The following is a 141,052-nucleotide window of genomic DNA, read 5'->3' as shown; positions in this document are numbered from 1 at the left end:
AAATCGGTACAGTGCTTGCCTAAGATGCAGATAAGCCCTGAATTACCATCCCCAGCACTGCATAAACTGGGTGCACACCTACAATTCCAACTCTTGGGAGAAGGCAGAAGGGCCAAAAGTTCAAGGCCATCCTCCCCAGCAGTTCAAGGCCAACCTACAACAGATGTGACCTCAAAAAACAAAGAGGCTGGGTTGTACACAGTGGGCTCAGCAGTTAAGAGCACTGGCTGCTCTTGCAGAGACCTGGGTTCCGTTCCCAGCACCCACATGGCAGCTCACAACCCATAACATAACTACAACTCCAGGGGATCTGACCTCCTCTTCTGGTCTCCACAGACACCAGGCAGATGTGTGGCACACATATACAAATAGCAAAACATTCATACACTGTTTTGTTGTTTTGTTCTGTTTCACGACAGGGTTTCTCTGTGTAGCCTTGGCTGTCCTGGAACTAACTTACTCTGTAGAGACAGGCTGGCCTCAAACTCAAGAGATCCTCCTGCCTCTGCCTCCTTCAGCAAATCCTACTGGTACTCATCACCACAATCAGAAAATTTTTTTTCAAAAATCATTATACACTTAACAGCTAATAACATAAGTAAAAGAAGGGGATTAACAATAAAAAGGAGGGGCTGGAGAGATGGCTCAGTGGTTAAGAACACTGATTGCTCTTCTGGAGGACTCGGGTTCAATTCCCAGCACCCACATGGCAGCTAACAACTGTCTAAAACTCCAAAACCCTCACACTGACCTATATGCAGGCAAAATGCCAATGCACATAAAATAAAAATAAATTAAAAAAAAAAAAACAATAAAAAGGAAAGGGAAAAAAAAGCCCAAAAAACTTGAAAACAGTTCCTTCAGAATCATGAATCTGCATCTGTGGTGTACACAACAGACTCCTAAACATTTTTACATACAGTCCAGTCAAAGCTCAACCAAAACTCACACACAGGGCTGAGGCGATGCAGAGCACTTGCTGCTGGTGTAAGCCTGCTCCTATGTAGAGCAGCCAGGCCCCAAACACAGAAACCCGCCTGTCCGTCTCACTAGTGCTCAGACTGAAGGCACCGACCCTGGCATTTGCTGCTGTTGCAGAGGACTAAGCTCTGTTCCCAGCACCTACTGGTGGCTCACAACTATCCCTGCCTCCAGAGCTCCAGTGGATCCAAAACCCTCTTCTGGCCTCTGGGCATCAGACAAGCATGCAGGGCACTTACAAATATGCACACAGAACACACCTACACATAAAAACAATCTCTTAAAAACTCAAAAAGAAATAACCAGGAGGAGCTGGATTGATGGTTCAGGGATTAAGAGCACCATTTACTCCTGTGGAGGACCCAGGTTGGTTTCCAGCACTCACAAGGTGGCTCACAGCTAATGTAACTCCAGTTCCAAGGATTACAGGGTCCTCTTCTGGTCTCTGTGGACACTGGGCATGCATGTAGTATACTTATAAAATTTTTAAAAGGCTCTTTAAAATAGAGAAACAACCAGGAAACACACACAGGAAAGCACCTGCTTGTGTATGACCCTGATGTGGAGGCAAAGTTCCCGACCCCAAGAGTGTCTGACAATTACAAAGACACTGTTGCCCTGTAGAGCTGCCCACCTCGACTCCAGAACCCACTAAGCCTTCAGAGAAACAACACAGCACAGCTTATGAGAGCCAGAAAACCTTGGAGTCCTTGACCTAGTGAAACCACTTCTGGGCACTTACTCTAGGGAAAAATTAAACTGAAGCAAAAAGATTCTAGTATGAAGATGTTCACTGTACCACCTCTACAAAAACAAAATTATCAAGACCAAAATCCCAACAGTTAGGCAGAAACTTAATGTAGTCGGTAAGTCACTGTTTAAAATTAAAAAAAAAATCGTCAGGTTAAGGGGGAACAAGCTGATCACACATGAGCACAACCTCACAGCGAAAAGGTCAAAGTCTAGAATACTCAGAGGGTTCAGGTGCAATTGTGTGGTAGGACTTTAAGAAAGTGATCACACAGTTCTTTTCTAAGACACCTCTAAGCACTGAGAGGAAAAAGTTGTTCTCAAAGTTAGAAAATTCTTTTCACACAAAACCCAAGTCCAATCCAGGCTGGCGGAGTAGCAAAGTCCTCCCTCGTCTAGCAAAAGCAAAGCCCTGGGGTAGAGTTCCAGGCTGGAGGAGGGTCCAGAAATAAAATGGTGCTTCAACAGCTGTGAACCTCTAGGCCGTGAAGAACATTTTGCTATCACAAACAACAACGTCAATGCCACTTTTTCTTTCTTTTTTTTTTTTTTTTTAGTTTAGTTATTGTGGGGGAGGGGAACATGCCCCTGGCAGGCGTGTGGAGGTCAGAGGACAACTCAGCTACTTACTGCTCTGGTGATGGTGGTGGGGTGGGGTGGGAATCCTGGCTGACAGGCCTGGCAGCAAGCGCCTTCACCCCCTGAACCATCTCACGGCCCCCGGTGCTGCATCTCCTCTCCTCAACCACGTTCCAGTCTTACTTAAGCCATACACACAAACCCAAGCAAAACTCTTGAAGTTGTAATGGATTTACTAAGAACCCAGAGAAGACTAAGGACTTAGCGCAATTCTATCAGTGTCAGCATTAACCAAGGTTCTGTACAAAACCATATTACATATTCTGAGTCCAGTACTGGACGAAAACTGTCCAAAGAGTAAGTGCTAAGATGTATGCTTCAAGTAAAAGAACTTAAAGCAAGGAAAACTAAATGCTTTTAACTTTTGGGGAGCCTCAAGAGCAGAAAGATTCCGAGTACTTATACCTTGCTCATCTGGGATGCTCAGATGCCCATGGGACAATTCTGCTACCATCTAATCTTTACGCCTAAAGAGACAGTTGAAGCTTAAAACTTTAGTTTTAATTTGTATTTGACCAAGTTGCCACTTTCTGATAACCGAAGAGAAAACATGGAAAAGCAAAGAAAACAGGACGTATCCTTAAACTTAAATTTAAGTATTTTTCGTTTCTCACTAAAAGTCAAGGACAAAAAAAAAAAAAAAAAAGAAAAGAAACTTCACCAAGCTGGGGGAAAAAATGGTTTAATTTGAACTAGGTGGGCTAAGCAGGGTTTGAAACGTCTCACGATAGGAAAAATTGGGAGTGTGGGGGAATAAAAGTAAAAAACAGACTGTTCCCAGCAGAATCCCTTAAAAATCTGCTCTGACTCACCCCACGGGTTAACTTCTGCTGTAAAGAAACACTCTCTGGAAATGGACAGCTGGAAAATGCGGCTAAAAAGAAAACTCGGTACATGAAAAAAAAAAAAAAAATCCCCTAGCCCACCTCCTAAGTCCTTGGACGTCTATTTAAGGAGGAGGCTGGTAAAGGCCCTGCCAACCAGGCCTAGGCCAGAGGGAGGCACAGCAGTGCCTGTAACACGATGGACTGGGGCACAGGGAAAATGGACTTGCATGCCCTTGGTAAGCTCGGGCGGCGCTTCCCAAGTTAAGGACACCGGCCACAATGGAATGGAGTCTATTGGCATTTGCCTCTCCGTTTTAACACTAAGCATTTTCTTAGTTCGTGAAATACGAACTGACAACCTCCCCCACCCCTCCCCACCCCCGCACGCACACACCCTCCAGAGTCAAGCCCAGTCACACAGGACAGCACCCGGTCTCCAGCTCCTACCAACAAAACCCGGCCCAGGGGAGAGGAGAGGGGGGCGAGGGCGCAAGCCAACACCCGCCTTGTTGCCACCCAGACCCGCACCAACTCCTCGGTGGAGGTTCCTCATCCCTAGAAATCTCGGGAACCGGGACGGGGGCTGCGGGGGGGAAATGCGCTGCGTGCCCGATGCCCGCCGCCAACCCACCTCGCGAGTCCGGCCCTCGCCCACCTCTATTCAAAGGCGCCTTCTGCTCGGCTCGGCGGACGAGGAACGGCAATGCGGATCGGCCACCACCCGCGCGCAGGGGACCTTGCGGGGAAGGAGGGAGGCCGGCCCGAAGGGAGCCGGGCACTCCCACCCCTTCCCCAGCTGGGGGGGGGAGGGCAGCCCGCTGCGGGAACCCCGCCGCCCCAGATCTATAGGGGGATGGGTGCCGGAGGCCGCCAGCCACCCACCTCGCCTCGGATGACCACCTTCCCAGGGTCTGCGGGGCGGGACACAGGCAGGACAACCGGCTGACCCCACCTGGGGCGGCTGGGCCTCAACTTCCCCTCCTCCCTCCCGATTCCCCCACCCGGCGCAGAGGCTCATTTCGGGAGAGGGACCCCTGCGACCTCCACCCAGGCCCAGCCGCCCTTCCATCACTGGTGTGGGGGGGGGACGCTGCAAGGGGGTGGGGCGGGGGTACCAATCGCCCCTTGCACGCGCGCACACACACACACACACACACACACACACACACACACACACGCACACGAGGGGCAGGGGGCCGCCCCGGCCGTCCATCTTGACCGTCTGGGGGAGGGGACGCGATGGTGCGGGAGGCTGGCCACGGCCTGGGAAGCCTGAAGAATCCTCCGGCGCCTCCCGCCCCTCCGCGGGGCCCCCCAGCCCACCGCGATGCGGGCCGGTCACGGGGCGAGGCGGGGGAGGGGGGACGAGAGGCGCGGGATCGGCCCGGCGAAAGCGGAGGGGGGCTGGGGAGCCGACACCCACCTGCCCAGGCCGGGGCGCCCGCCGCCCGCGGCCGGCGAGGAAGACGCCACCGGCGCGGCCGGGGCCGGCACCGCGGAAGACGAGGACGACGCGGCCGAGGCCGGCGCGGCGCCGGGCGACGAGAGCAGGCCGCCGCCGGGCTTGCGGCCACTGGCGGGCGCGGGCGGCTGCGGCTGCGGCTTCAGCGACATGGTGAGCGGCCCATACACCGGCTCGCACGCCGGGCGGGGACAGCCGGGAGCCGGGCGCGCTGAGCAAACGCCGGAGCGCGGCGGGGACGCGCGGACGCCCAGCGGGCAGGCGCGGGCTGGCGCGGTCGCGGGAGCCAGGGGCAGCAGGACGACGACGAAGGGGCGGGGAGGCCCGCAGACACCGAACAGCCGCCGGGAGCCGGGCCGGGACGCGCCGTTGCCGTTGCTACCAAAACAGTCTGAGGCGCAGGGCGGCGAGCGCGGCCCGCGGGGAGGGGCGCCGGGGCCGCGCGGGGAGGGCCGGCGGAGGGATACGTCGCCGCGCCGCCCCGCCCGCCGCGCCGCGCCGTCCGCGGGAGCGAGCGCCGCGCGGCCCAGCCCGACCGGCGGGGCGGCTCCGGCCCCGCCGAGGGCCGCCGAGTGGCGGCGGCCGACGGGCGCATGGGAACCCGACTCCGCGGGACGCGCACGGGGCGACGCGGCCCGGAGGGCGCGGAGAGATGCGGGACGGACCTGGGGGCGGGGGTGGGGGTGAGGGTGGAGGAGCGGGGTGGGGGGGGGACTCTTTACCGGAAGTCGGAAGGGTCAGGCGGAAGTCGAACGTGAGCCGGCGGATCGGGGGCCCGATCGGGACACGTGAGGAGCGGGCGCCGCGCTGGGCCGCGTTCGCTCTTGGGGGGTCGGGCGAGGGCCGCGGCGGGGGATCCGCCCTCTCCGAGGCCGGTCTGCCCTTCGGGAAGGGAGCGCTGGGCTTCGCCCGCGGGGACTGTCGTGGATGGGTGCCCCGGGCGGGTCCGGTGTCCTCAGCCTTCCCGGAGGACCTTGGTTCCCCCACCACCACCATCACCAGATAACAACATAGACGATGGCCCGCGGGCGCCTTCGGGGCGGAGACCCGCACTTTCCTCCGCAACCCCCCCCCCCGGCCGGGCCTGGCACACAGTAGGCCCCCAGGTGCCACTGCGTGTTGGTTTCCCTGCCAGCATGGGAAGCTTGCCAGCACTTGAAGCCACCGCGAGCTGCTTCACTTTGCCCCACTTTACGTCCACCCCGGCGAACTGTTGGGTATCTGACCTTCATTTGAACCCGTTTTTCCCTCACCCGGACTTCGCATTCCTCCTTCGGGAGACTCGAAAGGAAACGGACGGGATTGGTAGAGCTGGAGAATGGGGTCTTGCCATGGATAAATGGGGGTCTCCCTCAGTGGAGACAAAACAGACCTCACCAAAAAAAATAAAATAAAATAAAAATGTGAACTTCAGACCTTGACCCTTTTAGAAGTTTTACTTTAACTCGGGGAGGCCGCCAAACACGGTAGATGGTTTTTGATCATGTTGCAATTAAATTGGAAGCAAGTAGGTAACTTTTTTTTGCAATGAGTTTAGATTTGTTTGTGGGTTTTGTTTTTTTGTTTTTTGTTTTTTGTTTTTTTAAGTGAAATCGCTTAAGGAAATGATGGGCCTGAGAACAGCAAAATCCCCCTCATTCTACTAAAATCATTCACACGAATTAAAGTCTGGCATGGTGTTCATACCATGTATGAGCACCTGTAACATGAGCACTTGGGAAATGGAGGCAGAATTAGAAGTTCAAGGTCATCTTCACCTATATAAGGAAATTCTAGGCGAGGCTAAGCTACAAGGGACCCAGTCTTAAAAAGGGGAGCAATTAAATAAGTAATGACCCCTCGTTATGGCACTCAAAACAAGTGGATCTCTCAGTTTGAGACTTAGCCGCCAAGCCAGACCACCTAAGTTTGATTCCCGGGGCTGACGTGGTTGAAGAAGAGAAACTTGACTCCTTGGGATTGTCCTCAGACTTCCACACTTGGGTTGTGCCGGATGTGTGTCCACACATATATGCACAATAAAGATGGCTTTAAAAAGAACAAAAAATGGAGCTGGGATGTCACTCAGTTTTAGGGTGGGAGCCTGATCAAGTTTTAGGCACAGTATTGGATCTCCACAACCCCTGGTCCACCCACAAATATAAATAAACAAATAACTTGGAACATATTTAAAAGTCACTAGTAGTCCAGTTGAAATGAATTTAACCTCTTGGCTGGTCTGTAGTGGCGCACACCTTTAATCCCAGCACTTGGGAGGCAGGGGAAGGCCAGCCTGGTCTACAGAGTGAGTGCCAGGACAGCCAAGGCTGCAAAGAGAAACCCTGTCTTGGGGAAAAAAAAAAAAAAAAGGAAGCCTGGCATGAATGCAAACCCTTGAATCTCAACACTTGGAAGGTAGAGGTCAGATTCGAAACAGTTCAGGCCAACCTCCAACCTCAGCTTTGTAGCAGCAGTTCTATCAGCCATGTGAGCCACTTTCCAAAACGAAACTAAAACAATAGTAACAAATCTAGGATTTAAAACAGCACTTGATCCCTAAATTAAACATGAGTTAGTAAAATATATACAAATATCAGTAATTTAATGTTAAAGATTTATATATATATATATATATATATATATATATATATATATATATATATTTTAATTTTATGTGCATTGGTGTTTGGCCTGCACATATGCCTGTGTGAGGGAGTCAGACCCACTGGAACTGGAGTTACAGACAGTTGTGAGCTGGGAATTGAACCCCAGTCCTCTGGAAGGGCAGCCAATGCTCTTAACCACTGAGTCATCTCTCCAGCCCTGTTCAAGATTTTTGTTTGTTTGTTTTTTGTTTTTCGAGACAGGGTTTCTCTGTGTAGTTTTGGTGCCTTTCCTGGACTCTCTCTGTAGCCCAGGCTGCCCTCGAACTTACAGAGATCCGCCTGCCTCTGCCTCCCGAGTGCTGGCATTAAAGGCATGCACCACCACCGCCCAGCGATTTTTTTTTTTTTAATTAATCAGTTTAACTCGATGTGTTGTCTGTGTCCATTTGTGTTAACATATGTGTGCCTGGTGTCTGCAGAGGCCAGAAGAAGGCCTCACATCCCTGGAATTGTAGTCGATGGTTGTGAGTCACCATGTGGGTGCTTGGAATTGAACCTGGGTCCTCTGGAAAAACAAGCAGTGCTCTAACGGCCGAGCAAGCTCTCCAACCCCAAGATAGGCTTTTAATTAGCCTAAAGGAAATCAGAACAGAAAAAAAAAGCAAATGACTAAGAAAAAAGACGCCATGCAAACAGAATCACCAATCTCTGATGTTATGATTTAACAACCAGAACTGGAACCAAGCTCTCCGAATTCAATGGTAAAGGCCAAGTCCCAAACACACTTTGAAGGAAAGATTTTGAACAAGAGTTCCTGAACTTGGTAGCTGCATACGACTTCATTTATGCTAAGTAAAAGGGTTTGGGTTTTAAAATCACATTTATGTATTTATTTTGTGTCTATGTATGTGTGTGAGATCAAACATTCATCATCAGACTCAGTGGCAAGCACCTTTACCCCCTGATCTAGCCGGCTGACCCTGGTTTTAGGTGTTTGTGTCTGCCGCAGGGCCTTGTTCTGTAGCCCTGGCTGCCCTAGAACTCACAGAGGTTCCCTACCTCTGCTCCCCAAGTTCTGAGGTCAGTGTACCATTATGCCCAGGGTGCAGCTGCCTGTGCTTTGCAGGAAGAAAGAACTGACAAAGAACTAAGAAATAGGCATTGCTGTGGGGCTGCACTTGGAGCCCAAGACCTCTGAGAGCATCTTCGACATCCAGAGGATTTGTGGGGCCTGGGGTTCAATCCCCAACGCTGAAAAAATAATGAAGCATGTCAGGACAATGCCCTTTCAGACCAGTGATCTCGGAGGCAGCTTCCAGGATGCCTCAGAATGGTCTTGGTCCTAGTGTTCTGACCGTGTGAAAACCTGTCCACTGGTACATGAGCTACACCTCACGACTCCATGGCCATGTGTGCCCTTGATCCCCACACTCCAGAGGCAGAGGCAGGTCTAGTATACATTGCAGATTCAGCCACCCACATTTTGAGACCTTACATCCAGGAGGAGAAAAGGTAAAAAAAAAAAAAAAAAGAGCTAGGCATGTAGCCCAGTTGGCAGGGTGCTTGCCTCCCATCCTTGAAGCCCTGAGTTCAGTCCTGAGCTCCCCATAAACAAGGTGTGGCAGGAACATTTGTTTTTTTTTTTTTTTTTTTTTTTTGGTTTTTCGAGACAGGGTTTCTCTGCGTAGTTTTGCGCCTTTCCTGGAGCTCACTTGGTAGACCAGGCTGGCCTCGAACTCACAGAGATCCACCTGCCTCTGCCTCCCGAGTACTGAGATTAAAGGAGTGTGCCACCACCACCTGGCCCTTCCTCTCTTTCTTTTTCTTTCTTTTCTTTCTTTTTTGGTTTTGCAAGACAGAGTTTCTCTGTCTAACAGCCCTGGCTGTCCTAGAACTCACTCTGTAGTCCAGGCTGGCCTTGAACTCACAGAGATCCACCTGCCTCTGCCTCCCAAGTGCTAGGATTAGAGGCACGCACCACCATGCCTGGCTCCTGCAAGTTTCTTATGCCTTCAGAATTCTCTGCAGATAAATTCAAATCTGAGCTAATATCATTTGATATTATTAGCAGCGTTTTACTTTTACTTGTGCTTGGGGAGATGGAGGCATACCAAGATTCATGTGTGGAAACCAGGGGACAACTTGCAAGAGTCCGTTTTCTCCTCCTCTGTGTGGGACCTGGGAAGGGAACTTGAGTCCTCAGGCTTGACAGCAAACACATGCTGAGCCATCTCCCTTGACTCTCAGTTCCTGTCATCCCAGCATGTGAGAGGTGGGGTGGGAGGAATCGGGAGGGGTTGAGGGTCATCCTCTGTGAGCTGGTGAGTCAGCCTGAGCTATGTGAGACTAGGCCTCAAAGCGCGCGCGCACACACACACACACAAGACATCATAAAATGAAGAGGGGAAGAAAGATGACTCTGGTTAAGAGCATGTACTGCTTTCGGCCGGGCGGTGGTGGCGCACGCCTTTAATCCCAGCACTCGGGAGGCAGAGCCAGGCGGATCTCTGTGAGTTCGAGGCCAGCTTGGACTACCAAGTGAGTTCCAGGAAAGGCGCAAAGCTACAAGAGAAACCCTGTCTCAAAAAAAAAAAAAAAAAAAAGAGCATGTAATGCTTTCACAGAGGACTGAGCAGCCAACCGCGTTGGGCAGCTCACAGTCTGTAATTCCACCTGCAGGAGATCCAGTGTGCTTTCCTGACTTCCAGGGATACTGCGCTCATGTGCAAACAGACATACACACACACACATACACACACACACACATTTTTAAGTGTTTTTTTTTTTTATTTTTGTTTTATTTTTTAGATAGAGTCTCACTCTGTAGACCAGGCTGTCCTTGAACTCATAGATCTCTGCATGTCTCTGCCACCTGAGTACTAGACCTTAAAGGCATGTGCTACCATGGCTGGAATAACTGTTCTTTGAAAAAGGACAATGAAAGGCCTGGTGGTGGTGGCGCAGGCCTTGAATCCCAGCACTCAGGAGGCCGAGGCAAGCGGATCTCTATGAGTTCAAGGCCAGCCTGATGTACAGAGCAAGTGCCAGGACAGCCAGACCCTTTCTCTCAAAAACAAAACAAACAAACAAAAAGACATTGAAGGATATCATTTTGCTACTGAAACCTGAAACACGTTGCTGAGGCTGCAGAGATGGCGTGGCAGTGGACAGAGGTCATCTCCCAGCACCCACCCGAGGCAGCTCACAAGTACCCGTTCCAGGGGATCCAGTGCCCTCCGACCTCAGTGGACACCTGTATGCACATGCTACACACAAACTCCTGCAGGCTCATGCACATAAATAAGTATTTTGAAAGAAATTTGTTTGGGGTTTTTTGTTGTTGTTTTATTTTATTTTAATTTTTGGAAACAAAGGTTCTCTGTGTAGCCCTGGCTGAAGAAAAGTATTCTTAATATTTAATCCATAAAAAGAGATATGATGAAGCCAGCAAGATGGTTCATCAGGCACAGATACTGGCTCCCAAGCTTGAAAACCTGAATTAGATGCTAGGGACCACCTACATGCTGAGAGGAAATGACCAACTCTCTCTCTCTCTCTCTCTCTTTTAAATTATATAAATATAATATTTATATAACCCTTGGGAGGTGGAGGCAGGAGGATCAGGACTTCAAAGTTAGCCAGGCATGGTGGCCCATGCCTTTAACTCCAGCACTTGCAAGGCAGAAGCAGGTGGTTATCTGTGAGTTCCTGGAGAGCCAAGGGGGTACACAGTGAGACTTCGTTTCAAAACAAACAGAAAAGCTTTTAAAAAAAAGTGCAATGAGAGAATGCCTTTGGTGACTGAGGGGCTGGAGAGGTGGCTCAGCGGTTAAGAGCACTGGCTGCTTCTTCCAGAGGACCCAGGTTCAATCTCTAGCACCTACATGGCAGCTCACAACTGTCTGTAACTCCCACTCCAGGGGATCCAACACCCTCATACATACATATATGCAGGCAAAACCCAAATGCACATAAAAAGAAAATAAATAATAAATTATCTTTGAAAAGAAGAAGCAAACTTTGGTGACAGAGTCCTGTGGACTCTCCACCCACTGTGTGATTTCAGTGATCCCTCAGCCCGCCACACAGCCCTTATATTAATTAGCCTGTTGGTTTTGATCACTTCAATGATTAACCGGGTCTCGGGATCTGGAAGTGAGAAACGGAGCCCTGCGAGGCAGGGATTCAGAGCGATCTGCTGTTGCCGACAGTGTTTGTCACGTGACCCGTGTGCCCAGCAATTCACTTTTCTGCAATCATCTCTCTTCAGTGCCTGTCATCTGAGTGTGTTTTACGTGTGATGACACAGTCTTCCCTCAATGCTCTTGATTTCACTTTGAAAAGCATGAAAATTCCAATCAGTGCCAATCCGCACCCCCTTCCCCCCCAATCCATCCTCTTCAAGTTTTTGCAGATGTAATTTCAAAAATAGGACCATGGCTAATTACAGCAAGGATTTTTTCCCCCCTAACCACAGTTACTCAGAATTCTTAGAGGCTAATGTATTTGTGGACACTCCAGGAATCCCTAAAGACTAAAAGTTAGAAGCTGGGCAGGGGGAGACGTAAAACAGGGCAGGAGCTTGCAGGAAGGGGATAAGTCAAACACATGATGTACAGAGTAACAACTTGCCTGTAGCCCTGAGCATCTGAGGGGCCCGCCCATAGCATAGCCAGGAACACAGTGAGTGACCTTACGGCAAAGCATTTCAGAATGCCAGACCCCAAGCCAGCTCTCCTCTGTTGTGAGGCTGTTCATTTTGTTTTACCTTGTGGGATACAATAAAGACGCTGTGACATTGTTCCCAGAGCAGAAGCTGGGTGCCAGCTGACATGGCCAGAGAAAAGAAGTCTTTGTTTTTTTTTTTTTCAGTAGAAATGTTTAAATGGAAACTTTGGTGCCCCCAGCCGCAGCCTGGAACTCTGGTTGTAGACCAGGCAGGCCTTGAATTCCATCTGCCTTTACCTTTCTCTCCAGCGGGCTAGGGTAGAAGGCAAAGGTCACCATGGTAGGCCCGTTTTGTTTATATTTACCCTTCTTCCCCCTGGGGAAGTTTGTGGGCAGCCTGTGGTTTCGGAGCCAGGAGTTCACGGGAAGCCAGAGGTTTGAAGTGTACACCATTGGGAGAATGCAGGAGGGGATTTGAGATTGGATGTGTCAGCACCAGTGACAGCTGGCCTAAGGCACTTGTAGTGGAACCCCAGAGGGGTCAGACTAAAGTCAATACCGACATGGCTGACCTTGCGACCTTACTTACCATGGGGACTCGGATTATTGTCTAAGCAGACCTAGGTACTTCCCAGAAGGTAGGTTGGGCCACAGCCAGAGAACAGCAACTTTATATATATATGTGGTTCAGCTGGGGATTGAACCCAGGATCTCTACCTAGCCCTAGTTCTCCTGGAACTCACAGAGATCCACCTTCCTTTGCCTTCTGAGTGCTGGGATTAAAGGCGTGCGCCACCACACCCAGCCAACTATATCTTTAGTATACTCTGCACAGTAACTGGCCACCAGCTGGACTTGGTGGCCCATGCCTGTGATCCCAGCGCCTGGAAGTTTAGGCAGAAGGATCTCTACAAGTTCTAGGCAGCCAAGAAGGCCTGCCTAGTGAGTTCACGGTCAACCAAAGCGACATTTAGAGACTGGGGGAAGGTGTTTAGACAACAACCTGGGGCTGAAGAGACAGCTCAGCAGTTCAGAGTACTTATTCTTGCAAAGGACAGACCTGGGTTCAATTCCCGGCACCTACAAGCTGGCTCGCAACCTCTGTAACTCCAGTTCCAGGGAATCGAGTGCCCTCTCCTGACCTCTGCATGCATATGGTGCACATATATACACGCAAGTAAAACACTCATACACATCAAATAAAATTTGGAAATATTTTTAAAATTAAGACGAAAACAACTTGATGCTGGATAGGTGGCTCAGGGGTTAAGAGCCCTTGTTGCTCAAAAAACGAGGATCAGAGTTCGGTTCCCAGCACCCATGTTGGGCAGCTCACAGCCGCCTGCAGCTCTGGCTCCAGGGACTCCGGTGTCATCATCTGGCCTCTGAGGGCGCACCCCTGCACCCACTTTACATACACCCCCCATACTCACACATCTGAGACTGTAATCCTAGTACATGGTGAGTGGAAACAGGAGGGTCACCAACAGCACAGGGAGTTCAAGGCCAGCCTAGACTATGAGAAACCCTATCTGAGAAGAAATAGTTCCCCAGGACCCATATCGTGGGGGAACTATTCCTAAAGGTCGTCCTCTGACTTCTGCAGTGCACAGTGGGCATGCACACACAGAGTAAGTGTCACTAAAAACAGACACGGTGTCAGAGTTCTGTAATCCCAGCATTTTGGAGGTGCAGACAGCAGGTTCAGGAATCAAGACGGCTCAGCGTATTAGGACGCTTGCTACCAAGCCTGATGTTGATCCCCAGGTCCCACGAGGTACAGAGAGCAAATTCCCCAGAGTTCTCCTCTGACCTCCACATGTGTGCCAAGCCCCGCCTCCCACACAGGCACCAAAATAAAGTCAAAAGAAAGAAAGGAGAAACTGGGTGGTAGTGCTGCACACCTTTAATCCCAGCACTCAGGAGGCAGAGGTAGGCGGATCTCTGTGAGTTCGGAGCCAGCCTGGGCTACAGAGCAAGTTCCAGACAGCTGGGGCTACATGGAGAAACCCTGTCTTAAAAAACCATAATCAGGGTTGGGGATTTAGCTCAGTGGTAGAGTGCTTGCTTAGCAAGCACAAGGCCCTGGGTTCGGTCCTCAGCTCTGAGAAAAAGAAGAAAAGAAGAAAGAAAAAAAAAAGAAGAAACAATAAAAGGGGTTCATAAGGCCCTGCCCCTCCATGAGACACTGTAGGCAGTTAATGGTTGCTGGGAAGAAAAAGACGCCTTCAGTGGTGTGGCCACGAGTACCCCACACTCCTATAAATAACCCCCAACACATGCTTCTGAGAGCAATTCCTAGTTAAATGTATTGGGTCACCAAAAAAAGCTGGATGTAGTGGTATACACATGTATCCCTCAAAAAAAAAGATGAAATTAAAAAAAAAAAAAAAAAAACAAACAAAAAAAAACTGGGCAGTGGTGGTGCACACCTTTAATCCCAGCACTTGGGAGGCAGAGGCAGGAGGATCTCTGTGAGTTCAAGGCCAGCCTGGTCTACAAAGCGAGTTCCAGGACAGCCAGAGCTGCACAATGAAACCCTGTCTCAAGGGGAAAAAACAAACAAACAAAAAAAAAAAAACCGTGAAAGTGGGCAACTTGTTGGCAAAGGGGTTCAGAAGGATGGAAGGGGGCTAGAAGGGTGGGTGGGAATGAATATGATGAAGATGTATTACATGCAAGTATGAAAACGTCCCAATGAAACCCATCGTGATGTATGACTGGCATGTGCTAACACAAGTCAACAGCTCATCACTCCATCCTCTCAAGGGCATGTGGGTTCTCTATGGGAGAATTTTCAGCCTCGTGGCAATGTCTACAGATGGTTCTGTTGGTGGTGAGGAGGGGATATTCCTGGCAGCCTTTGGGTAGAAGCTAGGCACACTGTTGGCCGACTTGTGTGACAGATATTCACTCCTGGTCAGGTTTCCTGGCAAGCCTTTCAAAAATGCCTGGGACTGTCAAGAAGGTAAATGGCTTTATGTATGTGAATGAGCCTCTTGTTCTGACTGCCACACCTCAGGTTACAGAGTCTTGGACAGCCTCACTGACATATCTAGCCGTGGGCTGTGTAAGCCAGTTGGATCTACAGTGGTAATTGGGAGCTGCCAGTCTCTATCACTCGGTAGACTGGCATGTGAACGTTGACATGGTGGTGGACCACATGGCCGGTAGACCACGGTTTCCCAAGAGCTACAGAAGTCAGCTCAGGACTGTAGGGTAAACAGCCAGCCAAAGAAACACACCCTGGCCCTGAAACCAGAGCCAAAAGGTTAAAAAGGGCCAGAGAAAGAAACACATTTTAGCCCTGAAACCAGAGCCAAGGAAATACCCTCTGCTCCAGACCAACTCAGTACAAAAAAAACAACCAATCCCTGAGCAGGAAAACCAACCAATCCCTGAGCACGAAATCCAACCAATTCCGACCAATTCCTAACCTGGAAAACTCCGCCCCTAGGAAGCCCTATATAAGCCCTGTGCCTGTTCAGCTTGCTGCTGCGGAGACCTCCATCCTCCTGGATTCTTCCCTCCTAATAAATCTCTTGAATGAGGTTTGGGTGAGACCTTCTTCCGCTGGAGCGGTGTGGAGCAGAGAAGTAACTTTTCTCCTGAGCCAGAACAGAGCGGATAACACTTTCTTTCACTGGGGAAACCTTCCCCTAACGGAGCGAAGTTGTTACCCTTGGTGGGCCGGGAGACCTGAGCAGAACTGTAACAACTTCTTCGTTGGGGAACCCCTTCCCTGCCAGAGTTGTTACTTTGGGGAAGCCTCTTCTTGTGGCAGGGCTGTAAGCTGCTGTATGCCAACTTTGTGGTATTCCTTGGCTCCCAACTGCCAGGATCCCTTTCCATCCCAGCTGCAATGTTTACAGGGACTCCAGAACCTCATGGGGCTTTTCATCTTGTCAATTTTTCTAAAATCAAATCGACTTAAGTAAGACACATGGCCAAGCTCAGAGTTGGTGGGCAAAGAGACAGACCCTGTGTTGTTGGTTGTTTTGTTTTGTTTCTGGAACTCAATCTGTAGACCAGCCTGGCCTTGAACTCATGGAGATCTGACTGCCTCTGCCTCCCGAGTGCTGGGAAACTCACATTGTAGCCTCAACTCATAGACATCCAGTGCCACTATGCCCTGGGTTTTTTTGTTTGTTTGTTTGTGGTTTTTTTTGTTTGTTTGTTTGTTTGTTTTTTCTTTTAGGGATTTGGACCAAGAAGCATGGCTCGAACATAGTAGTAACTTCAGAACTAGATTCTCCTTTACCTCACTCAGACTTTCTGGATTTATCCAGTGATAGTCACGCACAGGGCTTTTCCTGAAAAGCAGGCTGCCCAGAACTGCAGCCTCTTGATCTTGGGAAAGCATTCCTGGTCCTCCACCAATGATGAGGGATGAGTGGATGTTCTCAAAATGGCAGAGACCTTCCAAAGGGTATCAAAAAAAAAAAAGACCATGAGGGAGTTTGGGATTTAGCTCAGTGGTAGAGTGCTTGCCTAGCAAGCGCAAGGCCCTGGGTTCGGTCCTCAGCCGTGAAATAAAAATAAATAAATTAAAAATTAAAATAATAATAAAAGACCGCGAGACCCGTGGCAGGCATCCCATCCTGCCTGTAGAGATGAGGTTGAGAGAAGTCAGCTGGGAGGTCTCAGGAGTAGAGCACCTATCTAGCACAAGCCTCACCCAGAACTGGACCCGCACCATCACACAAAATGAAGGCATGAAGAGGCAGACCGAAACCAAGCACTGCAGTGAGGGCCCCCAAACGCTCCTGCAGATCTTGGCCTGGCCTGCAGGCCTGCCCTTTTCATCTTTTCTTCTCACGTGCCTGTTCCTGCCCTTTGATCTCATTTTATTGGACAATGCTCTTGTGCACTTTCCAAATGACCATGTATTTCAGGCCAACCTTACAAACAAATCTTTCCTTTTCTCCCACTTATTCGTCTTCTTTGTTGTTGTTGTTGTTTTGTTTGTTTGTTTTGTTTTGTTTTTCGAGACAGGGTTTCTCCGTGTAGTTTTGGAGCCTGTCCTGGATCTCGCTCTGTCGACCAAGCTGTCCTCGAACTCACAGAGATCCACCTGCCTCTGCCTCCCGAGTGCCCAGCTCTCCCACTTCTTGAAAGGCGTTTGTGGTTGGCAGACATGGAAAGGGGGGTTCTTAGGGTGCTTGGGAAGGGGTCACATGAGGGAAGTCCAGGAAAAGCGAAAGGAGAAGATAGGGGTGAGTGAGTGGCTAGCCTACCAACGTAGGACAGTTCCTAAGCATGTCTGCCTCAGCATTTTGAGTTTTAGTTTTGGTTTTGGGAGTGCTGGGAACCGACCTTGGAGCTAAATGCAGGCTAAGCACACATTCTCCTACTAAGCTGCACATAAATTGTTGATGCTTTTTTTTTTCTTTTGAGATGGGTCTCATGTAGTCCAGGCTGACTTTAAACCTACTCTGTAGCAGAGGCTGCCCTTGAACTCCTGGTTCTCCTGCTTATAGCTCCCAAGCACTGGAATTACAGACCTGTGCCACCATGCCTGGCTCTGTGGTGTTTTGCTTCGCTTTGTTTGTGAAAGCATCTATCATGTTGCCCAAGATGGCCATGGACTTGACATCTTTCTGCCTCTGCCTCCCAAGTGCTGGAATTACAGGCATGCACCACAATGCCTAGCTACCAACGTTGTTGTTTTAAACAACTGTGTTGAAATAAAATTCACACTATGGGGAGGGTCCCTGTCTCAAAAAACGCACACAACAACAGCAAAAAAGAACATATAATTAACAGTCCAGGCTTCTGTTTTAATTGTAAATATACAATCCATGGGCCAATGAGATGGTTCCGTAAGTAAAGGTGCTTGCTGCCAAGTCTGATAAGATTGGAGTTCAATTCCTGGGCTCCACGAGGGGGAAGAAGAAAACCAGCTCCCAAAGATTGTCTTCTGACCTCCTCACAGTCAACAAATAGTACCCTCAGGGGATTTTTGACTTTGTTCAGAGGTGTGTATCTGTTGCCAGAGACTAATTTTCCTCATTCCAAGAAGAATCCCACATTCCCTTAGCTCCATCTACCCCCTGCTGTGTGGACATTTCCCAGAACACAGACTGTCTTCAAGTGCATAGCCACTGTCCCCTTGTGAAACACCCTTGTCCACACTGAAACCTTCCTTCATCTTCCCAAGCCGAAATTCTGTCCCATTCCACACCCCCTTCCCGAGAGTCAGGTAACCACCATCCTGGTTCTTCTTTTCTTTCTTTCTTTTTTTATTTCTGGTTTTTCAAGACAGGGTTTCTCTGTGTGTATCCCTGGCTGTCCTGGATCTCGCTCTGTAGAGCAGGCTGGCCTCGAACTCAGAGAGATCCGCCTGCCTCTGCCTCCCAAGTGCTGGGATTAAAGGTATGCACCACCACCACCCGACTACATCTTAATTTTATTTTTAACTGTGTATGTCGGGTGGGGAGGCGTGCTCGACCTGGAGAGTGAATGGATGTCAAAGGACATTCCCTCTGCTCTCTACCACCATGTGGGTCCTGAGGATCTAACTTGGCTGGTTTTGCAGCAAGCCCCTTTCCCTGCTGAGCCACCTGGCAGGCCCTTGTTTTCTTTCTTCCGAGACAGGGTCTTGCTAAGTAGTCCTGGCTAGCCTAATGGTCCCTAGACAGTTGGGGATGGCGGCAGTCTGATGGCATCACAGCATGAATTCCTGTCTCGAGGAACTCTCCAGTTCTGTCTCTGACTTGAACTCAACTTAGAGAGTCATCAGAAAGCTGAGTGTGAGCTGGGCAGTGGTGGCGCCTGCCTTGAATCCCAGCACTGGGGAGGCAGAGCCAGGCGGATCTCTGTGAGTTCGAGGCCAGCCTGGTCTACAGAGCAAGATTCAAGACAGGCACCAAAGCTACACAGAGAAACCCTGTCTCGAAAAAAAAAAAAAAAAAAAAAAAAAAAGATCAAAACAACAACACACACACACAGAAACATCAACATATACTGCCATGAGTGAGGTTCAAAATGGGGCAGACATCACAAGTCACATAACCCGGAAGTTCATTTAAATTCAATGTCTAGATGGAAAAGCTCACAGGAACTGTGGTTTGGGAGAGGAGAATGGGAAGTGCTAGTTTCTCTTTAGGGGAGAATGTTCTGAAAGTGGTACATGATGCAAATATGCAAAATGCCAACAAAATACTCACTCTAACATGGTTAAGATGTGGCTGAAGGTGTGGTTCAGCTGGTAAAGCCCCGAGGTCTACCTGAAGCACCACATCCATCAGACATGGTAGTGAATGTTTGAGGCCAGCCTGAGCTACGAGAGACCCTGGCTCAAGTGGTTAAAAGGCAACCAGCAATGGTGGTGCATGCCTGTGCTCCCAACACTCAGAGGCAGGAGGATTGCCTCGAGTTCAAAGACATTTGGCTACACAGCAAGACTCTGTCTAAAATCAAATAAAAATGGTTACCTATATGCTCTGTGCATTTGACTTTAACTTTGAAAACAAGACCCTTCCGTTTAAATACCTTGACTTTCGTTATGAAATAGTCAACCTTTCTGCAAAGACTGGGCGACAAAAAGAGACACAATATTACAAAATTTCCAGGGCAGAGAGGACACAACAGGGCTCTGAGTCAGAGATGAATTCCCATTCATCTTCTCCCTCGACTTCTGGTAAACACACACCCGGAATGAAGCCGGGGTTTAGCCGAGAGTTAAATTTAGCTGGCCTCCCTCCCAAGCCGGTTCCCTGCCTGCCGCAGCTCCTCGCCCCCGGCTCCTGGAGCCTCCCTGCGTCGCCAGCCTCCGCTTTTCCTGCCTCCTTCATTCAGGCATTCCCCTGCTCCCACACGGAAGTCGCGCTCAGCCCCAGCCCCAGCAGTGACTAAGCCTGGGACGAGTCACTCTCTCTGCCAGAGCCGCCATGTGGGCCCCAGACTTGAGAGAGGGTGGCTGGGAGGCTCGAAAAAGAGGGTGGTGGTGGCCCCAGGTGTTCACACTGACGGTCCATGAGCAGACGTCGCTCCGTGGCAAGCCGAGCGCCCTGGCACATGCCCGAGGTCCCAGCATCTAGGCAGGACAAACATTTGGACCCAGGATTTGGAGACCAGTCTGGGCAACAGAAACAGAGCCTGGTGGTGGTGGTGGTGGTGGTGGTGGTGGTGGTGGTGGTGGTGATGATGATGATGATGATGATGATGATGATGATGCACACATACCTTTAATCCCAGCACTCAAGAGGGAGAGGCAGGTGGATCGCTGTGAGTTCGAGACCAGCCTGGTCTGTAGAGTGGATTTCAGGACAGTCAGAGCTACATAGTGAGACCCTGTCTCAAGAACAACAAGACAACCACAAACAGCACTGGCAGCCAGAGGGTTCAGCTGGTAAAGGTAAAGATGCTTGTCCGCAAGTCTGACACACCCAGGACCACAGCGGGAGAACTAGAGAGTTGTCCTCTGACTTCTGCGGCACACGGTGGGGCGTGCACACACACTGAATAAATGTCACGAAAAACAAGCACAAGGCCGGGGTGGCAAAGGTCTGTAATCCCAGCGTTTGGAGGTGGAGACAGCAGGTCAGGAGTTCAAGGTCACCCTCAGCTATTTATGAGATTCTCCCTCGAAACACCAACATAGGGTCTGGAGGGATGGCTCAGGGGTTAAGAGCACACTCACTGCTCTTAGCAGAGCAGTGGACCCGAGTTTTGGTTCGCAGCATCAACAGTAGGTGGCTCACAGCCAGTAATTCCATCTCCAGGGATCTGCTGCCCCCTTCTGCACCGACACCCCCCACCCCACAGACACATAATTAAAGCTAAACTATCTCTTGTAAAGAGCCACACCAAAGCAAGTTAAACAGACCCAGCCAGAGTGCTCCTATTTACCCAGCGGATTCAAAGTCAACATGTCGCACATCCCTGCTCAGCAGAGCTCACGGCCGGTCCAGTCACAAGAGCTAAATTGTGGAACCACCTTGGGTGTCTCTCGATCGAGGAATTAGGGTTAAAGAGAAATTCGACACATGTACAAGATGAAATGGATCATAAAGAACAAAACTGTCTCAGAAAGACAAATACTGCATTTTTCTATCATTTGCGGACCCTAGAATCTTATGTAGGTACATAAAACCGTGTGTGCTTGTATGACCTGGAAGTTGAAGTGACAATGTTTGGGGAGCAAAGGGCAATAGTGATGGGGGAGGATATGGGGAGAGGGATGGAGGAGAACTCGCTCAAAGTGCATCATGTAGTAAGTACTGTGGAGATTTCTTTACGTAACCCAGTTCCAGATATACTAATGAAAATAAAAGGTGTGTGTGTGTGTGTGTGTGTGTGTGTGTGTGTGTGTGTGTGTGTGTGTACTTCTAGGATGCTCCCCCTTAAGCAATGATAAAAATAGTTTTAGGTTTTCATTCTGACCAATGTGGTAGTCATTGGACAGGACTTTGTTGAAAGGTCTTTCATGAACCTTTGTGTCCAGGGACTAGAACATGTTGATTGTTCATGACAGATAGGACTTACCAGCTGCATATGGGTAACTTAAGAATGCCCTTTTTTTTTTTTTTTGTTTTTTTTTGTTTTTCAAGACAAGGTTTCTCTGTGTAGTTTTACGCCTTTCCTGGAACTCACTTGGTAGCCCAGGCTGGCCTCGAACTCACAGAGATCCGCCTGGCTCTGCCTCCCCCAGTGCTGGGATTAAAGGCATGCGCCACCACCACCCGGCCCAATTCTAATGTCTAAGGAAGCATGAAGGTAGGGGTCTGCCTTCCAATTCATAAGAAGCCTAATATGAATGAAATAACCACTTCTATAAGAGCCCTAACTTTGGCTCAGGAGATGGAAAGCACTTAAATTAAGTAATGGCTGCAGCTGCTGCAGATCCTGACGACTAGAACATGATGATTGCCACACCAGAGTCACATGACCACTGGCAGAGTGAGAAGGAGCTATGGACTCAGGGCTGGGAAGAAGGTCTGTTCACCAGAGGAAAAGTCACACTTAGGAGGGGAACCACAGTCACAGGTCTTCACCAGACTTTCTGATTTGAGCCAGTGTCTCATGGTAGCCCAGGTTGGCCCCAAACTCACCATATTGCCTCAACTTCTGATGTTCCTGTCTCTACCTGTTGAATGCTTGGAATCCGGGTGTGCTGGGGATGGAGCCCAGGGCTCTGCTGCTCTGTGCCATGCTGGGCAAGCACTCCACCCACCAAATCACATCTCATTAGACTTCGTGTGCCTCATTGCTTCCTGTCCAAGTGTCCCCAAATAATACACCGGTTCAAACCTTCTGCCTCCCCAGAGGCTTGGCCCACCACTCTTCTTCTTTGGGGGCGGGGCTGTCAAGACAGAGTTTCTCTGCGTAGCCCTGGCTGTCCTGGGACTTGCTCTGTAGACCGGGCTGGCCTGGAATTCAGAGATCCACCTCCTGTGGAGTGCTGGGACTTAAAGGTACATGCCACCACCTCCCGGCTCCCACCACCTCTGGGCTCCCACCACCTCCCGGCTCCCACCACTCTTCCTTTTGGGCCGAGTTCCTAATCTCCAGGGGCTGCCCATCTTCCCATTTCGTCCTCTCTTTAGTCTGTGTCGGATGACACTCCACCATCAAGATGACTTCCATACCACCAAGTTGTTCTGGCAGTGGTCACCTGATGTAGGAGACCTCAGCCTGGTCTCTCTGCCCACCTGAACCTCTAAGCTGGTGTATGAGAGTGTGTGTGTGTGTGTGTGTGTGTGTGTGTGTGTAAGTGTGTGTAAGTGTGTGTGTGTTCTTCAGACAGGTTCTCACTCTGTAGCCCAGACTGGACTCAAGCTGATGGTGATCCTCCTGCCTGCCACCACCACCCAGTAAAGCCCTGTTTTCTTTTTCTTTCTTTCTTTTTTCTTTAAAGATCAATTTTTATGTATGAGTGCTCTATCTATATGTACAACTTTATGTCAGAAGAGGGTGCCAGGTCTCATTACAGATGGTTGTGAGCTATCATGTGGTTGCTGGGAACTGAACTCAGGACCTCTGGAAGAGCAGCCAGTGCTCTTAACCTCTGAGCCATCTCTCCAGCCCAAAGCCCTGTCTTCCTACCTGTTCTTTTTCATATCCTGCATTGGCTGCACATCCTGGAAACCCCGAGTCCTTTTCTGAGCTCTGGGTCCCCTGTGCCAGTCACATGCTGTTCACTCCCAGTAGGTCTAAATTTTCACCTTCATACTTCTGGATGACATGTCAAGTGTCCTTTTTTGGGACACTTATTCCCTGACAGCCAGGTGACCACTGGGCAAGTGGCTTCACCTTTCTTTTTTTTTGGTTTTTTGAGACAGGGTTTCTCTGTGTAGCTTTGCGCCTTTCCTGGAACTCACTTGGTAGCCCAGGCTGGCCTCGAACTCACAGAGATCCGCCTGCCTCTGCCTCCTGAGTGCTGGGATTAAAGGCGTGCACCGCTGCCACCCGGCCGGCTTCAGCTTTCTATGCCTCAGTTTCCTTGAAAAACCAAATGGAGGGCTGGAGAGGTGGCTCAGCAGTTAAGAGCACTGACTGCTCTTCCAGAGGTCCTGAGTTCAATTCCCAGCAACCACATGGTGGCTCACAACCATCTGTAACGAGATCTGGTGCCCTCTTCTGGCCTGCAGTCATATATGCTGTATCCATAATAAATAAATAAATCTTTAAAAAAAAAAAAAAAAAAAAAAAGAAAACAAAATGGAGACGACAGTGGTACCTACCTGGTAGAGTTGGCCGGGATGATATCTGGCACCGGACATGATGTATTCATAGAGCTTAGGGTCAGGCAGAAAGCTGGAACCAAGTGGACAACTGGGAAGCAGCTCCTGCGCTGGGAAACTGGTCATTGCCACGTCAAATAAAGTTCAAGGAAAGAAGCCGGGCGGTGGCGCATGCCTTTAATCTCAGCACTCGGAAGCAGAGGCAGGCGGATCTCTATGAGTTCGAGGCCAGCCCAGTCTAATTAGCAAGCCCCAAGTCCCAGGGGGGTGTTGTAGTTTTTATTTTTTTTCCTCTTTGGGGGGCCCGCCACCCAGCTCCCAAATAATCACATGGAGGCTTATTCTTTCTTATGAATGCTCAGCCTTAGTTTGGCTTGTTTCTAGCCAGCTTTTCTTAAATTATCTACCTTTTTAAATTATCCCATCTACCTTTTGCCTCTAGGCTTTTACCTTTCTCTATTTCTGTATACCTTTCTAATTTTTTTAATTTAATTTTTTATTTTATAATTTCATTTAATTTTACATAACAGCCATGGACTCCCCTGTCCTCCCCCCTCCCATGGCCCGCCTCCTATACCTTTCTTTACTTCTTATTCTGTGTGTGGCTGTGTGGCTGTGTGGCTGTGTGGCTGTGTGGCTGTGTGGCTGTGTGGCTGTGTGGCTGTGTGGCTGTGTGGCTGGCCCCTGGCATCCTCCTCTCCTCCTCTTTTCACTCCCCAATCTTCCCAGATTTTCTCCTCCTATTTATTCTCTCTGCCTGCCAGCTCCACCTATCCTTTCTCCTGCCTCGATATTGGCCATTCAGCTCTTTAGCAGACAGGCAGAGAAACACAGCTTCACAGAGTTAGACAAATGCAGCATAAAAGAATGCAACACATCTTTGCATCATTAAACAAATGTTCCACAGCTTAAACAAATGTAACACATCTTAAACTAATATCCCACAACAGGGCGTCTGGAGAGCTGGCTCATTAGTTAAGAATACTTCCTGCTGTTGCAGAAGATCCAGGGTCAGTGCCCAACACCCACTTGGTGTCTCACAATCATCTGAAACTCCAGTTCCAGGGGATCCGACCCCCTGTTCTGCCATTGGCATAGTATGTACGTGGACACCCATATACATAAAATAAAAAGAAACCAAGTGAATAATACCTAAGGAATGACACTTACCCTACCTCCCACAAGCACACGCATACATGTACCTGCGCATCCACACATACACCTGTATGTACTAACACACACACAAACATGCACATCCACTTATAATAAAAATTTTAAGATAAAAAATATAGGTGTTTGTTGCCAGGTGGTGGCAGCGCACACCTTTAATCCCAGCACTCTGGAGGCAGAGGTAGGTGGATCTCTGTGAGTTCGAGGCCAGCCTGGTCTACAAAACTAGTTCCAGGGCAGTCAGAGCTACACAGAGAAACCCCGTCTTGAAAACAAACAAACAAACAAACAAACAAATGAATAAATAGGTGTTTGTGTGGGGGTATGTTCATTCACATGCATGCAGGGGCCCATGAGGCCAGAAGAGGGTGTTGACTCCCCAGACACTGGAGTTAAGGGCAGTTGTAAGCCACTGGATGTAGGTGCTGGGACCCAAACCCAGTTTTCTGCACAAGCAGAGAACAAACCCAGTTCTCTGAACAAGCAGCAAGTGTTCCTAGCCCCTGAGCCCTGTCTCCAGCCACACAGAAGAATGATAAAGAGATAGAAACGACTCCATGACTTACATCACTGTGAACATGTGAAGAGGTAAAAAGGAAGGTAGCCTGTCTATAAGGGCCTCACCTAAGATCCCAAGAGCTTTCTCCATTTCCTAAGTCAAAGTCCGAAGAGCAAAGGGCACCAGAGTCTGATCCAGGGTCAAACATGGTAGGAGATAACCCACTCCCGTGAGTTGCCCTCTGACCTCTCTACACATGGTTCATGACATGCACACTACTCCACACAATAAATACAAATAGATGCGCGCACACACACACACAAATACATATATACATATATTCACATATATTTGCTTTTTTGAGACAGGGTTTCTCTGTGTAATAGCCCTGGCTGTCCTAGAACTTGCCCTGTACACCAGGCTGTCTTTGAACTCACAGAGATCTGCCTGTCTCTTGAGTGATGGGATTAAACGCGTGCACCACCATAGCCTGGCATTGTTGTTGAGACGGGGGTCTCTCTAAGTAGCTCTGACTGTCCTGGAACTTACTATGTAGACCATGCTGGCTTCAAACTCACAAAGATCCGCCTGCCTCTGCCTCTGCCTCTGCCTCTAGAGTTCTGGGATTAAAGGCGTGTGTCATCACACCAGGCCCCTAAACTATTAAAAGTCCATAGAAGAGAAGGCATTCCTGAGGGATGCTCTCAAACTGAAGTGATTGACAGGCACATTTGGATTAACTCTTGAGGGAGGTACAGAGTATATCCTTGTTCTTTACCAGATAGTAATTTTGCAGACAGTTGGGGCAGCCCGCCTCCACCCAGGCCAGAGCTGTCCCTCGGCTGCTTTTCTGACCAGTACTCAGTCCTTGTTTTCACTGGCCGTTCAGAGGCTCAGCCCCAACAGCCTAGAAGCCTTCAAATATCTGCACAGCCACCCACCGGCTCGAGTCCAGACTTCGGGTTCCAGTGAGGCTGGTCATTGCTTGGTCATTTCCCAGCCTGATGACAGGAGCCCAGGCTGGCCAAGTCTCTGCCTGTTTCCACCGAGCCTTGTTTTTCCCAGTGCTGGTAATGGGGTTACGGTGCTGACCTGTGACGGGGAGGTTCAGCAGCTAAACAGGAGTCCAGGAATGGCTTCCAGTTGAGTCTCAGGGCAAACACAAGGCTGGAAGGCGGGATTGGGTCTGCTTGTTTGGACTGTCCAACCGGGTAACTGGTGCTGGAAGATGAGCTCCCACAGGGACGCTCTAGACTTTTCTGTGTCACACGCACTAATGGTAACCCCCAGTAGGGCCCCTTGAACGTTATCAGTGAGGACATGGTTTTCTAGCAATCACACAAAGCTGATGGGAAGGGGGACCTTGGTGTCTGTTCTTTATTTCTTTATTTATTTTTTGGTTTTTCGAGACAGGGTTTCTCTTTGTAGCTTTGCGCCTTTTCCTGGAACTCACTCTGTAGCCCAGGCTGGCCTCGAACTCACAGAGATCCGCCTGGCTCTGCCTCCCGAGTGCTGGGATTAAAGGCGTGCGCCACCATCGCCCGGCCCAGTGTCTGTTCTTTAATAGTAGTAATAATAATAAAGCCACGGGGGCCAGTGAGACGGCTCAGTGGGTTAAGGGGCTTGCTACCAAGCCTGACCCCCTGAGTTTGATGCCTGGGTCCCACATGATGAGAGGAGGCAACTGACTCCTGAAGGTTGTTGCTCTCTGACCTCCACATGGGAGTCATGGGGCAACATGGACACAGATGCGCGTAAGCACACACACACACACACACACACACACACACACACACACACACACACACACACATGTTATGGCACACATATGCAGGAAGTGGTTCTTTCCATCATGTGGGTCCAAGAATCGAACTCGGGTTGCTAGGATTGACAGCAAGCACAATATACTGCTGAGTTATCTTTCTTATCCTAGGTTTCCTTCTTCATTTTTTTGGGATTTCAAGACAGGGTTTCTCTGTGTAGTTTTGCACCTGTCCTGGATCTGGCTCTGTAGCCCAGGCTGGCCTCGGACTCACAGAGATCCACCTGCCTCTGCCTCCCAAGTGCTGGGATTAAAGGCGTGTGTCACCGCCACCGTCCAGCTTCTTTTTTTCTTTTGTGTGCATTGGCATTTTGCCTGCATGCACGTCTGGGTGAGGGTCTTGGGTCCCCTGCAACTAGAGTCACAGACAGTTGTGAGCTGCCATAGGGGTGCTGGGAATTGAACCGGTGTCCTCTGGAAGAGCAGCCAGTGCACTTTACCACTGAGCCATCTTTCCAGCCTCTCTCTCTTTTTTGATTTTTTCACCTTTTGAGATTGTTTTGAAAAGCCACAGAACTGGGACCTACCTTAAAAGGCCAGATATCGTGGTTTGTGCATCTGTAGCCCCAGCCTCCCATAGGAAGAAGGGAGGCATAGACGGGAAACTCCCCTAGATATGTGAGTTTCACCTGCATAGCTAACCCTGCGTGCACAGCTCAGCAGTAGAAAGGGACCCAGCCTCAGACCTGACTCCTGCAAGTTGTCCTCTGACCTTCCCATGGCCCCGCGGCCTGTGCACACAACACGTTCTCTCTCGTCATACACACATGTCAACGTTTGAAACATTTTTTTTCAAGTCCTAGAATATTCTAATTTATAACCCTGACAGGCAGAGGGGCGCCAAGGGGGTAGGGTGGGGGGAAGCGGCTGGCTTCCAGGGGAAGAAAGAAAGGAGCAAACTTGAGCATTTCTGCAGCCAAAGAGAACCAGGAATCCTGCCAGAGAAAGCGCAGGGTTGGGAGTCAGCAAGATCCAGCATGGACATTCAGGAGGGGTTCTAGGCCTCAGTGTGGAGCCTCCCCACTTCTGGACCAGGAGAGTCCTGGTAGCTCCCCGCCCCCGGCAGGCTTCTATTTAATTGGAGATGAATGTGTTGGGGGAGGGGTGGATGGAGGCCTTTGGGTCTTCCTGTAGAGTCCTAAGTCCTGCACTTGGCCCTGCCTGGGATCCAAGCCAGTTAGTGTTGATTCTTAGCGGCTTGGGAACAAATGTGAGAAGCTGTTTTCTGGAGGCCTGTGCTTAGAAGAGGATTTTAGATTTTTTTTTTCTCTCCACCGAGAACAGGTGGGGTGGGGAGGTGGGGAGGTGGGGGAGTGTGATGTGGCTGGTGTTGCAGGAGGCTGAGTGCTTCTTCTTCTGCCTGATTGGAAAGGAATCAGAAGATGAGTGGGCCAAGCTTGTGTGTCTCACCACAGATGACTCTAAGGGACACTTCTGGTGGCTCCAGCCGAGCGGCTGGAGATAAGTCAGTTTGTTTGCTCACTGTTGGAGCATTTCCAAGAGGAACTCCTAATGGCCTCCTAAGAGTTTCAGCTGACTCTTCACTTCTAGGTTTTTCTTTGGGATCCACTCTGCCCCAGAAGGGAGCCTGAGGCTCTTCTCACCCCATTCATGGGTCTCTTGATTCTAAGCCTTCTTAATTAACAGGAGGTGACACAGGCCAGTTTCTCAGGTAATGGGATGCCTTATTCTACAGACCTAAGCAGAATTGTCTGATGGGCCCGGTAGTGGGTGCACACCTTTAATCCCAGCACTCGGGAGGCAGAGGCAGGTGGATCTCTGTGAGCTTGAAGCCAGCTTGGTCTACAGAGCCATTTCCAGGACAGCCAGGGCTAGGGTTACATACATCAGGGTGGGATGTGGAGACTGTCTGATCAGTGAGGGGTCCCTGCAGCTGGGAGGGTGCTGTAGGCTCCCATTATTGTATGATGGTGATGGGAATTATACACACTTGACCTTTTACATCTTTAAAAAGATCTGCTGCATGGTAGTGGCATGACTTTAATCTCAGCACTTGGGAGGCAGAGGCAGGCGGATCTCTGTGAGTTCGAGGCCAGCCTAGTCTACAGAGTGAATTCTAGGACAGCCAGGACCACACAGAGAAAGAGTCTTGAAAGACAAAACAAATTGAAAGATTTTTTTTTTTTAATTTTATGTGTATGTATGTGTGCCCACTGCCCACAGAGGCCAGAAGAGAGCTTTTAGGCCCCTTGGATTGGAGCTAGGGATGGCTATGAGTTACCATGTGGGTGATGGGAACCAAACCCAGGTCCTTTGCAAGAGCAGCCAGTGCTCTTAACCATGGGCCGCCTCTCCAGCCCCTGCACGTGGATGCTACAGGTCGCCCTCAGGGGCACAGAGCCAGGCAGATCTCCAAGTACAGGGCACCTCCTCCCACTTCTCAGGGGGAGCTGGGGTTCATTAATTATGCTAGGCTGACTGGGCAGCAATCCCCAGAGACCCTGTCTCAGCCCCCTAGTGCTGGGATTACAGATATGCACCATTATGTCTGTCTTTTTATGTGGGTGCTAAGGATCAGACCCGGGTCATCACATGCATGGCAAGCACTTTATCCCCACACCCCACTAGCCTCAGGGTTCTTCTTTGTAAACCAGGGCACAGACATACAAGAGGTTTAGTGTGGGATCTGCTGCTTCTGGGCAAAAAAATGGCAGAAGACATCTCTGTGGAGGTAAGTCAGAATGGCTCTCCTATGCGATGTGTCAACTTTGAGTGACAGACCGGTTTTGACCATGTGACAAGAACTGCACTGTGGTCACATCGTGTCAGGATGGGATTATTCTGGGCTTCCATGGCCTCCATACAGCAGACACAGGTGGTGGACTCAGTTTTGTACAAGCAGCATTAAGTTGGACCTGAGTCTCGGGTCTGGGCTCTAGAGCAATCCCGGGACAGAAGCAATGAGTCTGGTAGCTGACCTGGAGTAAGTAACAAACGCTATCTGCAGCAGAGGGGCTGTGTGCCAAGCACCAGAGCCACATCTCCCCAGGTAATTCCAGTGAAGAAATTTTTTTTTTTTTAAAGATTTATTTATTATGTATACAGTGTTCTGTATGTATGCCTGCAGGCCAGAAGAGGGCACCAGATCTCATTACAGATGGTTGTGAGCCATCATGTGGTTGCTGGGAACTGAACTCAGGACCTCTGGAAGAGCAGGCAGTGCTCTTAACCTCTGAGCCATCTCTCCAGACCCCCAGTGAAGAATTTTTGACCTCAACCATTCAGCATTAGGCCCCAAAGGCTGTAGTCATCTTGTGTGAAATGAGATTGTCGGGCTCTTTAACGCAGGAGGAATGCACAGTCCTGAGAAGCTGATGCATAACACCTTAGCTCCCGGGTTCACAACACACTAATCCATCCTTAGCTCCCGGGTTCACAACACACTAATCCATCCTAGCTCAGGCTAGCGACTGTCAGTGCTGGGCCAGCAATGCAGCTCTCAGGAATAAAACCTGAGGCCTGTTCGAGTCCAGGGAGAGCCATGTCCCGAGAATCAAGGGCGAGTATCATTACAACATGAAGGCCAGATGTGGTGGTACATACCTTTAACCCCAGCACAGGGGGGCCCAGGGGGGCCCAGGGGGGGCACGGGGGCAGAAGCAGGTGGATATCACAGTCAGTTCCAGGAAAGCCAGGGCTATGTAGAGAGACCCTGTCTCAAAAAAACTAGATTAGCCGGGCAGTGGTGGCGCACGCCTTTAATCCCAGCACTTGGGAGGCGGAGCCAGGCGGAACTCTGTGAGTTCGAGGCCAGCCTGGTCTACAGAGTGAGTTCTAGGAAAAGGTGCAAAGCTACACAGAGAAACCCTGTCTCGAAAAACAAAAAAAAAAAAAAAAAAAAAAAACCCAAAAACTAGATTAACAAAACGAAGACGACATTCACATCTGTAACTGCAGCTCTTGGGAGGCAGAGGCAGGAGGACTGCCATGAGCTCAAGGCCAGCCTTTGTTATAATGAAACTCGGTATCAAAAAGGGATGGCAGCGGTTGGGGTGATGGCTCGGGGTGTATCTGCCGTGCAAGCACGATGACCCAAGTTCGCATCCCCAGCACCCATGTAAAAGGTTGGACACAGGCATGTGGACCTGTAACCCGTGCTTGGGGGACAGAGACGGGAGGATCACTGGGCTTGCTGCTTGCTAGCCTAGCTCCAGGCTTGGTGAGAGATACTATGTCAAGAGAACCCGACAGCGACAGGGCAGGACACCCACAGCCTTCTGTAACCTCTCCCCAGGAGTGAAAACTCTCCCAGTGCACAAGTGGAAACTATCCTTGTGAATGCCTTAAGGGGGAAAGTCAAGTTCACCGCACAGAAGGGGGAGGAGACAGGGCTCTGACACTGGGGGAAACTTAGGGCTCCTAAAGGGGAGGGCTTTTCTCGTTACTTAAAAATGCTTTCATGGGCCGGGCGGTGGTGGTGCACACCTTTAGTCACAGCGCTTGGGAGGCAGAGGCGGGCGGATCTCTGTGAGTTCGAGGCCAGCCTAGACTACAAAGTGAGTTCCAGGACAGCTAGGACTGTTACACAGACAAACCCTGTCTAGAAAAAAAAATTTTTTTCCCCATGGGGCTGGACAGATGGCTCAGTGGTTATAAGCACTGGCTGCCCTTTCAGAGGACAGGGTTCAATTCCCAGCACCCACATGGCAGCTCACAACTGTCTGTGACTCCAGTTCTAGGGGACCTGACATTGTCACACAGATATGCATGTAGGCAAAACGCCAATGCCAATGCACATAAAATAAAAATAAATTATTAAAGAAAAGTTTTCATTTCACTGGGTGTGGTGGTGCACGCCTTAATTCCCAGCACTCAGAGACAGAGGTAGCAGGCAGATCTTTGAGCTGGAGTCTAGCCTGTTCTGTTCTACAGAGTTCCAGGATAGCCAGGGCTTGAGAGAGAAACCCAGTCTTGAAAAACAAACAAACAAGCAAACAAGCAGACCACTGACACCCTTAGATACACGCTCCCAAGCAATGTCACAGATGCAAATTTCACACAGGGAGGAATAACCTCTGGTTGTTTTAGTAAGTTCATCAGTCAAGGGAGCGTGGGAAAGTGAGTTTTGTCTTTGTTCTGAAGAACACACTAACAGCTTCCATCCCGTATAATGTCAGACTCAAACATAACTCTTTGACCTTTTAAAATAACATTTTATTTACACATCTTGATTTTTGTTTTCCTGGAACATTTTTTTAAGACCTTCAAGTAGTTTGGAAACCTCTGCCCATCTGCTGCTTCCTCTGGCCACAGCCTTCCCGGGCATTCTCCCGGACCTGTGCTGGGAAGTGCGGCTCTCGTCTGTGTGGCAGGGCTGCTTGGTGGATTGTAACGAAACGAGGAGCCGGCTTTGGAAACGACTTCTGATTCCCTTAATTAGCATGCTGCCACCCACCCCGGCTTCCGCAAGGTCAGATGTGCAGGATGAGTGGGGCAGAGACTGGGACTGGAGCAGCGTAAGATGCGTTCTAGATAAAGTGGAAGCTCTGTGGGAGGCGGGTCGGCTCCTGCCCCGGCTCCAGGTGCCTGTGCAGCTCGGGCCTGAGGGTCTGGAGAGCTGGGCTGCCCTCAGGAAGAGCCACGTGGGTCTGAGTACACTCACTCTGCAGTCACAGGTGTGGTTTTGGGAAATGCCACAGCACATTCCACAGAACTGGACAGTGGTCAGCAACACAAGCAACACTGTGACAACACACGTCAGAGGTTCAGGCCAAAGGGCGAGGTCCAATCAGGAAAAAAAAAGAAAGAAATAAAGAAAAAAGTCCTAAAGCGTGACATTTCAAACCTTTGGCTGATGGTAAAGCAGAAAATTAAACTGAACTACACACTGCTGTCCTAACTGCCCAGGCTCTTCTAGAAGTCAATTCCCAACATGGTGTCCCTTCAGTTCTGCTCAGTTACTATGCTACTAGTTATCTGGTGTTCCTGGTTCTGGAGAGAGGCACACAACACCTCTGTTGGTCACGGTAAGTATCATATGGCTGTCTGATATGCCGCAGCCAGGGTCTGGGGTAAGAGGCAGCCTTTGCTTACATCCTAAGGGCGAAACTGGAAATCTGCCCACGCTCCCTCTAGCTGCGACCTGAACATGCGCCTGGCCTGTAAATGGTCAGTACACCGACCCCAGCTACACATATCAGCTTGTCAGAGACCTCTCCCCAGGCCTGCCCCTCACTGACTCCTGCCAGATGGAGGATATTCTCAGTTACCCGAGCCCAGGAGAGCCAGGAAGGCTCTTATTGGACAGGCACATTTCGTACAGTCATCAAAAAGAGCTGTCACCCTCTCCCCACACTGGGTCCACTCCATCTGCCCAGGTCCTTGTCTGTCCTGCCCTCAAGCCAGGCAGGACGGCTGCCGAGGACAAGCCTCTTCTCTGTGACAGTGAAGCAGCTCTAACTCCACAGGGAGGGAGGGGTGGCAGGAGAGACGATCGCTCTGCAGGGGGCAGCAGGCTCCTCTCCTGGAGGCAGGTGCTGTGCTTTAGTGCTGGGTACTGCGGCCTCTGAGGTCACGTCATGTCATCAACCTACCCTGGAACTCAACTGCAAGTGCTCCAACTGAATAAATACAACGGAAAACCACACAAGATGGGGGGCCACCCAGCTGGAAGGCAGAATGGCCATGAGGTGTCTGAGGTCTGAGACTCGCCACCTTGGGAAGCGCTGCCAATGCCACCCTCTCTGTCTCCTCACATCACACAAAAGAAGGAGCCACACGACCATAGTTCGTCCTCAGGCATACTTATTAGGGCCCACCCTCCCGCTCAGCAAAGGTTCCAGCACACCCTGCAGTGCCCAGGAAGTCTCGGGGACAAGTCTCTGAAGGTCACTTGCCCCTCTTACTGCGGCCCTTCCTGGACGGCAGCTTCCCACCGGCCCCCGAAGAGGGCGGGTTGGGGGCCGAGGGGATGTTGATCTGCCCTTCTTGGATCTCCTGCCGCGTCTCGGCGGGCAGGTGGCTGATCTGCTGCTGTGTCTCCAGGTAGAACATGACATCGCGCAGCTGTTCCTGGATCTCAGTGATCTGCAGGTCCTTCTGGTCGCAGGTCTCCTTGAGCAGCCTCTCCTCTTCCTTCAGCCTGTTCTGCAGCAGCAGCTGGTTGGCTCGCAGACACTTGTTCAGCTCCTGCTCCTCCTGCAGCTCTGTGCTGAGCTTGGCCACTCTGGTGTTCAGCTGTGTGCACCTGGAGCGAAGCGGAGGGAGACAGAGCTAGCCTCACCTGCTCCACGTCCCTTTCTGCTCCGGGACCTTGGAAGCCATTAGGGCAGGCCCCTCTCTGCCAAGCTCAGCAGCAGCAGCAACTCTGTCAGTGTCATGGCCATGAGGAGGAAGCCACCAGGGAGGGAAGTGGCATCCTCTGAGACAAGTGCTCTGACCTCATGAGTTGCTAAAGGAGGGGAAGGGGTCAAGAGTGGGTGCACTCTACCCTCAATGCTCACTCCTAAGTGAAGAATTACACTAAGCGGAGAATCGAGACACTATATATAGCAGGTAGCATTTTTATGTATCAGAATGCCAAAGAAGCATTATGGTGGCTCCACCTGTAATCCTAGCACTCAGGAAGCTGAGGCAGGAGCAATATTTGAATTCAGGGACACAGGGGCTGGAGAGATGGCTCAATAGTTTAAGAGCACTGGCTGCTCTTCCAGAGGACCTGGGTTCAATTCCCAGCACTCACATGGCCGCTCACAACTGTAATTCCAGTTCCAGTTCCAGGGGATCCAACACTCTCACACAGACATACATGCAAGCAAAACACCAATGAACATAAAATAAAAATAAATAAATTAAAAAAAAAAAAAAAAAAGAATTCAGGGCTACAGCATGAGAGTCCATCCCGAAAGACCAAACCAAAGCTTGGCACACATCTTTAATTCCAGCACTCGGGAGGCAGAGGCAGGTAGATCTCTGTGAGTTTGAGGCCAGCCTGGTCTATAGAGTGAGTTCCAGGACAACCAGGGTTACCCAGTGAGACCCTGTGTGAAAAACAAACAAAACCACCAAGATGAGGAACCATAAAGGAAGATATCCAATGCTGACCTCTGGCCTCCACAGGCTACCCTCCAAAACGTGCACACGTGCATACAGACATAAACAGACACAGAAACACACTCACAAATGGCTAGTTTTGTATTATGCAACTCTCCACAATTAAAGATAAACATTAGGCCAGCACTTTCGAGGCAGAAGTAGGGGGATCTCTGTGAGCTGGAGGCCAGCCTTGTCTACATAGTAAGACCCTATCTTGAGGGGTGGAGAGATGGCTCAGAGGTTAAGAGTACTGACTGCTCTTCCAGAGGTCCTGAGTTCAATTCCCAGCAACCACATGGTGGCTCACAACCTTCTATATGAGATCTGGTGCCCTATTCTGGCCTGCAGGGATACATGCAGACAGAATACTGTATACATAATAAATAAAATAAATCTTAAAAAAAAAGAGAGAGAAACAACACTAAAGATCAAGCATCCCTCTTAAAGTACCTTTATGCACTATATTATATGGTTACAAAAACAATCTAGTCACCTCTACAGTGTAACTAAAACCTGGGAGGAAATCTTACCTCTTCAGTACTCGGGATCAAACCCAGGCCCTTGTGCATGTTGGGAAGACGCTCTGCCACTGACTTATAGGCTAGCCACTGCCACCAGGAATACCCCACTCTGACTGCAGCAGCGAGGAGTATTCTTGTCATGCTGGTCATGGCTTTGTGCTCCATGCTTGGCATCATTAGCCCTGAATCCTGTCCAAGGGAGGACCTGGGACATGGGCTTAGACAAAACCTCTTTCCTAACTGCCAGCTCTCAGCCAAGATGGCTCTCAGAAACTGCAGGCAGAAATGGAAGCCATCTGCACACACGACAAGCACTCGGATCGCAGGAGAGTGCAGGGTTCTAACTGGCACTCTACTCCTCAAGGGGAACCCCAATCTAATCTTTTTCATGTCTACATGCATTTCCTGATGTGTGTGTGTACACACGTGCCGAGGTGCATGTGCCTGGGAGGCAGTTCTTCCCTTTCTCCATGTGAGTCTTGGGATCAAACAGAGGTGGTCAGGCTTGGCAGCTGAGCCGTCTTGTTAGCCCCTAAGTACACAATGAGAAGTCACTGCAACTCTGCTCCAACTACAAAGAACCCCGAAAGCCTACATGATGTACATGCTCAATACGGGGTGTGGCCAAGGAAGCAAAGGTGCTTCTCGGTGAGAGCCCGTTGGCATGCGTGGTGCCAGAACTGAGGGATACCTACTTTCTTTCCACAGACTGCTTCTCCTTCAGGAGGTCACTGAGCCTGAGCTCCAGGCTGTCACACTTCTCGATGGTTTCTTTAAACTTGGTCTTCATGTTGTTAATCTGAAAGTGCAAATGGAGGTCAGGCAGAATCATACAGTTCTTGCGACACTACCACCCCCCTCCCCCGCCCGCCTCTGTATCCAGAAAGTCAGAAAGTCAAGGTGAGCCACTTGGAAGGAATTGTGACAAAAAATTGTGAAAAACTGAGCAAAAGACTTTCTTCTAGGATAAACAAAGACCAGGAGCTGCTGGATGCACAGGGAAGCCATCGAACAAACGAGGGCAATCCAGGCTTGGGAAGAGGGAAAGGGCTGCCCAAGGCCATAGCAGAGCCTCTCATTATTAACCAACAGCCCCCTTGTTCCTCCAGAGAACATTCCTGAAGTCATCTCCAAGAACTCGTGACGTGCTGGGTTGCTACCTCCCACCTGCTATCGCCGCAGGACTTAGGAGGCTAAGACGGGAAGATGCCAAGAATATTCTGGGGTACACAGTGAGTCTCAGGCCATCCTTAGCTATAGAAGGAGATGCTGTCTCAATAAACCCAATAACTCAAAAACAAAAGAAAACCGTGAGACTGGATTCTACTAGTTTGGTCTGGTTTTGTCCTCCGACTTATTGCTTTTCTGCTGTGCCATGAAGCCGTAAGAACTGTGTGTTTGTCTGGGTCAGTCTATAAGGCAATAATCTAGAGAACTAATTCACACTTCAGAGAACTAGAAAGAATGCGATGATATGGAGGTCAGGCAAAAGCAGTCCTACCGAGAGCCCACTGGAGTCCAGCTAGGGGACATGGGACCGACCCATATGTGAAGAGCTGCAGAGCTGGGAGCTGCCTCAACTCCGAGTCTTAGAAACTGAGAGAAGATGAGCCTCGGAGCAGGGAAGTAGAGGCCGGGCTGCTAGGCACCAGCATCCAGCAGCCTTTGTACCCACACCTCTCAGTAAGCGATGGCACAATCCACAAGCTTCTGAGGAAACAGACTCAGAAAGACAAGGCAATGACCCAAGGCCACCCGGCTGCAGGATGGGGGAATCCTGTCCAAAACCAAGCTTTAAACCTCTCTGAAGCTGAAGGCCAAAGTTTTATGTTCTCTGCTTGGGGCACCTGTGACACCACCACACTAGGGTCATACTTTAGCCTTTTTTGCCTTGCCTGATTTATCTATTTATTTATTTTGGTTTTTTGAGACAGGGTTTCTCTTTGTAGCCTTGGCTGTCCTGGAACTCACTCTGTAGACCAGGCTGGCTTCAAACTCAGAGATCTGCCTGCCTCTGCCTCCCAAGTGCTGGGATTAAAGGCGTGCACCACAATGGGTGGTCCTTTTTTTTTTTTTTTTTTTATTTTTTTTATTTTTTTGTGACAAAGTCTTACTCTGTAGCCTAGGCTGGCTTTCAACTTGTCAAGCTTCCTGCCAAACCTGCCAGGAGCTAGATTTCAGGAATGACTACAGGGCCCAACTACTTCAACACTGTTTCCAGGTAAGAGACCACTAGACTCTCCAGCTGCTTTTCTTCTTCCCTGCCTTCCTCTGCGCAGCAGTGGAAGGTAGAAGAACTAATATCAAAAGGACTCAAGTACATTTTGGTCAATGAAAATATTAAGCCAAACATCTTTAAATCAAGATGAAAACTTTCTTTGAGAGGTCTTATGTAGCCCAAGCTATCTTCAAACTCACGATGAAGCCCAGGATGGCCCTGATCTTCTGATTCTGTTTCCTCTCCCCAGGTGCTGAGATTACAGGTGTGCCATTATGGCCATCTCTGGAGAAGGTCTTGATGCTCCACAGATAGATGCTATGGTAACTAGGGTTAGTGTTTAAGAAACACCTCAAAGGGCTAGTGAAATGGCTCAGGGGTGTAGGTGATTGCTGCACAAAGCGGATGGCCTGAGTCAATGTCCAGAACCCACTTAAAAGTGGAAGGAGAGAACTAAAGGTTGTTATCTGACCTCTGCAACTAGCATGCTCGTGTACACACACAATAGACACACACACACTATAGATACACATGCACACACAACAGAAACAAGCTTCATAAAACAATAGATGTAGTACACTTTACTCCTACATCTACCATATTCTATGTAATAAAAATGCCATTTGTGACCTATCAAACTGATTTTTATAGTTTATAACTGAAAGAAGTATGGATTTAAATGAAGCTAGAAATCTGAAAAGATGTATCTTCAGGGGTCCCATTTATGCCCACCACCTAACTGTGTATTCTCTATATTCAGCCCTATGAAAACCAAAAGCCACACATGGGCTAGAGAGATCGCTCAGTGGCTAAGAGTACTGGCTGCTCTTCTAGAGGACTGGGGTTCAATTCCCAGTTAACAACTGTCAGTAACTCCAGTTCCTGGGGATTTGATACCCTCTTCTGACCTCTCTAGACATCAGTTAAGCACATGCTGCACATATATATATTCGGTCAAAACACTCGTACACAAAAAACTAAAATAAATAATTTTTTTTCTTTTCTTTTTGTTTTTTTGAGACAAAGTTTCCTCTGTGTAGTCCTGGCTGTCCTGGAACTCACTATGTAGACCAGACTGGCCTCAAACTCAGATATCCACCTGCTTCTGCCTTCTGAGTGCTGGGATTAAAGGTATGCACCACCACTGCCTAGCTAAAATAAATTACATTTTAAAAAAAAGAAAGGAAGCCAAGAGCTTTCACATGGCTCTGAGTGGCTGGCTGCTCCTACATCTGTGACTGGCGGAAATAAATCACACTCCCTCAATTCTACAAGTGACCTGCAGGTTTCAGGCTTGGCTTATCACCCCTCCCCCAGCCCCACCACCTCCATGAATGTGTTATGAGGCCCACGAGTAAGAACCTGTCACTGTCGCCCTGCATGCTCTACTGCTTGGGGTGCAAATGGACAGAATGCCAGTCACAAAAGGACACTGCAGGACAAAAGGCTTCCATCAGCCATGAACTTATGGACAAATGACATCTGTCATCCGAAAACAAAGGCATCCTTTTCAAGTGCTGTAAGCTTTCACTGGGAGCTGCCCTGGCTCCAGCTCACTCCGACCTGAAAGCGAATTCCTTGGGGCTTCTCTTCCCCAGCCCTGACTTGCTTTTGCTGGCATGTCTTAGAGAATGTGGCTAATCCTGAGGAATCATACAAGGCAGAGAGGGTTCTGAGCTCAGCTCGCTAGGGTCTGTGTGAAACAAGTTGGGTGGTCATGCGGGTAAAGCCACAAAAAGCCATTAGGGAAGCCGCAGCAGCACCCGGCCTGGGGAGTCCACAGTGGGAGTGGCAGCTCCGGTCTGCTCCCTGTAATGGCAATCGCACCGATCCAGGGCAGAACGGCCAGCGTCCTCCAGGCCTCTGCATGGCGCTTCCACTGTCTGGAAGGCTGGAGCAAGGATTTCATCCATGACTTTTAACTAAAGATCACTCCAAAGCCTGAGTCAAACACTGGCTGTTTGAAAAGCCAATTCATACTGTTGCTAGGGCCCAGGGAGGCGGGGACTAAGTCACCAGTTGGGACATTTAGAAGATTAAAAGACCTCATGTACTGCTAAGAGAAGCAGCTGCTGGAGATCTCACACACACAAGCCCCAGGTGCACCTGAGTTCAAACAGTCTTCTCTGGAACTCTCAAGGTTCCTTGCACATGCTACAAACTAGGAGGAAATCAAGCATGCAGAGCGCAGGCCTTCTATATAGGTTTCTGCAAAAATCACATCCCTTTCTATGCGTTGACATCTAAATCCAAACCAGCAAACACCTTGCTAAGAGCACGGTCTCTCCTTGCAGGGAGGGCCTGGGTTTAGTTCCTGGCCCCCACTGTTCTTCACAACCACAAGCAGCTTCAGTTCGAGGGGCGCTCACGCCCTCTTCTGGTCTCCAAAGGCACTGTACACACAGACATACAATCAAACACTCTTTTTTTTTTTTCCCTTCCAAGACAGGGTTTCTCTGTGAAACAGTCCTGGCTGTCCTGGATCTCACAGAGATCCACCTGCCTCTGCCTCCCGAGCACTGGGACTAAAGGTGTGCGCCCCGCCACCAATCAAACACACATACATATAAAATCAAAATAAATCTTCAAAAATTAAAAAAAAGGGGGGGGGGCTATGTGGCCTCAAACTTCTGGGCTCAAACAATCCTCCTGCCTCTGCCCCGTGAGTAGCCAGAGCTACAGGCTTAGGCCACTATGCATGGCACATTTAAGGGATCACTTAGTTAAAATGTGGTAACTGCAATCACGAATCAGTCATTCTCCAGGGTGACCACAAGAGCTCCATTTCTGCCTAATTTATTTCCCTCGGTTTACAAAGCCACACAACTCCACACCAGCTCCCAAAGGCACCGTTCCTAAGCTGACGTGCCAGGCCTGACCCATGCTGCAAAACCTTGTGAGCACACTGTGATAAGATTTTGGGTTTTACAAGAGAATCCTTGCCTGAGGACACAGGCAGGGAGCAGCAGGCAAGGCAGTCACCATTTTATGTTCTTAGAGGGACTGTGCAAAGCGCTAGCTCTGACTCAGGTGAAACACAAACTATCAAGACCCTTAAGTCCACCATTTTTTTTAGAGATCAAACAATTCTCTCCCCATCACCACCCAGAGAAGATTCTGACAACCCCTTTCCCTGTCCTGTGTCCTCTCCCACTGTCCTGTGCCCTGCCATGGCATTTCAGTCACCAGGTCAGACACTCACCTCCTCTGCCGTGTCCTTCTCTATGCGAACAATCTTGTTTTCCCAGTATATCCGCTGCGATTCCAGCTGGCTTGTCAGTAAGTACGAATACTAGAAGCAGAACAAACAGCCAGATGTGAGCCATCACCAACACTGAAACCCAGTGAACGTGACCCCTGATAGCCAGTAGAACGGCGTGCAGAGTCAAGGTCTCCACAGGCACAGTGCTGCTCCTACACTCACAACAAACCAACTGAAGTTAGGAAACTCCTAAACAAACCAACAAAACAAAACAGCTGCTGGGCCGTGGTGGGTGAATCCCAACACTCCAGGCTGGCCAGGACTACACAGACAGCCATTATTACGAGAACCAGAGAGAGAGAGAATGGAGACATGGCTTTGCTGCTTGCCCAAACTGCCTCACACTTGAGACACTGGCCACCTTCCAACCTCATCAGCTGGGGACTTGAGGCTTATACTCCTATGTCAGGCTCGTCAGAATCTGTTACACTTGGGTTCAACCCAGGTCAGCAGGCACTGGGCCAGAGGTACAGAGTGAGGCTTGCAATCTAGCTGGGAAAAATCCAAGAATCCAAATTTTATATATATATATATATATATATATATATATATATATATATATATATATATATAAAGGTGTGTGCCACCACTATACCCAGCTTACTTTTATGGTTTTTTTTTTTGTTTGTTGGTTTGTTTTTGGTTTTTCAAGACAGGGTTTCTCTGTGTAGCTTTGATGCCTGTCCTAGATCTCGCTCTGTAGACCAGGCTGGCCTCGAACTCACAGAGATCTGCCTGCCTCTGCCTCCTGATTGCTGGGATTAAAGGTGTGCAGCGCTGCTGCTGCTGCTGCTGCCGCTGCCGCCGCCGCCGCCGCCACCGCCGCCGCCGCCCGGCTACTTTTATGTTTTTAATGCTGTATATGTGTTCTATTCATGTGTGTGCAAGGGGAGGGCAGAGTCAGCCTCGGGTATCATTCCTCAGGCACTGTCTACTTTAGTTTGAGACAGGGTCTCTCACTGACCTAGAACTTACCAAGTAGGCTGGGCTGGCCGTGGGTCCCAGAGATCTGTCCGTGTCCATCTCCTCAGTACTGGGGTCACAACCTTGCACCACCACTTCCATTTTGTAACCTTCAGGTTCTGGGGACTGAACTCAGGCCCTCATGTTGGCATGGCAAGCACCTTGACAGGCCGAGCTACCTTTCTAGCCTTTCTGTGTTTTTTGTTTGTTTGTTTGTTATTTAATTTATGTGTATTGGTGTTTTGTCTACATTCATGTCTGTATGAGATTGTTGGATCCCCTGGAACTGGAGTTATAGACAGTTGTGAGCTGCCATGTGGGTGCTGGGAATTGAACCTGAATCTTCTGGAAGAGCAGCCAGTGCTCTTAACTGCTCAGTCATCTCTCCAGCCCATCTGTCTTAGGGTTCCTATTGCTGTGAAGAGACACTATGACCACAGCAACTCTTTTTTTTTTTTTTTAAAAAAAGATTGATTTATTGATTATGTATAGTGTTCTGCCTGCATGTACCCCTGCAGGCCAGAAGAGGGCACCAGATCTCATCACAGATGGTTGTGAGCCACCATGTGGTTGCTGGGAATTGAACTCAGGACCTCTGGAAGAGCAGTCAGTGCTCTTAACCTTTGAGCCACCTCTTCAGCCCCAGACCACAGCAACTCTTGGAAGGAAAACATTTAACTGAGGTTCAGTCCATCATCATCACAGCAGAGAGCATGGCAGTGTGCAGGCAGACATGGTGCTGGCTACATCGTGATCAGAAGGCAATAGACAGTGGACTGTCTCACTGTGCGTGGCTTGAGCATAAATGAGACCTCAGAGCCCACCTCCACGGTGACACACTTCCTCCAACAAGGCCACACCTCCTAATAGTGCCACTCCCTTTGGGGCCATTTTCTTTCAAACCACCACACCAGGCCTTTTTGTCTTTTTGATACAGGGTCTCATATACCCCAGACTGGCCTCAAATGTCCAGTGTATGGTCTCAAGTTCTTGATCTTCCTACCTTTACCTTAGTGTGAATGCACTTTTATACAAACTTATTCTAGTCTAGACAATTTTTAAAACGGAGGCTTTGAATTTATATAAACTTCGGGGCTAGAGTGGTAGCTTAGTGGTAAAATGTGGGCTTAGCATGCATGAGACTCTGGGTTCCACACTCAGCACCCTCCCCACATGTAACTCTAACCAGCTCCTCTATCTCTGCACCCCCATTGGCAGCCCTCACGACAGCAGTACTGACTGGAAGGTTTACTCACAGACCATCCTGACTAGACGGTGAACTCTGGAAACAGGACTGTACTTGGTCTCTGTATCTCCACTGCTACATGGTGGCCTGAGCCCACAGTACTGTGTGCCACAGGTAGAGAAGGATGTTGGACTGCAGTAGACCGCTAGGACTTCTGGGAGTAGAGGAGAGGCTGTTGACAGTCACGAGACCAGCCCAGGGCCTCTTCATCTCAAAGGACGACAAAGATGTTGGGTGTGGACACAGCAAGATGGGGCCGTGGGTGTTCAGACCTGTAGGCAGGGCCAGGTGTGGTGGTGTGTCTGAATAGGCCAGCCTAGCCTACATAGTGAGTTCTAGAGCAACCACAGCCTGGTAAAAGCTGGATAAGTCTCTTACCAACTGAGGTACAACCCTACCCTGACAAGCTGTATATAAGATGTGGATGGCACCATTACTCAGAGTTCATATGGAAGAGATACTTATTCTAAAGACTTAATGTCAAGGGTTTGATCATTTCTGTAAATATATTAATTTATTAAGAATACAAGCCTTACAGAAAGCTACTTTTCTAAATTTATCAGAACTATAAAGTCCACAAATGAGGGGCTGGAGAGATGGCTCAGCGGATGAGAGCACTGGCTCCAGAGGACCCAGGTTCAATCTCCAGCATCCACAAGTGGCTCACATCTACAATTCCAGTTCCAGGGCATCTGAGGCCCACTTCTGAGCTTCTCTGGCACCAAGCATGCATGCAGGCCAGACATACCTGTAGACATAACACTCATACCCATAAAATGAAAAAATAGATCTCAAAAATAGTCTACTAATGAGCCAATTTCCAAACATCCATTTCCTCTGATAGTCAGGGGTTTGGGTAAGTTTTCCTAGTTAAACTTTTTTTTTTTGAAATTTACGTAAAATAGACAGGAGGATCATTAGTCTGAGTCGGTCGGGAAGTACTTGACAAGACCCTGTCTTAGAACCAAACCCAACCCACTGATCAGTGGTAGCGCACACCTTTAATCCCAGCACTCAAGCAGCCCCACCCACAGGAAACAACGAAATATTACTACCACATGAGTGACAGGATGCTCTGTGTGTCCAACAGTTCTGTGGGAGGACTGACTGCTACAGACAGGTTTACCGCTCAGAAGAAAACTGAGTGTGCTAAATGTGCTGTTCCTTCAAACACATCAACTCAGAAATGGCTTTAACCACAAGCCCCAACTCACAAAGCACACACAGTAAACACACTGCTTCCTAGGGAGGCAGGGCACTGCCGGGGTTCACTCTGACCAAGTCTACTGCGTCCAGCTTCTGTGGAGTCACTGACAGGAACATCCTACCTTCGGCTTTAGTGCTGCTGCAGAAGATGACCTGAATTGCCTTAACTAATGAGCCAGAACTCAAGACAACCAGGAACATCACACAGGGAAGCTTAACTTTCAAAACAGAAACACTTTAGAAATTCTTCGAAGAAATGACAGAACTGAAAAAAAAAAAATTCCACACAGGGCAAATGACTGTATTAAAAGGTCAAAGCACCTTTCTCCAGAGAGCGGGAAAAAGGCATTAATAGCAGTTGCTAGGCAACAGCTTACAGCATCTCACCTCTAACTGTAAGGCGTCTATCTTCTCTTCCTGGCAGGTGTCGCCCTCACACTCGTACTGAACGATCTTTCCATCCGTTTTGCTTGCAACCAGTCGATGGACATAATTATCTAAGACACAAGAATTGGCCAGAAGCGGCTCCTTAGAAATGAAAAGTTCTCTGCTCTTAACTGAGACATTTTTGTTTTTAGAAATCTAAATTAAGCGTGGTTGCACAGGCCTTTAATCTCAGCACTTGGGAGGCAGAGGCAGAACTCTGTGATTTTAAGGCCAGTCTGGTCTATAAACAGAGCTTCAGGACAGCCAGGCCTGTTAGACAGAGAAATCCTGGGGGGGAGGGGGCGGCAGAGGGGGGGAGAGAAGAACTCTAAATTAAATGATGTATGATTTTTCTTTAAAAATGGGTCAAATTATTTAAACTTTACAGAGTGAGAGAGGTTGAGAACAGACATCTAAACTTTCTCTTTAACTCTCGATCCCTAAGCATGGCACCCTCAGGGATAACCACGAATCTGAATTTGCCTAGCTGTCAAGAGATGACATTTTACGCTGAGAGGGAGTTTCCACAGCAAAGAATCCAAATCAGAAAACGATCATGCACTAACCTCCAGCATAGTCCCAAACCCGATGGTTGGTAAGCTGCATGGCGTATGTGTGCTGAGTTTCCTCAAAGTGCTTGTAAGCATGCCGACTCACATAGCGTCCACATCCGATGTGGCCACATATTAAACAAATCCAGAGGTTCTGCCAAGAGAGGAGATCCGAATTAGTGATGGGGGAGGGGAGGCATGGGACTGGGCTCACATGGCTTGGAAAAAAGATGACTCAGGAGCTGTTTCCACAGCCTTCTGAATACGAAGGCTCTAAAGTCCAACCTTCCTGGGTCCTTATTGGTCTACCGTTTCCCCTCTCTGGCTTCTGCAGAGTCTGAAGCACAGATTCACAAGTGACTGGCAGGCATCTCAGTCTTTTAAAGAACCTGAGCTAGAGAGATGGCTCAGCACTGGCTGTTCTTCCAGAGGATCCGGGTTCAATTCCCAGTACCCGCAAGGTAGCTCACAACTGTCTGTAACTCCAGTTCCAGGGGCTATAACATCCTCACACAACATGCAGGCAAAACATCAGTGTACATGAAATAAAAACAAATAAATTATTCAAAAAGAATAATTTTTGTACTCAAGTGCTCACACACTTGAGTACAGACAAAAAAAGAATTAGTCCACGAAGAATCGAAGCTGCCCTGGGCAGAAGAAAACCATGAAAGCTTCTCATTCTCCCCTGTCACAGCAGCACTTACTTCCTGGACACCACACTCAAAACACTTGTTCTCTTCCACTGGCTCTGGCGTTTGACAGTATCGGCAAACAGGACACCTGTCCAGGACACAGAAGATAAGGCTGAGATGATGTACAGATGTTGAAACCTCGACTATTGCCGGGCAGTGGTGGCGCACGTCTTTAATCCCAGCACTTGGAAGGCAGAAGCAGGCGGGACTCTGTGAGTTCGAGGCCAGCCTACAGAGTGAGATCCAGGACAGGCGCAAAGCTACGCAGAGAAACCCTGTCTCTAAAAACCAAAACAAAAAAAAAAAAAAGAAAGAGAAAAACCTGGACTATAAACCCCCCCCTCTTGATACTTTTTCTCTCTTTTTAAAAATTTATTTACTTAACTAAGACAGGATTGTTATGTGATATAATCAATAAAATATTGATGTATCCCTGCACTCCAGAAGAGGGCACCAGATCTCATCATAGGTGGTTGTGAGCTACCATGTGGTTGCTGTGAATTGAACTCAGGACCTCTGGAAGAACAGCCTGTGCTCTTAACCTCTGAGCCACCTCTTCAGCCCTGACTCCTAAGTTTTTACTGATAATGAATAATTAGATAAATGCATCACAGGATCTCACTACATAGTCCTGGCTGGCCTGGAGCTGGCTATGTAGACCAGGTTAATGTTGAACTCACAGAGAGAACAGCTTGTCTCTGATCCCAAGTGCTGAGACTCAAGATTTGAGCTACTACATCCAGCCAATTATTTTTGTTGTTTTTTTTTGAGACAAAGTCTCACTATGTCGCCCTGGCTGACCTGGAACTTGCTATGCAGACCAGGTGGCCTAGAACTTACAGAGATCTGCCTGCCTCTGCTTCCTGAGTGCTGGAGTTAAATGCATTTGCAACTGTACCTTGCTCCCAGTCAATTTTTAAAAAAGGTTTATTTTTATTTGTATGTGGGTGCTCACCAAGGCCAAAAGAGAAGGCATCAGATCCCCCAGAGCTGGAGTTAAAAGTGGCTATGAACAGCCGAGCATGGGTACTGAGAACCTAACCTGGGTCTTCAGCAAGAGCAATCAGTGTACTTAACTGCTGAACCACCTTTCAGACATACACATGACACCCCTCCCCGCTCAGGCAGTCCAGTCTGAAGATGACCTTTAACTCCTGATCCTCCTGCCTCCACCTCCCAAGTGTTAGTATTACAGGTGTGTGCCACCATGTTCAACTGGGGTAACCCTTTTCTATTATACTCAAGATGAAGTCATATTCAATACTGGTCATCAATATATTTTGTTTGATGGGTCAACATGACAGCAAGTGGGATACAGTTGTGGCTGACTGAACTGCCACTAAGAATGTAGCAAGCATCCATTCACTCTTTGGCTAGGTCATGAAGAGCAGGTTTGAAAAGGCGCAGGCAGGCAGAAGGCCAAGATCCTGCCCTGGCAAGGAGGGAGCTAAAGGGCCATCTGACTTCTTTAGTGCTGAAGAAGATGGGCAGGTGCAGTGAGCATGCCTGTACGGCCTGGACTCAGGAGAGAGGCAGGAGAACTCCATAAGCTCAAGGCTAGCCTCAGCTACAGGAGTGCCAGATCAGCTGGGCTTAGATGGTAAGGGCTTGTTTTTGCTTTTAAAGATTTAATTTATGTGCATGTGTGTGTGCTTGAGCTTTTTTTTTTTTTTTTTTTTTTTTTGGTTTTCTGAGACAAGGTTTCTCTGTATAGTTTTGGTTCCTGTCCTGGATCTTGCTTGTAGACCAGGCTGGCCTCGAACTCACAGAGATCCGCCAGGCCCTGCCTCCGAGTACTGGGATTAAAGGCATGCGCCACCACTGCCCATTGAGCGTATTATATGCACCTTGTGAAGCAGTGCCCGTGGAGGGCAGAAAATGGAGTTACAGCCCGGTGTGAGCTGTTCAACACGGATGCCGGGAACCTAACCCGGGCCCCTGCAAGAGCAGAAGTGCTCGTAACTGCCAAGCATCTCTCAGTTCCCGTTTACTTTTGAAGTAGGTCTCATGTAGTCTAGGCTAGCCTCCACCTTTCTATGCAGCCAGGGGTGACCTGAACATGGGTCCTCCAGCCTTTAGTTCCCTAGGACTGGGATGCACCATACATCTGGTTTGGAATGGAGCCCAGGGCTTCCTGGTTAGAGCTTGCCCAGCTTCCATGCTAGTCAGGGACTCACCAACTGAACTTTATCTCTAGACCTGAGACCTTGTTTCAATTAAAACAACAGATAGACATGGACTGAGAGTGTAGTGGCAGAACTATACTTAGCAAAGTGGGGGGGGAGAATGAGTAAAAAAGACAGGAGAAGTCAGGGAAAGAGGGAGGAAAAGAGAAAGGGAGAAGGAAGTGGGAGAGAAAGAGAGAGAGAAACTGGGAGATGGCTCAGTGGTTAAGAGCACTGGGTGCTCTTCCAGAGGACCTGAGTTCAATTCCCAGCAACCACATGGTAGTTCACAGCCATCTGTAATGAGATCTGACATCCTCTTTTGGCATAAAGTCAATAGAACACTCATATACATAAGATAAATAAATAAATTAAAAAAAAAAAGAAAGAAAGAAAGAAAGAAATGGCTCCTGGATTAGACAGAGCAGCTGCCACAGGTAGACAGTGGCTTCCTGTGACCCTTCTGCCTGTGTGGTGGCTGCAGCAGACTGGACAGGAAAACAAACTAATACCAAATTCTGATTCTGACTACGAGAATCTAGGGGAAATAGTCAAAACTCTTGTAGCGCACAGTGAGTACATTTCGACATTCCACACCATCTATGAAACATCAAGTGTCTTGAAGGACCGAAGCTCCTGCCAAAATCCAGCGGCCTGTTGCCTCGCTTCCCTGGAATTACAGGCGTGGCCGCAGGGCTTGGCTTCACTTCTTTATTGTTTGGGTGGACCATTCTGCAGCCCAGCTGCCCTGAAACTCTAACCCAAATTATGGAGTTACAGGTGTGGCCACTTCAGCTTTTGAATCGACCTACTCAATTGTGTAGAGGTAACTTGTCATCCTCCTGACTCCACTACCCAACTGGCTGTGACTACAGGCTTGCAGGACTACATGTAACTCGGTCTCCCGTGCCCCAATTATGCCTCTGTGTGGGTCTGTCAATACACATATCTATATGCGTGTGGAGGAGAGGACAACTTACGGGAGACTGTTTCCTCCTCTCACCAGCTGGCTCCCCAGGACAGAGTCAGGCTGTCAGGTGTGGAAGCAAGAGCCTTTGCCTCTGAGCCATTAGACAGCCCTACTGGGCTAGGACCTATGGTGTCCAGTCACAGCACTGCACACTGGTCCTTCCTCATACTTGGTGAGGCTGTGCTCTCACATATAATCAATCACGCATCCTGGGTGTACGTGAATGTACACACACACACACACACACAAATAAAAAAATAAACAAATAATTTCTACGAGAACGAGAGAAGGCAAGGAGAAACATCAAGGTCTTGTCCCAGTTGCAATCCCAGCTCTGCAGAGACTAGGAGTGTTTGCTGGTGGTTGTTCTGAATTCCGGGAAGGGTAGCCCCTGCACTCACGTGGTGTCATCCCAGCGCTGCAGACACTGGCTGTGGAAGCTGTGGTTGCACAGGGTGGTGAGGATGCCATTCACAGACTCGTCCATTCGTTCCAGGCAGACCGTGCACTTGGGGAGTTCTGTCAGGTCCATCACAGGGAGGCTGGCGCCCTACAGGAAACATCTGGTTAAGCCCCAGCCCTCATCCTCTGCCATCTTCTTTAGACAAGAGACTTCCTGTTGCTTTTATTGTTCATTTTTGGAGACAGAGTCCCACTCCAGACCAGGTTCACCTGGAACTCTAAGGAACCCTCCTGACTCGGCTTTGCAAGGCCTAAGGTTAGAGGTGGGAGCCATATCTGGCATCTGCTGCTTTTTCTTTCTTTAAAAGGTGATTTTATTTTTCTCCACGCGGTGGTGGTGCACGCCTTTAATCCCAGCACTCGGGAGGCAGAGGCAGGCGGATCTCTGTGAGTTCGAGGCCAGCCTGGGCTACCAAGCGAGTTCCAGAAAAGGCGCAAAGCTACACAGAGAAACCCTGTCTCGAAAAACCAAAACCAAAACCAAAAAAAAAGAAAAAAAAAAGAGATATAATTCTCCATTTTGTTTTAAGCTGAGCCTTGCAATGCAGCACGTTAGCTTTGACCTTGCCATACGACCTGTGCACTCATGCTCCCCTGCCCGCACCCCCACCTCAGTCTCCTAAGTGTTCATATTCTGCATTGAAACCCGGTGGCTTTTAGAACAGCTACACCAAATGTTTTATCGTGCCCAAAGCACCACCATCTAATTTGTCAACATTCCTTCACCCCAAAAGAACCTCCACAACTGTTAGCTGGTCCCTCCCCATTCTGTTTCTCCAGACTCCAGAACCAGTTTTCTGTCTCTCCTCTCAAGCTCCACAGTAAGGCCTTTCTGGAGGTTTCTACAAACATCTTAACAGTCCATCTTACACCAATCAGCGGCACTTCTCGTGAGATCTAGGAAGCCTTCACACTTACATCTTCCGATTTCAGCACTTCAGCCCTTTCCACGTAGACCAGCTGGCAAACGTCATCTTCAATGGAGTTGAACTGGCGGCCGTTGCATGCCATGTAGAAGCTATCGGCGTCAGCCTGTGCACACCGATGGGGAGAGGCAAAAACAAAGGGCGGTCACGGGAGATGCTCTCCCCACTCCCCGACTCCCCCACGTTTACAGTCAGAAAAGAAGGCAAAGGAGAAGCAGCATGCCCTGGAGCCGGAGTCAACAGAGTTCTGCACCCCTCCCTGTCTGTAGGCTGGGCCTCCAAGGCAGAAGGCACCGCTGTGTGCTGAGCAGAGCTGTGCACGGCTAACATTCAACCAGCCACACACAGCCAACACATTCCTGGGTAGTCTTTCCACCCTAGTCATCATCTGTGTGGCAGTTGAGAGAAGACACTTCTTACAGTTCTGGAACTAAACATAACTGATGACAGCCACCGAACTCTTAAAAAACAAAAACCAGCCAGGTGGTGGTGACGCACACCTTTAGTCCCAGCACTCGGGAGGCAGAGGCAGGTGGATCTCTGTGAGATCAAGGCCAGCCTGGTCTACAGAGGGAGTTCTAGGACAGCCAGAGAAATTTTGCCTCAAACAAGCAAGCAAACAAACAAAAACCCAAACTAGCAGCCTTGTTAAAGAATAGGCCCAGTGGATGAAATCCAGCTCCTCTTCAGGAAACGGAATGAGAACACCACAAGCTGGTTAGATGAACATCCGACCAGGAAGGTCCTGCACAGGCCAGGGCTCCTAGCACAAGTCAAGGTGTCCGAACTGGTGCTGGAGAGATTGCGCAGCTATTAAGAGCACTGGCTGCTCTCCCAAAGGTCCAGGGTCCAGTTCCCCACATGGCAGTTTACAAGCATCTGTAACTCTAGCTCAGGAACTCTGACGCCTTCTTCTAACCTCCACCATCACCAGGCCTACCCTACACACGGAGGACATACACATATATGCAATAAACATATACACATATAATTAAAAAATCAGGCAATGGTGGTACATACCTTTAATCCTAACACTAAAGAGGCAAAGGCAGGCAAATCTCTGAGTTCGAGGCCAGTCTGGTCTCTAGAGTGAGTTCCAGGACAGGCAGGGCTAAAAAGAGAAACCCTGTCTCAAAAAAATAAAAAGAGGTGCAAGACTAGCCAGCCTTTTACATACTGAGCTGTGTTCTGTGGTGGTGGAGTCTGGATAGAAGAGAGAGACAGCAAGGGAAAAGCAAAACTAACCCCTGCTCAGGCTTAGTGGAAAGCAACAAGACAACTCCAGTGGTTTTTTGTTTGTTTGTTTTTGGAGACAGGGTTTCTCTGTGTAGTCCTGGCTGTCCTGGAACTTGCTCTGTAGCCCAGGCTGTCCTGGAACTCACAGAGATTTGCTTGCCTCTGCCTGAGTGTTGGGACTAAAGGCGTGGGTGGCCGGCGGCAGCACAGGCCTTTAATCCCAGCACTTGGGAGGCAGAGGCAGGTGGACCTCTGTGAGTTAGAGGCCAGTCGGGCTACAGAGTGAGTTCCAGGAAAGGTGCAAAGCTACACAGAGAAACCCTGTCTCAAAAAACCAGAAAGAATCATATAAAAATAAAAAGAAGAAAGAAAACGGTTTTTAATTCCACTCCAGTGACGTAACTGCATGGTGGATTCTTACCTTATTATTTTACGTGTAAGGGTGTTTTGCCTGCACGTATATGTGCCACGTGCCTGCAGTGCCTGGGGAAGCCAGAAGAGGGCGTCTGATGCCCAGTAACTAGTTACAGGCGGTTATGAACTGCCATACGGCTGCCAGAAACTGAACCCAGATCTTCTCCAAGAGCAGCCAGTGCTCTTAACTGCTGAGCCTCTCTCTAGCCTCACATTTTGGATTTTTGGTTATTTCTGTTTTCTCCATATAAGCCAGTGAACTGAGCCCTGAGAAAGCATGGTCAGTTTTGATATATATAGTCCCACCCTAGCCTCTTGAGTTCGGAGACTGCAGGTGTGCACTACCATACCAAGCAAAACAGGTTTTGCTATTGTTTCATGGGTTTGTGGAGCCTTGGCTGGCATCAAATTCCTGATCCTCTCCCATTCTGAGATTATGGGCATCTACCACCATGCTCAGCCAAAATGTCCCTCTTTCTGAAGTGACACTGTCCACAGCTGAGTTCTCCAAAGTGAACACACTGTTATCCTTTTTACAATGCAGGTATTAAAAATGCAGGCTGGAGACCCTTTCTCAAACAAAACAAAACAAATGTACACCATGAAAATGCTGCATGGGACTAGGTGAGAGGGCTGCGCCGGGGAAGCTGAGGAAGAGGGATAGAGTCTGAGGGCAGCCGGGCGGTGGTGGCGGCACACTCCATTAACACCAGCACTCCGGAGGCAGAGGCAGAGGCAGGTGGATCTGAGTTCTAGCCTGGGCTACAGAGTGAGTTCCAGGACAGCCAAGGCTACACAGAGAAACCCTGTCTCAAAAAACCAAAAAAAAATACAAAGGAATCCAAGGGCACCTGGGACTGGTGGTCCACACGCCTGGCAGGTCTCCCTGATTAAAGGCAGCCTGGAGTCTAGGACAGCGAAGACCCTGTCTCAAAAGGACAAACAACTGAAAAAAGATTTTGAGGGCAGGGTCTGGAGACATGGATCAGAGGTAAAGAGCACTTCCTCTTTCAGAGGACCCAGGTTTGATTCCCAGCACCCACGTGGTGGTTCAACCATCCCTAACTCCAGTTCCAGGGATCCGATGCCCTCTTCTGGGCTCCAATGACACGGCACACACATGGTGCACAACATACATACAGGAAAACATTTATATGCAGAAAATTAGATAAATCTAAAAAAAAATTTTTTTAAAGTTTGAGGGCAGTCTTCATGACATCAGACCTTGTCTCAGAACAAGACAAAATGTTAGAATTTTATACAACCAAAAATTTAAAGAATTCGAACTTTTATTTTTTGCTGTTTAACTTTGCTGTTCTACTATGAGAGGAACTCAGGCAGAGGGGAATCCATTATGATCCTCACTATCACAGTGACCAGCTGCAAGGCCGAGAGTGTGTTTTCACTTTCTAAAAGGACCAGAGCCCTAGGTGGTCCTGACTAAGCACACAAGGAGAAAGCATCACCACACTGGGGAGCAGTCACCTGTCCCAGCCATTTCTGTTCTCATGCCCTGATGATTTACAAATTCCTTCACTAAAGACTGAATCTCCTGGAGGTCACACCACTGACTCCTAAATGTTCATGAACCTCCAATGAAAGCCAAGACAACAGGAGCCAGCAAGATGATGCAGAGGGTAAAGGCATTTGCCACCAAGCCTAAGAGCCTGGGTTCAATTCCTGAAACCCACATAGTAGGAGAGAACTGACTGCCACCCACCCACCCACCCCCCACCCCCCCACCCCCCCCACCCCCCCACCCCCCACAGAGAGAGAGAGAGAGAGAGAGAGAGAGAGAGAGAGAGAGAGAGAGAGAGAGAGAGGTAGATAGCTAGGGCCAACAGGAATTACAAAATATTTATAAGACTTTTTAGTTGTCTTGTAAAGAGGGGAGTGAGAACTTGGACAGCTGCCTGTAAAGGCACTCAGTCTTCACGGGACACATCTGATCTAACTTTGGGAAGTGACTAGCTGGATCTTATTTGCACCTGTTCTGTGGGCCCCTTCAGTGCCGAGTCCTAAGTATACAAAAGAGTACACAGTTGTCAACTGGACTTGACAAAGCATGCCACCACCTGGGATATTAAAAATGTGTTTGGAGAGCTGGAGAGAGGGCTCAACGGTTAACAGCACTGGTTGCTCTTTCAGAGGAACCAGGTTTGGTTCAACAACACATTGCTCACAACCATTTTGAACTCCAGCTCCAGAAGAATGCGATGCCCTCTTCTGGTCTCCAAGGACACTGCACACAAGTTGGGCACCGGCGTATATAGGAGCAAAACACCCACACACTGAGGCGCTTTGGAGACAGTGGGCCCGTGGCTCCCTAAGCTGGTTAGACTTGGTAGCATGTGTAATGCGGAGAACAGTGATAACATCACAGGTTCAGTGATGACAGCTCTGTCCTCACCCTTCTGCACGCTAGGCAGGCAGTGTCTTGGTTGGCATCCCCTGGAGGCATGAGAATCCTGTAGTCTTTGCTTCAAAGGTGAGGAAATTGGTTGCAGAGAGGCTAGTGATTTAGTTACACTGCTAGACATCAATAACCAAGATGGATGAAGCCAATTTTTTTTTTTTTTTTTTTTGAGCTGAGGATCTGAACCCAGGGCCTCACTGAGCTAAATCCCCAACCCCAGATGAGGCCACTTTTAATCCCTAGGAGTGAGACACAAGTGTGGGGAAGGGGACACTCACTGTGTGCAAGTCACTAATAACAGCAATACTTTACAGTGTCTACAACTATGATTACCAGACACTACAAAGGAAAAGGCACAGAACTAAACTGGAAAATGTATAAAAATGTACTAAACCCAAATTTGACATTCAAGTTCATGCCTATAGTCCCAGGTCAGGAGGCTGAAGCCATGAGTGTGTTTGGGAGTTCAAGGCTAGTCTGGACTAAAAAGTGAAAAAAAAAAAAAAAAAAAAGTGAATTCCATGGCATCATATATACAAAATGAGACCTTATCACAAATAAAATAAAATAGAATATTTTAAAAAATTATAAAATGGGGCTAGGTGGTGGTGGCACATGCCTTTAATCCCAGCACTCGGGAGGCAGAGGCAGGTGGATCTCAGTGAGTTCGAGGCCAGCCTGGTCTACAAAGTGAGTTCCAGGACAGCCAGGACTGTTATACAGAGAAACTCTATCTTGAAACCACCCCCCCCCAAAATTATAAAATGGGGCCCAGGATGGTAGTACACATCTTTAAGTCCAACACTTTGGAGGCAGAGGCAGGCAGAGCTCTGTGAATTTGAGGCCAGTCTGGTCTACAGAGTCGAGTTCCAGGACAGCCAAAGCTACACAGTGAAACTCTTGTCTTGAAAAACCAAAACCAACCAAATAAACAAACGAAAACCCAACACACATGCACCAGTGAGATGGCTCAGCAGGTAAAGGCACCAGCTGCCAAGCCTCAAGCCTCATCATCCCTGGGACTCACACAGTAGATGAAGAAAACCACCTCCTGCAAGTTGTCCTCTGACCTCCACGTGTGCCCAAACATTCAGACACATACTCATAAAAATAAATAAATACACGTAATCTGTAAAAGCTGTACACAGGGGCCAGTGAGGTGGCTCAGTGGGTAAAGGCGCTTGCCCCAAGTCTAACAACCTGAATTCAATCCCTGTTACCTCCCTCTGGATTCCTGAACAAGGAAGTCCATGTCATGAGTTCCCTTTTACCCACAAACCTCAGTGACCCATCAGAGTGGCAAGAACAAATGACCTGTCACACACACATTTGTAAACTAGAAGGATGGGGCAGTTTATCTGGAGGAAACCGTTGACCCCAGAAGTAAGAGAAGTTAATTTTTCACAAAGTAAGACCTAGTCAGATTTCAATGGACAAATATCACAGGATATAAAAACACAACAAGCCAGGCAGTGGTGGCGCACGCCTTTAATCCCAGCACTCGGGGAGGCAGAGCCAGGCGAATCTCTATGTGTTCGAGGCCAGCCTGGTCTACAGAGTGAGATCCAGGACAGGCACCAAAACCACACAGAGAAACCCTGTCTCAAAAACAAACAAAACAAAACAAACAAACAAACAAAAACCACAACAAAGCTGGGACAGCTCCTTAGTAACATGAGTAGTCGCCGAAGCTCATACACAGACAGACACCTGCTCTTAGAGCAGTACAGGAGGGAAAGAGATGATAAAACCTTCCTAATTCAGAACTGCACAGGCACTTCCCAATCCGAGGACATCACTGCTCTTGCAGTGCGTTTGCCTCTCTGTTCTGTCGACCATTCTGAACACTACAATATTAGACCAACACCAATATTTAAAACAACTGGGAAGCTGGAGAGATGCATCCTGCTCTTGCAGAGGACCAGGGTTTAGTTCCCAGCACCCATTCGGGGTGGCCTGCAACTCCAGCTCCAGGGGATATGACACATGACACACTCTCTGGCTCTCATGGGTACTGCACTCACACACACAGGCACATGATTAAAAATTAAAAAAAAAAAAGAAAAAAACTAAAAAAAATTATTTTATTTTCTAAAATGTCTAAAGTACATCTTGTAGGAGGAATGAAGGAAGCGGGGACGATGACACCGACCACAGACATGCGTGGGCTTCTGTGTCACTGGACCAATCAATCACATGACGACACCGACCACAGACATGCGTGGGCTTCTGTGTCACTGGACCAATCAATCACATGATGACACCGACCACAGACATGCGTGGGCTTCTGTGTCACTGGACCAATCAGTCACATGATGACACCGACCACAGACATGCGTGGGCTTCTGTGTCACTGGACCAATCAGTCACATGATGACACCGACCACAGACATGCGTGGGCTTCTGTGTCACTGGACCAATCAGTCACATGATGACACCGACCACAGACATGCGTGGGCTTCTGTGTCACTGGACCAATCAATCACCACTGGATAAGCAAATAGAGCGCTGGATCTCACACCCAGTCTGATGCGTAGGAACCATGAGTCAGGTGTGGGGCAGGTCTGTCATCAAGCGACCCAGGGGACGAGGCAAGAGGTTGCAAGTTCAATGTCTACCTGAGCTAGAGTGAGTACAAAGGCAAAGGCCACTTGGGCAACTTAGTGAGATCCTGTCTCAAAATATAAAAAAGAAAGAGCTGGAGAGATAGTCAGCGGCAGAGCATTTAGCCAGTATGTGTGAGGTGTTGGCACTAATCCCCAGGACCACAAAAATTAACAATTAATAAGTATCTTTTTTTAATTTTTAAAAATTATGCTGGGTGGTAGTGGTACATGCCTTTAGTCCCAGTACTTGGGAGGTTGTGTCAGGTGGATCTCAGTGAGTTCGAGGCCAGCCTGGGCTACAGAGTGAGTTCCAGGAAAGGCGCAAACATACAGAGAGAGACCCTGTCTCTAAACCCCTCCCCCAATAAAAAAAATGATGACAGTGCAGGCCAGTGGAACAATGGATAATGCCTCTAACTATAGATCACACCCTAAAAGAAACAACCATATTCGTGGCATAAACCATCCACAGCTGGCATCACAGTTACAAGAGCATGTCTGCAGCAACGTTTAACACCTTAACTTTACCTGTGCGCTGAACTTGATCAGCACCATATACTGATTGGGAGTCGAGTCTCTGATGATTTTCATCTGCTCAATCACGTCATTGAAGGGGGCGACAAACTTCATAAGGTCATGGCTGGTCATGGTGGCCGGGACGGTGAGGACGCACAGCATGGCACTGCGCTGCACGTCTTCCTTTAAGGAGGTCATCTTACTGAGGAGGAAAACAAGACACCTTCAAGAGTCTGGAGAACACTAACCAACATCTCACCATCACCATCAACCTAAACAACTTGTGAGTTTACTTGAAAATACATACCTATGACTACACCTGAATCCTTTCATGTGTGTTTTAAGGCAAGCTCTAAATGTTCGATATTACCCCCCAACAAGAGTTTTCAATCTTTTTAAAAAATTTTTTATTAGATCCTTGAGAATTTCACACAATGCATTTTGAGTATATTCACCCCAACCAGCTCCTCTCCAAAATTTTCCTTTTTTTCTTCAGGTTTCCAAGATAGGGTTTCTCTATATAACAGCCCTGGCTGTCCTAGAACTCACTCTGTAGATCAGGCTGGTCTCATACTTACAAAGATCCACCTGCCTCTGTCACCACACCCAGCCCAGCCCTCTCCAGAATTCTAAATCTTGACTTAAAGGTCCTTATCCTATACTAGCCAGACTCAGTGTTTTATTCTTTTTTTTTTTTTTTTTTTTTTTTTTGGTTTTTCGAGACAGGGTTTCTCTGTGTAGCTTTGGAGCCTGTCCTGGAACTCACTCTGTAGCCCAGGCTGGCTTCGAACTCACAGAGCTCCACCTGCCTCTGCCTCGAGTGTTGGGATTAAAGGTATGCACCACCACTGCCCGGCTAGTGTTTTATTCTTTAAAAAAAAAAAAAAAAAAAAAAAAAAAAGATTTATTTTTATGTGTTTGCCTACATATATGTCTGTGTACCACATGCAGGCCAGGTCCCCAGAAGAGCACATGGGGTTCCCTGGAACCTGAGTTACAGACGGTTATGAGCTTCCTTGTCGGTGCTGGGAACTGAACCCAGGACCTCTGGAAAAGCAGCAAGTGCTCTTAACCGCTGAGCCATCTCTCCAGTACCGTGTTTTGGTAATCATCTATTGTTGAGTGACTCTGAAGCACAGTACCACTGTGAACTTCTCTGAAGAGCTCTAGAGGAAGAAAGAGCTCTAAGTCCTTGTGAGAATTCTAACCCTGAGGATGTGAAGATCACAGACAATGCTGCCGAGCCAAGCCGCTGGGAGGAGGGGGAGAGCCTTCTACAAGGCAGTTTGGCTTGGCAGCTGTGTTCCAAACTGGCTACCTGATGACTGGCTGTTTTCCCAGGAGGGATCTGGGAAACAAGTTAGGGCAAGGGCAGTCGTTGAGACATCACCAATTATCCTATCCAGGGAGCAGAAGGCCCAAGTGTTTATCTATGCAAGTGCTTCCTTTCCTTGAGCTTCCAGAAGCAAGCTTTAAAAAATAAAACAAGGGCTGGAGAGATGGCTCAGAGGTTAAGAGCACCGACTGTTCTTCCAGAGGTCCTGAGTTCAATTCCCAGCACCCACATGGTGGCTCACAACCATCTGTAATGAGATCTGGCATTCTCTTCTGTATACATAATAAATAAATAAATCTTAAAAAAAAAAAAGTACTTGTAAAAACAAAACAAAACAAAACACACCAGGGGAAAAGGTGTACAAAGCCAAGTCTAGTAGTACACACCTTTATATGCTGATCCCTATGAGTTCCAGCCAGGGCTACACAGTGAGACCTTGTTGCAAAACAAAATAAAACAAAACAAACAGAAAACAAAACCCTCAAAAACAAAATAAAAAACGAAGTCATACAAGAGGTATTCTAATGAAAATGAGTTAGCTGGCTTCTTAGCTACGGTACAGTTGTGGTAAGGACATGGCCATGTGGTGCTTTGCCTCACTTGATTTTAAATTCCCCAATACCCATGCCTAACAGCTAAGAGACTATTTCCCAGAACATTTGTTTTTGTTGTTGTTGTTTTTGTTTTCGAGATAGGGTCTCTCTGTGTAACAGCCCTGACTGTCCTGGTACTAGATTTTAAACGAGACTAGCCTCACAGAGATCCGCCTGCCTCTGCCTGTAGTGCTGGGTTAAACGTGTGTGTACCACCAGGTCCAGCTCCACAGCATTCCTTACGTGCGTCTACAGATTTATTTGTAAGTAAGGAAAGCTTTGGCCCAGTCGACACTGTCAAAGGCAGGGCAGTTCAGAACTCTCCAGTACGCAGTTCCTGAAGGCAGTATGTTGTCAGGACTTCAGCGTTGTTCCTCCCTTCAGGCCCCAGGGTTTCCTCCCTCCTCCAAGGGGAAGGAGAGCAGTCGGAAGGGAAGGGCTTGTCTTACTTGGTCTTATACAGGTGCATGATGCCGTGGACTATTTCAACGGAGGGGTTGCCGCTGAAGAAGGAAATCTGATCCGGGAGCTGCTTGGACGGGGAGTCTGGGGCTGTGTTGGCCGACTCACTCTGCTTTCTGCTTCTCTGTGCGGACAGGGAGGCTGCCGAAGACTTCTTCTCTTCCACCATCTCTCCCAACTCATCTTACAAAAGCAAAAATTAGCATTAGATCGCAAACAGCTGGAAATATGCTGAAGGAGCCTAAGTTAGAATTTCAGTCCAGAGAATGGACTGGGACGGAGACACTATGCTGTACTGCATTAAGAACACCAGAGGCTGAGGCAGGAGGGCCACAGAGGAGGGCTCTTGTGAGAGACCCTGTCACAGACACAGACAACCACACTGACAGAACGGCTGGGGTTGGGAACATCTCACCTTTACAGCTTTCCCTGCCTGAAAACAACTCCTCACACCCTTGAAAGATACGGCAACACCCTCCAAAACCCCAGAAGGGCCCCTCCCACATCTATCAGTACCCCAACCCAGTAGCAAAGCACTTCCCACATCCAGCAGCACCCCAACACAACAGACAACATTCACCACCGGCTCCCCAATGAGACAGGCGATCTGAGCGCTCTGAAAACCGAACCTTCCAGTTCTGACCACACCTATGCTGGAGATGCAGAAGGCATCCACTCCCAAGCTGAGGAGGCCAGCAGAGGAGGGAGGGCACCGCAAGCCTACCCGGATGTACCGCTCCTCTGGAGCACTCCCCATCACAGTTAAGAATCCACTTCGTTACACTCAATCGATTTTTTTCCTTTATTATTCTTTTGGAACAGGGTCTTCTTATGTTATCTGTTTCCAAACTCCAGGGTTTAAATAACCCTTTTGCCTAAGCCCCCAGATTGGCTGAACTAAAGACATGCACCTCTACACTCAATTTTAGTACCCTTAGGAAAAAAATTAAAGAAAATGAAATGTGGCTTCACAAAGTCACACAGAGCATACAAGCGGTGAAAAGTAAAAGCGTGCTGAAGCTAGGGCTCAGTTGGTAGAGGGCTTGCCTATATGCGTGAGGCCGTGGGTCTGCACCACAGCACCAGAGAAACCGGATATAATGGTATGGACACACAATCCCCCAACATTCAGGAGGTGGATTAGATGTCCAAGGTCATCATTCTCTGCTTCATACACTGTACGAGATCAGTGTGGGCTAAAAAAGACCTTGTGCTAAAAAAATAAGTAAATAAATAAATAAAATAGAAAGACGCCAGAGGTGAGCCCCACGGGCTCACAATTCAAAAGCAAGGCCAGGTTTCCGAGGGCATACCTGGGCTGGCCTTCATGGTCTCGATAATCACATCAGTCATTTCCCGACGGCCAAGGTGCTGGTGGATGATGGCTGCTTTCTCCCCTGGTGACTTCCCTTCTAGACAGGCGGCAGCTGAAGCCAGTGTCTTCTTTTTGATCTCCTCATCGGACATCTCCCCAGCTGATGAACACATGAATGATTTATACCCGATGACAGAACAAGTTCCCCCTCACTTCTCGGCATGCCGATCGATAGGGTTCCTCCGGGTCTACTGCGCTTCCCCAGTGGGCGAGACTGAGTTTGCCGGACGTGCCTCGGAACCTCCAGGACTCCTACAGCATACCCCCCACCCCACCCCTGGCAACTGTCAGTGGCATCCATCCCGATGATCTCAGAAACATGGGCTGTTCCAGTGAAATCATGTACTTAAAACAAACCCCCAGGAATAAAAGGCCGCCCAGAATGTTCCGCGGTGACTATATCCAGATGAACTACAATGAGTAGCACCCAGTAAACTGGGAGCCTATATGTTGTGGCCAAAATGCAAGTCTCACGAACAAACGGCGTTTCAGAGACCCCGAGACAGGACTGAAATACCCTTAACATCGGCTCTGAGGCAGACCCCGGGCTTGTCCAGCGGGCACTCACCCCACACCACCCAGCATGCAGGAGAAGCTCTCTCTCTTTTATCTTTGGTGGCATAAGTGACTTCATGATTGGGCCCTCGAAGATACCTGGATCTGCCTAATGCCAACTTTGTTGACTTTCAGAACTAGGGGTCACTTTGAGCCCTTGAAAGATGCTTGTAACCTTGAAATACATCATACTCTTTCGAGTGCAAATTGCACAACAGGGTAAGACCACCATCTCCCACTGCACCTCTAAATGCTGGACTCACGGAATGTGTCCAGGGGTGCCATTTCCCGTGAACAAGCGTCATCCTGGCTCTCCGAGCTAAGGAAGTCTTCCTGTTTCCCTTTTCCATCAACTTATCACATGGATTCCGCGTACCACAAATTAGAAACCACGTCTAATTCTCCGCACGACGAAGCTCTGACACATACCAAGCCATCACCCTCCCACACACCTTTTTTTTTTCCCCCTGTTTGTTTGTTGGGACAGGTTTCCCTGTAACCCGGACGGACTGGCTTGTGGTCCGCCGGTCCTCCTGCCTGCCCCTCGGGAGTCTCCTCTAATCTCCTGAACCAATGTCACCAGGTAATGTTTGGACGATCAAGGGGGAGTCGGAGCTGCACGGCCCACGAAGGGACGTCTGATTCCCGGGCCCAGCTGGGTTAGCATCCCCGCTCCAGCCACTCACACCTAACTGGAGGCAAATCATTTCACCACAGGCCTGTCTGCCAGTTTGGAAAAAGCACCGAGCATCCCACCACTACCACCACCACCACCACCAGTAGCAGCACCCCCCACCCCCAGGCCGCGCTTTCTCGAGGCGAAAGCGTCGAGGAGGGGGGGGAGCGGGAGAGACGTCGAGCCAGGGGCACCTGGTCGGCCCGGGGCCGGGGCGGGGGCGGGGGCGGGTGGAGCGAGGGCGGCCGAGCCGCCGGCCCTGCGCGAGGCCGCGGACTCACCGGCGGCGCTGAAGCCGAAGTCGGCGGGGACAGGCGAGTGACCCGCGAGCTCCAGTCGGATGACTACCAGTGACACACTCATAGGGCAGGCGCTGGTCGGCGTGGGCCCCGGCGGGATCGGGGAAGGCTGCGGGCCGAGCCCAGAGCCCGAGCGGCCCGCGGTGGGCAGCGCCGCCACCGCCTCCGAGCCGCGGCCGCCGCCTCAGCAGCGGCAGCCCCCTCGCGCAGCCCGGCCGAGCCACAACAACCTCGACTTCCGCCTCCCGGCCGCCGTCTCCGACCCGCGGGGTCGCGCTCGCGCATGCGCCAGCGAGGGGGCGGGGGGGAGGAGGAGGCGCGGCCCCGCCTCCCCGCCGCGCATGCGCCCTCCGCCGCCCGAGGCTGAAACTTGGCTGGACGGAGATTGTTGGAGGAGAGAGTGCTTGGTCGGTGCAGAGCGTTCCAGGCTCTTTTTTTTTTTTTTGCGTTCGACCCCTCGCTTCTTGCGTCCCGCCCACGCTCCGGCAGGGCTCTCCCGGGCTTTTTGATTTCCTGGGTCTTGGACCTCAGGGTCTTAACTTTATGCAGGTATGGCGATGGGATGGTTAGGAGCGCAGGGGCTTCACAGATGACCACTACTAGAGCCTGACACTGCGGGGCTTTGTGGGATACCTTTGCAGACACGGAAAACAGACCCTGGCCGGTTGACCTTCAGCTCTTGTGCCATCTGAGCTAAGTTGTGGCGTAACACCGCACGTTTGTGTGAAACGAAACGCTGTGTGGAGACAGGAGGGATAAACCGGGAAGCCTACAGGTTGTGGCTGAATTTGGTTTTGTTGTTTGGTTGTTTTGAGACAGGGACTGGTGTAGCGCAGGCTGGTCGAACTCTGTATGTTACAGAGGATGTCCTTGAACTTCTGATCCTCCTGCCTCTTCCACCTCCCCAGTGCTGGGGTTAGGGGCTTTCTGCTGAAGGCTTTGTGCTAGATAAGGTAGCAGGATAGAACTCAAGAATTGTCCTCCATGTAGTTGCCATAGTGAGCACACAGACACACTGAGGAATGTGCTTCAGTGGTAGAATGCTTGGGGTACATGCTCTGGGTTCAATATTCAGTATACACATGCAAGGAGAGAGAGAGAGAGAGAGAGAGAGAGAGAGAGAGAGAGAGAGAGAGAGACACCAGCTAAAATCAGTGCATATGTGGAAAAAAGTGTGACAGGTTATTTACTATTCTATGTATATGCTGTATGAAACGTGAGAGAAAACTACAGAAACTGTGTCTGTGACAAGAACACAACGATACGTAGAAGAGCGTATGCTAGACCCTGTGTACTGTGTCTCACACCCTGTGAATGCCTGGGCCGCCCAACTTCTGCTCACATTTTTGGGCCCTGATAACCCTTTCAGGGCGCATGTCTGTCTGTGAACCCCAGATGTCCGTAGTCTTCTCTCCTGCTGGTGACCAACAAAAATGTGCCAGATGGTAGCAGATGTCCCCTCTGGGGTCCAGATCACCCCCCTGTGGACCGTCCCTAGCATGTGTAGACGTGCACAGGCCATCCACACAGACCATGTGTCAGTAGCAGACATGCCTTTTATGGTGCTGAGGATGGACCTGTGGCCTTTGGCATGCTAAGCACATGCCCTGGTGCTGAGGCACACCCCCAGCTCAGGTGAGGGATAAAATGGCGTGCCCTGTACTAACTTGATAGCTTTACATTCTTTACTTCGGGCCATGGGGACCCTGTTTTGCAATAGGTACTGTAATTGTCCCCATTTTACAGAGGAGACGCCCGAGGCGCAGACAGAGTATTGTGCCTAGAAGCTCACTCTCAATAGGTAGCAGAGCCGGAATTTGAAACCAGAAAGTCACCCCAGGTCAGTTTATGTCTTTGCTCAAACCATCTCTGTAATATATAACAATGCGCTGTGTGGCTGTTTATGAAATTATAATTCAGTAAGTCTACATTATTCGGACCTCATCATTCTGATTGACAAGGGGGCAATAAGTCTTTTGGGTGTAAAAGGTGACAGTTCCAAAGCTAGCATCGTCAACTAGGAATGGACAAGCTGTCCCAGCTCTGTGGCTGTCAGCCACTGTCGTGTGTCCCTAGCCCCTCCGCTCCCTCCCTGCATCAGTCCATCCCTCTCCTTTTTTTTTTTTTTTTTTAGATTTATTTATTTTGTATACTGCATATATGCCTACAGGTCAGAAGAGGGCACCAGGTCTCATTACAGATGCTTTGTGAGCCACCATGTGGTTGCTGGGACTTGAACTCAGGACCTCTGGAAGAGCAGTCAGTGCTCTTAACCGCTGAGCCACCTCTCTCCAGCCCCCCCCCCCTCCTTCTTCTAAGGCAGCATTCAAGGGTGGCCTGCCTCTGCCTTCTCTTGCTAGGTCATACCTCACTACTGCCAGCCATTCTCTGGTCTACCCTGTTTAGTCATCCTTCAGCTCATTGATCCCGAGGAGCCGCTCTGACTCCAGAATCATCAGTCCCAAGCCCCAGGGGTGGATGTCTAAAGGATGCTTAAGACAGGCCTTGCCTTCCGGAGCTTTGCTATAGGAGCAGATGGAGAGGGCAGTTACCCTGTGATGGGGGTAAATACCGCACTAAAGGTATGGAACTGCCAGAGTCAGCTTGGGAAAGGACATAAAATCTGCAGAGAAGAAGGCGAGGCCGAGGTGTGGAGATGAGTGGAAATTCACCAGGCAGGCAAAGTAGAGGAAAGGGCCCTGGTCTACCAGCGCAGCAGGTGCCAAGGCCCGGAGAGACATGCCAGGAGTGCTTGCCTAGTGTGTACAAAGGCTGGAGTCGAGTTCCCAGCAGTCCACGCACCCCCAGGGGTGGTAGCAGAAGCCCGTCATCGCAGCCTGCATAGACTTTGACCTTGGCATGGAGAGAAGTGATACTGAAAGGAAGCTCAGCAGCCTTCAGGTTTGCTTTGTTGGTGGTTTTCCGAGACAGGGTTTCCTCTGTAGTTTTGGTGGCTGTCCTGGATCTCGCTCTGTAGACCAGGCTGGCCTGGAACTCACAGAGATCCGTCTGACTCTGCCTCCCAAATGCTGGGATTAAAGATGTGCGCCACCACCACCCAGCTGAGTAAATTAATTTTAAAAAAGATAATTTTTTATTAGATGTGTGTGTGTGTGTGTGTGTGTGTGTGTGTGTGTGTGTGTGTTCACCTGAGTGCAGATGCCTGGCGGGTCAGATTTTTGATTAATAAGTACATGATGCCATTTTTAATATTTACCACTTTAGAGTCTTATGTTAGCTGGGTAGAGAGGTCGCTATGTGCCTGCCATAGCAGATACCTGGGGAGGCTGAGGCAGGAGGATTGCTTGGGTAGCAGAGAAAGACCCATCTCAAAAATAAAGGAGATAAAAGATTCCTTTTTCAGGTTTTTAGTTTTTGTGTGTTGGTGAGTTCCTTTGTTTCTACTTGGGGTGTGTTTGTTTGTTGGTTGGTTTGTTTAAGATAGGGCCTCATTAGGTAGCCCTGGCTGGCCTGGAACTCACAGAGATCCCCTGCCTCTTCTCCCCAGTGCTAAGATGAAAGGCGTGCATCAGTAAACCCCAATGAAAGCCTAATTTCTTATGCTTGATTAAGAAGGCCTCCAAAGTTAGGAAACTTGGTGTTCTGGTGAAGGGATCCAGAGACAGTGTGCTTCTGAGGGCTCTGGACCCAATCAGTGGATTGACCCCTGATGGATTCATGTGATGTCAGGAGCTGATGAATCTAGAGAGGTGGGGCCCAGCCGGAAGAAGCCAGTCACTAGTGTATGTCCTGGCCTCTTGCCCTGGCCATTTCCTATATTCCTTCTGTCTGTGTCCTGCTTGGCCACAAAGCAGATGCCTCTTTTCTGTCATGCTTCCTGCCACCATGATGCTCTGGCCAAGTGCATGGAGCCCTGCAGCCATGGACTGATGTCTCTGAAGCCGTGTGCCAGAACAAATCCTTCCCTTGTGCTGTTTCTGATAGGGAGTGGGTCACAGCAACGGAAATGGTTACTAATACACAGGTTCTTTAAGTTGCCCGGGCTGGCCTGGAACTCGACCAGTCCTGCCTCAACATTTCCAGTGAAGGTTTTAAATGGGGTTAAGCCAGGCGTGGTGGTGCACGCTTTTAATCCCTGCACTCGGGAGGCAGAGGCAGGCAGAAACCTGAGTTGGAGGCCAGCCTGGGCTACAGAGCTAGCTCCAGGACAGCCAGGGTTACACAGAGAAACCCTGTCTCTGAAAACCAAGGGAAAACGGGGTCACGTGTGATCACATCTGCAGTTCTGAAGGGTTCCTCTGGCTGGCGAGGGAGGGAGGTGGGAAGGAGGTTTGCGAGGAGGCAGAGGGGCCGTCAGCGTCCCTGAAGGGACTGCTTCAGTGACAGAAGCCTGGGGATGGAGATGCTCGGGAGGAAGAGCAGGCAGAGCTGAGCCAGCTGCGTTGGGATTAAGGAGAGTCAGGGATCAGTACCCTTTTTCTATGGATACAGATGTTGAGGGGTGAAGGGCACCTTGGCGAAGTCATTGAGGCCAGCTGTGGGTGGGGCTCGAGTGTCCATCGGGCATCAGTGGAGACATGCGGGTGGCAAGAGTCGGGGATAGAGCCTGGATGGAAGCTCGATCAAGCTCCTTGTACCTTCTTCCCACACAGCCTCAGCCTCACCATGAGCATAAGGAGGCTTTTCCAGCCTTCTGCTCTCCATGGGGCATGGAGGATGGCTGCCATGAAAAGTACCCTGGGCAGGCAGCAGGGAGCCCTACGCTGGACACATTCTGGAGGCCGCAGCTACAGAGCCGTCATTTTCGACATGGGGGGAGTTCTAATGCCTTCTCCAGGGACGGTGGCTGCTGGTAAGCTTGTTACTCTTTCCCTTTGGGGGGCTTGAAGTAGGAAAAGGGGGTGGTAGGGGAGACAGGCAGGCCCTGGAGTCAAATTCTAAGCTCTGGTTAATGGCAGTGTTTAATGCAAATTATTTGACATCTTTGAGCCTCTGTTGCCTTGTCATTGAATTAGGGCTAATAACAGGCCCTTCTTCCTTGGGACTCGGGGGAAAGTTAAATGATACAGTCTACAAAAAAATACTGCAGCTCTTGGGCTGGACGGTGGTGGCCCACGCCTTTAATCCCAGCACTCGGGAGGCAGAGCCAGGCGGATCTCTGTGAGTTCAAGGCCAGCCTTGAGATCCAGGAAAGGCACAAAGCTGCACAGAGAAACCCTGTCTCTAAAAACCAAAAAAAAAATACTGTAGCTCAGTTGGTAGAGCGCTTCCCCGGCATGCACAAATCCCTGGGTTCAATCCCTAGCTTCTTATAAACCTGGTGTGGCATTTGGGAGGTAGAAGCAGAAGGATCAGGTGTTCAAGGTTATCCTCAGCCAAACGGCTAGTTCAACTGTAGCCTTGGCTATATGAAACCTTGTCTCTAAAGAAATAGCACACGGAGCTTTCTCTTCCCCCTGGCTGCCATGATGTGAGCTGTTGGGCTCTACCATGCCTTCCTGCCCATGAACTGAAGCCTCGGAAACTGTGAGCCAAGTAAGCCTTTCCTCCCTCAAAATGAGCAAAACAAGTAATAGACAGAGAGAAAGCACACAAGCGAAATTCTCAGCCATCGAAGCTACAAAACTAAAGCTGACCTGGTGCATCCCTGCACCTCCCCACAGCCAACACTCAAGCCTTTGTGTGCCCTGGGGTTTTTGTTGTACACCGCATGACTTCATTGTGAGCTCACAGCTTAAGTCAAAGACTGCCTGGGATTTCCAAAAAGGAGCCGGAAGGTAAAGACTTCAGGTGTTGAGGGCCATCAGGTTTCTGCTGCAAACGCCTGAATGGCTGCCACTAGAGAGCCAGAGCAGCCAGGGATGGCGGCGAGTGAAGGCGTGGCTTGCAGTCCCCCAGGCGCTGATGGGATGGATTTTCACGTGTCACACTGCACTCATTTTGTTGTGTTATTTTTCCGCTTCCTTGGAAGGTAAAGCCCTTTTCAGGCCGACCGGCCATAGCAAAACCGGCAGCGGTTAGATTTGGCACAGGCTTTGGTTGACTAGGCCCCGGCTTGAATGGAAAAGACACATGAAGCACCTGGGGGTCCAGTCCTGGGGCTGGGATGTAGCTCAGCGGTAGAATGTTGGCCCAGCACTCACAAGGCCCTGGCTCTGTTCGCATCACTGCAGGAAAACATGGAGGAAGAAGGGAGGAGAGGAGAACCCAAAGGTTCCAGGGCCCCTCCCCTGCCTGCCGTGTGGACCACACACTTGGGTTTTCAATGCAAGGAAAACAGGTTTCTTGTTGCGGTCCTGTCTTCACCCGCTTCTAATTGTTGTGATAAACGCCATGACCAAAGGCAACTTGGGGTGGCGGGCAGTTGGCTTTATTTGACTTCCGTGTCCCAGGCAGAGTCCATCATGGAGGGAAGTCAGGGCAGGAACTCAAGACAGGAACCGAAGCAGTGGACCATCAGCCAGCCCAGAGGTGGCACCATTTACAGTGGGCGGGGCCCTGCTACATCAGTCCCTAGTTTAGAAAACGTCCCCACAGACTTGCCTGCTGTCTCAGGCGGGGTTTCTATTGCCGCGAAGAGACACCATGACCACGGCAACTCTTATAAAGGAAAAACATTTCATTAGGGTGGTGGCTTACAGTTCAGAGGTTCAGTCCATTATCATCATGATGGGCCATGGCAACGTGTAGGCAGACATGGTGCTGGAGAGGTAGCTGAGAGTTCAACATCTTGTAGGAAGTGGTCTGAGATGCTGCTGTTGGCTTGAGCATATATATGAGACCTCAAAGCCCGCCTCCACAGTGACACATTTCCTCCAATAAAACCACACCTCCCGTTAGTGCCACTCCCTTTGGGGGCCATTTTCTTTCAAATCACCACATTCTACTTCCTGGCCCCCAAAGCCTTGTAGCCATATCATAATGCAAAAATGCACTCAGTCCAACTTCAAAAGTCCCCATAGTCTACAACAGTCTCCAACTTATTTAAAGGTCTAAAGTTCAAAGTCTCCTCTGAGATTCATGCAATCTCTTACCTGTAGTCCCCTGTAAAATTAAAATAAAAAATTAGATCGCACGCTTCCAACACATAATGGCTCAGGATATCCATCACCATTCCAAAATGTAGGAAAGGGGGCATAGGGAGGAAGTAATGGACCAAAGCAAGACTAACTCCCAGCTGGGCAAACTCCAAAGTCTGCATCTCCATGTCTGATGTCAAACGCTCGTCAGATCGCCAATTCTTTTCAGCTTTGTTGACTGCAACCCACTTCTTTCTCTGGGGCTGGTTCCACTCCCTGTTAGCAGCTCTCCTCAGCAGGTATCCCCTGTCTCTGGCATCTCCAACATCGTGGGGTCTCCAAGGCAATCAGGCTTCAACTTCACAGCTTCATTCAATGACCTCCCTTGGCCTCCATTCAGGGATACCCCTGACACATGCCTGGCATCAGCTAATTTCCTTAGTCATGAATGGAGATTCTATAACCCTTACTTCTGTCCTTAACTCCAGAACCATGTGGCTGAAGCGGCCAAGTTCTGTTGCTTAGTAGGGCTGGAACATGACGCCCTCATTCAAGTTCAATTACATCGTAACCAGCTTTCTGTTTTCCACCTTCACTGCCTAGGCTTGGCTATTCTAGAACTTGCTCTGTAGACCAGGCTGGCCTCAAACTCAGAGATCTGCCAGTGCTGGGATTAAAGGTGTGAGCTATCACACCCGGCTCTGATCTTTTCTTTAATTCCTTTTCAAAAGTTGGAAACTTAGCTGGGTGGGATCTTACCCTGAGATCACCACTCACTTTATTCCATTTCTTAATCTATTTGTCTCCTTGGCACAGGATTTAGCTCCATTCCACTTCCTGGTGCCCCTGTTCTCAATCTGTACGTTTTGTATTTTTGTTTGCTCAGCTTACTCCTTTTCATTCTATGTCTTCACTAGAGTTACCACTAGTAACCATACAACAGAGTCTGTACTAGGCTCTTTTGAGATTTCCTCTGCCAAGGGAATTAATTCAAAACTCTTCACTTTAGTCTCAGGCAAACTTTTTGGACAAGGGCAAAAAAAAAAAAATTAATCACATTCTTTCCCAAAATATCCCAAGAATGATTTCTAGGCAACAGACTAGCCTTCTCCTCTTAAACCTCTTGAGCTAGCCATCCCCCCAGAGTTCAAGTCACTCTTAGCACCACTGTCTTCCCTGTTCCTACTAGTCTGGCCCATTAAGCACTGCTTAAAGCATTCCACTGTTTCCTAACCCAAACTCCAAAGTCCAAATTCGTCTAAATAAAAACATGGTCCCAGTCCCTGGTACCAACTTATCTTAGTTAGGGTTTCTACTGCTGTGAAGAGACTCCATGACCACGGCAACTCTTTTTTTTTTTTTTTTTTTTTTTTTTTCGAGACAGGATTTGTCTGTGTAGCTTTGCACCTTTCCTGGATCTCGCTCTGTAGACCAGGCTGGCCTCGAACTCACAGAGATCTGCCTGCCTCTGCCTCCCGAGTGCTGGGATTAAAGGCGTGTGCCACCACTGCCCTGCCCACGGCAACTCTTACAAAGGAAAACATCCAATTGGGTAGCTCACTTACAGTGACTCACAGTGACCACACCCACTCCAGCAAGGCCACACCTCCCATTAGTGCCTTTGGGGGCCATTTTCTTTCAAACCCCCACACCCACAGAACAGTCTGATGGAGGCATTTTCGTAACTGGGGTTCTTGCTTCCCCGATGACCCTAGCTTGAATTAACTCAACATAAAACTAACCCAGCACAAGTCTATGTTTATCATTTCTAAACCTTAGAGATTAACTAACTCATTTAAGCTGAACTGAGTGAAGAAAGAGGCAAAACCAGCCGGGCACTCAGGAGGCAGAGGCAGGCGGATCTCTGTGAGTTCCAAGACAGCCTGGTCTACAGAGCGAGATCCAGGACAGCCAGAACTTCACAGAGAAACCCTGTCTTGAAAAACCAAAACAACAAAAAGGAAATTCTTTTCTAACCAGATAGAGTGGTTCATATCTGTAATACTGACATTTGGTAGACTGAGATAGGAAGATCACTGAGAGTTCAAAGCCAGCCTGGGCTCAGAGTGAGTTGGAGGTCAGCCTGGGCTATAGACCCGATTGTACCAACCTCATTTATTTCCTACTCAGGCTAAATGAATATTGAGTGTGTGGCTGGGGAGGGGGCTCGGTAGATGAGGTGCTTGTCTCAGAAGCACGAGACTCTGGGCTATGTCCCTGGAATCCATGGGAAAATGCTGAGTGTGGTGGCCTGTGTTGGTGATCCCCGCATGGGGTAGGCAGAGGCCAGAGGATCCCTGGGCTGGATAGCTAGCCAGTTTAGCCTGATTAGTGAGCTCCAGTCAGGGAGAGCCCTGTCTTAAAGGAGATGGATGGCATTCCCCAGGATGACACCAGAGGTTGTCACCCTGACTTCACATGTGTGTGCGAACACACACACACACAAATAAGGGAGAGCATGTAAGTGCAAAGGAAACTTGCTGCTGTGCCCTCCGTTTCTAGTTGGTCTCAGAATTCTGTGAGTAGTTACATTGAGAAAAGTTTTTTGTTTTCCCTGAGAACACTTGTATCTACGACCTTATCCATCGACGCCGGACAGTGTAGTAGAAAATGTGTACATGCACGCACACATTAGAGCATCCTGTAGAGACTGTTCTCTCCCTTTTTTCTCTACCTGGTAGGCTATTTTGCCAGCTTTTCTTTTTCATGGTGCTGGGATCTGGGCAGGTCCTGTACGTGCTAAGCACACACTCTACATGGAGCCCTCGCCCCGCCCCCTGCCCTTCCCCTTCCGTACACATTCACGTCAGTAGGCGTAGGTTTACTCCCAAGGTGAGCAAGCTCTTCCTTGGAGGACTGGGTCAGTTTTACGAGCTGTACCACGTCCGCCACGAGTGAGTTTCTGAGCTAGTCACCTAAGCACAGGTATGGCTGCATTCCAGGAAGACTCAGCAGGTAGGAAGGAGGCTAGGGTGCACCTCTCATAGGATGCTCGCTTCGTGTTCCATCTCAGTGGAGAAACAAAACCCGAGAAGCCAGAGAGACTGACGTGGCCCCTGAGCCATAAGCATAACTGACTCGACCAGCCCTTTGTCCATACACACGAACCTTGCCAACTCTCCTTTCCCAGCAATGCCGTGCACTTGTACAGAACCTTCTCCTGCTTTGTGAATATACCTGGAAGAGATTCCTGGAAGTGAAATGAAGCCATCAAACACGCATTGAGGAATTTTGACCGAAACTGCCAAATTGCTTGCCAGAGGCTGCACTTGTTTACATCCGAGGCCAGCACATGAGGGTGCCAGACTCCTCACGTGCTTGCCAACTCTGGGACGCACAGAAAGGCTGTGCCCTTCAGAGTGCTGGGCGCTAAGGAAGCCTTGCGTGTGAGGCCTCGCTGTGCTCTGCGTGCGTACGCTCCCCGACAACGGTTCTGAAGCTGGCCCTTGCGTCTCTCTCTCTACCTTCCCATATTGCCAAGTATTCTCAAGACGCGGGCTCCACTTTCTCAGAAAAGGTGCTTCAAAACACAAGATAGGGGCTGGAGAGGTGGCTGGGTGGTAAGGCGCACCTTCTGTTCCTGCAGAGGGCGTGCGTGAGTTCCGTTCCCAGCCCCATGGCTCACAGCCACCTGCCACTCCGGCTACAGAGGACCAGATGTCCTTTTCTGGCCTCTGCACCCTGGGCTGGGCCCAGAGCAGCCCTGCACCCTGTTTGTGTTAGGTCCTGCCCCCTCCTGATGTCAAAGTGAGAGTCCAGACGTCCCGGGAGTACCTGCAGCCACCACAGTGATGCCACAGGACCGGGGGCTGTCACTCCCACGCTCCCCATGCCCCAGCCATTTCTGGTTCCCCATTCTGTGAATGTTGTGTCCTACAGAATGGGAGGTGCAGAATCGTGTTCCTTCTGGGACTATAATGAAGGCCTTGATCAGAGACGGCGACAGCGGACCCTGGATGAGGTTTATGAGAGGAGAGATGACGACAGAGGCCTTCTTGGAAGAATTCGGGAGAGTGTGCTCTGAAATCGTGAGTGGTGAACATTTCTCTCCCTGTTTCTGTCTCTTCTCCTTTTTCGGGGAAGGGCCGCTGAGACAAGGCAGGTGGCCCACAGCAGCCTTGAACTCACGCTGTAGCCCAAGATAACTGTGGACTCCGAATCCTCCTGCATCCACCTCCCAGGCACTTAGGTTACAGGCATTGAGCCTCCGTGTCTAGCTTTTTTATATTTTCCTTTTTGCCTCGACTATGCTAGCCTTCTGCTGTATATTGATTTGAATGTACGAAAATGAAAACCTAATAGCCTGTCTTTCTGTTTGTAAGCTCTTCCTTCCATGCCGGGGCATTCCAGCTTTGAGTTTGAGTATGAATAAATAACTGTGCCCTTTCCCGTAAGCTACAGTAGACACTGAAACACCAGCCATCAGCACAATGGCTTGAGCCATAAGCTTATTAAATCAATAAACATTGACCATCTTCTCTACACTGTGCACTCTTCTAAGCTTTTCATTTACAGTAACTTCTATAACCTTCGTAGTTCCACTGAAATACAATTTGAAAAATAGTAAATAAGTTCCACGGAAGGACAGTATGATGGTGGACACCAATGAAAGTGTGTCTAATGCTGCCGAGTCACATGCTTAAAAATATTTGCCGGGTGGTGGTGGTGGTGGTGGTGGTGGTGGTGGTGGTGGTGGTGGTGATGCACGCCTTTGATCCCAGCACTCGGGAGACGGAGGCAGGCAGATCTCTGTGAGTTCGAGGCCAGCCTGGTCTGCAGAGCAAGATCCAGGATGGGCACCAAAACACGAAACAGGGAAACCCTGTCTCGAAAAACTAAAAAAAAAAAAATTCACAGTGGAGCTTGCAAGAAAGCGCAGCCCGCAAAAGTGCTTGCTCCCAAGCCTGATGAACTGAGTTCACTTGCTGGAATCAAAGTGATGGAGGGAGGAACCTGACTCTTGGAAGTTGTGCTCTGACACCCACAAGTGTTAAGATGCCACTTGCACACCCACATATAAGTAAATGTACTTAAAAAAATACTAAAAACAACAGTAAACCTCAAAACTATGCTAACAAGTCAAAGGTCGAGTGGTGACACTGAGTTCCTGCTGGTGAGGTGCCATGTTGTTTAAGTCTGCAGCTACAAAAAGCACCGTTAGGTTTCTAGGAAGAGAAAATGGAGAAATTGCTCCTGGGCTGGTTTCTCTTAGGGTAGTAAGTTCTCATTTAATGGTGATGGTTATGTGACTTTGTGACTTTAAAAACTATTATCTGGGGGGCTGGAGAGGTGGCTCAGAGGTTAAGAGCACTGACTGCTCTTCCAGAGGTCCTGAGTTCAGTTCCCAGCAACCACATGGTGGCTCACAACCATCTGTAGTGAGATCTGGTGCCCTCTTCTGGCCTGCAGGGATACATGCAGGCAGAACACTGTATACATAATAAATAAATCAATCTTTTTAAAAAACAAAACAAACAAACTATTATCTGGATGTAGTAGCCCATCTGTCTATTCCCAACACTCAGGAGGCTAAGGGAGGAGGACTGAGCAAAATTAAACAGCTGAGCATGGTGCACACCTTTCGCCTCAGCTCTGGGGAGGCTAGGGCGGCGGGATCTCTGTGAGTGCCAGGCCAGCCATAGCTTCATAGTGAGACCTGTCTCAAAAACAAAGAAGAGCTGTAGACCTGCGCACCTTACCGCGGCAGACTGGCTGTATTAGTTACATTTCAGTACAGCTATTATAAAATGGACCTGGGCCCACGAGACTTGGCATTTGCAGATTTTGAATCCTAGTGTTTGCAAAACCCCCACACACACAGATTAGAATTTAAAAACAAAGAAAATTGAGCTGGAGAGGTGGCTCAGCAGTTCAGAGCACTGGCTGCTCTTGCAGAGGACCTGGGTTCAATTCTCAGCACCTACATAGTCACAACCATTTATAACTCCACTTCTGGGGTTCCAACACCCTCTTCTGGGCCCTGAGGGCTCCAGGCAACACATGGTGCATATCTGTATATATATACATACAGGCAAAACACCCATACACATATAATAAAATACTTAAATAAAATCTTTAAAAGACCCTAAAATTGTTCAGAAACTAAAGTTCATAAGGTTGATGCAAAGTACAACACAAAACCATCCAGTAGATTACTACTTATAAATGACATCTGATGAACAGGCTTTAAAGTTTAATGTATCCTCTTTTTTTTGTTCTGTTTGGAGACAGGATTTCTCTGTAGCCTAGGCTGCCCTGGAACTCACACTGTAGACAAGGTTGGCCTCTGCCTCCCAAGTGCTGTGATTAAAGGCCACCTCTGCCCGGCTTAATGTATCCTCTTTTGTTGGTCTGACTTTTTTGACTGGTAATCCAAGAGTGGAAAGAAGAACTCTCGTGACCAGAGTGGGGATACATCCCTGGCTATTTTAACTCTTCTAACTCTGGTTCTAACCCAAAGGGTTTGCTTTTCTGTTTTCTTGTTTGAGCAGGGTGTGAGAAGGGGTCTCTCTGCCACCCTTGCTAACATCAAAGCTGAGACTGCCCCCCCCCCTTCACCTCCCAGGGTTGAATTAAAGCCCAGCTTCTACATGAGTTTTTAAAGACTGACAGATAGCCAGGGCCAGTGGCATATACCAGTTGTCTTGGTTACTAGGGAGGCTGAGGAAGGAAAGTCACTTGACTCCAGGCATTTGGGGCTTGTCTGCCCAACATGCTGAGAACTCTGAAAATACAAATGAAACCCTAAAGTCGTGGGCAGCCAGCCTATGCTGGCCTCTTCCATCCCGGCAGCTGGAGGATGCTGGGAATAGGGTTTTGCCGGTAGACCATGAGGCACTACACTCTAATGCCTGCCGATTCTCCTGCCTCCTCTCCTGTTCCAGGCAAAGGCTTCCGTGCCTGTGGATTCATTTTTCTCTCTGCTGACCAGTGAAACAGTGGCCAAGCCATTCCCAGTGATGACACAGGCCATCTCTCAGATCAGAGCGGGAGGCCTTCAGACCGCAATCTTGACCAATAACTTTTGTCTCTCCAATGGGAAAAGCTTTTTGCCCCTGGACCGGAAACAGTTTGACGTGGTAAGTACAAGGTGATGGATGTGATGAAGACAGCCTGGGTACAACTTTAAATGCTGTCTGCTAGCAATCTCCAGTAAGTGGTTTTTTTTTGTTTTGTTTTATTTTGTTTTGTTTTTTCTACACACCTGTCCAAATTAGGTTTAGGTATAATATTAGATGTAATAAGTTTAAAATGGTCTTTTATTTTTATTTTGTGTCTTTTTTTTCTGTTTGTTCGGGGGGGGGGGGGGTTGTTGATTTTTTGTTTTGTTTTGTTTGTTTTTCGAGACTGGGTTTCTTTATATAGCCCTGGCTCTCCTGGAATTCCCTCAGAGATCCACCTGCGTGTGTGTGTGTGTGTGTGTGTGTGTGTGTGTGTGTGTGTGTGTGTGTTAACAAACAATAACAACAAAAAAAGGTTCTCATTATATCGCCCTGGCAAGCTGGAACTTGCTATATAGGCCAGTCTGGGCCTGGAATGCACACAGATCTTCCTGCCTTTCCTTCCAAGTTCTGGGACTAAAGGCATTCACTACCACATCCAGCAAAAACGGGCTCTTGCAACACACTTGTGCTCATAGCCAAGCACTGATGAGGTGGAGACCGCTTTACGTCGCACGTTCAAGCCCTCACCTGCATTTACATCCCTATCAGCCCTCACACGCCATGTGGTTTCTGACTCTCTCTCTACCTCATGTCTGATGCTGACCTCCAAATTGGTGCCATCCCATAGTACCTCACTGCTGTCTCTGAGATGGCTCCAAGGGTAAAGGTGCTTTCCTTAGAAGCTGAGGACCTGAGTCCTACCTGCCTTTCCCACAACATGACCGGCGGTTGTGAGGTTCACGGCTCCTTTCCTTGGGGTTGGCATTAAGTGTGACCCTCGAGTTGCGTCCTCCGGCTTTCCAGTCCCTCCCTTTAAGAAGGCAGCATCCAGCCGGGCGGTGGTGGCGCACGCCTTTAATCCCAGCACTTGGGAGGCAGAGGCAGGCGGATCTCTGTGAGTTCGAGGCTAGCCTGGTCTCCAAAGTGAGTTCCAGGAAAGGCACAAAGCTACACAGAGAAACCCTGTCTCGAAAAACCAAAAAAAAAAAAAAAAAAAAAAAAAAAAAAAAAAAAAGAAAAAAAAAAAAAAAAAAGAAGGCAGCATCCTTTTACAGAACAACCCTTCCTGTTAGAGTAAAAAACCCTGTGCCATCTCCTTTGTCTCAATCCTGTGCCCGTGTGCTTGTGGGAGCTGCACCTCCAGGGCCGCCCCCCTCTCTCCCCCAGGTGGTGGAGTCCTGCCTGGAAGGTGTCTGTAAGCCAGACCTCAGGATATATCAGCTGTGCCTGCAGCGGCTGAACCTGCAACCCTCAGAGGCCATTTTCCTGGATGACCTGGGACCCAATCTGAAAGCAGCCGCCAGCCTGGGCATTCACACCATTAAGGTAATCCTGGCCATCCCTTGAACCACCAGGATTAATTAGCACGGGCATGGCCAGGTGATCTTTTCCTGTTTGTGCCTGCAGCTCTCCTTGGTGACTCCCTTCGAGCAGTCATCCTGCTTCGGGCTAATTAGGAAATCTGTAACTTGCTGCTCCTCTCTGCAGTGTGGGAAGGAGGCCACGTGAGGAAAGTGGCCTTTGTCTGGCGCAGACTGTCTGAGCAAAGCTTTTCTAGATGGGAAGGCCAGGAGCCACCAGCCACATGGGTCACTTTAGGTCATGGCCGTGACGCCTGGACGCCATGTGCGATGGGGGGTGTCCCAGCCAGTTTTGTTCATCTGGGTTTTCACTGTTGAACTCACAGGCCGCAGAGACAGAGCCACCATTCCAGCCCAGCCCTCTGCCCTCTGTGCAAGAATGATACAGGCCTTTTCGTTTGTTCATTTGTTTTAGATCGTCTCTTTGTATCCCAGGCCAGCCTTGAGCTCCGGATCCTCCTAGCGTAGCTTCCCAGATGGTAGGGTGTGTCCCCATCCCGGCCTCTTGAGAACCTGTGGACGGTACTCTCCTGTGAAGGCGAGGCTCGGGGTTAGATGGAAGAGGAAACTCATTGTGCTTCCTCTGAGCCGAGCAAAGGCTCGGGCGGCCATTGTCTGAGAACCAACTTCTGGGCACTTCCCTCTAAGGCCGTGGTTCTCAACCTGTGGGTCACAATCCCTTTTGGGGGGGTGGGTCCCAATGGCCGTTTCACGGGGGTCACACATCAGATATCCTGCATATCAGATATTTACGTCACGATTCATAACAGTGGCAGAATTACAGTTATGAAACAGCAATATAAAGTTTCTGGTTGGGGGTCACCACGACACGGGGAATTTTATTAAAGGAGCACAGCATTAGGGAGGTTTTGAACCACTGTTCTCTAAGGTGTGGCCCTCTTGGAGACAGGCAGGCTGAAGGCCAGGCTGATGGGAACAAGTTGTGACTTTTTTTTTTTCTAAAACGAGGTTGACCATCCCGAGACAGCGGTGAAGGAGTTGGAAGCCCTTCTGGGGTTCCCGTTGTGTGGGGGTATCCCCAACACTCGTCCTGTGAGGAAGGCCATGGAGATTCCAAAGGATGCCCTGGAGAAATACCTGAAGGGCTTGCTGGGGACCCACGGCACTGGTAGGGAAGCTTTCCTGCTTAGGGGTCCTCTCCACACACCGTGGTTGTCACTTCCCACCCTGGTGGACTGTGTGGGTGCTGTTATGGCTCCTCCCACCGCAGTACTCCTAGTCTGGTGGGGCAGCCTTTGCCGCAGACTCGCCACCGAGGTGGAGGGAGCTTGGAGATGCATTGTGCAGTGAGCCGTTCTGACTTTTGAGACGGCGACTGTATGTTATATGAATTTAGAGACTGGGAGTCCAGCTCAGTGGTAGAGCACTTAACCTAGCATGGGTGAGGCCCTGGTTATGGCCCCACCACCACCAAAAAAAAAAAGGCTGCATGATTTAAAAAGTGGCAAGGCGACTCCTCTTCCCCGGTCCTCTTGTTCTCTGTATTCTGCCCTCTGAAAGATGGCATCTCAGAGCTTTGAAAACTTTCCTGGTGAGTCCCTTCCTTCCCCCAGCCTGGTCCTCTCGAAGGCTCTTATTTATAGTTTCGCAGTATGCTGTTTCCTAGCCTTGGGTTTCTTGGCAGCACACCCAGAGAGCTGAAGAACCCCCTAGACCATGCCAGCCAACGGCCAACTCCCAGGCCTGCTCACTCTCCTGCCAAGTGGAACAAATCTTACTATGCAGCTGGGGTGGATGAGGTCTGCCTCTCCCTGGAGCCTGCAAAAGAGCCGCAGACCTTAGCCTAGAGGCTGGGAAAGTGGGTCTCCTGTGGCAGCTTTGGCTCTACACGGCTCCTCTCAGCTGTCACGTCAGTGTCAGGCGTGGTTTGGAAGGACGTGGTGAGGGACATACAACGGCACTTTTGATCTCAGGCATAGGACATTCCACGGGGCCAGATGTGTTGCAATGACAGCTGGGACCGATAAACAGAAGCCAAGGGTCCGTGTTCACTAGGCAGGAGCTGGCAAGGGGCAATACACCCAACAGAGAGAAGAGGTGACCGCTGTGTTAAGGAGGTGGCCTTGGCTGCCCTGCAACAGCGTGTGGCTCTGAGTGTATAAGCCTGGGGCTCAGTCGTCGTACCCTGGGGTGGGGGGGGTGCATCGTCTCTTTCTGGGTACCGTACAGGAGGAAATCAGACATCCCAGAGGCACACCTCACTGGGAAGAAGGAGTTCCCGTCTGTCCAGATCTGGGTTCCGGATCCCCTCTGAGTGTTCTGTATTGTTAAACCTGCAGGGCCCATGGAGATCCTTCAGTTTGACCATGGACAGTCAAATCCAACGTATTTCATCAGGCTGGCTGACCGCCAGCTGGTTCTGAGGAAGAAACCCCCAGGGACCCTCCTTCCCTCTGCCCATGCCATAGAGAGGGAGTTCAGGTATGTTTCTGGGGGTCAGAGGGTGGTTGTCCAGCTGGTGTCCCCAGCACACAAGCTCAGTCCTAAACTGTCAAGGCAGCCTCAGTGAGACCGCCCCGAAGTCTCTCCCTCCTTTCTTTCTTTTTCTCCCCCCACCCCTCCAGAGCTGAGCACTGAACCCAGGACCTTGAGCTTGCTAGGCAAGCGAGCTACCACTGAGCTAAATCCCCAGCCCCAACTTTCCCTCCTTTAAAGAAACATTTTATATTTAAGTGTGTGTGTGTGGCGGGGGGACTGCCCATGAAGGCAAGAAGAGGGTGTTAGGTCCCCCGGAGCTGGAGTTACAGGTGGTTGTGAGCTGTCATGTGGATGTTGGTGGCTGAACTTGGTCCTCCGGAAGAACATAGCAATACACACTCTTTTTATTTTATGCGTATGAATGTTTTGCCTGCATGGATGTATGTCCATTTACCACATACCTGTGCAAGTCAGAAGGTGCTGGCTTCCCTGGAACTGGAGTTACACATGGTTGTGAGCTGCCGTGTAGGTGCTGGGAATTGAACTTGGGTCCTTTGCCAAAGCAAGCTCTGAGCTACCCTCTTCAGTGCTCTCAACTACTGAGCCATCTCTCCAGCCTCACCTAACCCCGGCTTTCGTTCTGAGACAGGGTATCACTGTGTATCCCCAACTCAATGGCTGTATAGACTAGGCTAGCATTGAACTCACAGAGATCCACCTGCCTGTGCCTCTTATGTGCCAGGACAAAAGGCATGTGCCACTATGCCCAACTGCCCTGAAGCTTTTAAAACTGTGATAATCAGTCTCCACCAGATGTGAACATGTTACCCACCTTTTTTCTTTTCTTTCTTTTTTTTTTTTTTGCTTTCCAAGACAGGGTTTCTCTGTGTAGCTTTGATTAAAGGCGTGCACCACCGCCGCCCGGCGTTGCCTACTTTTGTTCTGTGTTTGGTGTAATAAGGGGGTCTCACTGTGCTGCCCAGGCTGGTCTCTAACTCCTGCACCCAACTGATCCTCCTGCCTGAGCCCCCCAACTAACCAGTTTTTCTCTTTTTCTTTCTCTCTCTCTTCCCTTCCTGAGACAGCCTCATGTAGCCTGTGCTGGCATCGGACTTACCCCAGGATGACCTTGAACTCCTGATTCTCTTGCCTGGGCCTTACTCATCACTCCCACTCTTTCTTACTTTAAATTATTTTTAAATGATCTCAATGAATTATTTGTCTATGTGGGGTATGCACAAGCGTGTGCATGTTTGTGTGTGTGTACATGTGGAAGCTAGAGGCCAGCCTTAGGTCTGGATCCTCACTGCCCTTTGGATTTTTGACACAATCTCTCACTGGGACCTGGTCTTAGTGACTAGGGTTGGCTGACTGGCCAACGAGCCCCGGGGATCTACCTGTCTCCCCCTCCCAGCTCTGGGATTACCAGCATGCACCACTGCGCTGGGCTTTTTACATGGGTGCTGGGATTTGAACTCAGGTGCTTATGATAGTGCAGAAGCCATATATCTGACTGAGCTAACTTCTCAGCCTCCCCTTCCCACCGCATCCCCCCTTTTTTTAAAAAAAACTTTTCGAGACAGGGTTTCTCTGTGTAGCCCTGGCTGTCCTGGAACTCACTCTGTAGACCAGGCTGGCCTCGAACTCACAGAGATCTGTCTGCCTCTGCCGGGATTAAAGGCGTGCTTCCCAGCCCTTTTCAAAAGAAGTTGTTGTTTGTTTTGTTTTGTTTCCCCTGGGCAGGATTTTTCTGCTGCACAGGTTTAGTGAACTGAGTCCACTCCCTGGAACCCACATAAATGCGCCACCAGTCCGGCATGACCATGTACTCTTTCAGCCATGGTCTCCAGGTTGCCCAAGTCAGCTTCCCTAATAGCTAGGATTCCAGACCTGTGCCACCAGGACAGTTTAAACACACATAGTACAGAATTCTCTCTCCAGATCTCTTAAAGAAGAGGGGCAAAGCCGTTGGAACCCCAGGCTGGAGTCTCTCAAGGATGACTTGCTCCTCCTCTCCTGCTTCCCCTGCAGTGAATGTATGTGAGACAGGGCAAGTGTGGGACCCAAGGAGAATGGGACATCCTGGCCTCTCTTGTTCTGTCTTTCTGACTTTGATGCTGGGTCACAGGCGCACTCCTGTGCTTGATATAGACTCCCTCCCTCCCTCCTTCCCCCCTCTCCCCTCCCACCACCCCTCCCTCCCTCTCTTCTGCCACACTGGGAATGGAACCCTGGGCCTGTGTATACTATGTGAGCCTACCACTGAAGTACAGCCCCACCCCCAACATACTATTCTTAATTTAATTTTATTGCATGTGTTATATGTTGTGTATATGTGTGTGTGGTATGTGCACATGTGTGTTTGGTGTGCCTGTACATGTGCGTGTATGCAGAGGCCCAAGTCAGGTATCTTTTTTTTTTCTGGTTTTTCGAGACATGGTTTCTCTGTGTAGCTTTGCACCTTTCCTGGAACTCACTTGGCAGCCCAGGCTGGCCTCGAACTCACAGAGATCCTCCTGCCTTTGCCTCCCGAGTGCTGGGATTAAAGGCATGCGCCACCACCGCCCGGCCCAAGTCAGGTATCTTGTCTCAGTCACTCTCCACCTTTATGATTTTTTTTAAGTGTATGGGTGTTTTGCCTGCACAAATGTCTGTGCACTATATGCATGCAGTGCCTGCAAAGGCCAGAAGAAGGTGTTGGAGCCCCTAGAATTGGAGTTAGAGAAAGTTGTGAGCTGCCATGTGGGTGCTGGGAACCAAACCTGAGTTCTCTGCAAGAACAGACAGTGCTCTTAGCCTCAGAAGCCATCTGTTTTTTTGTTTGTTTGTTTGTTTTGTTTTGTTGTTGTTGTTGTTGTTGTTGTTTTGTGATACGGGTCTCACCATGTAGCCCTGGCTGGCTTGGAACTCGCTATATAGACCAGGCCTGACTCAAACTTGGAGATCCGCCTGCCTCTGCCTCCTGAGTGCTGGCTGGGATTATAGGTGTGCACTGCCCTGTGGCTTATCCACCTTAATGTTTTGACATAAAGGCCTCCCAGTAAACCTGAAGCCATGCCAGTCAATGAGTTCAGCCATCTGCCTGTCTTCACCCCAACCACAGCCTCAGGCTGGGGTAGGCACATGCTGCCATGCTCAGCTTTTGACATGGCTTCTAGGGATCTACACACGTGTCTCTGTGTTTGTGTGGCAGGCACTGTACCAACTGAACCCATCCCAACAATGTACTAGTTTTTAAATAAGAAAAGCAATTTGCCCACAACGATGTGTTTTCATTTGTTCTGGCAGGATAATGAAAGCCCTTGGGAATGCTGGTGTCCCTGTTCCCACTGTCCTTGACCTCTGTGAAGACTCAAGGTAAAGATCTGTGGATTTTCCCATTGTGTCCTCAGGCTACAGGAGAGAAAAGCCCATTGGTTAACTCAAGAGCCCATTCCTTAGAGCTGAGAGAATCAGCTGCAGCCACCTCCCCCAGATGCCCTAAGACATCCAAAAATCCAAAATAGCTTTCTTAGCATTCCAAAAATACATACCCACGTTGCTGAATGTGGTACATTTGTAGTCCCAGCACTTGGGAGGCAGAGGCAGGAGGCTACATAGAGAGACCCTTTCATGACTAAACAGTATATACACCACACACACACACACACACACACACACACACACACACACCACAGAGTCCACTGAGTTTCATGTTGCTTGCTTTTGTTTTTGTTTTTTTTTTTTTTATTGCGGTCTAAAATGTTTTGTTTGTTTGTTTGTTGAGACAAGGTCTCTCTATGTAGCTCTGGCTATCCTGGAACTATGTAGACTAGGCTGGCCTTTGCCTCCTGAGAGGTGGGATTAAAGGGGTGTACCACAGTGCCCTGCACTTCTCTTTTAAACTGCAGTAGCACTCTGTGTGTGTGTGTGTGTGTCTGTCTGTCTGTCTGTGAGACAGTTGTATCCAGGGATGACTGAATGGCTGATCTCTGCGCTTGCACCTCCCGAGGGCTAGGGTTACAGCATGCAGCATGCAGCACGCAGCACGCAGTTTCCGTGGTGCTGGGATGGAACCCAGGCTGTGTACGTGCTAAGCAAGCACCGTTTGTTCATAAGAAGCAGATTCCCCCGGCTGAGTCTCTCTTTTTCCTTAATATTTGATTAGGAAGATTTCCAAGCACACAGAACAATTGAAAGAAAACACAGCACCGGAGACATCTATTTATACTTCGGATTAAAATGCTGTTAATATTTGCCACACGTTCCATTCATATATGTGGAGTAATTTACATGCCCGTTTATTTATTTCTTTATTTATTTAGTTAGTTATTTTGAAGCAGGGTCTTACTATGTAGCCCAGACTGACTTCTGAGTCACAATTCTTCTGTCTCAGCCTCCTCCACAGTGCTGGGATTACCATAGCTGACTCCCAAGAATGTTATGCGTGTACGCATGTTCGTGAACGTGAGTGAATACGTGTGTGTACACGCATGTGGAGGCCAAGCTTGAGTGTGGTTCCTAAAGAGCCGTCTTGTTTGTTTGAAAAAGGGTCTCTCACTGGGACCTGACGCTCTCTAGGCCGGCCAGAAATCCCCGGGTGACCTGCCTGCCTGCCTGCCTCCCCAGTGCCGTGGCCGCTGGTACCCACCCCCAGACCTGCTTTGGGGCTTGCTTTTGTTTTCTGTGAGTTCTGGGGATCGAACTCAGATCCTCATGTGCGCGCAGCAAGCGTTTTACTGACTGAGCTAGCTCTTCCGAAGATGCCTCTGATGGGGCTGGAGAGATGAGGTGGCTCAGCGATTAAGAGCGTCTGCCAGCCTCACAGAACACCCGGGTTCTATTCCGAGCCTGCACACGGCAGCTCACAGCTGTAACTCCCGTGCCAGGGGATCCGGTGTCCTCTTCTGGCCTCGGCAAGCACCAGCCACTCATGTGCTGCGCAGACATACATGCGGGCAAGACACCCACACACGCCAAATTAAAACCCAAAAGAAGAATGTGTTTCAAGTCAGGACAGACTCACAGGATAATTTTTAGAACCGCTTTTTAGAGCAGTAAAGTGCTTTCTAGTCCTGACAACAGATGGTTAACGACGTGAAAGCCAGGGGGCTGGAGAGACGGCTCAGAGGTTAAGAGCACTGGCTGCTCTTCCAGGGTCCAGGGTTCAATTCCTAGCACCACATGGCAGCTCACAACTGCCTGTCATCCCATTTTCAGGGGGAGCTGACATCTTCATCCAGACATACATATAGGCAAAACACAAATGCCCATGAAATAACAATAAATAAATAAATAAATAAATAAATAAATAAATAAATAAATAAAATAAATGGCGGCAAATTACCTGAACACCACAAGGTGGGACATGTGCCCTCAGTGCCTTTAAATAAGGAGGCAGAAAACATCAGGACAAGGAGGGCTGTCGGACAGCGGCCCCGTGTGTGAGTAGATGCCGCACGAGGACCTCTGTGTATTTGTTCTCTTCATTTTAAAACTGGGTAAGCTTTACAGATGAGAAAAAGCAGAAGGAACCACCTGTAACTCCAGCCCCAGGGGATCCAACACTCCCTTGTGGCTTCCACAGGCACGTGGTGCTCAGACACAGCACAGGCAGCACAGCCGTGCACAGAACATAAAACGGGAGGGGAAAAGACAACTGGAAGTTTCCCTGTGTCCGCAGCCGCTCAGACCCAAGTAAACACACAGAGGCTTTATATTAATTAAAACTGCTCAGCCATCAGCTCAGACTTACTGCTGACCAGCTTTTACATTTAAACTCAGCCCATTTCTGCTCTAGATGTGGCCACGTGTTCCGTGGCTTTGCCTGTGTGCCGTTGCATGTTTGCTGCTCCCTGGCTGGCGGCTCCTCTGCTCTGCCTTTCCCCTTCCTCCTCTCTGGTTAGAATGTCCCGCCTAACCCTATTCTGCCTCACCATTGGCCAGACAGCTTTATTTATCAACCCATCAGAGCGACACATAGTCACAGCATACAGATTGACACCACTCATCACTGGGGCCTGAGAGATGGCTCGGAGGGCTGGCTGCCCAGCACGAGGACCCGAGTTCAAATCCCGGAACCCACGTAAAGGCTGGCCGGAGAGTGGGAGTGCCTGTGATCCCGGCGTTCCTGCAGCAAGATGGGAGGCAGAGCCAGGATAATCCCCGAGGCTTGTGGGCCAACTGCCTGCTGTACACAGTAGAGACCTGACCCTGTGGTGCGCCTCACGTATGCTCTTACACACACACACAGACACACACACACACACACATGCACACGCATGCACGCACGCACGCACACACGCATGCACACACACACATGCACACGCACACACGCGCACACACACACATGCACGCGCACACACGCGCACACACACAATGACACAGGCCTGTAATTCCAGCACTCTGGAGGCTGAGGCAGGAGGATCTAGAGTTCATAGACAACCTATGCTGTGCCGTGAGACCTTGTCTCAAAAGAACCAGACGGAAATCTTCAGACAGGCTTCTTAGAAAGTCTCCTTGGGATACACAGCTAGTCAAGGGCGGAAGTGGGACGTAAAGCCGGTTCCGAATGACTCCAGAACTCCTCCTCTTCAACAATTTGGTCTTAGTTAGTATCCCGTTAAAGCCTCTTCAGTGGTTTCGACACATGGGCCAAGGAGAAGTGAGAGCGTGCTGGCTGTTTGCACACACAGGCGGGCGTGGGGGGTGGGTGGGGGATGGGCACTCTCAGTTCTTTGCACTTAGAGGCGAGGGAGCCGCCGCCCCTCTCCCGAACCCTCCTCACAGAAACCGAGGGGGGGGGGCACCATGGCTGACGGCCGCTGAAGCGCCCAACCCCATCTGTGTCCCCGCCAGCATCATCGGCACCCCCTTCTACCTGATGGAGTACTGCCCAGGCATCATCTACAAAGACCCCTCGCTGCCAGGCTTGGAGCCCCGCCAGCGGCAAGCCATATACACGGCCATGAACCAAGTCCTGTGCAGAATTCACAGTGTGGACCTGCGGGCCACGGGCCTGGACAGCTTCGGGAAGCAAGGTGTGCAGGGGCAGCCCACCCCCACCCCCCCACCGAGAGTTCCTCTCACGAAGCCAAGCTCTGCTGCCAGGGTCTGGGTGGTTAGGGGTGCTGACCCACAACCCCGCCCACCTTGTGAACGCAGGCTGATCTTAACTGCCGACCACTAATTTCGTCCTTGGATGAGTGAGACACATCATGGACTTAATCAAGGACTCACTCTGTCCTTGCCACTTTTTTCTTCCTGAACTGTTTAATCCTTTCTTACCAATGCTGATCATAGCATTTAAGATAGACTTCCTCCTTCCATGTCTTCCTTCTTTCCTTCCTATTTAAAACGTTTTATTTTATTGAGCCAGGTGATGGCGCACGCCATTAATCCCAGCACTCGGGAGGCAGAGGCAGGTGGTTCTCTGAGTTTGAGGCCAGCCTGGGCTACAGAGTGAGTTCCAGGACAGCCAGGGCCACCCAGAGAGACCCTGTGTAGCCCTGGCACAGAAGTGCTGATGTTCTCACTGCTCTGCTGAACTCGCAGGGCACTGAAGGCCGTCGGAATGGCGTGCCATGTCCCAACCCTCTTCCCCTCAGGGGACTATATTCGTCGCCAGGTACAGACCTGGACCAAGCAGTACCGAGCAGCGGAGACCGGCAGCAGCATCCCAGCAATGGAGAGGCTTATCCAGTGGCTGCCGCAGCATCTTCCCAGGCAACAGAGAACCACAGTGGTGCATGGTGACTTCAGGTAGACACAGCCTGGGGGGAGGGGGGGGCGAGGCAGCGGCGGCGGCGGCGGCAGGGTATCCCATGTGGAAACTGATGGGCAAGGCCCGTGCAGGGGAGACCAAGTCAATGGTCGATGTTACAGACGGGAGTCATCCCTTCACAGAGTGTTTCCTTGATGTCAGGGTTTCTCATTGCTCATTGTCAACACCGTGACCTCTTAGGAGGTCAAGCATCATCTCTGGCTTTTGCTCACTAAGGTCCACAGCAGCCCCCTCTGGCCACCAGAGCTGCCTGCAGAGACACTGTCCCATGTGCCTGTGGGGAGGAGCTGTGCTGGGTGTGAAAACAGTGTCGAGATCAGGTAGCTGAGGGCATGTTCACTTCCTGTGGGCTCAGCGTTGGGTGTTGACCTTGTGCCCAGACTGAAGGAGGTCAGGGAGTGGATGTGGTTTCCTGGGGTGTGAGCTGAGTCTAGAGTTCTGCCTTCCCTAGACCTCAGTACACCTCCATCCAGCTGGGTGTCCAGCCGACCTTCCATGGCTGCCCTGGACTCTGCTCTTGAGGCACTCAGGGCACAGTCAACATTTTCTGCTTCTCAGCAGCTCCTGGAGGCCTGCCTTTGAGCTATACATCTTTTCTTTTCTTTTGTGTTTTGTTTTTTGAGACAGGGTTTCTCTGTGTAGTTTTGGACCCTGTCCTGGATCTCGCTCTGTAGCCCAGGCAGGCCTCGAACTCACAGAGATCCGCCTGGCTCTGCCTCCCGAGTGCTGGGATCAAAAGCGTGCGCCACCGCCGCCGCCCGGCTGAGCTACACATCTTATTCGGCCCCCGAACCACTTGATAATTTGCTTGCATTTGTTTCATTATCTTCTACCTGGGACCTTGGAAGACCTCCCCTCCCCATGCAAACCTCCCTCTTTGGTAGGGACGGGTGATGACTAGCCATAACTATTTTATGGCTTTTGTCTTTGCCACAAGTGTCACAAGTGTGACTAAACACAAGAGCAGGCAGGAGACAGCCAACAGCGGTCTAAAGGCCTCTCAGCTCTGGCGGAAACCCGAAGACACCACCGGAAAAGCACCCCTGCTCTTAGAGTGTGCTCCCCTTAGACGTAACACTGTCAAAGAGAGCTCCACCTGCCGCTCCGGGGACGAGGGCACCCTGAAGGAGGCGGGAACATAAACTGCTGGATTTGAAAGCTTAAAGCCAGGAAAACAGACAAAGCGGTTCCCCTCTAGCACAGCCTGGCACCTCCAAGGAGTCTCGGCAAAGATGCCAGCCCGCTGCTCCTTGTAGCACATGATGAACCAACCGTGTGGCTTGGGGGTGTGCTGGGATTCTGCTTAGCTGATAAAATAAACCGGTTGGCTCTACATGAGTCAACCTAAATGAATCTCAAGAGGACCATGCTGAGGAGAAAAGAGTCAGTTCATGCTGAGGAGAAAAGAGTCAGTTCCCGAAGGATAAGTGCCTGTGCTATTTATGCAAGTTTACCCAGGATCGAGAGAATGCCACCAGCGGATTTTAAGTGTGTGCATCACTAAGAGAGACAGAAGAGCGTGAGACTAATACAGGCCAAGTTCAAAGAAGGTTCAGAGTGAGGGTGGAGGCCGTGAGCTGAGCCTGAGGGGTGTGTGTGTGTGTGTGTGTGTGTGTGTGTGTGTGTGTGTGTGTTAGAGCTTCGAGGAAAAAACGGCCAAGCCGAAGTTGTGGCTTCTGTGAGGAAGATGGCCCGTGGGGCTCCGTGCTGTTCCCTGTCTTGTTGGGTCATTTTTTCTTCTAAAGATTTCGTTGACTTTTGATGAAGTGTCTATGTGTGCAGGTGAAGTCCAGGTGCCCATGGAGGCCAGACAGGAGTGAGGTCCTGCGCCCGGTGGTTGTGAGCCAGACTTCCACCGGGTGCAGGGACCCAAATTTGGGTCTTCTGCAAGAGCAGTATGTGCTCATAAGCACCGAGCCCCTCCCCAGACCCGTCCCGTTTATTTTTAAATCAAGCCTGCGTCAGTGTCCACTCAGGACTCGGAGGCCATTGCAGCGTTTAAAAGGAGAGGCCGCTGAACCGACTGGAACCACCGTGGAGTTCCTAACCAGTGGCTCTGCCTGGGCCAGCATGCTCCCCTGTAGCTACTGCATTTAACAGACTTTCACCACGGCCCCGGAGCCGACAGCTGGGGCAGGATAACACATCTCCACCAGGGTGGCTCTCTGGCAGGAGCTTGCTTTGCCGATGGCTGGCCTCCTCGGGCCATCCTCTGTGACTCTGTGGTTGGCCAGGATGGTGGCCCCTGGGTCACGGGGGACTTAACCTGGTAGCTCATGTCTCCGAAGCTGAGTGTACTAAAAAAGCCCTGTGACCTCCGCTGACCTCCGCCACCCTGGAGATCCCTCGGCAGCGTCACTTCTTCCGCTTGACATTCGTTAGAAGCCAGGTGCTTCGTGGAGGGGCAAGTGTGTCAGAGGATTCGCAGGCATGAATCCAGAAGGGGTAACGTCAGAGAGGGTGGCTCCTGGCCAGAGCCGTGGCCCTCGGGAGGGGAGAACAGCTAACTAAACATCCCCCGCTGATGCTCCTGACTGGTAGGGAGAGGACCTGGGAGCCCTAGCGGCTGGCTGAGGCACTGCTCACAGGGTGGAGGGTGAGCCCGGAGGGACAGAGGGAGTCTTCCCAGCTGTCTCCTCCATGCCTTCTGTGGCTTCGTAGGCTGGACAACCTGATGTTCCATCCCGAAAAGGCGGAGGTGCTCGCCGTCCTGGACTGGGAACTCTCTACCTTAGGGGACCCCTTTGCCGACGTGGCCTACAGCTGCCTGGCACACTACCTACCGTCCAGCTTTCCCATGTTGAGAGGTAGGAGCCGGTCCGGGGGCACGCACTGGCTGCAGTGGTGGCCGGCTGGGCTGGGCTGGGCTGGAAAGCGGGGTGCAAGTAGTTTGCCTAACAGTGTCACTGGAATGTGGGGGTACGAATGGGATGTATCTTCCTTCATCCATCACACCTTCTTTTCTTTCCAGTTTTTCTTTTGCCCCGGGGGGTTGAGTCTCGAGCACACTAGCTGACCCTCTGGCATGGAACTGGACTGCCAGCTTGCCTCAGCTCTTGCTGATGCGCCCAGGCTCACCTTACGCCTTCCATTCTGTGTGCGTCTCTATCTTTGTCTTTTGTTTCTGGGTTATCTGCCCTGAGACAGGCTCCTGACACGCCTACCTCCATTTTTCCAGGTGCTGGCATTACAGGCGTGTATCATCGCACCCAGTCTGTTCTGGAAACAATACTTTGTTTCAATGACCAAATGACCACAACCAATGACCATCTAATGTTACGATCTCACTGTTTCCACTTAGTTGTGTGCGCCACCTCCTCCACGACTGTCTGTGATCAAATGTCTGGTGGAGGATGGCATCTATCTGGGAGCTGTGGTAATCAGAGGCCACATTCCTTTATTTACTCTTAATTTGGTTGGAAACCTTGAGAGACCAATTTGTAAGATAGGAGCTCCGTGCTTGCCTCAGGCCATCGGCTAGAACAGGAAGCCACTGGACTCACAAGCTGCCACATAGCTGTGAAATCGGTTTTCAGGAGCATCGTGGCTTTCAGAATCCAGGCTTGCTAGTGGTAGGAGAGTGTAGGTACCAACCACGGAGGGACCGCTCTGTCTCTTATCTCAGGGTTCAGGGACCAGGATGTGACACAGTTGGGCATCCCAACGGCGGAGGAGTATTTCAGGATGTACTGTCTTCACATGGGCCTCCCGCCCATCGACAACTGGAACTTCTACATGGCTTTCTCGTTTTTCCGCGTGGCGGCGATTCTGCAGGGAGTCTACAAGCGGTCCCTCACAGGTAAGTGTTGGCCTGCCTGATGGTCACAGAGGCTTTGAGGAGACAGGTTTGGCCAGAATGGCGTAAGGACCGATTTTTCTGAACCGTCATAGCAACGTGTACGTGTATGTAGCCAGATGTGGGGCACAGGAATCCCAACACTTGGAAGGTGGGGTAGGAGGACGAAGACCTCCAGATCATCCTCAGCTACACGTTGGGGGCTCCAAGAGGCCCTGTCTCGAAGTACAAGCAACAGCCGGGCGTTGGTGGCGCACGCCTTTAATCCCAGCACTCGGGAGGCAGAGCCAGGCGGATCTCTGTGAGTTCGAGGCCAGCCTGGGCTACCAAGTGAGTTCCAGGAAAGGCGCAAAGCTACACAGAGAAACCCTGTCTCGAAAAACCAAAAAAAAAAAAAAAAAAAAAAAAACAAGCAACAAAAACAGAGAAGCAGAGGGCGGGAACTGCCAGGGCACTCTGGGATGCTGGCGTTATCGTCCAGAGAAAACAGTGCCTCGACTGGCCGTGGCGTTTTCTCAGAAGGGCTACTCTAGGGTCGAGTAGGATCTCTTACTGTTCCAGGTGCTGCACAGCGACTTGGGGGTATCACTAAATTAGCTGCTTCTTGTTCTTCTTTTTGTTTATTTTTGTTTGTTGTTTTGCTTTCTTGTTTTGTTTCTATTTGGTTGGTTTTTTTGTTTGTTTTTTGAGACAGGATTTCTCTGCGTAGCCCTGACTGTCCTGGCTGTTGCTGTATTCCAGTTTGGCCTCGAACTCAGCGATCCACCTGCCTCTAACTCCTAAGTGCTGGGATTAAAGGTATTCGCCACCAAAGCTTAAATCTGCTTCTTTAGGGAAAGGAAAGGCAAGCAGTGGCGACCTCCGATCTCTCATTTCTGGTTCTCAGGGGGACTGACTTACTGCCCTCTGCAGACTCAGTTTCCCCGTCCACCGAGTTCAGATTCAGACAGCGGTGCCTGGGAGTACAGGGTCCAGGCCCCGGTGTGGACCGAACAGGCGCTGAGCCAGTGGCGGTGGCTGCCCTCAGAATATCGACCCTGTCGCTGCTCAGTCACCAGGAAGGCTGGTTAGGGGTAACCAGTTCTCCTTCCATTCTGCCTAGGACAGGCAAGCTCGGCAACAGCCAAACAAAGCGGGAAGCTCACCGAGTTCATGGCTGAGCTGGCATGGGACTTCGCCACCAAAGAAGGGTTCCGGATTTTCAAGGAGATGCCAGCCGCCAAACCACAAGTGAGATCCTACCATGCATGGGCCGGGTCACGGCCCCCCCAGGCGACCCCCACGGGTGTGAGGCGTTACAGTGCCGTAGCAGCTGCTTCCCCTGCTCAGGAGGCAAAGGGCGGCCTGATCATCTCTCCAGAGGGCCTCTCTCCTCCGGTCAGAAAGTTGTATGACCGGCTGTTGCGGTTTATGGAACAGAACGTGTACCCCCTGGAACCGGAGCTGCAGAGACACCAGGCCTCGGCCGACAGGTGGACCCCCTCCCCGCTGATAGAAGACCTCAAGGTGAGCAAGCTCGTCAACATGGCTGACCCTCACCAATGAGGGAAGAGCCAAAGGGGGGTGAGTGGCATCGGCTTGGTGTCCCGTCACTAGAAAGAGATAGCTGCTGACTAATCAGGTTTTGTCCCGTCACAGCGAGGTAGCTGTGGTGAGAAAGGAGAATGGTCAGCTGGGCATAGTGCATCTCCTGTGGTCCCAGCACTTGGGAGGTGGAGGCAGGAGGATGAAATAAATATTCAGGCTGCTAGATGATGGTGGCGCACGCCTGTAATCCCAGCATTCAGGGCAGGTGGGTTTCTGTGAGTTCTAGGCCAGCCTGGTCTACAATCGAGTTCCAGGAGAGGACAGCCTGTTATATAGAGGAAACCTGCCCCGCCCCCTCCCCCCCCCCAAAAAAAAAGATAATTGATGGTCATGGCTGGAGAGATGGCTCAGACATTAAGAGAATACTGCTATTGCAGAGGACCCAAGTTCAGTTCCTAGCACCCACATCAGATGCTCACAAACCACCTGAAACTCCAGCTCCAGTGGTTCCAACACTACACCTCTAGCCTCCATGGGCCCCTGCATTCACATGCATACACACACACACACACACACACACACACACACACACACACACACACTTACATTGTTTAGTTGTGCTTTGCTGAGACAGAGTCTCTCTTTGCATCCCTGGCTGGCCTGGAATTCAACATGTAGACCAGGGTAGCCTCAAACTCAGAAATCCACCTGCCTCTGCCTCCTAAGCACTGGGGTTAAAGATGGGTGCCATCAGTCCTGTATAAATTTTTATCTTTAATATACTTTTTTTTTTTTTTAGTTTTTCGAGACAGGGTTTCACTGTGTAGTTTTGGTGCCCGTCCTGGATCTCGCTCTGTAGACCAGGCTGGCCTGGAACTCACAGAGATCCGCCTGGCTCTGTCTCCCGAGTGCTGGGATTAAAGGCGTGTGCCACCACCGCCCGGCAGATATACATTTTTTTTTTCTTTTTCGAGCTGAGGCTTGAACCCAGGACCTTGCACTTGCTAGGCAAGCACTCTACCACTGGGCTAAATCCCCAATCCCACATTTTTTTTTTAAAGATTCAGTGATTGAGTCTCTCCTTTTTCCCCTGACAGGAGAAAGCCAAGGCTGAAGGGCTTTGGAACCTTTTCCTACCCTTGGAGACAGATCCTGAGAAAAAATACGGAGCAGGACTGACTAACGTGGAGTACGCACATCTGTGTGAAGTAATGGGCATGTCCCTGTATGCTTCTGAGGTACAGTCCTCAGTTCCCTCAGCGTGTGAGAACAGGTCCCCACGTGGCCAGCTGCCTGTGTGGAAAGTCAGATCTGGGGGGCACCATGCGACCTGGGCACCACAGGAGAAAAGAAGGCGGGGAACAGGCAGCTGACTTCAGCCTGCACAAGTAGTCGGCTCAGCAGGGGAACCACCCAGGGGTGTGGACTGTGGGGGCTTCTAGCCCCCGGCTCCAGGGTCCTCTACTTCAAAGAAGTGATCCATGGGAGGGTTCAGGGCACCTGAGACTTGACTTCAGGTGTGTATCAGCCTTCTCTGGGGAGAGGAAGGGCTTTTATGAGATGTGGGGGGGGGGTCAATGATGTGGAAGAGGTCCAGCCCTGCCTCTTCCAAGAGGTTGAAGGTGTGGGGCCACCATGTGTTTCTCCTCCTCAGATATTTAATTGTTCTGCCCCGGATACGGGGAACATGGAGCTCCTGGTGCGGTATGGCACCGAGGAACAGAAGGCCCGCTGGCTGGTGCCACTGCTGGAGGGCAGGATCCGCTCCTGCTTCGCCATGACTGAGCCCCAGGTACTGTGTTCATGCCTTTGGCGGGGGTGGGGGGGGTGGGGGTGGGGGGGGGTGGTGTCCCAGCTGCTCTCTGCCCCTGGGGCATGTAGGTCCATGGGGACTCTAACCAGAACGTGCTCCCACGCAGGTGGCCTCGTCAGATGCTTCCAATATTGAGGCTTCCATCAGAGAGGAAGGTGGCTCCTATGTCATAAATGGTCGCAAGTGGTGGATCTCAGGTACTTGGCCCGGAATATAGTTTTCAGTTTTTCAGTCTGTGCGGACGAGCGGCCCTCTCTGAAGTCCTGTAGGAGCCACACGGGGTGCATTGTGTTGTGGGACCTCAAGGCGTCACCAGATGACCACACCTGTGGCCGCACCCCTGCAGACATCCCTCTTTACCCCGCCCTGCCAGCCTCCTCCAGCTGGGAGGCTTCCTGGAGGCTTCCCCCTGCCCTGAGGTCACGTGTATTGTATCTCAGGGGCTTCCAAGTGCCTCTCTGTCCCTCAGCTCACAGAGTGCTTGTACTTCCCCTAAGGCCGGGCTGGTGACCCCATCCCATTTCACAGAAGGAGGCTAGGACTCGGGGTGACCAGTCACTTACCTAAGGCTGTAGTACCAATCTAGCGGGTAGAGAACAGGCCTCGGAATTTGCATGACTCCAGGGCCCCTGTCTAAAGCTGTCCTTTCTAGCACCTGGGGGGATAGCAGGGCAGGCTGTGGGCAGGAAGCAGCAGTTTGTAGAAGAATCTTTTTTTTTCCTGTCAATGAGAAATTTGCGTGTGTGTGTGTGTATGTGTGTGTGTGTGTGTGTGTGTGTGTGTGTATGAGAGAGAGAGAGAGAAACAGACAGACACACACACAGAGACACAGAGATACACACACACACACACAGAAGTTATCATGTAGCCCATGCTGACCTCAGACTTGCTATGTAGCTGAGGCTGGCCCATCCTCGTGCCTCCCACAAAACACAACAGCAGCCCGCTGGAGCACAGATCTGCCTTGGAGTCTTCAGCAGTTTGCTGCAGCAAACACCAGATGGAAGCTTGAGAGCCTGAAATTAGTTGTCTTCCGGGTGTTCCCAGGAATGCCGCTGTCCTGGGCCTAACAACCCCCAGCGTCCACTAGAGGGTGCACTGACTTCAAAGTCTTTTGCAGCCAGGTCTGTCTTGGCTGCTTCACCGTGGATGAACTTGTGAGCTGTCTGTTTGGTAGACATCTCATCACGTAACCCACTTCCTCAGCTGGACCTCAGCAAGCTAGAGGAAGCTCTTTATGGCAGCCACCTTGGGTCTTCTTTCTGTTTTTTCAAATCTAACATGATGGTTTTTAAAAAAAATTTTTTCCCATGGGGCTGGTGAGAGAGGGCTCAGCAGTTAAGGGATTTCCAGCACCCACACGGTGCCTCACAACCATCTGTGACTCTAGGTCCAGGGGATCTGGCTCCCTCTTCTGGCTTCTTTGGACACTGCACACACATGATGCACATTGCATGCAGACAAAATGTTCATCGTTAAAACACTGCTCTTAGGCTAGGCAGTGGTGGCGCACGCCTTTAATCCCAGCACTCAGGAGGCAGAGCCAGGCAGATCTCTGTGAGTTCAGGGCCAGCCTGGTACAGAGCGAGATCCAGGATAGGCACCAAAACTACACGGAGAAACCCTGTCTCAAAAACCCAAAAAACAAACAAACAAAACATTGCTCTTATGGTGCTGGATTCCAGTCTCAATATGATGAGTTCTGTCTGGTCTGGAGCCTGCACATGCTTCTCTGATTAGGTGGGCCCATCAGGGTCCTAGCTTTGCCTTTGACAGGCCAGGGCTTCCTGTAGTTAGAGGCTCCATGGTTCTGGTATCCGCTGATAGAACACATCTGTCTTCTTCTCTCCTGGCAGGCATCCTGGATCCACGCTGCAAACTCTGTGTGTTTATGGGGAAAACAGACCCACAGGCTCCGAGGCACCAGCAGCAGTCCATGGTCTTGGTTCCCATGGACACCCCAGGAATCCATGTCATCCGGCCTTTGTCAGTGTATGGGCTGGAGGATGCTCCAGGTTAGATCTCCCAGGGTCAGTCACTCTGAGTATGGCTCTAGTCCATGGGCAGCAGTTTTGAGGAGTCCGCGTTCTGTTCAGAAATTTCCACATACTGAGGATCTGATGGCGTTGGTAATATTTATATATACCAAGGGTGGTACCAGCCATTTGTTTCCTAAGGTGCACAAACTGCCCAGCAGACTGCCTGTGTGTGTTTATGCTTGCCTTTCCTTTTCTAATCTCAGAAGATAAGCAGGAGTCCTTGAGGCGAGACAGGCAGACAGAGGCGCCAGGGCAGCAGGCTTGGCTTTCGGGTCTTGTGCAGGTCACAGCTCCAGTGGAGTCCCTCACCTCTGTGAGGAGTGGGCCTTTTCTACGGACAGCATTCACACCCTCACCTCTGGCCTCCCCGGAGGACTGATGCGTTGCTCCTCACCTGGAGGTTCTGGCCTGCATCGTATTTGAACCACAAGGCCTGAAACGTGGCTCAGTGGGTACTTCCACCAAGCCTGATGACCTGATGTCCAGTCCCTGTGGCCCACACAGTAAAAGAAGAGAGCTGACTCTGCTATTTGTCCTAAAACTAAATAATCTGTGGCCAGTGAGATGACGCCGTAGGTAAAGGTGCTTGCTGCCAAGCCCGGCAACATGAGTTCAATCCCCAGGACCTACATGGTAGAAGAGACCTGACTCCTGCAGGTTCTTTTCTGACCTCCCCAAATTCATCGTGCCTATGTGCAGACACACACACACACACACACACACACACACACACACACACACACACACACACGCACACAGCAGTAAAATTTAACGTACAGAACTTTTAAAGGAAATGGCAGAAGCTGGGCAGTGGTGGCGCATGTCTTTAATCCCAGCAGGCAGATCTCTGAGTTCAAGGCCAGTGTGGTCTACAGAGTGAGTTCTAGGACAGCCAGGGCTACACAGAGAAACCCTGACTTGAAAAACCACAAGGAATGGCAGAATAACTTGTTTTTGCTGAAGACAGTGATCCTATTCCCTTGTTTCTGTCTGTCCGTCCATCCATCCGTCTATCCGTCCATCTATCCATGTCATCCCCCCCCCACCCCCATCCTCTCCTTAGCTGTGACACAGTTAGAAGGCTAAGTAAGGTCTGGGAACAGTACCAGCACTAGCCCTGACTGAAGCGAGGAATAAACACATCCCAGGAAAATGCTTTTTTGGTCTTTCAGGGGGCCATGGCGAAGTACATTTCAAGGACGTGCGTGTGCCCAAGGAGAACATAATCCTGGGCCCCGGTCGAGGCTTTGAGATCGCACAGGGCAGGCTGGGGCCTGGCCGGATCCATCACTGCATGAGGCTGATTGGGTATTCGGAGAGGGCCCTGGCACTCATGAAGACACGCGTGAGTCCCCTAATTCCTACAGTGTCTCTCAGCCACTATTGCTGACCGGGGAACTTCAAGCTCCGGTGTCCTTCTGGGTGATGATATTCAGGATGATATTCATGCCCAGAATCTGCGATCTCTCCTTGGCCACAGATGACTTCCAGCGTGGAATGGGCCACCTCTTTGTCCAAGTGGCCAGAAGCCAAGGCCAGGCTTTGTGGTAGCTGAGGTTGAGGTACCAACGCCCACAGGATCCTGGGTAGCCAAGAGCCGTCTGTGCTCCCAGCACATGGTTGAAACTCGGACCCCAGGGAGATCCTGAGTTGCCTGCTTGTGCCCGTGGGGACACAGCGCCTGGCCCTGTGCATGTCACCCTCCTTGGCCAGTGTGTCCAGAACATATAATCTGAGCCAGCATGGCATCTTATTCCAGCAATTCCAGCCCGTGAAAGCTGGGGCAGGAGGATTGCTGCAACTTCCAGACTAGCCCAGATTCCATAATAAGACACCGTCTCAAACAACGGAAGTCATTTTCCGTGGGCCCCTTAACAGCTAGAGGCCTACGTAGGGCAGCAGAGTGGGGGTCTGCAGGGGGCAAGGGAGGAGTTTGGTTCAGCACGACTGAGTAGCCGGTGTCGGGTTCCACCTTCATGAGTCTGACCCCCACATGGTGTATTTTAGGTCTCTTTAAGCACAGGATAATTGGGCGAAAGCTTATTCTAGTGATGATTAACTCGATCCCATGTGCACAGCAAAGCACATATGAGTCTCTTTGAGAAACAAAGTAAACTCAATATAGATTGGGAGGGGCTGCATTGAACCTCTGTAAAGTCCCCACGATACCTTCCATAAAGTTGGGTTCTGCGGACTGACTGTGAAAGACAAGCTTATGGTAAGAGTCTGGGGGAGGATCTGTCAGGATCTGGTGTGGTCTCCAGCCACAAAGATCACACAAGTCACCAGACTGTTTACCACAACGTCTCATAGCTCAGGGCTGTTCTCACACAGCCCATATTGGCCTGGAACGTTCCATGTAGGCAAGGATGACCTTGGTGGGACTCAAGTGGACCACACATGTTTGGTTGGAAATTAGTTTCTTAGGATAGAGATGCTCTCACGGTGCCCCTAAATTAGATGTCTTAAAAGCAGGCTGCAAGGGACAAGCGAACTGGCAAACCTTGAATCCCAGCACTCTGTAGAGAGAGGCAGGTGAATCTCTGTGAGTTCAAGGCCAGTATAGTCCATATAGCTAGTTCCAGGACAGCTGGGACTACACGGAGAGACCCTGTCTCAAGTGGACCAATGGAGGGAGGCTACAAAACACTATATGGACTGTGACTGTGTTTTAATGGGGAGAGGGAGGACAGTGAGCTGGCCCAGCAGGTATGGTTATGGTTATCTGCTATCAAGAGTGTTGATGATCTCACTTTTATCTGAGGACCCACATAGTGGAATAAAAGATCTAACTCCTCCATGCTGTCCTCTGGCCACACCCACAAAATATAGAATAAAACTTTAAGACTGTATGTATGTATATATTTACATGCATGCAGAACGTATGGAAGGGCAAATACCAACCGTGTGTTTTGAGATGGGCTTGCTGTGCTATCCAGATTGGTCTCAAGCTCCTGGACTCCAACAGTTTGCCTACCTCACCCTCCCAGATAGCTCAGTCTACAGATACACTGTGCCCTGCCCACAGCCACCTGCTGTCACTGTAGAAAATTAGATGGTGGGATACTTATGTATTTTTTTCTCTCTTTTGTCTGGAAACTGATAGTCGTGCCACAGGATAAATTATTTGTGTAAAAGTTACTTTCCCAGGGATAGATCAATAAACACATGAAAGAAGAATGCCTTGATAGCCTTTTCCATCGAAGATGGGGCTCCAGGGTATGAGGGGTGTGAGGCTGGCCGTCGTCAGCAGGTGGCGACCTGCCCCTTGGTGAGGCTCCCACATGCCCCCCACCCCCACCCCCGCCTCCTGGGTTCTGCCTTGGTCAGAAGCAGCTCAGGGTCTTCCCTCTTCCCAACCTCATACCCAGAGGTCCAGCAAAGGGTTCTCAGAAGTAATCTGACCACCAGGAGATGGTGGCTTCGTGTGGTGTGTGTAGAAAGTGGCTCTCACCTCAAAAGAAGGTGATTTCAGGGCCCGGAGAAATGGCTCAGAGGTTAAGAGCACTGGCTGTTCTTCCGGGGGACCTGGGTTCAATTCCCAGCACCTACACGGCACCTTACCACTGTCTGTAACTCCAGTTCCAGGGGATCCAACACCCTCACACAGACATAAATTCAGGCAAAACACCAATGCACATAAAAGAGAATACATTAAAAAAAGAAGGTGATTTCAGAGCCACGTGTGAAATGACCATTGCCCAGGAATACAGATTTAGATGACCTCAGATTCCACGTTGCAATGTGCTAAGTTTTACAAAGTTTCCTTTTGTCTTGAGACAGGGTCTCACACTATGTAGCCCCCACCCCAGTCTCCACCCCACCCCCCGAACTCACCGAGACCCACCTGCTTCTCTTTGGGATTCAGGGTGTTTGCCGCCATGCCCAGCTTCGTGAAGTTTGTATAGGAACAGAACAGAAAGTCATAAAACACTTGCGGATAGGTGATGGCGCATCAGGCAAGTCCCAACACAAGTGGGGACACCTCTGCTGGAGGTCTCTGGTACCATCTGATGACATCCTGAGCTTTGGGGTTGGTGGAGGCAGACATCTCCACATTCCAGAAAGGACTTCCCTGAGTCACGAGGATGTTGATTCACACAGCAGTGGGCAATACATGGCTGTTGAGGCACGAAGGTAGCCCGAGATTCCTGGCTCTGACCTGCAGCCTTGTAAGCTCTCCGGGGTCACTGAAGCTGTGTCCAGCCCATCAGCCTTCGCAGCCTTCAATGTTCTGTAAAGGTGTGGCATCTGTGATAAGCGTTATGGCCTACACTCAGAACCCCACCGCCAGTCAGCAGGCAGGCAGCTCCCGCTCCTGCTCCCTCCCCTCCCGTCTGTCCTGCTCCTCTGTGGGTCCCCTGCTCCTGAGCCTTGCAGGGCCACTCTAGGCCCAGCTCCTCAGCCTTGTCTCTCTGGCGTCTCTAGGTGATGTCCCGCACGGCCTTCGGGAAGCCCCTTGTGGAGCATGGCACCATCCTGGCAGACATTGCCCGGTCACGTGTGGACATCGAGCAGGCTCGGCTGTTGGTGCTGAAAGCCGCCCACCTCATGGATGTGGCAGGAAACAAGGTGGGAAGCCTCACCGGTGACAGATGTCACCCCGGGGTGACACCGGAGTCAGCCTTTCTCTCCCGGTCTGGCTCTTGGACGCTGATAACTGCTACTGTTCTCTTGAGCTCTGGTCCTCTGTTCCCGTCAAGAAAAGGTCCAGGAAGAGGGGAACTGCCACTTTACCAACTGTGACCCTCCTGGTTTTGTTAAAGGGAGGTCTGGTGGCTCTGTACTCCTGTGGCATGTCGGGGGGGGGGTAGATGAGGAAAGAGAGAGCTGGCGAGAAGGGACATCACAGGCCTTGTCCAAAGGAAGCATCAGCCAACAGAGGGTCTTCTTCCCAGAACGCCATTACCCATCGCCTGTCGAGGCTAGGCATGGTGCGTGCTGACTGCTGGGTTATTTGGCGTCCCATGCAGGGGCCCGGCACCCACTCAAGAGCTGCAGTGACGGGTTGGGTCAGGAGCACAAGTCCTGGTTCTTGGATGCTCTTGGTGGAGGCTTGAGATGCCTCCTCAGTCAGTGGCCAGCCCCGAGGTCATCCTCTCTGGCTTTGGTCCACCCTTGCCTGGCGCCGTCGCTGGACACAGCTGTTTTGTGTTTGTGGTGCTAGGCGTCAAAGCCAGGGCCTCGTGTTTGCCAGGTGGGTGCCGTCCACGGGCAGTCGCTCTGGATCTGGCTGTGGCCCAGAACGCGGTACCCGCGCGTTCCCCTCTGGCAGAACCCAGCCCCGAGTCCACCCGGACAGTCACTTTGGCTTTCCGTGCTTTTCGCACTTTGTCCTGTTTTTCTCACCCTACCTTCCCCTGCAGGCTGCAGCTTTAGAGATTGCCATGATCAAAATGGTAGCCCCGTCCATGGCCTATCAAGTAATTGACCGTGCTATTCAGGTGAGCCACCCTCGACTGCCCTCCACTGTGTCCGCCACTGCCCTTTTCAAACCAAGCTCGTGCAGGCCCCCCCCCTTCCCGAGCCCAGTTCAGTAAGTGCGTCGCCCAGAGCATTCTGCTTGCAAGTAAGCTGGCCTGGGCTCAGGGGAGCCCTGTTGCTGCTCAGACCCAATGCCCCGACTCTGCGGGGTGCCTCCTTCCGCATCCTGACACCTGGTCTCCCACAGAACTTGCTCAGTAGCAGAAACCACCTTGAAGAACAGCCTTGGTGACTCAGGCATCCCAAGGGTGGCAGGGTGACCCCACGTGAAGTCTGGAACTCACAGGTGTCTCGAGACAGCTGGCACCAGCTGTTCTGAGCAGGATGTCACTTTCAGAACTCACTGAGGCCTCCCTCTCCTTCCTACCATGTGTCTGCCAGGCCTTCGGAGCAGGGGGCCTGAGCAGCGACTACCCCCTGGCTCAGTTCTTTGCCTGGGCCCGAGCCCTGCGCTTCGCTGATGGCCCAGACGAGGTACACCGGCTGACCGTGGCTAAGATGGAAATGAAGAATCCCAGCAGGCTACAGGAGCCAGCAGCGCCCAGAGTGTAGATTCTGTGCTTGGAAAGGCCAGGTATGTGTGGTTCCTGAGTCACATCCCGCACCTCAGTCTGGGACATGCTGACTGAGCCTTCTGGGGTCCCCCAGAGAAGGCATTTCTGGATAGGCTGTGAGTTTGTGTTTTAGGCCTGGAGGAAGGGCATTTGGGTCCAGGCCTGGGGAGCTGGTCTTGAATTCCTCAGACTTGACCTGTGGTTCCCCGACTTTTGCAGGCTGTAGGAATCTGGACACCTGTGTGCCGTGTTCTCTCTAGAGGCGATGGGGTTCCTTCTCAGGCCTTCTAGGAACGCCGAGGCCGTGGACCACAGCTGATGTTCCTGGGAACTGGGATGAAACCACTGTGTGAGCACTGGAGTGCCCACATCACGGGATACTGACTCAGATGCCCTGTTCGAAAGGGGCTGTTGGGACACACAGTCTGTGTACCTCCTGTGTCACACGAAGGACATGGGAATAAAGGCTCCCATAGCCCCTGTGACTCAGGTGCCCGTGGCTTCCTCAAGTCTCTGCTGCTTCCTCTGCACCGGCCCCATATGCCAGGGCCCCTTGGCTCATGGATGCCATGGCTCCTGATTCTCCCAATGTCTTCCCATTCCCTCACCACCAGTTCCCCACCCTACTCCAGAAAACCTCACCGGAGGAACCATGCCATCCGAGTGAGATCCCGGTTGACTGCGACACTCTGCCACCCGTCAGCAGTCACGGTGGGGCATGAGGGAAGTCAGACAAGATGCCACTGAGATCGGAAGAGTACTGTGTCCTCCCTGAGGATCGGGGGGTGGCCACCTTGGCAAGGTCTGAGGTCTTACAGGAACAGGGGCCCCATGAGACCAGAAAATATGAAGAAGCCGTGGCTGGGAGGACTCGGCTTGAAGATGCAGCCACAGCCCGTCTCTGGGCAGCAAGCTGGGCCGGCACCATCACATGCTGTACTGTGGACCTGACCTCAGGGTACCTGCTTCCTCCGAATGGACTTGATGCTGCAGCCTGGGCCGTGCACTCTAGAGTGCGCAGTCACCACAGGCTCCTGACTCAGTTTTTCAGGTGTGCTGGGAACACAGGTGCCACCGCACCTGAGGGACGGTTCCCGAAGGACGATCGATGAAGTGCCCACCGATCACCGTCAGCATAGCGCCAGCACACCGGCAGATTCCTGCCGCCTGAGTCCCACCTCTGTTTCAGGCCTGGGAGAAAAAGAGGGGTTCATAAAAAAGCATGACATGGCATATTATGTGGCCCTAAGAATGCCTCTCGTGCCTCCTGAGTTAAGTTAACCTTGCTCTACTGCACGCCAATGTATGATACACCCCACATCTCCCTCAGATTCGCTGCTTCAAGGCCTGGATACACCGGCATTGTGTAAGCCCCTGGCCTTAACCACTGAGCTATCCGCACAAATCCCAGTGTGGGTTTGTGAAAGACCCTGCCAGGGCTGGGGAGGAGGCAAGGCCGGGAAAATGCTTCCCGCACAGGCATGGCCTCCTGAGTCTGGGTTCCAGAACCCGCATGGGAAAGCGGAGTGTGTGGCACATACTTGTGATCACGGGGAGGGCGGCGACAGGAGGGTCGCTGTGGCTCACTGGCCAGCCCTGCCTGCTTGCTCAGTTCTAGGCCCACCTCAGAAATAAAGATGGCCTGGTCCTGGAGAGTGTCCTCTGGCCTCCAGAGACACACAAGAAACACACACACACACACACACACACACACACACACACACACACACACACACACGAGAGAGAGAGAGAGAGAGAGAGAGAGAGAGAGAGAGAGAGAGAGAGAGACAGAGAGAGAGAGAGACAGAGAGAGAGAGAGACAGAGAGAGTAAATGACTCTCTTTCTCTTTTTTTTAAAGATTTGTTTGTTATGTATACAGAGTTCATTCTGCCTGTATAAGGAGGCACTGGATCTCATTACAGATGGTTGTGAGCCACCCTGTGGGAATCGAACTCAGAATCTCTGGAAGAGCAGCCAGTGCTCCTTACCTCTTAAGATTATCGCTGCAGCTCCTATAAATGACTTTTTATTCTTCAAAGTTGTGGGGGTTTGAATTAAAGTTATATGAGTATGTAATGAACCTGTGACGTGGTCATGAGAACATGTGATGTTGATTTTTTTTTTTACTTTATTTTTGATCTGTGTCTGTGTGAGGGTGTCAGATCTTGGCGTTACAGACAGTTGTGAGCTGCCGTGTGGGTGCTAGGAATTGAACCTGGGTCCTCTGGAAGAGCAGCCAGTGCTCTTAGCCACTGAGCCATCTCTCCAGCCAGCGATGTTGGTATTTCTTTCTTTCTTTTTTGTTTTGTTTTGTTCAAGACAGGGTTTCTCTGTGTAGTTTTGGTGCCTTTCCTGGATCTCGCTCTGTAGACCAGGCTGACCTCGAACTCACAGAGATCTGCCTGGCTCTGCCTCCCGAGTGCTGGGATTAAAGGCATGCGCCACCACCGTCTGGCCGATGTTGGTATTTCTTAAGAAAGACATTGGGAATGCCAACAAATGCAAGAAGGAACACAGCAATGCCTGCCACTTAACCTGTTTCCAGGGAATAGAGTACACGATACTCCCACCCTGAAGAGTGCTTTCTGAAGACAAACATTGCTGTGTTGTACAACCTTGAACATGGTACCTGTGAAGAGCTCTTCTCTGCTGAACTGTAAACACTAATTCTATTAACAATGGAGCTGTAACAGTAGAAGGGACCTTGCTGTCCCGAGCGCTAAGAGGCTGCCTGGAGTCAACCCGGTTTCCCACTTCCCGTTCCTCCGGCATTTGTCAGGAGAGGCGATTTGACCAACCTCTCCCAAAAGTTCACCAGCCCTTCAAGCTGAAGTTCCCTAACAGCCGTGGACTCCAGCGGAGTCTCCCGCAAGAATAAACAGATAAAAAATACAAAGGAGCAGGCGCCATGGTTTTAGAAGACACAGGGCAGGATCCCAGGATCACCTCGCATAGCCTTTCCAGCCTATCTCCAATCTGGCCATTCTGTGGCACCTCGGTGGTGGCCGTCCTGGCACTTAGCCCCATGGAAGCACACCTGTCTTCCAGCAGGCTGCTCAGGCCCCAGTGGGCTTGGTCTGGTGAGGATCCGGTCTGACCAGTTTTATGGGCTCCATCCCACTGTGGCCTGTGACCTGTCTTGGAAGAGGATCAAGGCAGAGCGATCCTGCCTTCCCTTCTCCCACCACAGCGTTCGATCCTAAAACGGGAATGGCGCGACACAACCATCTGGGCCCCTCCCGGCACTCATCCGGCAGGATTCCCACGGGGACAGCGGGACTGTCTGACTCCAGGGTCCCATCAAAGGAGCTGCCTTTGCTCCTACGCCTCCATCTCTTCATCTGCGTGTGCCCGGCAGCCTCCTGCAATCTCAGCCTGTGCTCCCCCAAGCCCTGATTTCAGATACAGCCCTGAGATTCCAGAACCATCCTGAGAGGCTGGTCTCCAGGTGACCTTAACCTGCCTGGCCAGGGCCCCTTCAAAGCCACAAGGAGAGTGGAACCAAGAGAGCTCCAGGATGCACCGGGTCATAGGGTAGTTTTCTGTCACCTCAGGGCTTCAGGCTCCCCAGGGATGTGTGGGGTGGCTGAAGCATTGGCCAAGCATTCCCATCTCCCATTACTGGGTAGTATGAACTGACAGACACCTGGGCACAGACTCCTCCCCTCCATGTGACCTGGGGACCAACCCTGAGTGATGATTGGACAAGTAATCTGATCCAGAGTTTCTTCTAATTAAAGCAACACAGTGGAGAGATGGCTTTGTTCTTTTATCAGCATCTTAGATAACTCAGTATTTGAGATCAATGAAAGATAGCCAAGGCCAATCGCAGCTGAAGCGGGATGGGCTGGCTTCATCCAGGAACGTGACTGGGGGAGGGAGGGGTGAGTATGAGGCGAAAATACTGACATCTGCAGAAATGGGGGTTAAGCAAATGTAGGAAGTGGAGATGGTCCGTGTGAAACCCACCTGGGCTACCAGGTTGTCCTTATGGAGAAATCAAGACACAGGAGAAGGGGACCCTGCCTATCTTCAGTGTTTGTAACAAGCAGGAACTTCCTTGGCAGCTTGGAGCATGTCCAGGCTGACAGTGCTTTTAAGGGGACCTGGGTCCCCCCTGATGAGGAGGCCTGGAGCTGCTAGGAACTGTCAGTGTTGACTGTGGTCTCTTTGTGTGACATGTGTGGACACAGTGTTTCTGGGCCAAGCTGGAGAAGCAGGCCCAAAGGAGCCCGCCTGGCCAGAGTTGGGTCAAGGAAAGCATCTTCGTTGTGGGTTCTAGAACCCACATTTACCTGGGCTTGGGAGGGGATTTTCCCTCTCTTGGCCTTGAGTTTTCTTCATTTGTAAAGTGGAGAGGACAGAGCCCCTGGGGTTGAAGATCAAGGAGACGGGGCATAGTTCCGAGCTTGCACTGGACAGGGTCATTCCTGCATGGCTGCCCTCAAGAAGAGGCCAGAGAGGAAGGAGCTTGGCTGCAGGGCGTCGCTCAGTGGGACCGTGTTTGTCCAGTGTGATGCACATGAGTTCCATCCCAAGCAAGGGCAGAAGAGAGAGGAGGCCATGCTTCCGTGGAGGACCGGGACCTGATGGATTTTCATCAGGCCGAGGGTCAGCCCCCGATTCCCTAGACCACAGTGCTTCTCAAAGTTACCCTGCAAAGCACTATCCTGGGGGCTAGCCGAAGTGTGAAGTGTGAGTTGGTATGGGGGCCTTTCAACCACCCCTGCAGAAACGCAGTTTGCTTTGAGCTCCCCTCACACACCCCCTTTTGAGAAGCCCGAGTGAGGATGCTGGACCTCCCAGGTCAGGGACACCAGCTGGAGGAACTGTAAGTGCTCCTGGTTACTCGGGCACAGGAGGTAGCAGGTTCAGACTCTTCCCAGCACTGAGGACGACTAGATACTCCCCATTCTAGAGATAAGGAGACTGAGACTTAAGGAGGTCAGATAGCTTGCCCAAGGGCGGGCGTACAGCCAGCAGCTCAGTTCAGAAGTTTCTAGACTGCTTTCTCCTTTGAGACTTCGATTCGCGGCTTCGTGTGAGCATCTGGCCACCCGAGTGAAGGAAGAGGAAGCTGGTGACCTGCCACCTAAAAGGAGTTTGCTCTCCTGATGCTTCTGTCTCAGGAGATCAGTAACCTCGGAGTGGCCCTCTGTCTACCTGAGGGGTTCAGAGGCTCTGAACACAGGCAGTGGCTGTGTGGGCTGATTGTACCCAGAAGCCAGTTGTGTGCCATGAGATTGTGTACAAACCAGGATGTGACGGAACTGCAGGGCTGGGCCACGTTTTTTCCTGCTAGTGACTTGTAGTCTGCTTTGGTTTGAATGTTGCTGAATCCCCAGCCTAACTTAACTGGGTGTGGGGAAGGTCTGTCCTTAGCCTCAGTGTTCCAGATGGAGACTAAACAACCAATATTTTGTCTCCCTATTCTGTGACCCTGGCGAAGCCCTCAGTGGCTGTCAGTTTTCTGTGTATGTTTTGGTTTGGTTTTTCGAGGCAAGGTTTCTCCATCTGTAGACCAGGCTGGCCTCGAACTCACAGAGATCCCTCTGCTTCCCGGATTAAAGACCTGCACCACCACTGCCCAGCTGTTTGGTTTGGTTTTGAGACAGAAGAGCAGCTGTGCATTATCTTAGGAGAAGTGTCCACTGGTGCCTGTCCCTAAGTCTCAGCATGGTTGATGAGTGTCTGTCTGCCAGGGCCTTTCCTAATAATTGGTCCAGAGCCTACACAGAAGAAGAAAAGACCAGAGAGGAGTGAGTTTGTTTGTTTGTTTTCTTCCTTTTCCCTTTGGTTTTTTTTTTTTTTTTTTTTTGAGACAGGGTATCTCCGTGTAGTTTTGGTGCCTGTCCTGGATCTCACTCTGTAGACCAGGCTGGCCTCGAACTCACAGAGATCTGCCTGCCTCTGCCTCCTGAGTGGATTTGTTTCATTTTTAAAATCAGATTAAAGATTGGAGAATGAGAAAGAAAATGGAAAGAATCAAGGAAGGTCTGGGTGTGGAGTGAACATTTTTCATTCCAGCACTTGGGAGGCAGAGGCCTCCGGAAGCGGCCAGTTCAAAGCCAGTTTGGGCTATATAGGGAGACAATTCTCCAAAAGCCAGGGGGTGGGGATGTGGCTCAGTGGCTAGAGGACATCACTAACATAAGGTCCCCAGGTTTGATATACAGACCAGAAAATGAGGAAAATTACCAGTACAGTCAGGTAGAAATACAGTATGTGTGTTGTGCTGTAATACATGACATTATCTAATGTTATATTAGACTTGTCAACATTAGGGGACTGAGCCACACAGAGCCTTGCCTCATTTTTGTTGCTGTGATAAACACCCTGACCCTCCCTGTCCCAATTAAAAAAAAAAACAAAAAACACCTTAGGGCAGAAAGGGGTTAATTCGGTCACAATTCCAGGTTAGAGCCCTTCATAGCAGAGAGGTCACAGTGGCCAGAGCTTGGGGCAGCTAAGCCATGTCACACCCCCAATCAGGAGCAGAGAGGACAATGCATGCAGCTTGCTCGCTAGCTCTCTCCTCTTCAGGACCCCCTAATGGGGAATGGTACCACCCACAGTGGGCCAAGTCTTCCCACGTCAATTCATAGTCAAGAGAGTCTCCCACAAACGTGTCCATAGGCCAACCTGACCTAGATAGTTCCTCCAGTAAGACTGTCTTCCCTGGTGATTCTAGGTTGTGTCAAGTTGACGGTTAAAAAAAAAAATGACCCATCGTGGCGTTGAAGTGGAGATTATTCGAAATCAGCAAAGGAAGGCTAGTGGGCTGATAGGATGAAATTTTGCCTGAAGCTCATCTCCGAGTTCGAGGTCAGCCTGGTCTACAGAGTGAGTTCCAGGACAGCCAGGGCTACACAGAGAAACCCTGTCTCAAAACAAAACAAAACAAAAAAACAGAAAGAAACCTGTAAATCACAAAGATCCACCTGCCTCTGTTTCCCCAGTACTGGGTTAAATGCCTAGTCCTTCTGCTAAATTTTGATGATTTATAGGGCGTCCAGCATGCTAGGCAAGTGCTCTGCAACAGAGTTACATCCCTTACCCCAGAATGAGAGCCTTTCTGTTTTGTTCCGTTCTGAAGTTTGGCTTTTTGAAACAGAATCTCTTTATGTAGCCCAGGCTAGCCTTTAAGCCACAGTCCTGTCTCTCTGTGCTGGGATTCAACAGTGGGGGTTAAACTTAAAGGAGGGAGTTCTCCACAGGAGTGGTACCCATGTCCACTGTCAGCCACCAGCATGTAGCTGCTTGTCCATGTCCAGGGACCACAGGCCTGGAGACCTTCACCCACATCACAGCTCATGTGGTCTCACTGGAGGACCTGGTCCCGGAATATCAAGTTGTTTTCTGCCAGGCCTGCCAGCCTAGGCCAGTGTTGGGTAAATGCTCTAACCACACTGGAAGCAGCTGATCACATTCTAAATGGAAGTCCACGGTTCCCCGGCACATGCTGGAAGACGAGGGTGGGGACATCATACTCCCAAAGTGACCAAATGGGCCAAAAGACTCCCCCAATTGGGTGCTGTGGAACCCAAGCTAAGGCAATGAATGATGTGCCCATCTTTGGCAAGAAGAAAGACCAAACGCTTACTCCTAAATGTAATCTTGGCTTTCTCTAAGAAAGCCACGTTGTCCATGTAAAAAAAATAAAATAGGAGGCCGGGCGGTGGTGGCGCACGCCTTTGATCCCAGCACTCAGGAGGCAGAGCCAGGTGGATCTCTGTGAGTTTGAGACCAGCCTGGTCTACAGAGCAGGATCCAGGACAGGCACCAAAACTACACAGAGAGACCCTGTCTCAAAAAAACCAAAATAAATAATAAAATAAAATAGGGCTGGGGGTTATGCGGCTCAGAGGATAGAGTGTTTCCCTAGCATCCATGAAAGCCCCGGCTTTTACCCTCAGCACATAAACCAGTGTGGTAGTCATAGCTATAATCCCAGCTCTCCAGAGAAAAGGCAGGAGGACCATGTCTCTAAATAAATAACAAGGAAACAAACAAAAAGGTTAAAAGTCTGGAAATCAATAAAAATGGTGTTGCACTGATTTGTAAGTAAACAGATAAACAGATGGTTTACTTATGGACATTTGCCAGTCAGCAATGATATGTGACAGAAAGGACACACATACACACACACACACACACACACACACACACACACACACACACACACACGGCACTGGGTATAGTGGTGCACTCAGATCTCTCTGAGTTTGAGGCCAGCCTGAACTACATTAATGAGACCTTGTTTCAAAACAGAAACACACAGGACTTCTGTGATAGTTTGAGTTTTGATTGCTATGAAGAGACACCATGACCACGGCAACTCTTATAAAGAAGACATTTAATTGTGGGGACTTGCTTACAGTTTCAGAAGTTCAGCTGTCACCATGGCAGCAGGGAGCAGGGCAGTATGCAGGCAGAGGTGGTGCTGGAGCTGAGAGCACTATAGTTTACAGGTAACAGGAAAGAACGGACAAGGCATTCAATCTTGCTCCTTAGAAACTTATATTAAAGCAATAGAGGCTGGCTATCAGAACAGATACTAGCAGTATCTAATAAAAAAAAACAGTAGTGGGAAGGGTGTAAGGGTGTGGTGGAACCTATATCTAAGAGTATGGTGGTACTTGGGCCACCAGCCTAGGCTATAGGTATTTTTTTTTTTTTTCTAGAGACAGGGTTTCTCTGTATAGCCCTGGCTGTCCTGGAACTGCTTCTGTAGACCGGGCTGGCCTCGAACTCACAGAAATCAGCCTGCCTCTGCCTCCCGAGTGCTGGGATTAAAGGGGTGTGCCTCCATTGCTGACCAGGCTATAGACTTTTTGAACATGTAGCTTTTCCCTGGCTAACTACAGCAAGCTGGGCTCCCAGTCAGCCCTAAGTCCCGAGGGCTGTACACAGATGCTGCAGAGCACAGTCTAATAGCTAAGCTGTAGTAGGTGGCAGACTAGGTGTAAGATAGCATCTCATATAGCCCAGGATAATCTGAAACTCTTTATGTAGACCAGGTTGACCCTGACTTATGCACCACAAGAAAGTAGACTTTCAATGTAGTCTTGACTTGTGATACTTCGAATTTAAGAGGGGGTTCTAGGCTAAACCCCATCATAAGTCAAGAAGCTTATATACGGCAATATCCATATTTAATTAGGAAATATCCTGTGTCTCGGTGCCTCTACCTCTGAATTTCTCAGTAAGCCAAAAATACAAAAGTGTGGCATTGTGTGTAGTCTCCCAAGATTGGAAGCCACCTAAATATCACCCACTGAAAATTCTTTTTTTTTTTTCCCCTCCAAGACAGGGTTTCTCTGTGTAATAGCCGTGGCTGTCCTGGAACTCACTCTGTAGACCAGGCTGGCCTGGTCACAGAGATCCACTTACCTCTGGCTCTGGAGTGCTGGGATTAAAGGCCTGTGCCACCACCACCCTGGCCTCAGAAAATTCTTTAAATGGAAATGTACATGTGGCCCATGGAACACAGAGTAGCTCCCCCCACCCCACCCCACCCCAATCCCCAGACAGGGTTTCTCTGTGTAGCCCTGGCTGTCCTGGAGCTCGATCTGCAGGCCAGACTGGCAGCAATCTCACAGAGATCCACCTGTCACTGCCTCCCTAAAGACCTGAGCCACCACCACGAGGCCAGAGTAGCCATTTTTAAAGCAGTGAATACCTTCCTGTAGGAAATGGGTCTGGAGATTCAAGATCTCCCACACAATCCAAAACATTTTTGCAAGGCAAAACTGTTGACTTCTGCAGAACCAGGTTGCCCCGCCATGCTGAGCAAGCAACCACATCCAGAGGGGCCCTGAAGATTTTTTTTTTTAAGGGTCTCACTCTGTAATCATGGCTGGCTGGAACTGGTAGATAGATCACCAGGCTGGCCTCGAACTCTCAGAGATCTGCTTGCTTCTGCCTCAGAGGGCTGGGATGAAAGGCCTGGACTCAGCTTTCTGATGGGTTTTTATTCCTAAAACAAAGGGGTTCTGTGTCTCCCCGAGTGGTCAGAACAGGCCTCACATTCTGACCTGATTGGCTAATACAGACAGCTGCGCAGTTTGCAGGGGAGACACGAAATTTGAGCTTTTACTTTCTGTAAGTGCGCCCTACCCCCACCCCACCCCACTCCAGGGCCCCCACCCCACCCCTGAGGAATCTCAATTTCTGCTAAGTGGCTCCACTACAATTCCTCCTAACAGTGCTCTCAGTTTCCCAGATTCCTTTGCACCGAAGGTTGGTCATGTGACCCTGCCTGTACGGTCCTTAAATGCTTTTTCCCTCCTGTTTTGTGCTAACCATGCTGAGTCCCGGGGCAACATGCGCTGTCCAGTGCTAAAATCAGAGGCACACAGGGAAACGCGCCCAGGACCCTTGTCTAGTCATTGGGAATTCTCTCTTACAGCGCCGGCGACCATATACTGCGAGTCATCAGAGTAGGACGAAGCTCTCCGGCCTGGTGCTTCGGAAACGGTCCGGGCCTCGGCTTCCAAGGGCTCCGCCTAGTTTTCGGGGCTCCTGTTTCAAAACACTTCTCTTTGCACAGCCCAGAGCCCCTGCCAGGCTCCTCACCATGTCCTTCGCCCTATTGCAACCTTCCTCTGGTTGAAAGGCACACGGGTGGCCAGGCGTCCGCGTCCCTTTCTAGCCAATGCCCTCCTGCACCCCTAGTGCCCAGTCCCAGGTTGTCGGAATAATCCCGTTCTTGAAATCCTCTCTTCCCTGCCGCGTCTGCACAGATGGGAGTCAGGGACGGCTTTAGGAGCTGGCAGGGCTTTCTCAGGCAGCTCCCGTGTTTTCTGCCCCGCTCCATCTCTGACTCGGCTTGTAGAGCCAGGGTCGCGCCCCGCAGGCCATTGGGGGCTGGGGCTCTCCGGCCCCGCCCTCGTGTCGCCTCCGCCCATTGGCGGCCGCGGGGGGCGGAGGCGAGGAAGTGGGTCTACAGCTTTGCACTCGCCCGGGCTGGTCCAGGCTCCTCTGGGCTCGGCTCTGCGCCTTTCGGCTCCGTCCAGCTCCGCTCGGTTCAGCTCCGTCCAGCTGCGTCCAGCTCCGTCCAGCATGCTGCGCGCCGCACTCACCACCGCCCGCTGCGGGCCCCGCCTGAGCCGCCTGCTGTCCGCCGCCGCCACCAGCGCCGTGCCGTCCCCCAACCAGCAGCCTGAGGTCTTCTGCAACCAGGTGAGACGCGATCTTCTCTGCAGGCCCCTGGGCGGGACGCAGCGGGCCAACGCGTTCCTCGGTTTCCCCGCCCGGCGATCTTTGCGCATGGCCTTCCCCTGCCTATAGGGCCGCACCGCGAATCCCCCAAGCCCGGGACTGTCGTGGGCCTCTATCCCCCATCGGTGCAGCCGCGGTGGGTGTTGCGGAGCCGGCTCCAGGCCCTCGTGGCCCTGGGTCCCCCCCCCCCCCCCCCCCAGAAGGCCCAGGCGTCCCAGTCCTTCTCTGCGATACCTCCCATTCTTCCCTACCCGACTCCCGCAGACCTGGGCCAGGCTTCAGAAGGAAAAGCTGGGGGTCAGGACCCCACCTGTGGCCGCTCTTACCCAACCAGGACTTTGGAGTGTTTGTTGCCTTAGCTTTTTGAGTTTTGGGAAAGTCTGGCATCACATAAAAAGAAACTGGTTGTACAGTATTCCGTTGGTTTGTGCAACAAGTGGGACTTGACGGCCCTCTTCTCTGGAATGGGAAGGCAGTCGGGGCAGTCTTAGTGTGTTATTTTGAGACAGGACCTCATTTTGTAGCCCAGGCTGGCCCGGAATTCGCCGACTGCTAGCTTCGGCCACTCCCACTCCACTTTGGACTTGCACGAGCCAGACAAGCCTACCACCCAGCTACCCCCTCAGTCCTTCAGCCCCCCTCGACTTTTTCTTTGAGAGACAGGGTCTTACTTAAATGGCCCAGGCTGGCCTTGAACTTGCAGGATCGGAACATCAAAGAGATTCGAAATGACCACAAGAGGAGGCACCTGATCGATAGCTTCCGTTCCTCTTGGGGGCAGGGCACAAAATCTCAGGTCCTAGCAAGTGCCCAGGCTTGATTAGGGGAGGGGAGTGAATTCTCCCAGGTGGCTGCCTTTTTCTTTTACCGCGGTTTTTTTTTTTAGATCCCAAGAATGGTGCACGTTCGTTATAGGACAGCGTGCCATTAACTGATTAACAACTGAGCACCTTATTGTGCACCAGCAAGAGCACTGTTAAGGCATGTGGTTGGTTCTTTGCTTTTATGAGCTTGTGTGGGAGACAGCATGCTGGCTACCTCCCACTTCCATCCCTAAACTCTGTCAAGCTGAACTCTACGCTTGTCTTATCTTTCTCAGCCAGTACACTCAGCTGCTTTTAAGTTTTTTTTTTTTTTTTTTTTTTTTTTTTTTGAGAACACGAGCTCTCTGCCTTAGGGCAGTGCCTGGGTGGGGGGGAGAACGGACTCTAGAAACTGCTGGGCATTAGCTGTGTGGCTTTATTGCAGACCCTGCTGCTAGGGACAGCAGGACTTGGAAGCAGCAGCTCTGGGTTTTGTCTGTGTTGCGCTTCTGGATATCTCTATGGCAGTTACCAGGGCCACTTGCCCCAGGGAGCTGCCCGTGTGGCCTCGAGGTGGCCTCTGCAGACACTGGGCTTGCTTCCAAGGGCACCTGCAGGGCCTGGGCCTCCCCGGGGGATGTTACTCCTCAAGCTTCTTGGGTCCCTACCGGATGGGGCCACATCCTCACCTTCTTGCCCAACCAGCGCTGGTTGAGTAAGGTTGGGCCCATCTTCCTGGAGCCCTCTTGCCTCTTGTCCTGGGTTAGGACCCAAGGGTAGGTAAACTTGTTGGGTAGGTGATGAAGATTTTTAGGTGACTTTGGCTTCCCCAGAAGGAATCCGTGGGTGTGGTTTCCGAACGAGCCACATTTTACCCCACATGTTAATTTCAGATTTCAGGAACTGAAATCTACACCTTTGACAAACTAGTTTTCACATTTAATGATTTCCTTTGCTGACTTGGAGAACAGTTAAGGTCTAGAAAGGTAACTCTTGACACCAAGGGTGTATGTTTGCCTTCATCTGGGGCCACTGCTCATCCTTACCAATTCTTTTATTTATTTATTTATTTATTTATTTATTTATTTATTTATTTATTTATTTTGGTTTTTTGAGACAGGGTTTCTCTGTGTAGCTTTGGTGCCTGTCCTGGATCTCACTCTGTAGACCAGGCTGGCCTTGAACTCACAGAGATCCGCCTGCCCCTGCCTCCCGGGTGCTAGGATTAAAGGCGTGTGCCACTGATGCCCGGCATCATCCTCACCAGTTCTGTGTGCCAGTAACAGTAATGAATGTGTGAACCAGGTGTGATGCTGGCACCCAGCACTGGGGAAGTAGAGGCAGGAGGACCAGGAGTTCAAGGAGGGACAGAAAATTCTGCCTACACCCTGCCTCAAAAACAACTAAAAGAGTGTGAGACTGGAGGTGAGCTCAGTTGGTGGAGTGTGAGACTGGGGTGGGCTCAGTTGGTGGAGTGTGAGACTGAAGATGAGCTCAGTTGGTGGAGTGTGAGACTGAGGATGAGCTCAGTTGGTGGAGTGTGAGACTGAGGATGAGCTCAGTTGGAGTGTGAGACTAGGGGTGAGCCCAGTTGGTAGAGTTCTTGCCGGCCATGCACGGGGGCCCGGGTCTGAGTCCCAGCAATGCATAACCCAGGTGTGGTGGTGTGAGCTTTTGCAATCCCAGCATTCAGGAGGTGGAGGCAGGAGGCTCCGAAAGTCAAGGTGATTGTCAGCTTCCGGGTGAGTTTGAAGTCAGCCTGGGTTATAGGAAAACCCAACACAAAAGAAAAGAACGGTAACAAAGGGATGTGCGATACCACCTCAGATTTAACTCCTAGCCATGCCCCTGTTAATGGGATGCGTCACTCATCCACCAGATGCTTCCTAAGCCCTCCAGGACCAGCTAAACAACATTCTAGATCTCCTGCCCATAGGATGCTCATGAGTTGGAAGGTGGAGACCTAAGTGAAAAGTGCAGCATGGAACAAAGCCAGGACATACGTGCAGGGTCAAGTCTGGACCTCAGGGGCCACAGCTGCAAAATGGGATAATAATCCCACCCACGTTGTATGGTTGCTGTGAAGAAAAAATGGGGTGCTCCTCAGCCCTCACCACGCCTTAAACATTTATTACAACAGTATATGAGCTTGGACCATGGCAATGTTGCTGAACCTACAGCACAATGGTGATAAACTCCTTTCCAGGCTAGGGGCGTGGCTCAGTGGCAGAGCGCTGGCGTCAGCCTTTTGTTATGTAAGTGCTGATGAATTTGGGGTTTATATTTAAGAGAATGAACTATCCTGGGCACACACCTTTAATCCCAGCACTCAGGAGGCAGAGGCAGGCGGATCTGTGAGTTCGAGGCCAGCCTGGTCTACAGAGTGAGTTCCAGGACAGCCAGGACTACACAGAGAAACCCTGTCTCAAAAAACAAAAACAAAAACACAAAAAAGGGAACTTTGGGTGCATTAAACTGGGGTCCTGCCTGGCGGTGATGGTGCACACCTTTAATCCCAGCACTTCGGGAGGCAGAAACTGGCGGATCTCTGTGAATTTGAGACCAGCCTGGGCTACAGAGTTCCAAGATAGCTAGGACTGTTTCACAGAGAAACCCTTTCTCAACCCCCCCCCCAAAAAAAAAACTGGGGTCCTCGTTTTTAGCCTCTTAACTCAACACCTAGGAATCAAGGAGAACTAACCAGCAGGAAGGGAACTAGAGAAGGCCTCCCTAGAGAATTTTTCTTTAGATTCATTGTTTATTTTACATGTATGAGTGCTTTGCCTGCCTGTGTATCTGTCTGCATGTGCACACCTGGTGTCTGAGGTTAGAAGAGGGCATGAGATCCCCTGGAACTGGAGTGATGGATGGTTGTGAGCCACCATGTGGGTGCTGGAATTGAACCTGGGTCCTCTGCAAGAACAGCCAGTGCTCTTAGCCACTGAGCCACCTCTCTAGTCCCTGGGAGTTTTCTCACTTGCTACACTGATGCACCCTGAGTATAGAAAGAATCGCTAGGTGGGAATTCACTGGAAACATTTCACAGGCGCTTTGAAGAAGCTGCTTGCAAGAGTTCACCTAAGGTAACACTTAAAGATGCACCCCTCTGCCCCACCCAGCTGCAGGGAAGGACCAGCCTACTCGAGCATAGTTTGCAGAGTTGGCTGGGTCTCTGAATACTGGACCTCAAAGACTGTGCTTCAAGGGGTTGGGGAGGGGGGGAAGTGTCCTGCATTCTTTGTAATACAAAGTATATTAAACCAATTAAAACTGCACGGACCAAGCCTTGCCTCTGAACACTTCACCATCTAAGGTATGCACCAGTAGACTGGAAAGAATACGGTCTAGGGCAGTGGTTCTCAACCTGTAGGTCAGGACCCCTTTCTCGAACCTCTAGCTTCAGAAAGATCATTTGCAGTATGATTTGTAACAGTAGCAAAATTACAGTTATGAAGTAGCAATGAAATAATTTTGTGGTGATGCATCTGCCGAAATGCCTGGTCCAGTAACAACCCCAGTTGTTGACCCCCTTACTACCTATCTGGCCCTGGACTGAGGGCTGTTTCCTGAATCTTCCCATCTGCTGTATTTTGTTTGTTTGTTTGTTTTTGTTTTGTTTTTTTTTTCTCCCTGAGACAGTTTCTCTGTGTAGTCTTAGCTCTCCTGGAACTCACTCTATAGACCAGGCTGGCCTCGAACTCACAGAGACCCGCCTACCTCTGCCTCCAGAGTGCTGGGATTTAATGTGTGCGCCACCACAGCCTGGAAAAGCCTGCTCTTCTGTAAGGCAGTCAATTACTGTTGCTGTCCCTGCACCAAAGGTGAGAACTGGTGCTCGGGAGGGCCTTAGGATGTAGGTTTGAAGCCAGGCTTGGCTCTCAGCTCTGCCTAGCTTCAACACACATGTGCTATCTCATGATTAGACCCTCTGATCTAATAAATAGATAAGGAAACGTTAGATCCAAACCTTAGGAATCAGCAGGGAGAAGCCACAAACACAAATTTGTGTCCAATTTGTATTCCTGGCACTGGCATCGAGCTTGGCAAGGAACTGCCCTTGAGTAAATATTGCATTTGCAAATGGTTGCTGTTTATATAAGTGGCTGTAGATTTGTACCGAAGGAGCCAAGATGGGGTCACTCCCTGGGGACCCAGTGTAAAGTATCTGGGAATTGACATGAACAGAATGTCAGAACAGGTAGGGAGGTGGTGGTGGATGGGCCGGGGTCGAGGGTCATGGTGAGAGAATTGCCCGTTGTTAAGCACAGGGACAAATTAAAACCTCAATATCCTAGCAAAGGTTGCCAAATAGAACTAACCCCCACACTCAGTGGTGACAATAAATACGGCAATACAAAAAGCACTGGTCCTGGGGGCAGGCAGAGCAGGGGGACAGAGGTCAAGTGCCAGAGCAGCTCAGGGAAGTCTCGAGGGGTGAGGTTGGCTCCCCTCAGCCTTAACCACCAGCTAACCCTAGGAAGTTCTGGATGGTAAGAATGTGGATGTGTGTGGCATTCTGTGTTTATCTGGACTTGACCCCTTGGACTCTTGCAATACAAAAAGATAGCATGAGTTGCCCACTGAATTGGTTCCATAACTGCCATTAAAAAAACAGATGAGCACTTGCCCCAGACTGTGAGCCTTGGGTTTGATTATAGCTGGGGGGGGGGCAGGGTTAGGAAATGTGGGCGAGATTGGGCATGGCTGATAAGTGCTGGGCATGGTGGCGCTCAAGAGGCTGAGACAAGAGGATTGTGAGTTTGGGGCTAGCCTAGGCTACATACAGACTATCTCAAAAAAAAAAAATAAAAATAAAAAGGGAAGCAAGAAGAAGAGAGAGAAAGAGCCAGAAAAATTCCCCAAACCAAATGCTCTTTGGAACCACACATGTGGGAAGTGAGGCGCTCCAGAATCATGGGTCTCCTAGGAGACATTCCTCATTCTTTCACCCATCAGGACCCGAAAGGGATGCCCAGGATGGGGCTGGCTGTGTGCCTCGGGGAACCGGGCAGCCATCCACCTGCAGAACTACGTGCCCAGGTTTCCTTGGAGCTGCCTGTCTCCCTGGAGTCTCCATGTGTGAGGCAGATACACTGATGTCATGGGAAACACAAAGACCCCTGTTAGAAGTAGATGGAGGAGCAGGTTAACACCCCGAATCCCCAACAGTGGCTGCTTCTGATGGAGGAAAGGCATCTCCAGCTCCTCTGCGTCTCCGGCAGGGGCCACGACCCACCTTCTGGGTCCTCCTTGCTGAGATACCTGTGCTTCCATTGGGAAGCCATTGATGGCCCCCTCCCTCCTGGGCCGATGCTGATAGTGCCTGCCTCTGGAAATGAGACCCTTGAGAGACCCGTGTGCCAGTGAGGCCTCTGCTTGTCCCGTGGCCTTGTTCATTGACTGCTTAGAGCATGGAGGCTCTTGATATCATTTTGTGAGGAGGAAGATTCAACTTCCTGTTAAAGACAGTTCCAGAAGGGAGTGGGACCAGAAAGCGCAAGTTTCATTTATATTGTGGAACGTGAAAATGAAATCATCGGCTCTTTTAGTTTCAAAACAAAACAAACTTGGAGCCAGTGAGATGGCTCAGGGGGTAAATTGTGGCCCAGCCTGATGACCTGAATTCAATCCTCAGAACCCACATGGTGGAAGGAGAGATCCAACTCCCAAAAGTTGTCCTCTGACCATGACACACATACTGTGGCATGCACATGCAGTTAATAAAAACAACTAACAAAAACAAAACAAAACAAAAAGCCGAGGGGAGGCAGAGTCAGGTAGACCTCTGAGTTCAAGGCCAGCCTGGTCTACAGGGTGAGTTCCAGGACAGCCAGGACAACACGGAGAAACCCTGTCTCGAAAACAATCAACTCGGAATTCTTTCTAAAAGTTCCCTGCTTCCGCAGGTCACAGCTACTGATTAATATAATTAGTCTTTTATTGACCCCAGGGCGTATGGTGACTGCTTGCCTATAATGCAGCTGGAATAATCTGTCCTCTGTCAGGCCTGAGATCCCAGCGTCCACCCATCCCGCTCACAGCCCTGGCAAACCTAGCCACAGCCTCTACATCTTTCACCCCGAGGCCACTACCATGGCTACCTGGCCTCCATTTGCAAATGGCCGAGAAGGCTCTTGCTGTCTGTCAGCTGGCGTCGGAGATTGGTGTTGGCTACAGCGATTCCTCTTAAATAAACGATCTGTACTGAGGACTGTTGCTTATGGTGCCTCAGCTCCCTGCCTGTGGATGAGGCCCAAGGCAGAGCAGTTACTAAATGGAAAGGCTCCTGTCCCCGGGCCTATGGTGTCTGGTAAGGGCTCCAGCTCACTGCAGGCTCCTTGCACCCCAGGAAGTAACTCCATCGAGTGGAGTTTTGAACCTGTCCTTCCTGCTTCCCTGTCCTTGTTCTTTGCCCCCAAACTCTTCTTCTTCTTTTTTTCTTTTGTTTTTGTTTTGTTTTTTGAGACAGTTTCTCCATGTAGTTTTGGTGCCTGTCCTGGATCTCACTCTGTAAACCAGGCTGGCCTTGAACTCACAGAGATCCGCCTGGCTCTGCCTCCCGAGTGCTGGGGTTAAAGGCGTGCACCACCACCGCCCGACCTGAATCACTGTGGCCCGGCGCCCCCAAACTCTTTTGGCTGTCATCCTTCAGGTCTCCCCTCCCCCCCTTTTGTCAGGCAACCTCAAGTCTTTCTCCTCTTTTTTTTTTGGTGACAGGGTATCACTCTGTAGCCCAGGCTGGCCTCGAACTCAGAGATCCTCCTACCTCTGCCTCCCGAGTGCTGGGATTAAAGGTGTGCGCCAGCACATCTAGCCTAGTTTTCTTTAATATTTACTCTGTGTTTGTGCTGGGGTTAAGGGCATGTGCTACCAACACCTAACTCTTTGGGTCCCCTTTTCTTCAGGTCCCCTTTAATGGGGCCTCCGATTCCCCCTTGGTTTTTACCGTAGCCTGTGCTTGTCCACTGGGCCCCCCCTCCTCAGGACTTCAGCTCCTAGGAGCCAAGGCTTTGCTGTTTTGCCCCATGTCTGGCACCGGCACCGGGTGGTGGCTCTGGCTTGCTACTAGAGCTCACAGGATGTTGGGGAAGTGACTCTGAAGCCCTGGCGACAGACGTAGACACTGTTTGGATTTTGCTTCAGATTCAGAATGTCACCTCCCGACCTGTGTGTTCTAGAAATATGAAGAGGAAGTGGGAGCCAGGAGGAACCTCGCCTCCAACATGAGGACGGGATTGAGCATGTTATGTAAGGCAGGCCTTGGTTTGGGGCCAGGAGGGTTAGGAGAGAGTGGAGTTTTGGCCTGGACTCTGCCCTTTTGTGGTTCTGAAGGCGTGCTTCTGGAGGCAGGACTGTGTGAGAGCACGCACACACACACACACACACACACACACACACACACACACACACACCGTGACTCCCTATCAGTGTTTGGGGTGGGATGGTGGGGGGTGGGGGGGTCGGGTAGCAGGGAGGAAATGGGAACCCTGAGCTCAGGAATCTCTTATTTCACCAGCCAAGAAGGAAGGACAGACTGTCGAACCGTCTTTCTGACAGACCGGAAGAATGACACAGCACTTTCCAGACTTGGCCTTTCGGCACAGGGACCGTGCAGGGAGTGTCTGGGGGAACATGTGCTGGGTGTCGTCCACCTGGGCTGACCAGCCCACCTCTCTCTCTCTCTCTGGCTTCCTGATGTTTGCAGACTGTTCACGGGAACCTTTTCAGGGTCGATTCACGGAGGATCTGTCATGTGGGCAGAGCCGAGAAGCTGGGTCGCTCTGGGTCTATGATCTTTAGCTATAGATGGCTGTGCCATCTAGGGCGGCGACAAGAGACAGCCTGTGCAAGGAACTGCGCACCTGTTGTCTTGGTGACACCTTCCACAGCCCCCAGAGGTGTTGGGTCAGACTTGTGAGACGCATTTGCCCGTTTCCCAGTGTGAGGAGGGGTGGACTCCAGCCCATGCCTGCCTCACTTTGGGCTTCGCTCTTTCCAACATTCGGCATCAAATGGTGGGACAGCGAGGAAAACAGGAAGGTGGCGGCTGGGTGTTTGTTGTTTGTTTTTTTGATTATGACTTTGTGAGACTGGGTTTCACTATGTGTCCTATGCTGGTCTCCAGGCGATCCTCCTGCCTCAGCCTTCTAAGGGTTATACACATGAGCCTCCATGCTTAGCTTTTAAAGGAAACCCTTTGGGGACGAGTGTTCTAACCTTGCAGGCAGACCTGGGCTGTGGCTGGGGGCTGTAGCTGGAAGTGGGCAGGTAATGGGGCCTTGGCATCCTCAAGCCTGGGTTTAAGTCCTGGCTCGCACTGCTGTGTGAATATGAACCCAGGGCTAGCCTTCCCTGTGGCCCGGTGGCCTCCTGGGTACGGTGAAGCAGATGGAATTCACCTAGTGCTGGTGCTCACGACTGTGCCTGCAAACGTAGGTTATGGAGTGTCAACAAGGAGCAGTGGGCAGTAGGGAGACCCTGTAGCCTGGCCCTCCAGTGCCCTCCCTAGCTCCTACCTATGCCACCTTGCCATGGAGGGATCCCTGAGCCCGTGCCACCCCACAGCCAACCCCAAGTCCTCTTCTGCATGATCTCGGATCCTCACTGCCCCTTGCTTCATATGAACCAGGAAGAAGAGGGAGAGGTCATACCAGCCCCGGGGGCCCAACCTGGCATGGCACAAGTGGCCTGGAGCCCAGCTCTGAGGTATTAAGGTTTCCAGTCTGAGCCTCACACCCAAGTCCCTCACGGGGAACGACACAGGTGTAGGATTAAAGTGACAAATTAATTAAAGATGAATATCAGTGGATATGAAACCACACGAGCATAGCCTGACTGTCTAGTTCATGCTTACACATGTCTTGCCAGATTCAAACAGTTCTGCTCTTCAGTGAGAACAACATGTAAATGGTGCCAAAAATTAGGCCTCCCAGGATTCCTGATCACTACCCATTGCAGTCAGCATGGGCACCTGCCCCATGCCAGGCTGGTGCCAGGGCATGCCACCTTAGGGAAGGGAATTTCAATGGTCTCCACTCTGGAGGTGAGGAAGAAGGCTGGAATCACAGAAGTCCCTGACCCTGGGGATAAAACCAGGAACAGAAATGTCTGAGTCTTCAATCCAAATTCTGCCTTCAGCCTACGTCCTGGATCACTGAACGGGGCCACTGTCCCCTCCCCGGGACAGTGCCTGACCTGGCAGTTATTCACAGTGTGTGTGGCAGAGATGAGTAGATACGCTGAGAAGAGTCGTCCATCCCTTGTGCGGTCTAGAATAAAGATGGCTAGCTGGGCATGGTGGCGCACGCCTTTAATCCCAGCACTCAGGAGCAGAGGCAGGTGGATCTCTGTGAGTTTGAGGCCAGCCTGGTCTGCAGAGTGAGTTCCAGGACAGCCAGGGCTACACAGAGAGACCCTGTCTTGAAACAACAACAGAAACAATATAGAAGATGGCCATAAGTGTTTTCTTGCTCTCCTAAGGGAAAGCGGATGCTCCCTCCCCAGCTGGACTGGACTAGGTCTGTGACACATGCTGACCTATAGAATTCAGTAGAGACTGCGGCTTCTGAAGCTAGGCCTGCGGAAACCTTCCAGCTTCTTTCTGGGACTCCCTGGGCAGGCCAGCTGCCCCCCCCCCAGACATCTGACTAATCTGGGTCCGCCATGCCCTCAGGAAGCAAAGTAGCCACATGGTGCTAGATGAGTGAGGGAAGAACCGCCTTGGTCCTCCTGCTCAGGTGACTCCTAGACTGCAGTCACACGCTGAGCCCAGCCCCTGGGTACAGCTCTGAAGAAGTGGTCTTTAGCCTTTGGGGGTGTTTGTTATACAGCTATAGGTGACTGATACACTGGGAACATTGTTCTGCAAAGATACCAACTCACTAAGAGGTCAGGTGGTTTACTCACGTCACTTGGCCGGTCAGTGGGCTATCTAGTGTGGATGTTTCTGGGTTTGTGTTTTTAACGTGGAATCCTCAGCCCTCTGATGTTGATCTTCGTCTCCTCTCTTCTCCGTGTTTGTTCTGAGTTTTTTTTTACCTTGAGGTGGTCAGTAGAGTTGAGAGCTGGACCTGAGAGCATTTTTCCATTCTCGTTGCAGATCTTCATTAACAATGAGTGGCATGACGCCGTCAGCAAGAAGACGTTCCCCACCGTCAACCCTTCCACGGGAGAGGTCATCTGCCAGGTCGCAGAGGGTGGCAAGGTGAGACCTGGTAACTTCTGTCGGCGCAGACTGGCTTTGTTTGTTTCTTGGGTAGGGTCTCTTTCCGTAGCCCAGGCTAGCCCAGGGCGTGTGTCAGTCCTCCCAGCCCTGTCAAGTGCAGAGGTTACAGGTTATGTGCTACCACATGGCACACAGTTGTTGCTTTATGTTTTTGTATGACTGAAATGTGACCACATAGGTGTTTCACTTTCCTAACTTAAAAACTGCATTTGACATTTACGATATGAATCCGAGGCAGTTTCCACTACATTTAGCATGGCGACTGGGCTTGCTTTTTCTCTCTCCCCAACCGCCAGACAGGGTTTCTCTGTGTAACTTACTCTGTAGACCAGGCTGGACTCGAACACAAAGAGTTCCACTGCCTGCTTCTGCCTCCTCCCAGTGTTCAGATTAAAGGCATGCGCCACCACTGCTTGGCTGCTGCTGGACTTTCTAATTTCTGCTGTGTGGGTTGGGAGGTAAATCAGGGAAACACTGAACAACTGTTTCCTTTATAGATCTAGAGTAGAAGGATGGGGGAGGGGGGCTGGGGGGAGGTGGAGAGGATGGTGTAGAATTCTGGTCTGCTGAGACAAATAGTTCTGGTGCTTTTTTTTTTTTTTTTTTTTTTGAGTTATGCAACTAGAGGAAGTATGGAACTTTGAAAAATGAGAGTCTAAGCTGGGCACAGTGGTACACACCTCTAATCTTAGCATTAGCTAGGCGAAGCAAGAGATCAGAAGTATGAAGTCATCCTTGGCTACATAGCAAGTTGTAAGCCAGCCTGGGCTACATGAGACTCCCTCTTGAAGAAAACAAAATGAGACAAAACACAAAATTAGAGTATTTTTTAATAAACTTGGCAGTGAAAAGAGGTCGTGGCTGCTTTTGGCCTCTGCTTTGAGATGGTCCTTGCCTTTATGCCCAGGCCTCCTTTGCTGAGAGCTACTATGTGTTTTTCTGGTTTATGGGGTGTCCTGATGATAGATGTCTTTATTCTAAATGAAAGAAAGCCCATACCCACCTCCCAGTTCACACCCTCCTGTGTGAGCCATGCTGCGCTGCCCCGCTTCCTGAAGCTGTTGGGGAACCCCAGAAGGATGGTGCCTTTGACTAGACATACTTCTAAGGGGCACAGAAACAGGGTCCCTTTCTTTTCTTTTCTTTTTTTTGTTTGGTTTTTCGAGACAGGGTTTCTCTGTATAGTTTTGCACCTTTCCTGGAACTCACTTTGTAGACCAGGTTGGCCTTGAACTCACAGAGATCCACCTGGCTCTGCCTCCGAGTGCTGGGATTAAAGGTGTGTGCCACCACCGCCCAGCTAGGGTCCCTTTCTAAGGTTTGACTCATGGGGGTCTCTCACTTCCAATGGCCGGGAGTCTCCTTCCCACCACACCCCCTGATGAGGCCTGTTTGTAGGTTCAGGACCCCAGAGGACTGTTTTGGGGCGTTTTCCTGCACTGGCCCGTACTGACCGACCTATGGTGTGCTTGGCAGTGGGGTGCACAGTACTGGAAGGCATTCACTGCTGAGGTCTGAACTCCCGGGTGTCTGTTTCACAGGAGGATGTGGACAAGGCCGTGAAGGCTGCAAGGGCAGCCTTCCAGCTGGGCTCGCCCTGGCGCCGCATGGATGCATCTGACCGGGGCCGGCTGTTGTACCGATTGGCTGATCTCATTGAGCGGGACCGGACCTATCTGGCGGTGAGTCCTCAGGCCTCTTTCCCTTACTTCCCATGGCTGAAGAGACTCATAGCATCCCCTGATCATCCAGAGGCCTTGGTGGTCCTAGATCATAATGGTGTCTGATGGGTGGACACTTTTGGGGTCTACCTGTCAAGAGGAGCCTCAGTGTCTGTCCTGATTTGATGGGTGTAGCTAAGATCTAAGACTTTGAGAGGGAGAGGAAGAAGACTGTTCCTCTTGCACAGGCCTTCCCAGCGATCCCCAGGGCTGGTCACCTCCCCTGGGCCCCTCTGCATGATGCCTGGCCACCCTGTTGGGAGAACTCGAAGGCAGCCCCTTTCTCTATGGTGGTAGCCAGAGTGAACTGTCCGGGTGCACCATGGCATTCCATTATAACCTTGGAGTGAAGGCCTCAACATGACTGGGCTCCACTGTCCGAGGCAAGCCGGGCTGTGCCCCTCATGGGCTCAGGCCTCCCTACAACTTCTTGGAACTCTGGGACCCTTTGCACGTACTGTCCCCCCTCCTGCTGGGGCTCATCACTTCATCCCCATGTGTCCAGTCTGCCCCCTCCCCAGCCTTCAGGGTTAGTCTTAGTTGGAGTTTCCGAGACAGAGCAAGGGAGGCTGGTTTTCTTCCTAGCATGTTTACCACGTGTGACAGACCATCTGTGCCACCGAGCTCTTTGCCCCGAAGGCTCTCTGCTCGTTTCTATATTCCCTACAGCTGCCTATGGTAGAGGACAGAACTTAATAATGTCTGTGAGGGGAATGAAGCTGACTCCTTCCTCATGCCCTCCTCTCCTCTCCTCTCCCTTGGGAGAGGCTGGGGCAGCGGTCCAAAAATGCCCGTGACATTCAGTGGTCCAGTGGAGACTCTCACCCTGAGCCTCCACCGGTCCCCGCCAGTTCAGACCCCCATGTCACTGGTCACCTTGCTTCCCTTCCTTCCTGCGCCAACGTGTCTCTGCCGACCTTGCTCTCTCGTCAGGCCCTGGAGACCCTGGACAATGGCAAGCCTTACGTCATCTCCTACCTGGTGGATTTGGACATGGTCCTGAAATGCCTCCGGTATGTATGGGCTCCTGTTCTTTGTTCTGGCCATCGGGAAAAGGGAGGGAGTGACGTTGGGAGGTAGAAATTTAGAAGGACGCAGAAGGCTCACAGGGACTGGAACCTCTCTTTAGGTTCCTTCTTGGTGAGAAAATCCCCCAGTGTCAGATTTAGTCCTCTTAGTTTTCTCCTCTGTTGGGGGAGACCTATTCCCACTTTTTCCCCTAGGGTACTCTTGAGGAGGGAGAAATATTTAGATAGAAATGTAGAGGGAGAGAGACAGACAGAAACACAGGCTAGCCTCGGGAGGGCCTGGGTCAAAACCCACCATCCCCTTCTGTCTCTTCTAAAGGGCTTTTAAAGGAATGCCAAGGGGTAGAATAAAAGACCTCCCCCTAGCTCAGCCAAGTGCAGACCATCCCAGACACCTGGTGACCACGCACGTGGTCCAGCCATCCCCTAATGCAGCCCTGCTGTGTAAAACAAGCTCAGATCTCACTAGGAAACCTCTGTGGACCCCAAGACTCTGTCTTGAGCTGTGCCTGATCATTTCTGTGTCCTTGGAACTGGCCGTTTATCTGAGGGATCTGATGCGTCGGTCTTTGGTTGCCCTGGTTTCTGGCAGCCTTGTTCTGTCCTCCTCTTTCGTTTCTGCTTCTAGTCGCTTGCTTGGACCGGCTGGAGGCTTGCCTGGCATTCTCTTGTTTTCCTGTTTTTCTCCTGCTTTGAGTTTAGTCCGATCATAAACATCTTACTGACTGAGGAGTGGGGGGGGCTAATTTGCCCTTAGGATTTGCCCGTTGTAGACAGTAGCAAAGGCCATGTCCCTTATTTTCTCTTATCTTGCTACACGTGGCTTCTTCCGGGCCAGCCTTCATGGTGCCATCCCTTAGACCGAATGCCAGTGTCCTGGGGGAGGGCCTGCAACCTGCTTGCTTGAGTCTGACCAGCCTTGGGTCACGTGGACAGACTGTGGTGCCAACAGTGGCTGGCAGGGGGCAGCAGTGCCCGAATGGCGGGAGTTGTCCTCCCCAACAGGGGGACATGGACCACTTCCAGAGGCGGGTCTAGTCATGACTGCCAGGGAATCGCTGCTGGCATCTGGTGCAGAGTGAGAGGCCAGGGACCCTCCAGACCGTCCTGAGACCCACAGAATAGGCCCCCACAACAAAGGCTTTTCCAATCAAAAGCGTCAGACATGCTGAGGCTGAGAAACCCGAGTCCCACCCTGGTCAGCTTTGGCAGGCCCTGCCCACTTCAGGAATCCTCCTTCTACAAGCCGCCTCGCCTCATCCTGAATCTTTCTTCTTCCTTCCTTCCCCAAAGGCCTGACCATGACACGACATGAACACACACTGGCTGTTCCCCAGCCAGGAGGCTTTCCTGTCACCCCATGTCCCCGTGATCGTGATAATGACCTTCATGAGGCGAGGCCAGTCGGGGAAGTGCTGGCCTTTGATGGGTCTGCCCTCCTCCACTAGGTCAGACCCATGATCCTCCAGTGCTGGCCTGGCATGGCAGACACATGGAAATAAACCTAGGTGCTTAGTTGAAAGACTGAGTCCCCAGAGGTGGGAAGCAGGCCCCGGCCGGGGACCTGGTGTTCATCAGTAGTGTCACAAGTAATTCTGAGGCTCCAAAGTTTATTATAGAGGTGGGGTCCCCACGTCCTGGTGGTCATCCACTTCTCTCCGGGAATAAGCCAAATGCCAGGATGGTTATCAGTGCCATCTAGGGTCTCTCTCCTCTGCCAGGTAGTGCAGGCTAGACACCAACTAACGCTTGGATTTTTCTTCTTTTAGTGCAGGCTAGACACCGACTAACGCTTGGATTTTCCTTCTTTTAGCTATTACGCTGGCTGGGCTGACAAGTACCACGGGAAAACCATTCCTATCGATGGTGACTTCTTCAGCTACACCCGCCACGAGCCTGTGGGCGTGTGCGGGCAGATCATTCCGGTGTGTGCCAGACAGACCCTCTGGAAGTCAAAGTTAGGGGGTGAACCTGGGGGCCAGCCACGCTCCTTGCCAAGTGGGGTTCTGTGGGTGGCATCGGAAGGTGACTGGGTGCTGGCTGAGAACACGGGCAAGTCTCCCGGGATGGGTTTATGTCTGAGCCGGCAAAATCGTTTCTCCCTTCTGCGGCTCGGGTCTCCCTCTGAACAGTGGCAGGCTGTTGATGATGGGGAAGTAATGATTAGGGACTCCCATGGTACCTAGCACCCCAGGTACCAATGAGTGAGGGCCGCTGTCCCTATCCGCCACCTGCCTCAACCGTCCTCCCAACCCGTGGTTGAACAGTAGGGGCCCGCAGGAGTGGCCCTTCCTGCTTCCTGCCGCCACCTGCTCGATCCCTCTGAGGAGGACCTGTGGTTGGTGGCTGTCGTTCTCTGCAGTGGAACTTCCCGCTCCTGATGCAAGCGTGGAAACTGGGCCCAGCCTTGGCAACTGGAAACGTGGTCGTGATGAAGGTCGCTGAGCAGACACCGCTCACCGCGCTCTACGTGGCCAACTTGATCAAGGAGGTGTGTGGCTTGCTTCTGAACCGGAGAGGAACTCAGTCCTCAGTGCCTTAATCTGAGGAGAACTTAGTCCTCAGTACTTTAACCAGAGGGGAACTCAGTCCTCAGTACCTTAACCAGAGGAGAGCTCAGTCCTCAGTACCTTAACCAGAGGGGTTCCTGCTGCTGTCTGCCACCCTGGAGCCTGTGGCACAACCCTCCCTGAAGGGTTGTTCTAGAACCATCAGCTCCACAGGGGACTCTGCAGCCAGGCTCCTCGTCCCAGCCACTTTTAGAAGTCCCTATAGGGCGGCTCATGCCCTATAGAGTGGCTTTCATTTGCACTGTTGGGGAATGGGGTGTTTTCTGGGTCAAGGCCCTGGGAACAGCAGGCTGACTTCAGATCTCCTGGCTTCCCCTACAGGCAGGCTTCCCCCCGGGTGTGGTCAATATTGTCCCTGGATTCGGCCCAACCGCCGGGGCTGCCATCGCTTCCCACGAGGATGTGGACAAAGTGGCATTCACAGGCTCCACTGAGGTAAGGTGTCGTCTCAGGCTTGCAGCATGGTGGCTCAGGCTTCCCTCTTCGCTGGCTGTTCCCTTCAGAGGTGTCAGGTTCTGTCCCAGAACATGCCTCCCGGTCATTCAAATGATAGCCCGCATATTTGTGCCAGAGGGAAGAACAGGACTATGTCCTCTGTGGTCTGCTAGCCTCCCTGGATACTGTTGGGAGGGGTCAGCAGGCCTATGGAATAAGGAGGCCAAGACTAGCTGGCTTCAGAAAGCCAGGTACCGGTCCAGGCTTAGCTGTTGTATCCCTGGTGGACCCCCCCCCACACCCCCTGGCGGGGGGAAAGGTTCTGTCCATTCCCTTTCAGACCAGGATGTTACCTTGAACCTCAGCACTCAGGAGGTGGGTGCAAGAGAATCAGGAGCTGCAGGAAACCTCAACTACATAGTGAGTTTGGGGCTAGCCTCAGCTACGTGAGACCCTGCCTCAAAAAAATCAAAACAGGCCAGGCATGATGGTACATGCCTTTAGTCCCAGCACTTGGGAGGCAGAGGCAGGCGGATCTCCGTGAGTTCAAGGCCAGCCTGGGCTACAGAGTGAGACCCAGGACTGTCGATCCTGTCTCAAAAAAAGAAAGAAAGAAGGAAGGAAGGAAGGAAGGAAGGAAGGAAGGAAGGAAGAAAGAAACAGCAACATTAACCAAAACCAGGACAGTGTCTATCTGGCAGAGACAGGCAGGGCCTGGGGCTTGGAGTTGTGCCTCAGAGCAGCACGGATTTGCTGTACAGCCTTGGTGTATTAGGGTTCTGTTTTTTCTTTTCCCATTCATTCATTCATTCATTCATTCATTTGTTCATTCACTCATTCATTTGAGGCAGACTCTCTACACAGCCCTGGCTCTGCAGACCAGGCTAGCCTTGAGCTCACAGAGATCCATCTGCCTCTGTCTCACAAATGTGGAGACTAAAAGTCTACACCGCCACCTCGCCCAGCTTGAGTTAGTTGTCTTTTGGTTGTGACCAAGAACTGACCAGAAGCAAGTTAAGGGAAGGACGGATTATCGCTCCGCTGGCATCTGTCAGGGGGAAGGGGCGGGGCAGCAGCTTGAGGGTGCTTGCTCGGGTCTGGGCAGACCAGGGAAACAAGACTGCTTATTTCTCACCTCCCCGGAATGAGCCACACTTCCTCCATCTTCCTCCATCTGCCCCCCTCCCACTCCTCAAGGTCCCACAACTTCCCAGAGCACTGCCAGCAGCTGGGAGACTAACTGTTCAAACATGAAAGCCAGTGGGGGGACCTTTCACATCCAAACCCTGACACGTGGTGAGCCTGTCTCCTTGAGTCTCCAGCGCCCCGTGGGTAAGGTGGTGAGACCCAAGCTGGCTCCCAGGCTCCCAGCCAGGGCACGGGAAACGACGTCTGCTTAGGAAGAGTGAACAGTGAGTGAATGAATGAGGGCCAGGGTTGTTACGGGGCTCCTCCATGCTGGAGAGACAGGGACGAACTGAGACCCAAGAGAGTCCTTGCATACACTGTCCGTGGGAGCAGGAACATATTTCTTTCCAAAGGTGAGCAGCAGGCCCCACCCCGGAAATCTCAAGACTTCCAAGAGAGGACACTGGTTAGTATAACAAGTGATTTTCAGACAGCTGTACCTACGAGGCCCTTCCACACAGCTTGCCCTCAGGCAGAGGCACTGTTGGAAAGGGCCATTGGCCTCCTTGTAGGGATGAATGTAGGGCCAGCTTTGGGCCAGGCTCTGGGTGTGTGGAGGTGAGAAGCACCCTATCCTGGCCCTCACAGGGTCCACGGCACGCTGGGGACAACACTCAGCTGGGAAGGAGGCCACATCATAGTTTGGGTCCTGACTCCCCATTGACCGCCCGGGTGACTGGTTGTGTGCCTTGCCCACTCCCAGCCTCCGCCCCCTCATCTCTAAGCCACACCAGCCTTTGAGGGCATCAGGAGGACACTGACTCCAAGCCCCAGCCCCTGGCACAGGCCCGTGTGTGAGCCACGCGCAGTGTTAGTTACTGTCATCATGGGAGGTGAACTCTTCAGGTCTCTTGGGATGTGGTGAGTCCCTGTGGGGAGGAGCAGTTAGTTTTCTTCCCCTGCTAAATAAAGGCAGTCCGTGTGTCTGTGTCCCCACAGGTTGGTCACCTAATCCAGGTTGCCGCAGGGAGCAGCAATCTCAAGAGAGTGACCCTGGAGCTGGGGGGGAAGAGCCCCAACATCATCATGTCAGATGCGGACAGTAGGTGGTGACGGGGCTGCAGGGAGGGGCCCAGCGTCCAGCATGGCAGATCTGGGGGGTGGGTCCCTGTGGTCTGACGTTGACCTCTCCTTACTCTGGCACCGCCCATCCCCACAGGCCACTCAGCGCATCCTCTCCAGCCCTCTCTGGGGACACTGCCTTCCTTCTCTTTCTCAGTTACCAGTCTCCACAAAGGGAGGAAGGCTCCCTTTTTATTCTGACCAGGCCCTGGACCCCCGCAGCGGGCACCCGCCCCGCCGTCGGCGTGCGCGGTTGGTGTGGGTGAACCGTGCCGGGGTGAGCGGCCTCCTCTCATGTCGCCTCTCTGTCCGCTGTCCCTCTCCCCACAGTGGACTGGGCTGTGGAGCAGGCCCACTTTGCCCTCTTCTTCAACCAAGGCCAGTGCTGCTGCGCCGGCTCCCGGACCTTCGTGCAGGAGGACGTCTATAATGAATTCGTGGAGCGCAGCGTTGCCCGGGCCAAGTCTCGGGTGGTCGGGAACCCCTTTGACAGCCGGACCGAGCAGGGGCCGCAGGTAAGCCCACCAACGACAGCTGGGCCTGCAGGCCAAGGCTGGCATGGCCAAGGCTGGCATGGCGAAGCTGAAAGGGCATGGCTCAGAGTCGGTTGGGGCTGGGTTTGTGTCTCCACTGCTGGGTACCAGCTGTGTGTCCTCTTGGGGTAAAGCATCGAGACCCCAGCTGCTTTTTGAGTCTCACATTCTGGAGGGTTCTGAGTCCCACATTCTGGAGGGTTCCTAGACCTTGGCAGGAGAATGGCCACCCGACCTGCACGTGACACCTGCTACCGAGCCATTTCCCTAAGCCCCCGTGGGTTGTGATTTCATGTTGCTAATCTCAAGAGTTGAAAGAGAAAAACATTGGGTGTGACGTGCCTCTCTCTGGTGGTAAAGGATTTGGGATCTCTCTTGGGTATTATATTTCTGACCCCGGGTGTTTTCTCTTTGGATCTTGGTTCTTCAAGACCTTGGTCCCTTTCCTGGCTACCTGTGGCTTCATGTTCTTCTCAGCCAGGGAAAGGCTGGTTCTAGCGTCTCCGTCTCTCTGGGCTTCTCCCCTAGGTGGACGAGACTCAGTTTAAGAAGATCCTCGGCTATATCAAGTCTGGACAGCAAGAGGGGGCGAAGCTGCTGTGTGGCGGAGGCCCTGCCGCCGACCGTGGCTACTTCATCCAGCCGACCGTGTTCGGAGACGTGAAAGATGGCATGACCATTGCCAAGGAGGAGGTTAGCACCTTGGCCGTGTCCTAGAGGCCGCTCTTAGCAGCGAGGAGAAGTGGGTGATTTTGGTCTAGTGTCTTGACTGTGCCTCAAACTCTGGTTTTGAGTCCCCTCCTTGCCTAGAGTAAGTAATTTGCAGCGTGATTCTGACATGTCACTCTCCCCTTGAGTTTGCTGGGGTTTCCCACCATTGGGAGACCGTTAGACCCCACAGCCTAGCCCACGGGCCTTTGTACTCTGGCCCCTGGGAGTCACGAATCTAGCAATGGGCTCATCGGGCCCCTTTCATAGTTTTGACCCACGAAAGACATTGGATGAGGTCCGTGGGTGACTCTCCACCCAACATGGTAGCTCTGCCATGCCCCCTACTCTTGTACCAGCTGGGTTAAACCCCTAAGCTGCACGCAGGACAGCATAGCGCCACCTTTTTACATGCTCGTGAGAATGTTCTGGAAGGTCGAGAGAGTGCCTGTGCTTGCTCTCCAGCGGCCTGTGACACCTCTCTGTCGTCTCCGTCACAACTCTGAGGCTCATGGGCGTCCTCTTCACCCTTCTGTTCCCTGTCCCACTCGGAATTGGCCATTTCTTTGTGGAGACCTAGCTCCCCTCGGTGGAGAATAGGACTCTGTTTCCCTCCTCCCCATTCACTGCAAACTGTTGCTTCCCTTTATCTCTCTGCGGCTCTCCGTCAGGCCCCTCTGTTCCAGCTCCATGTATGTGCTGGTTACGTGACAGATGGTCACGATGGCCAGTTCCAGCTGGTTCTCAGTGGTCTCTGGGGCGGACCTGAAGCGGTGGTGACAGCCGCCGTAGCATGCCTTGCAGCAGCATGCTTTGCAGTAGCATGCCTTGTAGCAGCATGCCTTGCACCTAGGTCTTGGTTTCTGAATTGCATCCTCCATCAGAGGAGCTGGAGTTACTTGAAGAAGTGGCCTGTTCTGGAAACTGCTGGGAAGAGCAAGAGCAACCAGAGGCCATTTTACAGGCGCTTGCTCAGCGGCCAATCTGTGCCTCGTGCCTGGGTTAAACTTGATGGGAGCTGGTCTTAAATCCTCTATGCTAAGTTCACGTGCTAACATAACCCATGTGCTGTGGGGCTGTTCAGAAGTAAGATAACTGTGCGCAAAGCACAGGCTGCCCAGGAGGCCCATCCTTTAACCATTCCTCTCCCTTTGTGTTTTGTGAGCTTGGAGGCCAGTGTAGTTCTGGACTGGCTAGGTCAGGTTGCAGGCTGGACACTATCAACTGTCTGCCACCCGCTGCTACCTGTCAGCCCTGGAGGTGGGGAGCAGTCACCTCCAGCCTTCTCTGCCTGCCCTCCCCCTCCAGATCTTTGGACCAGTGATGCAGATCCTCAAATTCAAGACCATAGAGGAGGTCGTGGGCAGAGCCAATGATTCCAAGTATGGGCTGGCAGCGGCTGTCTTCACGAAGGACCTGGATAAAGCCAATTACCTGTCCCAAGCCCTCCAGGCTGGCACCGTGTGGTAAGAGCCTCCCAGTAGCATCTACCCCTCAACCCAGTAAAATATCCCCCAGCGCAGGGTCTTCTGGAACCTTGGGGCACTAGACCAGGAGCTGTCCAGCCATATCCTCTCCCAGAGAGGGGTACCCCCCAATCTCCAGAGCAGGTACCACTTAAGTCAGAGACTAGCCACCTTCCCCAGCTGTGAGAGCCCAGGCGTACACGGTTGCTCAGCTGCTTCACCATCGTTAAGATTAGAAAAAGAACAAATGTGGACTGGGCGCTGTGTAGACCTCAGCACCTTCAACTTACCTGATGGGAAGAGACATGGTCAGTTACTGTGGAACACGTTCTGGCAGTCCCCCAAAAAGTTCATCATAGGGGTTGGGGATTTAGCTCAGTGGTAGAGTGCTTGCCTAGCAAGCGCAAGGTCCTGGGTTCAGTCCTCAGCTCTGGCAGGGTCGGGGGAGTTCATTATAGGTGACTGTGTCCAGAGAAGCCCACACTCCTGTGATGGGTACCATTGCTCCATAACAGCAAAGTATAGCGCTGTCATATGAGCCAATAGAGAAGAAAACATTCTCACAGGAATGTGTTTATATATGACATGGCAGCCGACAGGTAGCAACGACTCAAATGTCTGTGAGTAGGTGGATGGACAGACAGAAGGCGGCCTCTCCATAGAGGAAAGTGGGAATGGAGTCCTACTGCATGCTGTAGTGTGGGTAACCTTGGCAACATGATGCTAAGTGAAAGACGCCAGGCGCTACAGGCCGTAGACTGACTCTACAGTCCCACGAGGGTTCTCCATTCGTGGATGCTGGGTCTGGAGGGAGGGGGCCGGGAGAGATCAGTAATGGGGTGCAGTGTTTCTTTTTAGGGTGTTACGAATAATTGGGAGTTAGACAGTCATAAGTGTTGTTTTTTTCTTTTTTGCTCTTTTGAGGAGCCTGCCACCCAGCTCCCAAATAAATCACACACAGAGGCTTATTCTTAATTATAAATGCCTGGCCTTAGCTTGGCTTGTTTCTAGCCAAGCTTTTCTTATCTTAAATTATCCCATCTACCTTTTGCTTCTGGACTTTTCCCATTCTCTTACTTCTACAGACCTTACTCTTACTCCATGGCTTGCTGGGTGGCTGGGTGGCTGGTCCCTGGAGGCCTCCTCCTTCTCTGGCTACTTCTTTCTCCTCCCAGATTTCTTTATATTCTCTCTGCCTGTCAGCCTCACCTAGCTCTCTCTCCTGCCTTGCTATTGGCCGTTCGGCTCTTTATTAGACCATCAGGTGTTTTAGACAGGCAGTTACACAGCCTCACAGAGGTAAACAAATAAAACATAAACAAAAGCAACACACCTTAAAATAATATTTCTACAACACATAAGGGTTTCACCAGGACTCTAAATATGACACAAACCACAAAGCTGGGCCCTTCTTTAAAAAACATTTTTTAAGCATATGTATGTGCATGTGTGCACATGCCTGTGTGTACTTACGTACAAATTGTGTGTATGTACAGGGATGCACGTGCCACACAAGTGTGTGGGGGAAGTCCTTCTGTCATGTGGGTCCCAGGGACTGAACTGGGCTGCCAGGCTTGGTAGCTGATCCTTACCCATGCGACAACCCATGTCACCACCCTTAGCCTCCTGCTTTTAAATGCCAAATTTTCATTTAAATGGGAATAATTTTTCACTTAAAAGAGGCGGGGAAAGCCTAGCCCGTTAGCCAAGATGACCCATTGAAATTGGAAGCTGGCGCCTGGTGCGTTGTGTTGGTGACCTTCTGTGATCACATCTGCACGGACAAGGATGACAGCAGAGTGTCCCATGACCTGCGCTAGCCTCCTGCATGTCCCATAGCTCCATTTTCCATATAAGATTGTGGAACCTGGGAGGGCAGGCCGTCCCTCACAGCGACCTCTGTGTCCTCATCTCTAATAACAGGGTCAACTGCTATGACGTGTTTGGCGCCCAGTCCCCATTTGGCGGCTATAAGATGTCGGGGAGCGGCAGGGAGCTGGGGGAGTATGGCCTGCAGGCCTACACGGAGGTGAAGACGGTAAGTGCCTGTGGGTACCTGCAGCCTGGCCTCACCCAGTCAGGGGCCTCAGTGCTTGTTAACGTTTTCTCGCTGAAGCCAGAGAAGCCACAGGGGAGGTCAGGCACAGGCTCCAGGGTCTTCCCCTGGCCAGGCCCATGCAGTAATTCGCCAGGGAATTAGCCCGAGAGCAGGCAGGACCCCAGTGGGTGGAGGCAGCGAGGTGGCTTCCAGTAAGAAGCGTGAGCAGCCACCCTCGTCCAGATCTGCTCTCAGGAACGTAGCCCAGAGGGTGGCAGTGCCGTGGATACAGGTTCTCCGAGAAGAAGAGTCAGGTGTGACCCCAGCATCTGCAGATCCTTTTTTAAATGGCTTGTCGCCGGTATATGGGAAATGCTCATCTTTTAACGTTAGGGAGGTGGACGCAAAATCACATCATGGAGGAAGAGCCAAATGTTAGAACACTTTGTAACACCTGCCTACAAGCTGAGACACAGCTGTGGGCTATTCGGGCCCTTCTCTGCTGCCATTCCTGTGGATGCGGCCTTGACCTCCTCCTCAGCATTACCCCGTGGGAAGCTGGCTCTGTGTGTGTGTGGTGGGGGGTATGAGAGGGTGAGGAGCGATGTACAATGCTGGACGCTGCAGCTTCCTCACCTCAACTCACCAGGTTCTACTAAACTATGATTGTACCCAAACCCCAGGAAAGGGCCCCCCAGATGCTGCCAGATGTCCTCTGGGGCCTTGGGTGAGAATCTAGGAAGGAGACAGGGTGTGATCTCCCTCAGAGGAGGACAGCCTGCCGCCAAGGAGATGGGAGAGAGAAGACAGGGGCTGTTGTCGCCAAGGGGACCCGTTGGCACTTGCCGAGTGTGAGAATAAGTGCTTCTCCAACCCTTCCTTCACAGGTCACGGTCAAAGTGCCGCAGAAGAACTCCTAAGCAAGCAGTACCCCGGCTTCCTCACCCAGCACCCAAAAGCCCGGCAAGAGCCTGAGAAAAACAGCCATGCACCCTCGCCTCCGAAGAGAAACCCCTTCACCAAAATGTCGGGCCTAGAAAGTCAGACCTTGATAAACAGGGCAGGCTGGTGGGGCAGTGTGTGTGTGTGTGGAAAACGCCCTATAAACTGGGTCCGGGATGGGGCTCAGGTAAACACTGGCCCTGAGTTCTGTGTAAGGCCCTGGGTTCCGTCCCCCATGCTGCAGATGAGTAATAAAAACCCACTGATCAAGGTCGCGGGGTTGTTTCTCTTAGAAAATAATAGATTCTGGGTCTTGTCTCCAGTGTGCTCTGGGACTCTTAGCCATTGTTTGAATTGTGTGGCTTTGTGGGACATTAGCACCGTGCTTTGTGTCCTGGACAAAAAGTCATCAACAGCAGGACCGCTCTCAATTCCAGGATGATGTTGCTTCCTCCCGTCACTAACCCAGGGACATGGCCAGCACCAGACCACAGTGTCCCCGCTGTTTGCCTGGGCATCACTGTGCGTGGGTCCTTGATTCTCACAGGTCTTGATTCTAGGCCATGGAGGAGGAACGTCAGCCAGAGGGGGAGGGCCTGGCTATCCACGGCGGCTGCTCCATCTCGGAAGTTCACACTGGCCTGTCTTACGGGGCTCTGAGTGGGTGGCCGACACCTGTTTGCTGACCCAGGGTGGCCCCCGTCAGCCTTCAGCCAAGACACCTCGAGGCTGACCCAGGGTAGAGTCGCAGAAAGACAACTTCCAGAAGTCGCTTTTCATTTCCCCGGCCGCTCTGCAGTCTCCTTGGGGCTCAGAGTGGAGCAGGGCCGTGTGCACACGCGTAAGGGACCAGGATGACATGGAGGCATTAGTGGCAGTGACCAGTTGGAGGTGGCCACGGATGGCCCGAGGTTTTTCAGGGAGAGAGAAGAGAAATGGAGGCAAACGTGG

The 141,052-nt window shown here is 50.8% G+C and overlaps 4 protein-coding genes across 10 annotated transcripts in view; 2 read left to right on the top strand and 2 right to left on the bottom strand.

Moving 5' to 3' along the window:
* Atxn2 (ataxin 2) overlaps nt 1-5,269 on the bottom strand; it is a 98,125-nt gene extending 92,856 nt beyond the window's left edge. The window contains 2 exon segments of the mRNA XM_028855660.2: nt 4,621-5,107; nt 5,110-5,269. Of these exon segments, the coding sequence (XP_028711493.1) occupies nt 4,621-5,107; nt 5,110-5,254 (632 nt within the window). The 5' untranslated portion in view covers nt 5,255-5,269.
* Nucleotides 5,270-32,243: 26,974 nt separating this feature from the next.
* Nucleotides 32,244-63,497, bottom strand: LOC114681882 (BRCA1 associated protein). 2 transcript variants are annotated; one of them, XM_028855638.2, is made up of 12 exons: nt 63,223-63,497; nt 61,649-61,810; nt 60,323-60,518; nt 57,957-58,146; nt 50,749-50,862; nt 49,770-49,918; nt 46,246-46,321; nt 45,554-45,692; nt 44,949-45,058; nt 41,087-41,176; nt 36,362-36,465; nt 32,244-34,297 (listed from the first exon to the last, which is right to left on the bottom strand). In XM_028855638.2, exons 1-12 carry the CDS (start codon nt 63,302-63,304, stop codon nt 33,940-33,942), a joined length of 1,770 nt encoding a protein of 589 aa, XP_028711471.1. In that variant the 5' UTR covers nt 63,305-63,497; the 3' UTR covers nt 32,244-33,939. The 2 variants fall into 2 exon arrangements, with proteins under 2 accessions (XP_028711471.1, XP_037054573.1); XM_037198678.1 differs by lacking the exons at nt 61,649-61,810; nt 63,223-63,497 and adding an exon at nt 60,751-60,936.
* Nucleotides 62,388-105,115, top strand: Acad10 (acyl-CoA dehydrogenase family member 10). Of its 6 annotated transcripts, none has more exons than XM_028855637.2 (22): nt 62,388-62,848; nt 67,854-68,053; nt 74,100-74,248; nt 77,105-77,299; nt 78,551-78,709; nt 79,714-79,873; nt 81,045-81,186; nt 84,472-84,540; nt 88,021-88,202; nt 88,770-88,923; nt 91,607-91,752; nt 92,571-92,744; nt 93,844-94,247; nt 95,366-95,506; nt 95,923-96,060; nt 96,188-96,278; nt 97,938-98,096; nt 99,293-99,465; nt 102,549-102,692; nt 103,487-103,564; nt 103,986-104,178; nt 104,378-105,115. In XM_028855637.2, exons 2-21 carry the CDS (start codon nt 67,867-67,869, stop codon nt 104,154-104,156), a joined length of 3,216 nt encoding a protein of 1,071 aa, XP_028711470.1. In that variant the 5' UTR covers nt 62,388-62,848; nt 67,854-67,866; the 3' UTR covers nt 104,157-104,178; nt 104,378-105,115. The 6 variants fall into 6 exon arrangements, with proteins under 6 accessions (XP_028711470.1, XP_028711469.1, XP_028711466.1 ...); XM_028855636.2 differs by lacking the exon at nt 62,388-62,848 and adding an exon at nt 63,587-63,647; XM_028855633.2 differs by lacking the exon at nt 62,388-62,848 and adding an exon at nt 63,598-63,789.
* A 9,977-nt stretch (nt 105,116-115,092) lies between these two features.
* On the top strand, nt 115,093-140,373 carry Aldh2 (aldehyde dehydrogenase 2 family member). Its single transcript, XM_028855656.2, has 13 exons — nt 115,093-115,343; nt 126,285-126,389; nt 127,952-128,092; nt 129,065-129,144; nt 130,973-131,084; nt 131,522-131,650; nt 132,051-132,164; nt 134,292-134,394; nt 134,745-134,929; nt 135,476-135,640; nt 136,964-137,121; nt 139,045-139,159; nt 140,047-140,373. The coding sequence occupies exons 1-13, from the start codon at nt 115,224-115,226 to the stop codon at nt 140,077-140,079; spliced, it is 1,560 nt and encodes a 519-aa protein (XP_028711489.1). The 5' UTR covers nt 115,093-115,223; the 3' UTR covers nt 140,080-140,373.
* The last annotated feature ends 679 nt before the right edge of the window (nt 140,374-141,052 follow it).

This window comes from Peromyscus leucopus, chromosome 23 (assembly GCF_004664715.2).
Source record: "Peromyscus leucopus breed LL Stock chromosome 23, UCI_PerLeu_2.1, whole genome shotgun sequence".
NCBI lineage: Eukaryota > Metazoa > Chordata > Mammalia > Rodentia > Cricetidae > Peromyscus > Peromyscus leucopus.
This window is presented reverse-complemented; position numbering and strand designations above follow the sequence as displayed.

Coding starts and splice junctions, on each gene's coding strand:
- Aldh2 (XM_028855656.2), top strand. CDS start 115,224: ATGCTGCGCGCCGCACTCACCACCGCCCGCTGCGGGCCCCGCCTGAGC. Junction 115,344..126,284: donor CTGAGGTCTTCTGCAACCAG/GTGAGACGCGAT, acceptor TTCTCGTTGCAG/ATCTTCATTAACAATGAGTG. Junction 128,093..129,064: donor GGGACCGGACCTATCTGGCG/GTGAGTCCTCAG, acceptor CTCTCTCGTCAG/GCCCTGGAGACCCTGGACAA.
- LOC114681882 (XM_028855638.2), bottom strand. CDS start 63,304: ATGAGTGTGTCACTGGTAGTCATCCGACTGGAGCTCGCGGGTCACTCG. Junction 49,919..50,748: donor AAGTGCTGAAATCGGAAGAT/GTAAGTGTGAAG, acceptor TGTTTCCTGTAG/GGCGCCAGCCTCCCTGTGAT. Junction 46,322..49,769: donor CAGCGCTGGGATGACACCAC/GTGAGTGCAGGG, acceptor TGTCCTGGACAG/GTGTCCTGTTTGCCGATACT.
- Acad10 (XM_028855637.2), top strand. CDS start 67,867: ATGAGCATAAGGAGGCTTTTCCAGCCTTCTGCTCTCCATGGGGCATGG. Junction 81,187..84,471: donor GCCATAGAGAGGGAGTTCAG/GTATGTTTCTGG, acceptor TTGTTCTGGCAG/GATAATGAAAGCCCTTGGGA. Junction 96,061..96,187: donor TCGCCATGACTGAGCCCCAG/GTACTGTGTTCA, acceptor GCTCCCACGCAG/GTGGCCTCGTCAGATGCTTC.